General features: G+C 42.2%; 2 protein-coding genes and 2 long non-coding RNA genes across 9 annotated transcripts; all 4 read right to left on the bottom strand.

Moving 5' to 3' along the window:
• Nucleotides 1-4,115: 4,115 nt before the first annotated feature.
• On the bottom strand, nt 4,116-14,410 carry NXNL2 (nucleoredoxin like 2). Of its 3 annotated transcripts, none has more exons than XM_045562349.1 (3): nt 13,924-14,410; nt 12,801-13,138; nt 5,100-5,703 (listed from the first exon to the last, which is right to left on the bottom strand). In XM_045562349.1, the coding sequence occupies exons 2-3, from the start codon at nt 13,100-13,102 to the stop codon at nt 5,535-5,537; spliced, it is 471 nt and encodes a 156-aa protein (XP_045418305.1). In that variant the 5' UTR covers nt 13,103-13,138; nt 13,924-14,410; the 3' UTR covers nt 5,100-5,534. The 3 variants fall into 3 exon arrangements, with proteins under 3 accessions (XP_045418308.1, XP_045418305.1, XP_045418306.1); XM_045562350.1 differs by lacking the exon at nt 13,924-14,410 and adding an exon at nt 13,803-13,869; XM_045562352.1 differs by lacking the exons at nt 5,100-5,703; nt 13,924-14,410 and adding an exon at nt 4,116-4,221 and having other exon boundaries at nt 12,801-13,429.
• A 24,519-nt stretch (nt 14,411-38,929) lies between these two features.
• LOC123645853 lies at nt 38,930-44,238 on the bottom strand. Its single transcript, XR_006737724.1, has 3 exons — nt 44,049-44,238; nt 41,935-42,537; nt 38,930-39,093 (listed from the first exon to the last, which is right to left on the bottom strand). It is a non-coding gene; the product is annotated as an uncharacterized LOC123645853 (long non-coding RNA).
• Nucleotides 44,239-52,185: 7,947 nt separating this feature from the next.
• Nucleotides 52,186-60,892, bottom strand: LOC123645852. Its single transcript, XR_006737723.1, has 3 exons — nt 60,501-60,892; nt 54,141-54,456; nt 52,186-53,463 (listed from the first exon to the last, which is right to left on the bottom strand). It is a non-coding gene; the product is annotated as an uncharacterized LOC123645852 (long non-coding RNA).
• A 1,676-nt stretch (nt 60,893-62,568) lies between these two features.
• SPIN1 (spindlin 1) lies at nt 62,569-138,387 on the bottom strand. 4 transcript variants are annotated; one of them, XM_045562345.1, is made up of 6 exons: nt 138,182-138,387; nt 107,891-108,099; nt 89,737-89,785; nt 73,789-74,042; nt 69,180-69,413; nt 62,569-66,241 (listed from the first exon to the last, which is right to left on the bottom strand). In XM_045562345.1, the coding sequence occupies exons 2-6, from the start codon at nt 107,940-107,942 to the stop codon at nt 66,042-66,044; spliced, it is 789 nt and encodes a 262-aa protein (XP_045418301.1). In that variant the 5' UTR covers nt 107,943-108,099; nt 138,182-138,387; the 3' UTR covers nt 62,569-66,041. The 4 variants fall into 4 exon arrangements, with proteins under 4 accessions (XP_045418301.1, XP_045418303.1, XP_045418302.1 ...); XM_045562347.1 differs by lacking the exon at nt 138,182-138,387 and adding an exon at nt 114,379-114,517; XM_045562346.1 differs by lacking the exon at nt 138,182-138,387 and adding an exon at nt 109,263-110,219.
• Nucleotides 138,388-144,179: the final 5,792 nt, after the last annotated feature.

Genomic DNA, 144,179 nt, shown 5'->3' with positions numbered 1-144,179 from the left:
GGGGCTGTCCTGGCTGGAAACATGTAGCTGAAAGTAAGGGTGCCCAAGTGAAATCAGGGTAATTTCATGAAAATGCGCTCCCAGAACAGAGCCCTGGCAGCTGGCAGCCCCTGCCCTCTGAGACAGGGAACCAGCAGGCTCCGCTCAACACAGGTAAAAAAGCCCTAACCACCCCAATCAAAAACAGGATGAGGTGAGAGAACTAGTTAAGACTGATCGAAACCAAGATGGCAAGGAAATGGACCTTGCAGCTCATCACACCCTAATTATAACACACTAGCATGCTAAAAGAAACTCCCACCGACACAGCAGGAGGAACCTTATAAAGGAAAGAGAGGGAGGGTTCTCAGTTCCAGGAAATCACTGCCCCTTTCCAAGAAATAACATGAATAATCCTCCCCTGCTCAGCCTATAACTAAACCATTGCTTAAATTTAAAAAAAATCAAAAGAACCAAGGAGCTGTTCCTCCCAGCCAGGAGAACTAGCCTCCATTCTGTCTGAGGAACAATCTCCCACCTCTGAATAAAACTTGCTTTCGCTTTACACTGTCTGCTCGCTCTTGAATTCTTTCTCACCCGAAGCCAAGCCAAGGACCCACTTGGACTCCAAGTGGATCCCGGCATTGAGAACCACCTTCATGTGACACCTCCTTATAGGAGATGAGAGGATGTTTTCTAATAAACGTGACCAGCCAGAAAGAGAAATCTCTGCCAACAAGATGGCCCAAAAGATCACTCTACAGGGGAGCTCAGTTACCAAACACCACTGATGTCCACTCAGTCCCTCCCAAAACAAACAGGAAGGAGAACAACAAGGGAGGGGGAAAGCAACTCAAAGCTAACAGAAACTATGCAGGAAGAAGACATTTAAAAGTATGTTAAAGACCCTTAGAGAGAAAGGATTAGATACTGCTTTCATGGAACTAGAAGAGAGTGCTATGAAAGAGAGACAGGAGAAGGAGGGAGACGAGAGGGAGGCAGAAACCAACTCAGAAAACAGAGAACTCTTTATATTAAAATTGTGATAGCAGATAAAAGGGCTGGTAGATAAATTTAAGGAAATCTCCCAAAAAGAAGCACAAAAGTGAAGACAGTAGCAGATAGAGAAAAATGTAAGGAAGTTGGAAGGCCAGTCTAGGAAGTCAAACATCCAAATATTAGCAACTGCAGAAAGACACAACCAAAAAACGGAAGAGGGAAAGTTAACAAAATAATACTGGAACATTGCCCGAAGGTGAAGTTGTATGTTTCTAGATTGAACAATTCACAAGAGCCAGGCACTAGGGTGAAAACAGAGGCATCATGAAAGTGTAGAACCACATGCAAGAAGAAAATCTGGTGAGTTTAGAGAGAGAGAGAGGAATAGGCCACATTCACTGGGTCAAGGGTCTCAGCACAGTCGTACCTCTCAACCATAACAAGGAGACAAGAAAACCAGGGAAAGTACCTTCAAATCACTGAAGGAAAATTACTTTCAAGCTAGATTCTACACCAGCCAAGCATGCACTAAGTACGTGTACAATGAAGGTATTTCAGATATGTGAGGCCTCAAAAAGTTTGCCTCCCATATCACTCCTTCTCAGGAAGCTATTAGAGGATGTATTCCAACGAAACAAGGGAGTAAACCAAGAAAGAATAACAAGAATGAGGAACGCAGTGCAGGAGAGAAAGACGTGGAGTAGCACTGAGATAATTCCAAAGGCCAGGTTGACAGCCAGGTACCAGAACCCACAGAGAGGTAGGAAAACTCCAGAATACATTTCCTCAAGAAGATGGAATTGGGAGGCCGAGGCGGGTGGATCGCTAGAGGTCAGGAGTTCGAGACCAGCCTGAGCGAGACCCCATCTCTACTAAAAATAGAAAGAAATTATATGGACAACTAAAAATATATATATAGAAAAAATTAGCCGGGCATGGTGGCACGTGCCTGTAGTCCCAGCTACTCGGGAGGCTGAGGCAGTAGGATCGCTTAAGCCCAGGAGTTTGAGGTTGCTGTGAGCTAGGCTGATGCCACAGCACTCACTCTAGCCCGGGCAACAAAGTGACACTCTGTCTCAAAAAAAAAAAAAAAAAGAAGAAGATGGAATGGATAGACCCTTGATGTGTCTGAATATTTCAAGAGGAGACTTGGATAACCAGTGGAAAGTTTGGGTTAGACTACTTACAGGTACTTAGCAGTTCAGGCTGCTATAACAAAATACTATAGACTAGGATGTTTATAATAATAGAGAAATTTATTTCTCAGTTCTGTAGGCTGAGAAGTCCAAGATCAAGGTGCCAGCAGATTTGGTGTCTGGCGAGGGCCTGCTTTTGGTTCATAGATGGCACCTTCTTGTGTCCTCACATGGTGGAAGGGGTGAAGGGTCTTTTTTTATATGGGCACTAATCCCATTCATGAGGGCTCCTCTCTCCTGACCTCATCACCTCCCAAAGGCTCCACCTCCTAATATCATCACCTTGGAGACTAGGCTTCAACATACGAATTATGGGGGACAGAAACATTCAGACCATAGCAGGTCCACTGAAAAGAAAAAAAACAAAGCAAACAATCAGATAAGAAACTTCTTAACCAAAAATGCAGGAGAGAAGAGTAATCCCAGTTTACTAAATGGCTCTGGACAGCTTACAACGTAGAGGTGGTTAAAAGTGAGAATCTTTTCAGCCAAACTTGGCATAAGACACCCTATTGGAAGGAGGGGATTGAAGGAAAACCCAGTGCACTACTGAGTGTGTAAAGTCAGTCTGAGTCGGTCCAGCCCAACAGAGCATTAGTTCTCCTGATCGGTGAGCCTCTGTCATCATCTTCCTCCTTGCCCTGGGATGTCTGTGTGTCGGGTGGCTGGAGGGTGTGTACATGCGTTTCTCTCAGGGGCTGCCCCTGCAAGCACACAGTGACCAGCATTTCTTGAGTCTGTCTGGGGTTTGCATGAGATCCCAGCAGTGGCTGGGCCTCTCCTGAGAGTGAAGGTGGAAGGAGAACTTCGAGGACGTGGGACGGCCCAGCGTCCTAGGAAGGAAGGAGCCCAGCCTGCGTCAGGACTCTCAGCTCACGGAGCAGCCTGGGCTTGGATAAAAAATGCCACCGTTATGAGTTCAGTGTGTTGATTTCAACACGTTCAGTAGACGAGACGCCTGCAGAGCTGTGTTTCTCAGATGTTAGTGCCCAAAGGGCTCACTGGGGACATCTCCATGGGACGTGGGCCTGGGGCGGGGCCGCAGTGCTGCAGTTGTCACAACCCCTGCCCCGGGGTCCCTGTGCCCCCTGCCCAGATGGCCTCTGCTCATCCAGGACCACACTGAGGGCAGGAGGGCTGTAAAGATGAAAAGCAATACGTACTGACAGAAAAAAAGGTGCGTGGTTTTAGTGGGACACAGATGTACTGAAACATCCACGGTGGCTCTGGATGACAGGATTTTTCCACAATGATCATGTACCGCTGTTGTAATACAAGTGGCACAAGGCACCTGCAGAAACAGCCATGGCGTGTGTAGTTCTCTGAGAGAAGGCTGGATGTACTCTGCCTTACAGCGAGAATGATTGTTAGGGATGTGATATTAAAGAACATGTCTAAAGGACGTATCACTCTCTCACCATGGGGGAGGAAGGCTCAGACCCTGCAGGGCTGGTCTAGCCATGGGCATCCTGGAGATTTCCCTCCCTCCAAGCGCTCCAACGCAAGATGCCCCAGTCCTCAATCATCAACGTGGTTCTTGGACTCGTTGTGGCACTTACAAGCATATTTACCAGGAGGGACATTTCTCTACCTTTTAAGAAAGTCTGTGGTCATGGTTCACACACACACACACACACACACACACACACACGGTTTGTGGACATTCTACAGGGAAGGTATGTCCACGTACCCTTCAACACTGTGTGATTAAAGATACCATAATAAATATGCCGACCAGGCACGGTGGCTCACATCTGTAATCTTTGCACTCTGGGAGGCCCCGGCGGGAGGATCGTTTGAGCTCAGGAGTTTGAGACCAGCCTGAGCAAGAGCAAGACCCTGTCTCTACTGAAGAAAAATAGAAAGAAATTAGCTGGACAACTAAAAATATATAGAAAAAATTAGCTGGGCATGGTGGTGCATGCCTGTAGTCCCAGCTACTCAGGAGGCTGAGGCAGAAGGATCCCTTGAGCCCAGGAGTTTGAGGTTGCTGTGAGCTAGGCTGACGCCACGGCACTCTAGCCCAGGCAACAGAGTGAGGCTCTGTCTATAAATAAATAAATAAGCTATCTCTGGGTTTTGGAAGAAAACTGCATTCTCACATAATTTATTCTTGGGGCAAATAATGATTAAATTACCTCAAATACATCTTTGGTCAACCCACAGGGCCCCGATGAGACTGGGTCTCAGTTTTCAGTGGAGGGAAGTTAACTGACAGAACAGGGGGTAAGGGAGGGGGAAGTGACTGCTGATTAATCAACAGCTTAAGTCTCAACTGAAAACACAAAGCAAAAGTTGCCGCCACATATCGGCACGGGTTCACTGAGTGCCACCCTCTGGGCTTTTTTATCACTGAAGCACGGAGCCCCACAGACTGCCTCATTTGTGGAACACTGCTATTCCTGGGGCCTACTGGGGTCGGCTTTGCTCCCAATTCCCAGCTGAGGGACCCAGCAAGCTGACCAGATCTGCAGTGGAAACTGGGCTGGGGTGGGTACCCAGTATTTTCACAATTTCAGTTGACCAGATCGGGGTGATGTTGGAACAAGAATGGCCACTCAGCCAGCAGGCGGCCACAGGGGAGGCTGTGATTTGAACTTCTGACCACTTTCCTCTACTATTAGCCAAGATCGTGTAGGGGTTTGTTGTGTGCTTGGATGAATTACCATCTTTTAGGGAATGCTGAGGTTTGATCTTGAAGATATGAATATTTATCTCACATTTCATTGCTTTCTAGGATATTGCAATGCTATTAAAAATAAGTATGAGAAAAGCAAACAAAGAGAAGACAATTCTGAGACAACACATAATTAAAAACTACCACCTTTGATAAATAAAACAGTTTATGCATTATATTTGCTGCCTAATTCCTTTTCCTCCTATTGGCACAAGGTTTGGAATGAGAAAGAAGGCAAGTAGGGCTGCTCGAGGTGGAAATAGGCTTGTTTATTATTACAAAGCATACAGTCTTCAAACTTCATTAATATAGTTATAAAAGCATATCATTAAAATAAATAGATCACCAGAAAATGTATCAATAAATACATTATTTTACCAGAAAAGATCTGTACAAATAAATGTTTTGCATAGATTTCGGACAGCTCAGTGTGAATACATCAGGGTTCTTCTTAAGCACAGGTGGATAAAGCTACTCAAAGAATAAAAGAAATAACTATTAATACAAAGAAGCTGCAGGATCAAAACGGGGGTGAGGGGGGCATTATTTCCTGAGCAGCGTTGACTTTCTACCACAGCTTCAAGCTTCTGTTCTGAAATTGTGATGAAATAAAGCCGGCAGGGGAGGGAAACCCACACGCTCCTCTTCGCAGCACCCGCCCGGCCCTCTGAGCCGCCTCCGCTTCAGCCGGAGAAGTTCTGAAAGACGTCGGCCGCCTCCACCCAGCTCGGGAAGCAGGCCAGGCCGCGCTCCCGGATCTGCGTGCGCCCTTTGCTGGTGATGACGTCCCCACTCTGTTTCACAATCACAAGCTTGGGGATGGCCGTGACGTTGTACCTCTTCCTCAGCTCGCTGCAGGAGAGAAGAGGGGAACCGAGGGGTTAGCACCTCCGCCCCCGCCGCACGGGTACAGTCACCGGGCTCGTGGGCTCCTTTCCTCCCGGTGCTGTCGTTTCTAACCCGGTGCTGCCCCCGAGAACGGCCTGCAGCCAGGCAACCGCTCTGGATCTGAGCCACCCAATCCCACAGCAACGGCCCACACGCGGCAAGCGTGCCTAACGAACCAAGGCTTTCGTTTTAATTAAATGAAAATGTAAGTGGCCACAAGTGACGAGGGTTACTGGATTGGACAGCATAGGTCTAAACCCACAAATAAACCCAATAATTTTTTATATCCTTCTCTACATCTTAAGAGTTTGGAAAATATCAGGTACATATACGCAAAAGTTAAACCTCCCTAACTTCTAAATAAAGCCAAAGCCTACAAAGTCAGTGATGCACTGGTTAGTGTTATTATGGATGAAACATCTCTTAGCTACATTGTACCATCATCTGTAACCCTGTGAGCGGCCTCTTTACAAAATTATTTCTATTCATTTAGGGAAAGGAGCATTTGCCTTAGTTTCGCAATTCTCCCCATAACCTTCACAGGGATTACCTCCCAGGAAACAGGGCAGCGAGTGAAAATCCCTGTCCTGTTCACCCGGTGAAGGGCCCCAGGATGGTAATCTGCTTTCCTGGATCTGCTGCCCTTAGGACTGTGACCCTGAGGCAGCAGGAGAAAGGCACTCGAGACATCCCTGGCACCGGGTCAGAGACAAACCTTCACGCAAACATGAAGAAATACATGGCCCCCTACACTCCAGTAAGAGAATATACTTCATTTCCAAGCATCCGTGAAGCTTTGACAAAACCAATCATGTTCTCAGTCGCAAAGGAAATCTTAATAAATTTCAAATGATCAGTAACATACAGACCACCTAATCAATCCCCAAGGGAACAGAACTAGAGACCAGTAAGAAATCATTTTTAAGAATGAGTTTAAAAACTAACTGTATGGTGTATGTAAAACAGCAATGCAGAGGACAAAATATTTAAAATAGAACAATACAGAGTATACTACAAATTCCAAGCTGTAAATACAATGAAACACATTTATCCAAAACTCATACACAGATGAGTTACAGACTTAATTCAAAAAGCTAGAAAAAGAATGGTGGAGCAAACACGAAGAAAATAGAAGGATAGCAAAATAAGATTGAGAACAGAAATTGCAGAAATAGGTAATGAACCAGTGAAAATCCACATGGGGTGAGGATGAAAACCCAACCTGGCTCTCAGGAAAGGCTAAAATAAGAACTAAATCTGTGCGGATAAAGAGCAAGGGAAAAAGAGAAGGCACCGGGATATCGGGAGTCAAGCAGGACGCGTCCCACACAGACCCAGTGTGGACAAACCCGCCTCGCGGGTGCTGGCGGGATGGCCCCAGCCTTCCCCTGGCACAGGACAGCTGCCAGGACAGGCCGGTCCCGGAGGACCAGCGCACAGCCCCACCCGGGCAGCTCCGGAAGCTGTCTCCCATGCTGTCCAAGGACTCCCATGAGGAGGGAAAGAAAATGTGGGAGGAAGAAAGAGGTAAACTACGCTATAAAAACTATCACACAAAGTACAAGGACACTTTCAGCACAGACGGCTCTGCTGAAACTGTATTTGCAGAACTGACAAACCAAAGCCTGAAACAGGGAGCAGACACAAATTGGTGTCACACTCAGGTTTAGGGGACACTTACTCCTCCCCAGGCATGAGTACTCAAGACAGACGAGGGGTGTAAACTCAAGCCCAGGGATCTCAGCTGGGCTGAGCCTGAGCAAGTCTGGCAACCACAGCGCTGGGCACGAACGGTGTGGCGGAAGCCATGTCCTCTCTAGTGCTTTAAGGCTCCTGCACAGCATCTGAAATTTGAAATGCCTAAGAAATTAGCTTTTCCCAGTGGCACAGAACAAAAATGTGAAAAAAAAGATAAACAACCCAAGTAGCTCTTTGCATAAAGACTGCACCAAAATGGCCAGCAGCGTAATTTAAGCTCGTTATCTGGTGGTTTTGGCAAACCAGTTATGTCAGCTCTTGTGCTTGGGGCAGTGGGACAGGACAAGACAGAGCACATCACGTTTCAAAACGGGAAGCCTGGCAGAGCCTGGCAGGGCTCTGTCATCCCAGGGACGTGGGACCTCATCCCCAAGGCCGTGAGGAGTCCCTGCAGGGCTGACGGTGGGCAGTGAGGGCGTCGGGGTGACAGCAGCAGCAGCAGCACCTCGGCCACAGACTCCTGAGCCATGCAGGTCCGGCTCAGCATCTGTTCTCCTGGCGGCTCCCTGGGAGACGCTGGTCCCCGCACCAGCCTTTGCTCAGCACTGTCTGAGCGACAGTGCTTCTTGAATTGGGGGCCCAGGACGAGCAGCTTCTGCGTCACCTGGGAACTCGTCAGAAATGTGTCTCCCCACACTGATGGGGGTGCAGCCTGCGACCCCGTGTGTGACGCTCAAGTTTGCTGGCCCTGCTGACATCTCCCAGGGCTTCCTGCAGCCCCTGCACTGACCGAGAGAAGGGAGGCTGAGCTTGTGTCCCCCCACAGTGGGGGTGGCAGAGGCCTGCAGTTGGCCGCTCAGCATCCAGCCAGTCCTGTGGAAACCATGTCTCTTCCATTTTCCCACATGGATCCGCCATGTTAGCTAGCTCATCTCTTGTCCCTAGATTCCTCTTCGGCACCACACGAGTAATAAAGTCCACCTCCTGGGGTTGTTGTGAGGATTAAATGATTAGTACGTGAACAACTTAACGAAAGATGGGGCTTGGCACATAATAAGTACTCAATAAACACTGGCTCTTCTTACTGTGTGGGAAGGACCCACCTTCCATTCCAGCTGGGTCTACTGCTCAGTCGGCATATCTCTTGGCCCTTGGCTACACTAACTAGTACAGAAATGGGCAACTAGCAGACTCAGAACCAGTGGGGCTCCGTAGCACTTCCCTGTGTGCTAGAAGAGAGGAGGTGCGGAGACATGCAGTCCAAGACACAGCTGCCATTCTGCCACCATGAGAAGGGACTGGATTTGCCTGGCAGCCACTGCCTGCAGCCCAAGAGTGAGGCACAAGGGGCAGAAGGCAAGCCACAAAATGCATCTTCAGCCTCCCTGGAGACCAGCTCCTGGCTGCTGGGTGTTTCATTTAAGCCAGCCCATAACCTTCCTTGTTTAATCTCGTTGAGTTGCTGCTGCTGCTGCTGCTGTTGCTTTAATTCCTTGCAACATTAAATGGAGCTCTGACACAGCCGGGGTGTGCTGCACGCTGGGTGCTGAGAATTAGAAAGAGGCTTGTGGCAGCCATGCTGATCTTCAAAGAGACACCCAGTGTCAGCCCTCAATCCCCACCTGGCAGCCTCTGCCTGGGGACACATGTAACCTTGGAACTGCACAGGAGAGGCAGCTAGCCACCCTCCTCCCCTGAAGTCATCTCGATCCCCTCTGGGCACTGAGCTGTCTCCACAGAGAAGAGAATATCCTTTGGAGGAAAGAGCATTGTCAGAAGGATTTTAACCATTTGGGAAAATTCAAGAGCCCAGTTCCTCCTTGTCCTCACAAGCACTGTAGCAACTGACGTTAGTCCCTGCCTTCGCTAATCCAGCCGCACCCTTGCTCCTGGCATAACTGCACTTCTGGGTTGCTATGGCAACCCCTGACTCCAGTGTCTTTCCATCTCAGGCAGCCGCAGACTGCTGCCAAGCAAATCACTCTAAAGCACTGTCTTTTTTTGCTCACTTGCTCCAACCACCCACCAAACATGTTCCCTGTGGCGCCAAGCACTGAACAACCATGTCTGGCTCCTCCCGTGGACAAAGAAACCTAGGAAACCCCTGGAGGGTTGGAGCAAGGCCAGCCCAGATCAGTCTTTGAACCAACAGCCGATTAGATGGGGACACCAAGGCCCTGGAGAGCAGCTGGGGGAATATTCTAACAGCCCAGTGCCTGAGTGGGGAAGTAGCATGAGTAGAAAAACAGAGGATCTGGGAGCCACAGAGTCAGTGGATTCAGGGATGTGTTGAATCCAAAGGGCACAGGGGGCAGCCAGAGCACTGGGCTAGAGAGAGGCAAGGGGCGGAAAGACAGCCAGGAGTTACTGGTGTGAACATCGACTCTTCCCCACTGAGCCATTCCCTGCCCAAGCAATGAAGTTGTGGCCAACTTTCTTTTCTATCAAATCCAAACTCATCCACCTAGAAGCTGAGGTGTTCCAGTACCAGCCATGGCAGGGGAGGCAGTGGTTAGAGCCTGGGCATGCAGGAGGAGGGCAGACCCCTTCCAGTCCTCCTTGGGGTCCACTGACGCTCCAGTGGCCAAGTGGGGACAAGAGTTGTTATGAGGCAATCATTATAAAGTCACACAAAATCACCATTGCTCGTCTCTTGTGAACAGCAGCATGCAACAGGAGTTCCTGCTGGTGAACTCAGAACTTGTTACTTCACTCTTGGACAATGAGTTTTACCCATAAACCCAGTAACAAAGGGAGGGAAGGCAAGGCAGGAGGGAACCTCATCCTGAAAAAATACCACCAGGGAGTACTGGTGTCTGTCCCCATTTTAAGGCCAGAGAAGGCTCAGCCCCTCCTCTCAGCCCACCAGCACTTGGGCACCTGGGCAAGGAAGTGACAACCCCAGCCAAACACCCGCATCTCCAGTTTCAGGGATGTCAGTAGGCAGCTGCCTCTCTGGGGACTGAAAGTGGCACTGTGTTGTGTGTTTGGGGGCAGGGAGACACCAAAAAGCTGATATGTACACAACTCTGAGGACAAGGCGAGGGTTTAGGCATCTTCTCCCTGCAGGTGCATGTGCAGCTGTCCTCTGCCTCCAGTCATGCCAAGGGTGCTTCACAGCCATGTCTTTGGAAGCATCTGCTTTCCTCCTCCTCCCTCAACTCGGGTAGATCACCAGGAAGTCAGCAGAGAGGGGGTGATGAGCTGAAGCCCCCAAGAGAAGGCAGCATGGGGTCATTTCACCCCGCACCTATCCAGGGGCACTCCCATAACGTCACCATCCTCAGCTCCCCTGTCCACACACCAACCACACAGTATCATGTTCTGTACACACTAGCAACTTCCCAAATGCCTTTGGGATGCTTTGCACATTTTTTCTTTCTTCTCACCAGTGCCTATTTCCATTTTGCTCATGATCCGATCCCATGAATCCAGGCTGGGACAAGCAGAACCTGAGGTGTGGCTCCAACAATTCCCACAGAATATTCCCTGTCTCCGCTAATACATGACAATGACAAATTCACGAAGTTCAGTCTAGAAAGGGGTAAGGACAAATAGCTACGTTCACAAAAAGAAAATCCCCTCTGAAGACAAAGAGCGGTGAAGACCAGGACAGCCAGGCTGAGAGGACAGGAGTGACGGCTGCCCCGTGCTCAGAGCTGCTCTCTGGATCCTGCTGCAGCTTGCAGACTGGCCAGATCAGCAGGGGAGACAGGAGGGAGGCCCGCATGGCCTTCCCAAGTGAGTCTGTGCTGCAGGGGGCCAAGCCTTTAGTCCTCTCAGAGAGGAAGTGGGCCAGGGCGGAAAGGCCGCCCCAGAACCAGGAGCATGGAATTTGCACCTCAATGGCACATCCTCTAAATGAGGCACTGGAGCAGAATGCGGGTCCTAACCGGTGGACATGAGCCCTTTCAGGTATCAGGTCAGCCCTGACAATAATCACGTGATGTATCATTATGCTCAACAATAACACACCTTGCCTACCATCACCCAGTGGGTAAATCCCAGCTCTGTGTCCAGTCGCTGACACTGCCACCGTCTCCCTTTCAAAACTGTGTTCTTTCAAAAGCTACTCATAACTTGAGTGCTAAGCACTCGAAGTGATTCTGCGAATCCTTTGCAAAGTAAATCACCTGTCGCTTAGACTTACCACCAATAAGACTTTCATAGCCCTGGTGTGGTGAGGCCTCCAGGAAGCAGGCCGCCCACCTGGAGGGCTGGGGCTTCCTGCCCGGGCTCCCCTCTCACTCATAACCACCAAAATCATGTGTTAGGCAGAATAATCAGACCTCTTCCACAGAACTTTCCAGAGTTAGCGTCCGCTTTTCATTTGCCAGAAGGAATGTCATCTCATGACAACTAATTTGGGGTAAAGCCACAACTGGATGATAATCCCCAGAGAAATGTGAGGCTGGCCTCTGTACAGAAACTCACATGGCCACCTCTTCAGGGGTGGGCTGGGACAATGCACCATTATGAAGTGTGATTTAAACCTAAGTCTGGACTCTCACAGCACAGGAGACCCCGACACCCAGAGCAACAAGTCCCCTGCCATACTCCCCCTGTGCCAATCCCTGCCCCTCCCTGCTTCCTCAGTGAACCACCGAGCTCAACCTCTAGTTCATTAGCAAAGTCTAAAATTCCAAAACAGAGCTGACGATTTCCACCTGGACACCTCTTTTCTAAAGCAAGGGTGGGGCCAAAGGTCCCTTCAGAGAGATTTTTGTCATCTCTGACATGTGCCTCCTCCTAGTTCTTCCTACATTTATAGTAATGAGCTTTATACCTTATAAAATTCCATCACTGCCAGTAAAAATTAAACCCCAAAGGCGGCCAGCAGCTGGGTTTTGGCCGTGGAGCCCTCGGCCCCTTCCTCCCAGCACAGCCTCCACCGCATGGACTGCGGGTGCCTGTCACACTGCTGATGGCCTCCCGTGTCACCCCCGCCCGCTCCCAGACGCCAACACCGAGCGAGCGGTGGTCATCCCCGTGGCCCCCACCTACTAAGCGAGAGGCGGATCCAGCGGTGTGGGCCCTCAGCCACCTGGGGCAGTGGTTCCCGGACAGGGGCCCGCGGACCCACCGCATCAGCACCACCGGGGCTCCTGGGAAACGCAGATCCCCGCAGCCCCAGACCCGCGCAGCAGAAACTCCCCCGGCCCGTGGGGATGCTGATGCTCCGGTTTTGCGAACCTAGTCTGGAGCCCTCCCTGTCCTGAAAGGCAGTTGGAACAGAGGCTGAGTGTGACTAACCTGCCGAGACCTGAACGGGAAGGCGGGGACGGGGAACGGGATCTGAAGGAGCTCCCGAGGGCGCAAGAGGCGGCCTGGGGGGGCCCCCGCCCGGCAGAACCCGCACTCACTGCCGGTAGGGGTCGTGGAAGGGCAGCGCCAGCCAGGCGCCGTGCAGCTCGCGCATGAAGGCCACCATCTCCTCGGCGCTGCCGTCGGCCGACACGAAGACCACCTCGAAGGGCGCGGGCCGCCGCGCCTCGCCCACCAGCGCCGTGTAGAAGTCGCAGAGCAGCGGCGTGAAGTCGCGGCTGGGCGCGCACCGGCCGGCTGCGAAGTACAGCGCCACCACCTTGTTCTGCAGCGCCGCCTCGGCCTCCACCGCTGCACCCTCACGGGTCACCAGGCGCCGCCCGCCCAGCACGTCCACCATGGCGAGGTCACACGGCCACCGGCGGCCCGAGGACGCCTGCGGGAGGACGTTCAGTTGCGGGCGGGCGGCGGCGAGCGCTGCGGTGCCCGGCCTCTGTCTGCACCGCCGCTCAAGGCCCGCCCCAGCTGCGCCCCGACCGGGCACCCCGCTCCGACCTCGGCCCGGGGCGCGCTTGTGGCTGCAGCAGGGGAGTCCGCACTGGGAGAGGGACTCTCACAGACTCCGCCACCCCAGATGCTGACGCGGTGGCTACAGCGCGGCACCCGCCCCCAGAAACCTAACCAGCCAGGCCACCCGGCGCCCTCTTCCCGCCGCGTCCAGCCCACACTCCGGTGCCCTCCCCTTCCCCGCCGCGCCCCCACTGCCGTCCCCTTCCGCCCCACACGCCCCGCCCTCGCGTCCTCCCCCGCGGCGCCCCGCCCCCACTCCGGTCCCCCTCCCCCGCGGCGCCCCGCCCCCTACTCTGGTTCCCCTCCCCCCCGCGGCGCCCCGCGCCCACTCCTGTCCCCCTCCCCCGCGGCACCCCGCGCCCACTCCCGTCCCCCCTCCCCCGCGGCGCCCCGCCCCCACTCCGGTCCCCCCGCCCCCCCGCCCCCACTCTGGTTCCCCTCCCCCGCGGCGCCCCACCCTGGGTGCTCTAGCCAGCGCCCGAGTCCATCGCCCTCCCCGCAGCAGCGCGCCCCAGGTCCGCCCCACTCACCCCCTCCGGAGCTCCCAGCGAACCACGCTCTTCCCCCTCCTCTACTCCCTCTGCCTTCTCGCCCTCCCTCTCTGCGCACCTCGCCGCCCCACCCCGCAACCCCGCCCTGGCACCTCCTTACCCGCCTGGTGCTCCCGCCGGGCCTGCGCTCCCCGCCCCGCTGCAGGTGTCCCGCCGCCGACTTCCTAGTGCTTTTGAACCCTGCCTTGGAGCTCTTGCCGCTGCCCAGCACCCTGGAAGGGAGAATGGGGAGGGTGGAGCGACGGGGGAAGAGGAGGGGTCGTTGGGCTTACAGCGGGCCTGGGCGGGTGGTGGGGCGTTTGCCTCTGACTTCCTGGGTCCTGGTGGGGAGGGTTCCTGGAGTTCTTGAAGAAATTAGGGCGGTTCTTAAGGAATGTTTTATTTGGAGAACAAGAGTATTAATAATGTGGCAAGCACTGTTGTAGGCCCTCGGAATTCTGCAGGGAGCAGAACGATTGCAACTCCCTGCCAGGCCGGGGATAGCATGGAGCCAGCTACGCACTGGTGTGAGTGCAAATACAAGGATGCGACAAAAATATTAATAAAATAAAATAACCAATAGTCAAGGTAAATAATGTTTTAATGCAACATTTTAAAGATTGTAAATGAATGCAAAAAAGTTCATGATGGGCCGGGCGCGGTGGCTCACGCCTGTAATCCTAGCACTCTGGGAGACCAAGGCGGGAGGATCACTTCAGGTCAGGAGTTGGAGACCAGCTTGAGCAAGAGCGAGACCCCGTCTCTACTGAAAATAGAAAGAAATGATCTGGACAGCTAAAAATATATATAGAAAAAATTAGCCGGGCATGGTGGCGCATGCCTGTAGTCCCAGCTACTCGAGAGGCTGAGGCAGGAGGATCCCTTGAGCCCAGGAGTTTGAGGTTGCTGTGAGCCAGGCTGACACCACGGCACTCTAGCCTGGGCAACAGAGTGAGACTGTGTCTCAGGAAAAAAAAAAAAAATTCATGATGAACAAATCATCAAAAACTTAAAGACAGTGAGGGAAACCAAAATATGCCACCTGGAAGTATGCCGCTTTGGTATACTGATTATTTTGAGCAGAGGGCACTAAGCAGTGGAGAATCAGCAAAGGGGGGGGGAGTTCTGTGAATTCTCTTTACCTGCCTAAAGGCAGATCCTCCAAAAGGAGCTCAATTGTTACAGACTGTTGTAAATCCCTTCTGGGAAGTTTTATCAACAAGGGAAAACAGACTCCTTGTCACAGGAGAAGAGGCACCACACCCAAACTTTGTCACAACCTCTCATGTCTCCTATCTATTCCTTTAAAGACCCATTAATCTTTCCTAAAAATTATTTACTCTCCCTTAAGTGGCCTATATTCCCCTCCATTTGCCCTATTAAGACTGAGTATCTCAAATATAGCACTGGTTTGGGGAATATTCACTTTTTTGTTTTCCCGTGATGCAGGTAATATTTAAAGTTAATAAATTTGTATACCTGTTGTTCAGGAATTCTGCCTGTTGTCAGTTGAATTTCAGAGACTCAGCTATGGAACCTGGGAGGGTAGAGGGAAGGTCTTTTCTCCCGTAAGACAGGACGGATTTCACCCTGACTTTGGGCACCGTGCTCACCTCCCCACATTCTGCCCCTGCGCTCTGCCTGGAGCTGGCGTTCCAGCGAGCATGACAAAAAATAAAGTAAACGAGGAAGATGTTTCGACCAGACTCATGCAGGGAGACTGAGGGCTGCTCAGCCTGATTTGCTCAGCTTCGCTTATAAAGGCCATTCTCAAGGGTCATTGCTGACCCTTCTGGGGCAACCAATCTTCGGAGGGACTTTCCCAAGGCCCTCCCTGTTGCATGAAGCCACTCCCCTGACTTCTCTATAAGGTGGGAGCAGGCAGAGGGTGTGCAAAACAAAGCCCCACACGCTGTCCTGCTCCTGCTGGAGCCAAGTTCTCCTCCAGGTTTCCCTCCAAGGGAGCACACACAGAAACACCCACAAATGGAGTCTCAGAAACAGGATTAGGTGTCTCCTACTCCCTACCTGGGATATGCAAAGTCACTTTCATACCAAACTTCCTTCCAGGGCATCTAAGGGTGACCTGAGCATGGGCATCTGAAAGTAGCTTTACGTGTCCTGGACAATCACAGGGAAATTAGGCAACGAGTCCTACTCTGGATGCTGGTCTGAGAAACCCCAGTGAAGGTCCCCTCCCTGGGCCCCTCTCCCCTCACCCCGGTCACCACTTTAGAAATATTTTCTACCCTATCATACATTCCCCTCCCTAACTTAAGGGCAATCTTTTCTGTATTTCCTTCTGTCTGAGAGTAGTTATGACAAGGACTCCATCCTCGGCCAGAATTTAGACAGGCTCCTCCAACCCTCTTCTCAACTAGGCGCCATCTTGGGCCCATGATCGGCCTGCCTAAACCAATCCTAGCAAAGAACCCTACTAAGCCGTCCCTCCGTTGGTGTCTGTTCCCCTTGGCCTGCCTTCAGCAAGCATCCTGTTAAGCGGGTTTAGCGAGAAGGCTTGATGTGCCCTGCAGTGATTTTCCACTCTTCAACCTCCCACCCCCACCTTGCTCCTTGGCTACAAATCCCCACTTGTGTCCGCAGCTCCTTCCTCCGTTGCAGGGGCACCGAATAAGGTCCATCAGGACTGCCTTTGACTAGCGTCAGCTCTGTTTCTCCGAAACAGTTATCAAAGGCTGTGACGCCACGGTTGGCCTATAGCTGTGACGTAGACTGAAGGTAGAACGTTTCAGAGCTAACTGGTTGGCTGGGCACATGGGGCCTTCAAAGATGCTCCAGGAAGGAGCACTCCCATGGGATTATAGACGGCTCTGCCCCTCCCTGCTCAGCAGCAAGCCTCCCTGGCCCGGCCTTTCTCCTTAGAGAGACCCCTGCAGGTGGGGATTTGATGAATTGTTGGGCAAGTTAACCTCTTCTCAGTTCTCCTTTTTGTCAGCACACTTTGAGTTGCTTCCCGGGGCAAAAGAGGAGCACATGAAGAAAACGTGACCTGTGGCTGCTTGACATGAAATTGACTTCTCTTTTCACTATCAAGATACACATATGATGATTATGATGATGCATTTACTTCTAGCACCACTTATGAATATACAAATATAATTATGAAAATGTTTTTGCTCTGATCAGCATAGCAAGCAATTTAGACAACCCAGCGTGCAAACACAACACTCTAAACTTCCTGGTTTTACATATTCCAGCGGCCACGGTGCCTTCTCCCTAGAGGGAGTATGATGGCCTTGGTGGACCAGGGCCTCTGCCTGGTCACAGATGCTGTGTTTCTTCATCAGGTGACTTGTCCAGGTTCCAACCCACTAGGGATTCATCTCATATTGCCGCCAATGGATTCAGTATATCGTTTCTAAGTTGGAACATCTCTCTGCAGCTCCCAACCACAGCCAGCCACGTAATTTGAGAGGCCCAGTGCAAAATGAAAATGCAGGGACCCTTGTTCAACAAACAAGGAAAAACAAATGGGCCAAGAAAGGTACTGAAATACCAAAGCTTTCCCCTTTCTTCCAGTCTCTCTCGGCCTGTCATGGTATTTTTTATTTGCTATTGAACGTCATGCTTTCCCGGGCACAGGGTAAGTGTTGACTCCCACACTTGCACAGGGGCCCTGCCCAGTGACTTGGCCTGCACACAGCCCACCAGCTGCTCCCACGGCCATGCCCACCCTGAGATGCCATGGGACAAAGGCACCTGACATCAACCCTCCCCACGCACACCGAGGTCCTCACTGACCACTGAGGGAGAGGAAGGCCAGGCCGGGACAACAAAGGGAGGGGATCGAGCAGTCAAGAACCGTCTTGGGGAGGTAGCAAGGCAGGGGCATGTGGGAGGACACATGGCCAGGGCCCCCCCCACCCCCACCCCAAGCCCCAAGCCCGGTCCCATGTCCAATCAGACCTCACTTACACAACACAAATTCAAAGACAGAATAATCAAAAATTTCAGTTCAACAACCACAGAGCACTGAGCCCCAGGGGCAGGTCCCTGTGCCACTGCACAGGTTGCATGTCCACGAAACTGCCGGGGCCCCAGCATCGGCAGGAGGAAGTACAGTCCATACCTGGATGGAGGTCGAATTAGTGCCCCGGGGCTGCTGTAGCAAAGGTAACCTGGGTGGCTTCCAACAACAGAAATGTATTGTCTAACAGTTCTGGAGGCCAGAAATCTGAAATCAGGGTGTCAGCAGGGCCACACTCCCTCAGAAACCTGTCAGGGAGCCCTTCCTTGTCTCTTACTGGCTTCTGGAGGTTGCCACAATCTTTGGCTTTCCTTGGCTTGTGGCAGTGTCACTCTAATCCTCAGTGGTCACCAGGCACCTTCTCACAGCGTTCTTTCTACAAGGATACCAGTCATACGGCTCAGGGGCCTGTCCTCCTGTAATATGACCTCATTTTAACTAGGTACATCTGCAATGACCCTATTTCCAAAAGATCACATTCTGAGGTCCTTTAGGGTCAGGACTCTACATATCTTTTGGGGGGGATACAATTCAGCCCATCACAGAGGTGTGGAGGAAGGACAGTTACTGCAAGGGGCAGGGTTGGGACAGGCTGGGTAAGGGGCTGGACCTCCCTGGAGGTGGTAGGGCAAGGCCAGAGCGGACTCGGGAGAGGACGGAGCGAATTTCCCAGTTGGGCTGCAGTGGATGTGGCACTGGAGGGTAGACAGAGAGGATGACGGGAAGGTGGCTTGTGGCTAGGTTGTGGGTGGCCCTGGATGCCTGGTAGGTAACAATCGTGCTGCTTATTGAGTGCTAGGTGCCAGGCGCCATTTTAGGCACATTCCCTATTTCGTGTTAATTTATTCAATCCTCGAAAAAGTCCTATGAGGTATTGCAGAAACAAAATAATATATATGTAACTCCTCTCTTTGAATAAAGAAACTATGAAATGAGAAATGTAGGCTTTGGTTTTATTAAAAATGAGAAACAGTGAAGCCCAAAAGTACTTTACTTGTTCAGGTGCTGTCGCTCCTCATTGCTAACCCTGTTCTCCCCACCTGCCACCCTCCTTGGAGGTGAGACAACACAAACACTTCCTTTCTGAGCCTCCCCCAGACCTGGCCAGTGGGATGGAAGACTCTTCCTGAATGATATTGCTCTCCCTGAAACACCAGGCATAAGAAGAACCCGCTGCCTGGTATTGCTCCTCTTCCTGATTTTGAATGCTGAGTGAGAATGCAATGCCTGGAGCTGCTGCAGCTATCTTAGGACTGTGAGTAAAAGGCCAAGAGAGTTTTAGAGACATCTTCCTAAACCTCTGATATTGCTGAGCCTCCAAACCCAAACCAATAATTACCTATCCCCAGACAACTTACAAAAAAAATAAATCCCAACTACAAACAGTTCTCAAAATATGTTCTATAGAAACCCAGGTGATGACCCAAGACACTTGGAGGTGGTTTGCAGGGTCAAAACTGTTTTCTTACTAACACTAAAATGATATTTGTCTTCTTCACTATGTTGACATTTGCTCTCATGATGTAAAAGCAAATAATGGGTAAACTGCTGGCAGGACCTGAATCAAGCCAGTGGCACAAAACTGTATTTAGTAGTCACTGTACACTTCACTGCTACACATTCACTGTAAAAAGGCTGTTCCATGAAAAAAGTGGCTAGTTCAGCTGGCAACTCAAACAATTGCAGAAAATCATTTCTTCTTGAAAGAACAATTGGCAGATGAACTATGACTATTTAAACTTGGGTATCTAGCAGACATTTTCTCAGAAAGGAATAAATTGAACCTGTCAATTCAAGAGAAACAACTGATATTATTTGCTCCCAGTGACACCATTCAATCTTTCAAGCAAAAATTAGGATTTTGAAAAGCTTCTACCCAGCACTTGGGCTTGACAGCTTTCCAGTACTTACTTCTTGAGAGAGATTGGTGGTGGTATTAACAAATATGATTTGTTTCATGTTTTACTTTGTATAATGGACTGGGTCAACATTTGGAAGTTCTGCTTAACCCAGTGAACCAGTATTTTCCAAATGACCACTACTTCTTAGTCCCTTCCAATGTAATCACAAGGAGGCTGGGCTTACTGGTTTCCACACCATTTCCCAGGCCCACCTAAAGCCCAGTGTCCTTGTTCTCCACCACTGGGTGATTCTGGCTCTGGAAAGCTGCCCTTTGTGAATGACTATGGTTGTCTCCATTTCTCACAATGGAAAACAGAGACACAAGGAGGTTAAGTAACTGCAGCCATGTGGAGCCACCCCTGAGCCTGGAACCTGCCCATGTGGGCCTGACTCTGTACCACCTGCCCGCGACACCAGTGCCTCCCCACGCCCTCCATGTCCACTCAGCGGACACTGTCCTCATCTCCTCCGTTGGCTCAGGGTCCACCAACAGGCTTGGTGAGTCTTGTCTTTTTATTTCAAGATAATGTAAACAGGACCAGGAGGTGGCTCAGTGCAGAGAAAAGACAAAAGCAAAAGCTGCAACTGCCCAGAGCATGGAGGGTCTCCCAGTGACTCTCCTCCTCCCCTGGGTTTTTCCCTACAAAGCTTTGAGGGACCCCATCAACCCCAGGGCCTCTCTGAGTCACGTTGTGAGGCGTGATCACTCTGGGAGGGGGCCCTTGGTATTCCTTCCTGCCCAGAAGACCAGAGCTGTCCCTACACATCAGCATGTCCCATCCAACCCTTTCCTTGGCAGTTCTGCCAGGGAACTGTCATGCTTCTAATAACTTGCAAACCTCTCTTTGAAACCTCCTCTGGAAACCTCACAATAATCAACTACTATCACTGAAGTTTGGAAGAGCTTTGGATATCATTCTAAGAAATGTGAACTCAGTGAGCAAATTAATGCCCGCATTCATTCATTTGTGTGTTTATCCGCAAAGCGTTATGTGGTAGCATGCTCCTGCAGCACCAGCTGGCCAGGTGGAAAACAAGAAGTCAGCGAGTACCTGCCCTCAGGAAGCTCCCACCTTGAGAGGTGAGAGACGTAGAAGCAGTATCAACACGCTATGGCAAGGTTCTGTAAGAGGGTGGCTGGCACTGGCTGCAGGCGCCCGACCCCCTGCGGAGCCGTAGGGTGGGCACACTGGAGCCTGAGAAGTGGAAGCTGATGAGGCACCGCACAGCCGGGCAAGGCAAGAGAACGTGGCCTGTGGGGGTGCACGGAGCTCAGCTGACTGCCGGGACTGGACACACACTGGAGAGGGGTGGGTGAGTCAAGTGAAAAGCGGACGAACAAGCCATGACTGTTTCCTCTGCAAACGTAACTCGTCACATTAAAATCACCCACTCTCCTTGTAATAAAATATAAGCCCGAATTTTCAGAAAAAGCTAACAGGGTACCTGAAACACATTTCAGTATATTGTATATTTTTAAAGCATTTTACCAAATATGCAGGGCTTTTGGTTTTGGTATTTTGGTTTAGTGGTTTTGTTTTTGTATTAGCATTTTTCCAGCAGCATCCAAAGACCTACAGTCACCAACACTTCCCAAAACTAACTTGCCACACCAACCACTTCTAATGAAGACGGCAGCAAGCCACCAAGCACGCAGGGCAGGCCTGCGGTTTCAGAACAAAACCCTCGACGCAGGCGCCATCGAATCGTCTGTCATGCCTGACCGGAGAACTCCCACCTCCAAGTCAGAAAATCACAACCCTGGAGTCCGAAGCCAGGGTTTAAAATTCAGTCCTTAATTTAGCATACATCTGTGTGCAGGGGACTGTGTGGTATGTGTGTGAAGTGCTGTGTGTCTGTGTGTGTGTGTTGTATGAGTGCATGTGTATGCACAAGTGTCCCAGCATCCAAATCCCTGCGTGGCGCCTCTGGGGCCCCGAGGCCAGGCCTTGCCTGCCAGGGAGGCCTCGTTCGCTCCTCCTGACCCTGCAGCTGCGGCCGGGCACAGGCTCAGCCAACGGGGGCTTCGCTCCCCTGCAACAGCGAAGAGGCCACTCACAGTGTGAAGGGCCAGGCAGCAGCTTCCAGAGCTCAGGGCAGGACCCCACTTTTGGGTCCTGTCTGTTTCTGGAGCTGAGCTCGCTTCCCAACTTTTTTTAGGACATGTATGCTCCTGTCCCTTCTGCTTAGCTTGGAGAGACCTTCTGTTGCTAACCCAGAAGGGACATTCATTCCCCATGTCCTATCACATCCTCATGAAACGTACTGTTGTCCCAGACTAAAACCGTCTCCGGAAAGAAAGAAGGGAACAAGAATTATGTTGATGTGAAGTAGTTGTGTGAGTCAGGGTCCTCCATCGACTCAGACAGGTTTTGACTCCAATTTCATTTTTCGTTTGAATTTCCCTTGAGTATAACCCAATAGTATTCAACTGTTATGACTTGTCATTATTTTATCATTTGATCAGAATGTTTGCCCATGACCCCTGCCTCCCCCACTCCCAGCCAATTACCTGCTTTTAAAGTCAGTTACCTACATGAATTTTTAAATGCCTGCCCTTGCGGTAAAGGGTACCCTGGCACACGCCCCCATGCCACACCAAAAGTCACTAGGGAAGCAGGGCTCCCTCAGCTCCAGTGGGGATCACAACACCTGTCCTGGGCCATGTTTATTGTGTACAAGTGCCCAGGGTCTCAGAGTCTCCTGCAAAACACGTGGCTTCATGCTAGACCTAACCCGTACCACTGCACCCGTGTGGATGATGAGAAAACCCTAACGTTATCGGACTCACTCATCTCTTCATCAACACACAATTAAACCAGGAAGCCAGATGACATTGCCATTAAAGAAAATCAGTTCAACTTTTAATTAACGGGGTCAAAAACAAAAGCCAACAGCTTTTTGTGTAAAATCTTTTCAGCCTGAAATGTCTGCTAGACCTGCCTACGAAGAACCGGCGGGAAGAGCAGCATTCTAGCAGCCTACAGGGAGACATTTTCTTTGCCCTCTCCTTGATTTTTTTAAAAATTTCATCTATGTGTTCCTTTAAGCCATCGGTCCCCACACTTTTTGGCACCAGGGACGAGTTTCATGGAAGACAATTTTTCCATGGATGGTGGTGGGGGGAGGAAGGATGGTTTTGGGATGATTCAAGTGCGTCACATTTATTGTGTAGTCAAACCTCTCTGCTAATGATAATCTGTATTTGCAGCGGCTCCCCAGCGCAGCCATCACCGCCTCAGCTCCACCTCAGATCATCAGGCATTAGATTCTCATAAGGAGCACAGCCCAGATCCCTCCGTGCGCAGTTTACAGTGGGGTCCCCGCTGATCTGACGGGAGACGGAGCTCAGGCAGCGGCGCCAGCGCTGGGGAAGAGCTGCAAATACAGAGGAAGCTTCCTGGGCTCACGACCGCCCACCACAGCCCGGTTCCTAACTGGCCACGATGGGGACTGGCCTCTGGCCCCGGGGGGTTGAGGACTGTAGCTCTAAGCTTTTACTGTAAAATAAAACGACATTCAGAAAATTACACAAAACAAATAAACCTCTCGCCTTAGGAGGAACGCCCTGCACCGTCCCCAGGGCGGCGGGCAGTCTGCGCCCCGGAGTCCCCCTCGCCTTTCCTCCTGCTGCCCCGCCCGTCGCATCCCTGGATTTGTTTCCACCTCCATGTCCACTGCCGCCTCTTTCTGGACTTACAGTTTACCCGTGAAGGTCACCCCCTCCCCTGCCCGACTTGCACCTGAGTCGGCCCCAAACAAAGGCCCGTCTCGGGGCTGCGGGGCCGCCCTAACCCGCGTCCAGGGCCCAAGAGGACCCGCACCTCGGCGGCGGGCGCACAGTGTCTCCGCCGTCGCTGAGAAGGGAGGGTGGCACTGACGCCGGGGGCAGCGGGGACAAGAGCCAGAGCGACCCTGTGCATTCCCACAGGGCGGGGAGAGGGCAGTCGGCGTGATGGCCCCACACCCTCCTCACAAAGATGAACATTAGTAAAACAATGACTGGAACGTGGGAAAAAAAATAAAAAGGTGTCGCTAGGTCTTGTGCTGCCCCCAGTGAGGATGAAAGAGGCAGGCCAGGGAGCGACCAGTCGCGGGAGAAAGGGAAGGAAGCCGGCCCGGGCCGTCCTGCTCCTTCCGGGCACTCCGTTTTGGAGAGAGCCTCTTCTCCTCCTTCCAAGCCTCTGGGCGGGTTTTTCTGGAAGATCCTCAACTGGTCTCTCTTAATTCATAAGGGTCTGCCCCTATGCTGTTGGTGCTGGGACACTATTTGACACTTCTTTGTTCCCAAAGTATAGCTGTTGTTCAATATTCACATTGGAAAAAAAATAGAAATCCACATTCATATGCCTTTGGCTTTGAAGGATGCAGTTGCTACACGCGCCCGGGCGTCAGGGGTGGGTGCGTGGAAAGCGTCTCCACCTCGCTGAGCTCACCTCAGAGCCCCAGCTCCATGGGGATATTCCTCCAGCTGAGCCACATTTACAAACTTTCAGGTTTCAAAGCAGTCTCCAAGTACAGTTAACAGGGCCTCTCGAGAACAGCTCAGAGGTGAAATCAGCCCCTAATTAGCAGCCTGAGAGAGGGTTACATGAAAAACGCAGAGCAGTGTGCTCTTTTTGAAGGCAAAAGAGAAAACTCTAAACCACATTATCTTCTTCCCTTCTCAAACATCGGAATTCATTGCAGGAAGCTCATTCCACTTTCTCTGGGTCCTTATTCCCTTTTCCAACCAGCCCCACTCCCCCACCTCACGTACTTACAAACTCTCCAGATGTCTCTGCTTTGAGAAAACAAATAGGTTGTCAGGAGGAGTCTCTCTAAAGGGACAATGGTTTTCCCTGGCGGGATCGCAGGAATTGCTAGTACGTGCTACCACCTGAAATGGAGAGGATTTACTCACTCCACCCACCAGGCAGCCGATGTTTCCTTGAGTCCCGACCCGAGGCGTCCAGAGCAATCACCAGCATGGCCCACTGTTGGGGCATGAGTGGGGAGCAGAGACCAGGACCCTGTGGCCAGGTCCCGGCAAGGGGCAGAAGCCAGCTGCACCCCACATCTCGGCCCCAGCAGAGGTTCAGGCGGGGAGTCGGCCATCGCAGCCGGACTCACTGGAGAAGTCAGGCTCAGAAATCCTGTGAGTGGGCATCTCAGAGCCTTGACAGACTTCGCTTCTTAGGGAACGCAAGGCTTTTCTGAAGGGGAAAGAGTCTCCATGGCAAACATTCTGGAGTTGCCAGCCCCAACCCTGTGCATCTGCTGAGATGCCCCCTGGAAGCCAGTGAACAGACCAGAATTGGGAACCGCTGGTAGGGGCATCCTGTCAGCAGACAGCAGAGATGTTCCTGAAGGTCCCGTGGTCCCTTTCCTGATGCCTGAGCCCCACTCACACTTCTCTACTCTTACATCCAAGCAGGGGATCAGCTACCTGCCCCACCAGACATTCTATTCGCCTGCCACTTCTTCTCACTGAGGAGCTCATTCTGTAGCCACCAGTAAACATGATCATGCATTAAAGACGCTTCCATCAGTGACAGACTGCACACGACGGTGGTCACACGAGACTGTAATACCACGTTTACTGTACCTTGGTTATGTTTAGATACATAAATACTTACCATTTAGAAGTGTTACACTTGCCTGCAGTACTCAGGACAGTCACTGGCTGCACAGGTTTGCAGCCAGGGAGCAACAGGCCATACCGTCCAGGTCTGTGGAAGTACTCTATGATGTCTGCACAGTAATGAGTCGCCTAAGGACACAGTTTTCAGGAAGTATCCCCATTGTTAAGGGATGCGTGACTGTACCCCAGTATGTTATCTCCAAACACAGAAGGATCTTTTAAAGAATTTCACCACAATGCCATTATCACACCTACCAAAGATTAAAGAATTCTTTAATACCATCTATTGGCAAACTATATTCCAATATCCCCAATGTAAATTTTTCATGTTCAAATTTTCCAAAATTTCAGTGGTTAAAAAGGAAGTCTTTGAACAGTTGGCTTGCTCAACGCAGCATCCAAAGGGCGGCCATCCACTGAATGTGGATAATCAGTCTTTAAGAGCCTCCCATCTCACTTGTCCCCACATTACTTACTTGCGGAAGAAGCCAAGTTGTGTAGCATAGAGAATTTTCCACAGTCTAGATGTGGCAGATTGTTTTCTCATGGTGTCATTAATTTATCCTTCTATTCCTGGTTTCCTGTAAAAGGTTGGTTTACACTAGAGGGTCAAATTTATATATATATGTATATATACATATAAATAACACTACTTCATGGATGATGCTGAGTGCTTCCTACAGCATCACTGCCATTGAAATTAATCAGCATGCTCAGGTGTCAGCCCTTCAGCCAGATCTATCCTTTTTTTAGAGAGAGATAGGGGCTCACTTTGTCACTCAGTAGGCTGAGTGCAGTGGCATGATCATATCTCACTGCAACTTTGAACTCCAGGGCTCAAGTGATCCTCCCACCTCAGCTTCCTGAGTAGCTAGGACTACAGGCATACACCACCATGCCCAGCTAATTTTTAAAAGTATTTTGTAGAGACGGGGTTTCACTATGTTGCCCAGGCTGGTCTTGAACTCCTAGCCTCAAGGCACCTCAAGGGATCTTCCTGTCTCAGCCTCCCAAAGTACTGGGATTACAGGTGTGAGCCACCATGCCCTGCCCTGATCTATCCTGTATAAAGCTTTCCGTCCAAATTTCCCCAAAAGTTTTAGCATCCATTGATTATTTTTGTCTTGATCCATTACTTCATCCTGTTGTAACACGGTGACTTCCTAATTCCATCTTCCCTTTAGTTTTTTCTACTTAGCTGTTTTTTAATTTTTCCATAAAGACTTTTCTCTCCTTTGCTATGGTTTCCCTGAGATGCAGCGCATGCAGAAAAAGCTGGATAAAAGTTTGAATCTTTATTTATCAATTCGCAAAATGAGTTGACACCCAGCAACCTTGAAAGGGATTACATATGGATTTTTATAAATTTGATAGGCTTTGATCCATGTTAGCAGTTTTTCTTTCTGATGCTCACATTGCCACTTCTTTGGTCAGTGGGACCCCTTTCAAGTTAACTCCTGTGTCCTTTTCAAATGACCCCCATAGGTTTTGTTTTCTGGTACAAAAGGTACCCCAGGTTCATCTTGTGTACTTCCTGCCTCAGAAAGAAATCAGCTATTTCTCCAAAGAACCCTGATCTATTTTAGAGGGTTATGGTATCCAGCCACCAAATCAGTAGAAATTTAGAAGTGCTCATTGCTACTGAGTTATCATTGCTTCTAGGTGTTTTCATGGGCAGAGCTAGGAAATATCTATGTTGTAAAAAGAGAAATAAATCATGGGTTTATTCTGATATTTCTAAATCAGATCTGAAATTATAACAGTTTCACTAAACTTTATTTTTTTTAATTTTTTAATTTTAATTTTAATTTTTTTGAGACAGGGTCTCACTCTGTTGCCCAGGGTAGAGTGCAGTGGCATCATCATAGCTCACTACAACCTCAAACTCCTGGGCTCAAGCAATCCTTCCCCCTCAGACTCCTCAGTAGCTGGGACTATAGGTGTGTACCACCATGCCTGGCTAATTTTTCTATTTTTTGTAGAGATGGGATCTCACTATGTTGCTCAGGCTGGTCTTGAACTCCTGGCCTTAAGCAATCCTCCCTCCTTGGCCTTCCAAAGTGCTAGGATGACAGGCATGAGCCACCAAGCCAAGACATTTTTAAAATTTTATACCTGTGTCTATCTTTTTTAGCACTATAAAGTTTTGTTCTAAATGATTAAAAATTACTGATTTACTTTATTCTACAGTATAAATACAATAATTTCAAAATGACAGTAATAATCTTACTACTAAAGTTAAGTCATCTGAATACAGCTTAGAATTTCTTTGTGGTTCTTTTGTCCTTAGAATATATCCCACTGGGGACCCAAATATTTTTTTCAAGACATGACTTTTAGAAATCTTTTACTTAAAAAAAATTACAACCCAATAAAATGAAAACTTTACAGTGCTTTTACTCATTTCTTCTTCTCCTACAACCTTCTCCTCAACTCTTGGGTTTCAACCCTTCATTCTCTATAAACTCAAATGTTGAAAGGTTATGTAGAATATTATTATAGCACCTCTGTTTATAAGTAACAGGACCATGAGGGACTGCCCTTAGTACTGTCACTGTTCACCTGGTGTCAAGAACATCTTAGCCTCGCGTGATGAACTGATAGGTTTTCTCCTTTTAATTCTTCACGGGAACAACTGCATAAAATAGACATAGATGATCTGTTCCTTGAAGGTTTGGTAGGTCACATCTGCAAAACCATCTTGGCTTATCTTTTGTTTTGTTTCTGTGGATAGACTTTTGACTTTTCAGTTTGTTTTACAGTTGTAGGTCTACTCAGGTTTCCTATTTTATTCAGTGAGTATTCATCACTGATTTTTGTAGGAAGCTTTAGTTCAGGGCATAAAATTGCTCATAGTGTTCTTTCATAACTATTAAAATATGTACTCTATCCATAATTGGATCCTATTTTTTAAATTGTTTCTCCTCTTTTCTCAAGCTTGCCTGACTTTGGCACCTCAAGAATACAGAAGGACGTCTGTGGGCACCACCTGCCCCTTTTGGTGCAGGGATCTATGCTTGTCCTTCTATCAAGCTCATTCGTTGTATCGTTCAAATCTTCTATGCCCTTGTTGATTTGTCTACTGAATCTCTCACTTTCTCACAGAATTACGTTCCATTTTCCCACTGTGACAGCTGACTTCTCAATTTCCTTGTATTCTGTTCACTTTTGTTTTGTATATTTTTGTGGGTATATTTTGTATCTACAGAATAAGATTATTATATATTCTTTATAAGGTGTTCATTTTTAATCACCAAGTAACAAAGTCTTTATTTTATTCATTATTCTGTTATTTTTGATAAACATCTTTTAGTTTTTGATTAGTGGTTTTAACAAGGGGTCTGTGTGTTATAGGGAAATACTCTTATTTTTATTTTTTTAAACATGTCTTCTTTCCCCCCTCCTTCTTAAATAATAATTTAGCCAGGTAGATGTGAAGATATAGGAAAAAAACAAACTCAGTTTCTCCTACTCTCTACTCTCAGCACAACATAGCAACTCTGGTCACCAAAATGTTGCGGTGGAGGGTGGTTCTTCCCCCACCAACCAATTGTACAGTGGATTCTCCAGCTGGGTGTCCTCCAGTTCAATTCTGACACTATCACCTGGAGATAGTGTCAGACCCCACAGGTTAAGGCTCAATGCCACAAGATCCACCCCCCAACTTCAGATGCCAACCGCAAGCCCCAGGTTATGACCTGTGCATCTGATCACTCAGCTATACACTGGGGTTCCCGTGACCCTTTCCCTGGGTTCAATTAATTTCCTAGAACTCAAAACTCAGTTTATTATAAAGGATATTTACAAAAAAAAAAAAAAAAGCCAAATGAAGAGATGCATAGGGTGAGGTGTGTGGGGAGGGCTTGGAGTTTCCATGCTCCCCCCAGGCACTACATGCTCCAGAAACCTCCACGTGTTCAGTTATTGTTGCCGCCCAAGCAGGTTCATTTTCCCGCTGCCCAAGCAGCAGCCAATACGCTGAGTCAGCAGGTTTTAAGGCAGAGAAAGAGTTTATTACTTATAGCACTAAGTGGGGAGATGGGAGAAATTTCTCAAATCCGCCTCCCCGAGAACTTGGGAGAGAGGGTTTTTAAGGATAGTTTGGTAGGAAAGGGATTAGGTAATTAGGTTTGTTAATTAGGGCAAAATTACAGGGGTATAGTGCGGGGAGTTAGCTACACTCCCAGCAAAAAATCAGGTCCCTTTGGCAGGGGTCGTCGAAAGGGATAAGGAAATAATAGAAAATAACAGAATATAGAAATAAAAGAATACACAGAGACGAAAGTACAGTTTTATAAAGTATAGATTTCATAATAGTTGGGGGAATCGGGAGACCCCCAGCATTCCCGTGAGCTGTGAGGCCCCAAGTGAAGTTTCACATCAGTATTTATTGGTACAGTGATCAGTTGCCAGGGGTAACAGATTTACATAATAACCGGTAGTTCGTTTTAGGTTAAAAGTCTCCCAAAAAGTTTCTAGAGATCCCTTAATTAACTCTATCTATGGGAGCAAACGGTTACAAAATCTTTCAAAGACAAATTTCTAAGTTCTAAGATGAAACTGTCACTTAGCAGAAAGGCTAAACAGAAATACAGTCGCTCTATATTTATCTAGTTTTTGTGGATTGAGACAGGTAGTCAGGAGTGAAGCAGGAACTGTCCCTCAGGCTAATTGCTTTTAGCCGCAGGTGTCTGTCTGTCGGGCGGGCACTCTTTGATCAGCTCTCACCCCATGGCCTCATGCCAAACTTTGTCATACAGAAGCAGGCGAAAGCCGAAAGCTGACAGGTTTGAGACACATTGTCACCTTGGAAAGCTCTGACTGACTGGTGAGACACCCTCCTGAGGCGAGGCAGCTTTTGATATGTGAACTAACACATTCACATATTCCTTCAGGGCAAAGCCCTGCAAAATTCCTGAAATCATTTCTGTCTCTACATTATAGGGGACATTTCTACAGCACAACAGTGTAGGAATCCACTTCTTACGTTATTTCAGTCCCCGGGGTCACAATTCCAGTTGAGTCGGTTTCCTGGTAGAGGCTGCTGGTCTGGGTGGGCCGATCAATCCACTGGAATGCAGGGCCTGGAAGATATCTTAAAACCTACCTTTAGGTTTCAAAAAGGTGATGTTATCTACAAAGTTAAGACTCTTTATGACCACCAGCTGCGTGGCTCCAGAGTGGCAATTACAGGGGGACAGTTACTAATTATTATCATTATTTTTAGCTAGGCCTGTGCATTATTTTTAGCTAAGCCCTTACCACAGTTCTTGCCTTGCACCCCGTTACTGAAGGGTGGTTTCATTATCCTGAAGCTTCTAGAATCCAGTCCTTTCAGTTTTTAAGGAGGTTTCATTATGTGGGCATGCTTGATTAAACAATTAACCTTCAACCCTTCTCCCCTCCCTGGAGGTTGGAGGGTGGACTGAAAGTCCCAACCCTCTAATCCTGTCTTGGTCCTTCTGGAGTCCATCCTAAAGCTACCCAGGGGCCTCTAGCACCAGTCATTAGCATACAAAGGCACTCATCACTTAGGAAGAGCCCAAGAACTTCACAGTTGGTAATCAGATTCTTCACTCTCCTAGCAGTAAATCTTTTCTTTGTCTTTAATGCTGTACAGTGTCACCTTCATATTTCTAGATGCTGGTATTTGTTTACCTTGTTTGGGTTTAATTGTGCTTCATCAATCTAATGATTCCTCTTTCACTAATTCTAGAAAATTCTCAGCCATTAACTCTGAGAATATTACCTCATACCCATTCTCTCTATTCTCTTTTTTCAAAACTACTATTAGACATATGTTGGATCTTCTCACTCCATATTCCATCCCTCTTACTTCTCATTGTTTCTCTCTCCACAAGGCATGTTAGGGAACTTCCCACATCTGTCTTCCAGCTCATCAAATCTCTCTTCAGACATCTGATCTGCTATTTAACACTTTCATTTGACTTTTTATTTCAGTGACATATTTTCCACTTCCAGAAGTCTTATTTCTTCAACTTTGCCTTCTATTTTTTTTAATGTCTTGATTTGTCTATTGAATCATTTTAACACATTGACTGCCATGTAAGTTGTGTTTAACTCAGGCTAGTTTTGAGCCCAGGACCTTGTGAAACAAAACCCTGCAGTTGGTTCTTGAAAATCTTACTTGTTGAAGTTCTTACTGTTACAATTGACAATTTAATTCTAAAAACGTGGACTGCGTTGCATATAACTCACACACAGAAAACAACAAAAAATAACAAATTTAGGATTGTTTCTTTTTAATAAAACACTGTGGCCCCAGGGAAAAAATGTTTTTTCCTAGTGAGGCAGTTAATGTGTTAAACATACTTTTTAATAAAGTGCTTAGATCAGTGCCTGGCATGGTGAGACCCTGTATACAGTAAATATTAGCAACTATTATTAGGATTATTTTATGGTCTCATTCAGATTGTTCTTCTTCTAAATCGTCCTCTTTGCTAGATCTCTGACTGTCCACAACAGATCACATCTTGGTGAGTTTTTGAGCATCAGCCTATTTCTGTGGGTGACATTGTGGCTCTGGGGCACCCTGTGGGCCCTGTGTTGAGCAGGGGGTGTTACAACTGGTTTTCTTTTCTATTTGGTCAGATCCCCCAGATGCTTCCCATGTCCTACACCAGCTCTAAATTAACTCCTCACACCATACTGCTAGTGTAAATTCAAACTCCTCCACCTATGTTGCACAGGCCTGACACCCCACCCACCCTGGGGCTTGGCCAGAGACAAACTGCCTGGGCTGGTAGGTGGAATTATTTTATCTTTTGCTGAGAGAAAAACCTGTGTCCTGACTTTCCAAAGGACTCTTTTTTTTTTCCAGCTTTCTGCCTGCACAGACCAAGACCACACCCTGTGCCCTGTGGATGTGGACCTGAGACCCTGGGAGGGCCTCTGTCCCATCGCTCCCTCAGGCCGCCTTACTGGGCTAGGAGCTCACTGCCCCAGCTCTGAATTTGTTGTCTCTGGCACTCAGGAATTTCCATTCCTTTCGTACAGGCTCAGCTATGCATTTTAAATTGTTCTATTTTGTCCAGGAACTTTGTATATTTCATAGTACAAGAGGGAGATCCCTTATTCCATTGGAACTGTCCCTTCGTTTTGAAACCCTGTCATTTTGTTTTTGGCAAGTTTGTGGAAACTCTTGAAAAGAGTGTATTATACTGGCTGAATTTTGTGTTCTGACCCTTTCAGGGGGATGGAGCTCATTCAGATTCATTATAAGTGACATACTTTATTATACCTCAAACAAAAAGCAGTACAATTAATCAAAGTGTGTGCCTAAACTCTCAACACAGTTCTGCCATCTTAATGGTAGCTTGCTTATGCCAGCAAGAAGAAGCCTGGAGAGTGAGTGGCAATGAAATAGTTAAAGGTATTTTCCACAGCTTGTTGAGAATTGAATATTTTTCCTTGCAAGAAGTGGTCCAAAGCTGGAAGAAGTGGTAGTTGGTGCAAGGTCCGGTGAATACGGTGGATGACAGAGAGTTTCCAAGTCTAGCCTCTGTAGTTTGAGCAGCCTTGTTTGTGTGACATGTGGTCAAGCGCTTTCTTGCAAGAGGATTGGCCTGTCGCTATTGACCAATCTTGGCTGCTTAATCGCAAGCATCCTCATCATTTTGTTCAACAGGTTGCAGTAGACATCTGCTGTAATCGACTGACCAGATTCATGAAGCTGTAGTGGATAATACCAGCGCTGGAGCATCAAGCAGACACATTTTTGATGAATATTCAGTTTTGGACTGTGTTTTGGCACTTCATCTTTATCCAACCATTGTGCCAAATGCTTGTGATTGTCGAAAAGAATCCATTTTTCATGACACGTAACAATATAGTGTAGAAATGGTTCGCCTTTATGTCATGACAGCAAAGAAAGGCAAGCTTTGAGATGATTTCTCTTCTAACACGTGTTTAATTCATGTGGTACCCATGTATCCAGCTTCTTTACCTTGCCCATTTGTTTCAAATGATCCAATACTATTGGAATAGTAACATCAAACCTCGCTGCTAATTCACATTTAGGTTGGGATGGATTTGCTTCCACTATAGCTTTCAGCTCATCATTATCCACCTTGGTCTCAGGTCGCCCACATGACTTATTTTCAAGATTAAAATCACCAGAATGGAACTTCTCAAACCATCGATGTACTGTGCGTTCATTAGCCATGTACTTCCCAAGCACTTTGTTGATATTTTGAGCTGTCTACACTGCATTGGTTCCACAATGGAACTTATGTTCGAAAATAACTCGAATTTTTGATCCATGGTTTCACAAAAATTGCTCTAAAAAAAAATTTGAAAGGTAATCACAAGCCAAACCTTGCGCTTGAAAGACTGAGGATGTACCTTCACAATAAAAATAAAACAAGAAATGTCAAAGTGAAATGTCAGAGATAGCAACTGTCGGGCTTAGTACTTAAGGAAATCGGACATTTTATACTTAATAACCTAATAAAATCAGGAGAGGATTAAAGTTTTTTAAAAACTGGGCTAGAATATTTAATAATTGAAATTGTCCAGAAAGACGTCATTTAGGGACAGGAAAGGAAGCTCCAGCACGAGGCTGAGCAGCGACTGGAGAACAGTAACATTTCACACGTGACCCCAGCCAGGATGCATTTTTCACTGTAACTGGACATCGACAGATATGCTTCTTCCCTCTACTCATTATCGTCTTCCCTCCCCTAAGATCAGACGGGCACTGACATTTCTCTGCAGCCTGGGTCAAATGCAATATTGGTGCCCTATTAAAAAGTAGCCACATGGACACCCCCGTTGCCATTCCACCCAGAAAACACCTTTACTCTCAAACTCTACCACCACTTCCAAAACACAAATAAAACTCCCTGATTTTATTGTAAGGGTTTATATTATCTGTTTCCACATTATCATTTAGTTTTCTCTTAAAATATATCTCAGTTTTCAGTATCATTATGTTAACAAAAACTCACTACCTGTTCCTGAAGCCGAACAAAGAATGAGAACAGGCAGGTGGGAGGAAGGAAAGGAAGGTTTATTAATTTACTAGCAAATGAGGAGAATGGCAGACTCTGGTCTTAAAGAACCATCATCCTGCAGTTGTGAGGAGTCTGGGCTCTTTTATAGGTACACAGTCCCTCAGGTGGCTCAGGGTCCTCATGACCTATGCCACATCCCGTTCCTGTGGGTCCCTGGTGGCTCGACTGGTCCTCGTCCAGTTTGATCTTGTGATTTTTCTGTCATTTGTCCTGTGACCATTGAGCCATCCCCTGTGGTGAGAAGGAGAAAACCAACCAACCAGCGCAAACAGTTCTGTTAGCTAAGCTTCCTGGTACTATTACTGTGAGACTAGAGTAGCCCTCTGGTTTAATTTCTAACCCTGTAACAATTATTTAACATGATTATCACAAAGTTCTTATCATGTTACCATCATTCCTGCAGATCTAAATGTTTATATAGCCAGATTCTGTGCCCACTTTCCCAGTCTTCTTACTACCTTGACATCTTGTTTTCCAATTCCTTTCTCATCTGGGAGAGTACTTTCCTGGGAATTTTCTTCAGTTGGGTATACATACATACACACGAGTCTTTGCATGTCTAATAATACCTTTCCTTTGCCCTGACACCCAAACGTTGAGATCAGGTAGAGCAGTGGTCCCCAACCTTTTTGGCTCCAGGGACAGCTTTCATAGAAGACAATTTTTCCATGGACCGGGGGTGGGGGATGTTTTCAAGCACATTCCATTTATTACATTCGCAGCCGCCCCCCAGCGCTGATCTGACAGGGGGCGGAGCACATGTGGTGATGCGAGCACTGGGGAGCAGCTGTAAATACAGATGAAGCTTCGCCTGCTTGCTCACTGCTCACCTCCTGCTGTGTGGCCCGTTTCCTAATGGGCCACGGACCGGTACTGGTCTGCGGCTCAGAGGTTGGGGACCACAGAGGTAGAAGATTCTGGGACTCACTGGTGAGGCACCAGAACTCAGGGAGAAATAAGCCCTGGGTGTGCCATCCAGCAGGGGTGACAGAGGAGAAAGCAAATCGCCAAGAGGCAGTTGGACAAGTGTTCTGCTGGGGCATCAGGGAACCCAGGGCAAGGCCACCCCAGGAGGTGACACGAGCTCCACCCAGCCCAGGCAGACCATTCTCCCGGCAGGAAGGCCAACTCTGCATTTTGGGTCTGGCTGTCTCCAGGTCATGCTACTGTCTCTTGATCCTCTTCACCCTGAGTCTCAGCCTGTAGAACCCTCCAGGGAGATGTGGCCTGGGACTAAGAAACCGAGGAGGACACCCACTTCCTCCTTTGGGCAGGAGGCATCCAGGAAGCTGGCACAGTGCTCTGCACGTGGCAGGCAGTCAATAAAAAGGGGTTGTCAAGGCTGTTGTGAAAATTTCCACAGGTGCACACAAGCAGAGACTGCAGGGACCCCAGGGATCCCTCCTGCAGCTTCAACCACCACCATTTCCCTTTGGCTTCACCTCTCCCCACCCACCCTGCCTCCCTCTGTGCACTGCTGACCATTTATCTAACTGGTCAGCGATACATTTTGCTGGGACATTCTAAAGCAAATCCCAGATGTGGTGTCATTGCACTCACAGATACTTCTTGCAAAACCGTAACTTTTCACATCTAACAAAATTAACTGATAGTTCCTCATTATATTCTAATGCCGAGTCCATATTTAAATTGTCCCAACTGTCTATGAAATACGTTTTTACATTGGTTTGTTCAAGTTAGGATTCAAACAAGGTGCGCCCATTGTGCTTGGTTTCTATGCCTCCAAAGTCTTTTTTTTCTCTTTTTTAAAAGATCTCTCTTAATATACAAGAGGTCCTCCCCAAGCCCCAGTTATTTATGCCACAGGCTGGTGGACACTTCTTGGTGGGGGTTGCCATGTAGCCCTTCTCACACTCTGAATGTGGCCAATCACTTCCTCTAGGTGTCCTTTAACTTGTTCCTCTGTCCCCATCCTTGGCTTTTTACTGACTTGTGAGCAAGTGGCCCTAAGAAAGAGAAGCCACACTTGTGAGAACTTCAGTGACCAGGGCACAAGGCCAGACAACTGGCCTCCTTGTGGGAAAAGCCCAGTGGTATTTTCATGTTGGAGGTTAAATTGAATTTCTTAAATTATCTATAAAAGGGGACTTTTAAAAAGAACCAGGATTCCCATTTTGGCCATAAATTTAATTCCTGTTGAAAATATCATATATCATGTCTGGACTTTAAAATGGTGGTTTCTTCTTAAAACACGGATTACAGATGTGCATTTAGTGTAATTTCATATTCTTCAGTTTGTAAAATGGCTCAGTGACAGTTGCTATGAAAATCTCCCTGACTTCTGTACATTTGAAACTACTACTATTATGTGGTATTAACACATTTTGGAGATTTCCATTTTCTCCACTCCATTTTTTATAAGAGCATGATTAACAGCACACTGAGATAAAAGCACAGATGCACTTCTCCGCGTGCTGGGATGTAAAGTTAACAAAAATCCCTGACTGTCTTTATTCTTAAGCATGTAATGAGAATATACAGGGCTTCTTCCAATTTGCAGGACTCCCAGAACAGAGCCCAAGGCTGACTGGCTTCTGAACCATGGCCTCTCACACCATCTCAGCACCTTGGGGTGCGCCCAGGGGCTTCCAGACATTTAAAGGGGCTTGGAAGCAGTTTAAGACCAGCCTGGGCAACATAGCAGGACCCTGTCTCTACAAAAAAAAATTTTTTTAATTAGCTGGGCCTAGTAGCACCTGTAGTGCCAGCTACTCGGGAGACTGAGTCAGGAGGACCGCTTGAGCCAGAGAATTTGAGGCTACAGTGAGCTATGATCACACCACTGCACTCCAGCCTGGGCAACACCACAAGACTGGGTCTTGAAAAATGCATAAATAAATGGGCTCCAAAATGGAAAAGAGGCACATTGAACATGCAGTTTCCCAACACAGAGACAACTCCCCTTTGATGTCCCTCTTAATTACAGAGAAATACTGAAGTAACAGTAGTTAAGACCACTCTGTATGGACTTAGGAGGCTATGGTGAAGTGACACATAGGGCATTTTATAGAATCACAGTACACTTAAAAATTCCAATGAGAAAAAGTGTTTTAGGGTCAGGGAAGTGTTTTTGGTGTTTTTTGGTTTCTTTAGTATTTCCTTGTGAAATTGACATTTTTGTCCAGGTGTGGTATAATTAAACAAGGTAACAGAGTTGAGATTTTCCCCTTATAATAGAAACATGAAATTGATTTTTTAAAGAAAGTATTCCTTCTTCTGATAAATGCATTATACTTTCAATTTTTTAAAAACAACTCTCATTCTCACAGTAACAAATTTGAAGTTACTAAGAAAATAACTAGCTTTCTTAAAATCATGAATATTTTTTGAAAGTTGTTTGGAAATCACGATGGATAACTTATATCTAACAAATTGTAAAATATACATACACACTGATCTAGCAATCCTTCATCTCCAATTTTATTCTGTAGACCTACTCACATGTGCCTTAAAATGTGCTTAGGAACATTCATTGAAGCGTTTTTATAAAAGAACCAAAATTCAGCCTGGCAACATAGCCAGACCCCCGTCTCCACGAAACAAAGAAAAGCTATCCAGGCACAGTGGTGCGCGCCTGGAGGCCCAGCTACGCAGGAGGCAGCAGGAGGCAGGAGGAGCGCCGCAGCCCAGGAGTCTGAAGCTGCTGTGAGCTGTCATCACGACACTGCACTCCAGTCTGGGTGACAGAGCAAGACTTTGTGTCTTAAAACAAACAAACAACCACCACAAGAATTCAGTGTCAATTAGTAGGGAAACAGATTAAAAATTTGGGGAGGAAGAATCCATCCATAATTTTGTAGAGTTTTGATCAGAAGAGAAATCTATTGTATTTGAGCAGAAAAATGCCATGGTGAGTTGGCAGAAATAGAAGGTGCACAGTCAGAATTCAAGACGCTACGCCCAGGTCACCCTGACACCCAGGAGGTCAACATGAGGAAGACGGAGGGAACACACAGCATTTGCATTCTTGCCATCGTGGCAAGGGGCAGGCACAGCAAGACTGCGAGCGGAGAGAGGCCAGGTAGAACTGGAGACATACAGCCACCACCCGAGCAGGGCCCTCTGGCAGCCGGGGCACCGGCCCTCTCTTCAGGATTTCTTTCCTTCAGGAGGACGCTCTCTGGCTGAGCAAAGCCACACGCAAATGACGGGGACAGGGACTCTGGCGCTCCTCTGTGAGGAAGGGTAGGCTGGATGGGGAGTTGTTTGGGAAGGGTTTGTGTACCAGACAAACGAGAAAGCCACAAAGGGGCTGGCACCGGGCTGCAAACAGGGACAGCAGTGTGCCTGGGAACAGCTCGGCAGCTGCAGCCCACGTGTCCGGGGACATGCATCACCCACCCTGCTGTGTGGACAGCAGCACAGCCCTTAAGAAAAAGAATGCAAGCCACAAATGGAGTTTTAAATTTTCTAGTAGCCACAATAAACACAGAAAGTATACACAGGTGAAACCAATTTTTAAAATTTATCACATTGAACCTAACATACCCAAAATATTATCATTTGAATATCTAATCAACATTAAATAATTACTAATGAGATATTTTGTACTCTGAGTCTTCCAGTTCTTATACTTACAGCAAATCTCCAGACGAGCCACGTTTCCACGCGTGGCAGTGGCTGCCTCTTGGGCGGCGAGAGCTGCCATCATACCCAGCAGAACCTCGTCTCTTATGGGATCCAGCCTCGAGAACAGCCGCTCATCCACTGCTTCCAAGTGCACTGCAAACACACATCACTACTCAATTCTCTGAAACCGCCAAGACCAAAAATACGTATTTGATGATTCAGGGTCTTTGTGGCTGACACCCTGCAACACACACACGCAACATTCATTCCAAGCAAAACGATTAATCTAAGATAGAACTTTTCACACTCTTTTGGAACATGCCCCCCAGTGAGAAGCACATTTTACACTGATCCCAAACACACGTGTACCTCATAAAACCCCTGGGACAATTCTCTGCCCTTCCTGCATATACATCACTCATACTGTCTGGGATCCTCTTGTGTGGTTTTTTCAGTGCTACCTGAGATCTCCTAAACTGACAGGCGACTCTCGGGGTGTCCCCACCCTCTCTGTGGAAGCCCAGGTCCCAGATGCTCAGGTCGCCCACGACTGTTCTGTATGGACAAAGACCCGGGTGGGGGTACGTGTGTGTTCCCTGAGGGACTCTGGGAGGTTCCCTCCTCCTCAGGGTGAGAGACAGGACAGACCGGCCTCCCTGGACGGCGCCACGTCTGGACGCAATGCCTGTGTCTGCCGCGCCACCTCGTCAGCAGATGCCAAAGTCACGGATGAGAAAGGCCCAGGCAAGCCTGCTCAGCTGCCCCGGTCACCGCCCTTCTCAGACTTCTGGTCACAGGAGATTATCCATGTCTTGTTTGAGCCATTAGAGCCAAGTTCTGTGACTTGAGGGGAAAACATCCCATGTGATGCATCAATTTTCTGAATTACGTAACCTGCGAGCCCCGGGCACTGTGAGGAACCGAGGTCTCCATTACGGCAGGGGCAGATACACACAGAACGAGGCTCCCGAGTCGACAGGCCCACCAAGGGAGCTGCCTCCCTGGGCTGCACTCTGCACGCGCACCCATCCTCCCGCTGCCCCAAGGGACGGCCCTGGGGGAGCACCAGCCCCATCCTGGGCAGGAACCTGTGCGCCGCGCCCTGCCCTGCCCTGCCCGGCGACGGCGCCTGCAGGAGCCTACCCACCAGGACAAAGGAGCTGACCGTTCAGGCCATTTTCTGCTAGGAGACTAATTTCCACCAAGAAACCTGGAGCTCTTCCCAGACGTCACCCTACTTGTTGGTTCCTGGCGGTTTTGCCACTCTCTCCACACAGAGTGAAGCGAGGGGGACTCGCACCTGAGGGAGGGTTATCATGAGGATGCTGTGACACCCAAGGCTCAAGCTCCTCAGAGCAGCTGGCACACAGCAGACTTCTGTAGGTGTCCTTCCCTTTCCTGTGACACCACACGTCCACACCACACCCACATCAGCCACCACACACACACATGGGGGTCTTTGTGTAGCTGGTACCTTTGTCCCCGCCTGAGTACACTGGCAAGTGACATTAACCATCTTGTGTGCAGTGGCTGTTGAGGCCAAACTTCACCTGGCCCTTCCCTTCCTATTGTGTCCCACTGCTAGCCCTGGGTCCCTGAACATAATAAGCCATAGCTGTTCTGCCTCAGGGCCTTTGCACACGCTGTGTCCTCTGCCCCTCTAGCTAACCACCTTCTACTGCTCCTTCAGGTCTTGCTTAAACGTCCTCTCCTGGAGGTCAATCTGTCCCCTGGTCTCCCTCAGGCCAGTTTAGCTCAAATGCCACCCTGTACTGTCCGTGTTCAGCATGTTTCTCAAGTGGAGCTCACTGGCCTAATCTGCATTAGATGTACTTGCACAAAGGCAATTACAAGTTTGCTTTCCACCTTGCCCCAGGGGCTGTGACTGTCCTGGAGGAGTTGGGTAGCTGCTGCTCACAGCTCGCTGGAGATAAGACAACACAAGCGAACACGCCCTGCCCATTCATCCCCCAGCTGAGGACAGACTAGGTAACCAGGTGACAGCAGCTGCAGAGTTGGAAGAGAAAGCATTTCTCCCCAGGACAGCTGTCAACTGTCAGGACAGCCCCTTCTTTGAGAGCCTGCTGCTTTTACTCATTGAGAGACTAATTCTCTGAAATCATAGATTGTCACACACTTGCTGTTTGAAATTACAGCAGCAAGGGCGAAGCAGCCCACTGTCACCTGAGGAGCCTGAGTCAGGGAGGTCCACGTGAAAGGGTCAGACAAGGGCTCTCTGGACACGATGTTTGTGTCTCTCACAACTTTGCCGTTTCCAGGTTCCCGGGCCGTGGCGCTCTGTGGCCCAGGCCTGCCGTGGGCCCCCCCCACGCCCCACTTTGCTCCAGGCCTATGACACGCTGCAGAACTTCCGTCTGCCCAGTGCTGCCCTTCTCTGGGCCCTGCGAGAGCATCTCTTCCCGCGCCCTGGAGACGCCCAGGGATCCCTCGGTGCACAGGCTCCCTCAGCCTCGCTGTAACGGGCCCGTAAATCAGAGGACAGGCTGGTCCCAGGGCAAGCCTCGGGGACTCCTGGTAAATCTCAGCCCAGACAGGACCTCCCTGGAGGCTTCAGAACATATTTCTGTGCTGACGCCCACCCTCCAGGCCCTCCTGCCCTCTCTTGTGACTCTGGTTTGCTCTGTCCCTCCTTGTCAGACCATGGGGCTGGCCCACGTCCTGCTCACCCTGGACTGGAGACTAGAGCAGATCCCGGCACGACATAACGCCCCAGTAAGCCCGGAACGTCACGGTGGGCACATCTGTGAGCGTAGAGGCTAGGAGAGAAATGAGGGAGGTGGCAGGTGGACCCCACAAGGGCCACACCCTCCCGTGTGCTGCCTCACTGTCCTGTCCAGGCCACGGCTCCAATCTGCTTTAATCCCCAGGACCCAAGGCAGCACGGGGTCAGGACACTCAGCATGACAAGGGGGCTTTTGTCCTCTCCAGGCTAGATCATGGAGGTTTAAAAAAACTGAGACATAATCCACTTACCATAAATTTCACACTTTACAAGTGTTAGTCAACAGGTTTTTGCAGATTCGTGAGGTCGTGCTGCCATCACCACATTTCCAGAATGTTTTCATAGTGCCCCCGAGAAACCCCAGAGCCTGTGAACAGTCCTTCTCCATTCCCGCCTGCTCCGGTCACCACCCCTGGAAGTCTCTAGTCTGCTTTCCGTCCCTGCAGATCAGCCGACTCAGACTTCCATGCCAGCAGTGTCACCAGCACGGCCCTGCGTGACTGGCTGTCCCTCTGTACACTCAAGGCTCACCGTGTTGTATGTGTGAGAGCTTCATTCCTTCTTTAAGCTCGTATCCCACTGTATGGTACAGCTCATTTCGTTCACCCGTCATCAGCCAGTGGACACTGGCTGCTGTGAACACTTTCGGGTGGGTTTTGTCAGACACGCCTTCGTTCCCACCTGGCAGTGGGACTGCCGGGTCGCACGGAAGTTCTATCTTTAATCACCGGAGGAACCTCCAGATTGTTCTCCATGGCAGCGGCACCACTTGACACTCCCAGCGGCAGGGCAGGAAGGTTACAATTTCTCCACCTCCTCACCAACACTCGTCTTTTTTATTAGAACCATTCTTTCTAGAAGGTATGAAACGAGTGTGAATACATTGAGAGCAAACATATTTCTCCTCTCTCATCATACCAAAGTTTAAAAATCTCTTTGATGACACATGATCACAGACATGTTCCAGCGCCCCTCTAGCGCTGCGGCTCCAGGGTTGTGGACACACGGCCAAGAGAAACAGACCACCAAGTCCTCCCTTCATGACCACAGCCAAGCCATTTGTCACCTCCCTGGCTCCGTTTCCACATCTATAAAATACAGACAGTGATATCTGTTAAGTGAGCACTTAATAATATATATCCAGTAGCCACAAAAACACCTGGCAAATAACCAGCAATTGTTTCTTATAATTACTTTGATACAAGCTCCTATTAGCAAGAGCTAGTTAATTTGCTACAGCAAATCAAAAGAACACAGTGACCCACTGAGCATGATGTGATCTACTCAAGTGACCAATAACCCACTGACAGTCTCCAAGGCAGCTGGCTGGGGTGCAGGGCCCCGGTCTGAGGCCCTTATACATATGTGACCGACCTCAAATTGTGGCAGCTGCAGGCTCCAATCAGCCTGGACTGCTCGGAACTGAACCTGCCAAAAGCCACAATGGAGACTTTTTTTTTAAGAGACAGGGTCTCGCTCTGTCACCCAGGCTGGAGTGCACTGGCCTGGTCATAGCTCACTGCCACCTCCAACTCCTGGCTCAAGTGATCCTCCTGCTTCAGCCTCCAGAGTAGCTGGGACTACAGGCAAGCGCCACCACACTGGCTAATTTTGTAATTTTTTGTAGAGATGGGGGTCTCGCTAGATTGCCCAAGGTGGTCTTGAACTCCTGGCCTCGAGTGATCCTCCCACCTTGGCCTCCCCAAATCCTCAGATTATAGGAGTAAGCCACTGTGCCTGGTCCCAAACTCAAGAGATTAAGGGGAGAGGCTGGGGGAGGAAGCAGGGGGCACTTTATAACCACCTTTATAAAGTGTGGGAGTTACCACACATACTAATGAGCACGTAACACTTACCTGCACAGTTTAAAGAACAGCAGTAAAACAGATGACGACCCAGGTTAAGACACATATTGCCAGCACTTTGCCTATACCGTCCAAAACAACAGCTACTGGCCACACATGGCTATTTGTGTGAAATAAATTTAAAAATTCTGTCCCTCCATCTCATGAGCCATATTTCCAGTGCTCGGAAGCCATGCATGGCTCGTGGCTGCCACATGGGGCAGCACAGATAAGAGTATTTCCTCCTCCTCGGGGAGTGCCTGGGACAGCCCTGCCTCAGCCTCAGATGCTAACTAGCCACAAGCTCAGCTCCCCAGCAGACACTCAGCTGCATTCTGTGAAATGACAGTGATAACAATGCCTAGCTTTAAGACGGTTACTGTAAAAATTTTATACTCTTTATAAGATGAATCATATACACATCCATCAAAGTCCTTGGTGCGTAACTGGTGTTCTGTGGTTCAACAAAGTTGAGCTCTCACTACAACCAGAAGAGCATGACTTGGTGTGGCTCTTCTTACCTTGTTGGGTGTTAATAAGAAACTCTCAGTTAAAGAGCTGAGGTAGTCTTTGACTGTAGAGTCTGGAACATTCCTGTCATACACGGAATTTCTCTCTATCTTGGCTTCTTCCGAGACGTGCTTCTAAATTCCAAAGCTGAGGCTGCTTTATCCTGGGAGGTCCCGGTTGGGACCTCCAGCTTGCCACGGCTGTTATGTGTCCATTAACCTCACGCGGCAAGCCTTTACCCGCATCGAGGTCTTGGTGGTCAACCAGACAAAGGAGGAAGCTGTAAGTGAGCGTCAGCTCCATTCCCTCGCATGCTCCATGTCAAGACATTTCTGCCCCAGGCTTCCCTAAGTGAGGTTCCAAGCTTCTCTCTTTCTAGGACCCCACAAGTCGAAATGTTTTATTCTTAAGAGACTTTCATTCAAAGATGCACTGGTAGGTTCCATTTCTTCACACCAACTATCAAGTAACCACAATTCTACGGATTTCTTTAGAATCAGTTATCAAATGTGGACTTTAGGGGGCCATGGCGGGAGGGCTTGTACAAGGCAGGGGCGCAGGCTCCACTGTCCTCGTGCGCCATGCAGTGACTCCTTAGGCGTGGCCTGTACACGGAGCTCGTGGACCCACATGTGCCAAGAAAATGCTCCATCAGCAACTGCATGACCAGTGTCAAGGCCCACGCATCCACCAGACGAGCGTGTGGCGAAGGCAGGTCAGGCGCAGGTTTGACGGCCAGGTTACAACCTGCTCTATCTGCAGGACGTTCCCATGAGGGGTGGGTTGGATGATTCCAGTCTCCACTTGCCCAAGGCCGACACCATCACTTCAAAGAAATTCTGACAGGAGAAAATCAGGGATGTGGAATATATATATTATAACTAAATAGTGAAAATGCATTTGCACCAGTTAAAAAAAAATGTGGACTTTAAAAGGCAATCTCAAACTTACCGGGAAGTTGTGGGGAGGCTTCACTTTCAGAGGTAGCCCCCCAGTTCACCATGGCTGTTGTGTCCATTAACTGTTTATTTTTATTGTTTTAACCATAGTTTTTCCCAAAACTATAGAGTAAATGCACTGCCTAGGACAGACATTTGCCTTTATTCTTGTGCACATAATTTAGATAAGAATATTACTGATTTCAGCAAGACTAGCATGTAGACACAGACATGAAATAAATCAAAGCAGATCTGAAATGGCTACCACCCAAGACTTCTGCGACGTGGGGTCTGCAGTACAGGGTAAGGCTGCAACCTGCTGCAAGCACAAAGCTGGTGCCGTTCTGGTTCCTTTTTCTTGGCTTCAAGACCATCTTACAGTTCTTAATGCTGTAAAAACAAAGTAACTGGTTCCTAAGAACGGATACTCGGTCTTCATTGTATTAACAGTACAGGCATTCTTCTTATAATGTGAATTTTCACCCAACACTACAGATTTTTAAGCATTCTGGGGTAAACAAAGCTCTCCCAACAGAGTAAGTGTGGCCGTCAGTTATAACCTTGAGTTGCTCTCCTGAGAAACTGAGAAAGAGCAAATGTGGCTATGTAAGAATGTGTTACTGGCCCCCAAGTGGAGGTTTTTCCAAGTTCTTGGTGTTTGTCTGGAAAAGAATTTTAGGATGCACTACATAAGCCAAGCAAGAGAGAGCTGTTATCGAAAGCAAAAGTACACTCTCAGAGAAAAGAGCAGGCAGGCTCAAAAGAGCAGTTGCACTAAGAGAAAGTGGTCTTATTGACAGATCTGCTGTAGCCTGTGGGGAGGAATACTCAAGGCCATGAGGTTGGCTTTCACTAAGAATAAGGACAGTCACTCTTAGAATTGGATTCCCTTCCATTTTCATTCAGGGCTGTCTCAGAACCGTCACGGTGATTTAAAAGGCAGAGAAATTTTAAAACCACAAGGCAAATGATATTGTAAGTAGCCAAAGTTCATGGAAGGTGGCAGAGATGGCTGAGAAGCTGGTTAAAGCAAGTGCTTGCCTGCAGTTATCAGCCCCTCTAGTTAGCTTCTGCTTAGAGTTGTTTATACTAACACCCGCACCTGATCTTCAAGCCCTTGCATCCAGTCTCAGCCCTTAGTCTCCTACTCTTAACAAACGGACAGTGTGTCCCACTGGAGAGGTGAACTCACATCTTCCCATTAGATTTGGACCCGAGTCATTCTTGGCTGGATCTTGGAGAATCACGCACATTTCAAGCCCAAGAAGAGACAGGGCACGGTGGTCACTGCCTGTGGGATAGAGGCTGGAGCTGGCACTGGACAGACCACTAACTCACGCCTAGAACATGCTGTCCATGGCAACAATCGGAGGACCCAGGGCAGCTTGCAAAGCACATGCAAACCCCTAAGGGGACTACAAAGGGTGTCCCCAGTCAGGACTGCAGGGAGAGAATACCCCTTGAATGACAGCAGTGAAACCTGACATGTAGAAACCTTGTAAAGCTAGAAGCACACACAGAAGGCATTAGAACACCAAAAACAGCAAAAAGAAGGTGCTCTCTCCAGCGGGGATTTAAATAGGAGACTTTTGAAACCCATGCAAATTTTTATCCAAAATAGTGTCCATAACATCTTGCCTCCAGACCCATCTTTGCCAGCAGCCACTCCAGCTAGTACTCACTTCCCTAAATGATATTCCCCATCCCCAACGCCTCTATAATGTTCAATCTGCTTACCCCTCAAGGCCTGGGACTTCAGGCAGGAAAGGATTAGACTTTTTGCTCCTCCTCTCCACAAAGTGTCCACCGTTGACAAGGGAAAGAGACAGCACAAGGAAGTGTGAAGAGCCGGGCCACCCTCTCGGGTGAGCCCCCACGTTCTGGTGGCAGTGGACACACTAGGGAGTATGGCAGGCCATGCCACTCACACGCCTACCCATCCGTCTTCCCCCAACACACCTGGCCCTGTGCAGGGCTTCAACAGGTGCATCGACCCTGGTGTCGGGCTGACTTGTCAGATTGCCTCCACAGCTAATTTTGCTCAAAAAATACTTTCAAAAAACCCCACAGAGCCACAAATGTACGTGACTAACATTGTTTCTGGTCCCTCATGTTGTCACCTGTGTTCTGACATCTGCTCCAGCCAATAAAACATTTCAAAGCAACACTAACACAGCACAGGCCAGATATGCACAGAGCTCACGTAAACAAGAGTTTGCATGCCATCTCCAAAGTGGATTCTGGAAGGTTCCTCAGTGAAATCGGTTCTTCATGGCAGTAGACTGAATTTTGACGGAAGGACATCCTGGTGAAATCCCTCAAGAGTGACAAGAAGGGAGCTCTCAGCCCCAGCCTGGTGACCTGAGTCCACCTCCCCGCACGTCCCCACCCTCTGCGGGTGGTGCCGCTCCCCCCCAGCACAGCAGATTTAGTCCCCAGCGAAACTTGCCTTCAGCAGATTTCAGGTAAGGAACATTGGGAGTGGGGAGTGAAAATAAACTGCACAAGCGTGTCATACTCCACTTAGTTGCTTTGCTTTTTGTATTCTTGGTTCTTGGTTTTGGCTTTTTGCACTTTCTGGTTTGCTGGCCACCTGTCTGGGTTCTGCCTTTCTCACTGGCCTAAACCCCCTCAAGATTGAGACCCTCCCACTCTCTGGGCAGAATCAGACCGTCAGCATCAAGATAGACCACACCGGGCCAAAGTACATCCAGGGGTTTTTGGTCACCTGCAGGCCTCACAGTGCAAATCTGCCCACTTGGCCCTGCTGTCCCCTACAGACCGTACGACCAACTGTCTCCTGAAGCACATCTCTGCCAGGCCACCCAGCTCTGCCAGCACTTGGAGCCTCTGTCCACACATTCCTGCCGTTCCTCTCTGCTTTCGTGCCTGGGCTTTTCAACAAGAGCATCCACTCGTCATGACCTCCTCCTTAGAATCTTCTGGCTTCCACTAGTTATTTTCCTAAAAGGGAAGCCTTTAGTTTTTCATGACTGAAGCCCTGCTGCTGGTCACCAGCTTTTACCCAGAGCACCAGACACACCTGCCTATGAGAGCAGAGGCCGGCTCTGGGGACTCACCCCCTTCTGACACATCGATGTCCTGCCATGCAGGGCTCTAAGGCCAAGCTCCCGGCCACCAACTGGAAGCAGAACACGACCCAGGAGCTTGTTAGAAACACAAATTCTAAGGCACCAGCCCAAATCCACAGAATCACAAACCTCCTCCCTCCCTTTCCTTTCCAGAATTCATGTCTTACGTCAAGATCCTTGAACAGGTTTATTGAGGTGCAATTTACATATGTGCCATAAAATCACCTATTCAACTCATTTTAGTAAATTCACAGTTGCACAACCATCACCACCATCCAATCTTAAGCATTTTGCCCGCAACCCAAAACGGTTCCTTGTGCCCACTGCCAGCCACCCCCACGTGGAGCCTGAGCCCCCTGCTAACCTCCTTCCTACCCAATCTCCTCATCCAGGACATCTCACGCAAGTGGAAGCCTACCCTATGTGGTATTCCCACCTGGCTCATCTAATTTTGTGTGTCTGAAGCTCATCTGTGTTGTAGGATTAGTGCTTCATCCCTTTTCATATCTGAGCAGTTTTCCACTGTGTGGATATACCATATTGTTTTAATCCATTCACTGGTTTAAGGAAATTTGGGTTAGTTCCTGTTTGGGACTATAGAGAGACATACAAAGATCTATACGAAACTGTGTGATGTGGCTACAAATATTAGGTTACAAGTTTTCTGCATTTTGTTCAATTCTCATATGAATACTCCTAAGAATCTCGGGTCACATGCTAAATTTATGTGCAACTTAACTTCTTTAAAGCAATGTCTATTCAAATCCTTTGTCCATTTTTTACTTGTGTTACATGTCTTCTTACTGAAGGTTTCTTTATATATTCTGGATACAAATCCTTTATCAATAAGATTTGCAAATATTTTCTCCAAGTCTGTGACATTTTTCATTTCCTTAATGGTGGCTTATGATACACAAGTTTTAAATTTTGATGAAGCCCAATTTATCAGTTTTAAAGATTGTGCTTTTAGGTGTCACATGTGAGAAATCTTTGCCTAGGTTAGAGTCATAAAGATTCTTGCCTATGTTTTCTTCGAAGTTTTAGCTCTTACCTCTCACGTTTAGGTCTACATTCCATTTTGAGTTAATTTTTGTGGAAGATGTGTTCTAAATTCATCTTTCTTCATGTGGATATCCAATTCTTCCAGCCTCATTTGTTGAAAGGGCAATCTTTTCCCCATTGAGATGCCTTGGCATCTCCAAGCAAAATGTATTGACCATGAATGTAAGGGTTAATTTCAGAACCCTCAAATCTTCAGTTGATACACACACACACACACACACACTCTTATACCAGTACCACACTCTCTTGATTACTACAGCTTTATAGTAAAATCTACAATCAGGAAGTTCTCCGAATTTGTTTTAATTCTACAAGATACTTTTAGCTATCCTGAGTCCTTTGCATTTCCATAAAAATTTTAGGATCAGCTTGCTCATTCCTGAAAAAAGCCTGTCGGGATTTTGATAGGGATTGCCATCTCAATTATGAGTCTTCCAACCCATGAGCATGGAACGTCACTCCATTTACTTAGATCTTTAATTTCTCTCAGCAATATTTTGTACTTTTCAATGTACAAATCTTGTACTTCTGCTACATTTATTCCTAAGTATTTTGACCTTTTGATGCTATTGTGGACGGCATTGTTTCATTTTCACAGCTTACTGCTATATTACATACAGAAATACACAACTGATTTTTGTATACAGATCTTGTATCTTGCAACCTTGCTGAATTCATTAGCTCTGCTGTGTATGCGCCCCTTAGGATTTTCTACATATGAAATTATGTCATCTGCAAATACAGACAATTTTATTTCTTCCTTTCCAATCTTGATGCTTTTTTCTTGCTTGATTGCCCTGGATGGAACCTGCAGTACAAGGTTGAATACAAGTGGTGAGTGCCCTGATTTATTCCCGATCTCAGGGGTAAAGACTGTTCTCTTATTAAGTCCAGGTGAGGTGACTCACGCCTGTAATCTTAGCACTCTGGGAGGCCGAGGCAGGAAGACTGCTTGAGGTCAGGAGTTCAAGACCAGCCTGAGCAAGAGTGAGACCCTGGTCTCTATAAAAAATAGAAGAAGAAATTAGCTGGGCAACTAAAAATAGAAAAACTTAGCCAGGTGTGGTGGTATGCAACTGTAGTTCCAGCTACTCGGGAGGCTGAGGCAGAAGGATTGCCTGAGCCCAGGAGTTTGAGGTTGCTGTGAGCTAGGCTGATGCCATGGCACTCTAGCCGGGCAACAGTGTGAGACTCTGAAAAAGTGTAATATTACCTGTAAATTTTTTGTGGATACCTTTTACAAGGTTAAAAAAACTCTCTTCTATCACAGGTTTTTTCAGAGTTTTTACCATGAATGATTGATAGATTTTGTCAATTTTCTTTCCCCATCTTTTGGGATGACTTGTGCCTTTTGTCCTCTCATCTATTAATATGGTTAAATACATTAATTGGTTTTCATATTAACTTGGTCACGTACCTAAACCTTTCTGCATGTCACTGGATTTGTTCATGGCTTCTGTAACTGTATTCATGAGAGATACTCGTGTGTAGTCTTCTTGTGATATCTTTGTTTGGCTTCGATACCAGAGTAATACTGGCTTCACAGAACTCATTGCTCAGTATTCCCTCCTCTCCTATTTCTGAGCCTGTGGAAGACTGGTATTATTTCCCTTTTAAATTTTTCGGAGCATTCATCAGTGAAGCTGTCTGGGCTTTACTTTGTGTGAAGTGAATAGTAACTATTACTGGCTGCTATTAATAGTTCAGATTCTTTACTTGTTATAAGTCTCTTTAATGATAATTTATTACAGTTTTTTGTAGATGTCAAACTCCTTTCCAGGAAGGTAATAAGGACTTTAATATAAAACATAGGTTGTTAATTAACCAAATCAAGCTTTGTATCTCAGATTCTGAAAAGTAATATTTGAGCATATTAAGCTCTATCTGTGCTGTAATTCAGAAACAAAGCCCAGTAATCAGACTAATGTGAGTGCTTGGGGAAGTATGCTCAGTATTAAACCACTGCACACACAGGCCCATGCCCGATTCAGATGGTTTGCAGACTGAGTGAGGTCCCGCCTCTTACCATGAACCCCATGAAACACAAAGCTGATGCAGCTGTTCAGAGAAACCCCAAGCACATGACAAATGAACTGGGATTAAATACTATTAACACTACAGATGCTCCTCAACTTACGATGGGGTTATGTCCCGACAAACCCATCATAAATTGAAAACATCTTAAGTCAGAAATATATTTAATACATTCAACCTACTGAACATCATAGCTTAGCTAGCCTATCCTGCCTTAATCGTGCTCAGAACACTTATAGTAGCTTATAGTTGGGCAAAGTCCTCTAACACAAAGCCTATTTTTATAGTACAGTATTGAACAGCTCATGTAATTTACTGAACACTATATTGAAAAGTGAAAACCAGAATAGTTCTATAGGAACTGGAAGTACATGTGTGTCACTTTCACACCATCACAAAGTTGAAAAATCATAAGCGGAACCATCTACACTTTGTTCCTGTGACATGTGGGGGTTCAGAAAAACTCCAAGTGCATGTGACAAATGAATTGTGACAAGATACTACTATTCTGTTCCTATAACAGAGTGGTTGCTTCTTGTAATCAATAATAGGTATCTCTCAAAGTTATAAAATGACATCAATCCACATTCCAAAATTAAGTTAATGTAAGAGAAGATGACAGGTCATCCTGCAGGTAAGATTCCTTTTGTAAGTATTTTCTTGTCCTGCAGGGTTTTCTTTTTGTTTTGTTTTGTATCCTTTTGGGACTAGAATGGAGGTAATCTAAAAGTGACTGAGAGCTTCATTTCTGATGAAGCTACCAACATCATTTGGGCACTGAAGCCTGAAGAACGGTCCTGTCTAATGGCCACAGGCAGACAAGGGTCACCTGGCTGGGGTTAGAGGTAGAACTAACGTAGCCTGGCTCAAGAATGGGCAAAACACAGTACATTTGGTCTTCCACACTCAAGGATTCAACCGAGGATTGAAAATATTCTAAATAAATAAATAAATAACAACACAACAATAAAAAAATACAGTGTAACAAATATTTACATAGCATTTACATTGTATTGGGTATTATAAGGGATCTAGAGATCATTTAAAGTATACAGGAGGATGTGCATAGATTATATGCAAATATTACTCCCATTTTAAATCAGGGATTTAAGCATCCGTGGATTTCCGTATCCAAGGGAGTCCCAGAACCCAAGGGACAACTGTGATACCACATGCTGATACTCTCAGCAACCTGGAAGACACATTCGCAGAATTCCAAACTCAAAAACTTTAAATCATTTCCACAGTTCCAAAGTCTTTTAAAAATAGTATTATTCTTATATTGACATAAAACTTGATCTGCAGGTTTAAAACAGGAAGATTCAAGCCAAGGTCATTAGACACATAAAAGCAGTTTCTCCTCATTCCTGAGATACAGCCTTGCAAATATTAACAAATAAAAAACTTCTTAACTTTTAACTATGCCTAAGAATTAAGACGGTAGTTCGTAATCTCTAAAATTATGTAAGGGTGGTGGGAAGTGCTTCAGGTGCAGTTTCAGTCTGTGAAGCCCAGGAATCTGCACTCCCAACAACCCTCACCCAGAGGACACAGCTGACTCCCGCAGGCATGCAGAGGCACTGGCCTGAGGTGGGCTAGCAGTGTAAAATCAAACTCCACCTGGCTTGAGGATGCCTCTGTACAAGAGTTCTTAGGTAATGAGCTGCAACCAGCTCAGTATGCAAACTAACTGAAAGCATAACTTAGGAGTACAGTCATGTGCCACATAACAATGTTTTAGTCAACAGCAGGACGCATTTATGATGGTAGTACCGTATGATTATAGTACCGTATTTTTACTGTACCTTATCTGTTTAAATATGTTTAGCTACACAAATACTTATCATCATCGTGTTACAATTACCTACAGTATTCAGTACAGTGACATGCTGCACAGGTTTGCAGCCTGGGAGCGACAGGCTATACCATATACCCTGGGTGTGCAGTAGGCTGTACAGTGACAAGTTGGTGTAAGTACATGCTATGATGTTCATGTGATGAAACTGCCTAACAATGAAGTCACCTAACACTACCCTTGTCAGAAAGTATCCCCATTGTCAACCGAAGCATGACTGTGTACTTTCGTAACAAATAGCAGAGTCTCAGACAACCACAGCAGCCGCACTGCAGTCAATCACAGAAGGCCAACTGTTCAAACCATGTTCAAAGAGGCAAGCGTCCAGCTGTCTCTGTACCTCACTTCCGTTTTCTGTGCCTCATTTTCGTTTTCTGTCCATAAATGCTGTCTGACCACGTAGCAGATGGAGTTCTTTGAACCTGGTTCGGAGGGCTGCCCAATTCTAGAATCATGAATAGAAACCAATTAAGATCTTCAAACCAAATATGTTTTAATTTTGTCTTTAAAAGCAGTAACAATTTCTCATTCTTACTGATCACTCAAAGACCAACCATCTCTGATGAGTTACAAGATCAACGCACAATGAATTCCTATCTATTGGATCTTTAATTCTTTTCTGCCCAAGAGGAGCAAATAACGTAATGGCAAGTAAGAACCACAATGTTAGACACTGATGGAAAAAAGCACAGAAAACACCACCTTCTAAGGATCTAAGGTAGCAAATGAATTTTCTGGAGGGGCTTAATTGGGCTAATGACCTTTAAAAAAACTGTTAACTGTTGATAGGGCAGGGGAAATAAAGGTAGGAGAAGACTGGGGAATAATTTGCATAAGAGCAAATGGTCATGCCAGCCAATAATTCGTTACATTTCATAGTGCCTAACGAGTCGCTGACTCTGACGGGCAACCTGGGGTGGTCAACAACTCTTTGCCCTGCAATCCCCACCTCTGAGGGGTGGTGATAAAAAGCAGGCAATTAGACCTTGACTCGTCTTCCCTGCCATCATTCATTTTGTTAAAAAGAATTCCCATGCTAAACAATAAAAATGGGCCAACCCCCAAGGCTATAAATCCAGCCTGGGCATTTAGGATTTGGATTTGGCTCTTCTGTCTATAAACCTGTGATGCCCTTTTCTTCACGGTCCTCCTGACATCCACGACAGGAGCGAAACTGCAGACAGGAGCTCTCGTCTTCCTGTTTCCTACTGGCTGAGCACTGTTCCTCCTCCCAGAAAGTAGTCTGAGGGGTGGCCAGGCAGCAAGGGCCTCAGGGCAGGTGGGTGTCCTGACTTCCTGAGGTGTCATCTCAGCATCCAGCTGGTCAAGAGCTGCACTTCTTCACCAGGGACTACAATCCTCATTGGTCAGCAGGCCTGGGCTGCTCCTAGGATTTTATGGAGGCCTCTAGAGGTGACGACACCAACATCCAGGCGGCCTGTAACACCAATCATGACATTATGGGCAATGCTGTGCTTAACAACTCTCCAGTCGGCCAGAGAACCCCAGTGCAGGAGACCTGGGGGCCTCTCGACCAGCACAACTGCAAGTGCCTCCTAACTCCAACACAGGTTTCTGCTTTCAGTGCCTGACAGCCTGACAAGGAGACAGACACAGAGACTGACTCTCTCTGCTACAGTTGAGATGATTTTGCTTAGAGTGTTTCTTCTAACGCTTCAAGGTACCTTACACACCATATGAATTAACTCCTTTTTAAAATAATGTACTGTCATACATTTCCCTTTTGGGGGAATTTTCTTCTTAAGTTGACTCAAATCGAAAACACTTTCAAAATACTGCTGCTCTAGGTAGTACTTCCTAAACAATGACCTAGAACTTAACAGTCTGAAAAAATTCTTCATGACACAGGATTCTTAAAATCTTGCCTTTAAAGATCATAAAAAATAAAGCACAAAATTATATTAATATGAACCTTAATAAGGATCCTTAATAAAGGTATGGTAATTTTACTTTAATATATAGACATCATGATTTTCACAAAGTACAAAGGAATTTGACATTATGATTAGTTATAAAAAGAATTTCATTTTCTTAGAAAAATTGACAATTAGCCTCAGAATAAATCAGGTGATTATTTAAGGCTTCTCAGATCAACTCTGGAAAAATTTCTAATTCACTCTCATTTAAGGCTAAATCAGTATATCAACTATTAGGGCAAACCTAGCATTCTTTCCAAAATGTAAAGAAAACATTAAAACACCCTGGTTCACAAAAGGCCTATTTAAGTTACAGAACATGTAAACTTTTTTGAAATCCATTCAATCTTACAATATCCCCATCAGAAAGATAAAGCTGGTATTTTTTCAAGGGAGGCAGAGAGTGGTGGTTGATTCACCCGCTTCCCTTTGAGACAATGTCTAGCTAAAATCATGTCGGCATCTCATTCCCCTGCTCTAGTTTGACACCATAACTAGAGCTATTTTTAAAGGATAGGAAAACATCACATGTGAGATGTGATTTTAGGAAATGTTAAATTACAGAGACAAAGAAACCAGTAAAGTTTTTGGATTTTTCTGATGGTAATGGGAAGTAACATGAAACTTCACCTATTAATTCACAGTAAAACTATAGGAGGAGCGTGTGCGCATAAAACCTAAGTGGCATGCCCGATCAGCCAAGGTCTTGACCACAGTGAAATGCACCTGTGTTATTCCTAGGCAAAAGCCCCCTCTCTGCAGAAGATGGTGCACAAACAGCCTTGGTGGATTCCAAAGCATTAACATTCTGCCCGCTAATGGTCAGCTGGGAGGATTATGACTGTCAAGTGAGAATATGCTGCAATTTGTATTTTACTTTTGCTTTTCTCTTTCAAAAGCTATACACCATACTGCTCTTTAGTTTCACAAAGAATTAAAATGCTTACGTAGCATTTTAGACCTGAGCTCCTCAACAGAGCATCAGTGAAGAACACACAACAAACACCTTCTTCAGCTTGATGTTTCTAGTCCCAAGTCCCCATGTCATTGTTGGCTTTAAGACACCCACAAGGAAAGTTCCTTAGCTGAACTAGTAAGCCATGGAAAGCTTGTGACATACTCACACTTAGAATAGACACTAATGATTTATACACAAGAGCTGGTTAGTAATCCAAATTAGCTTCCTAGTTTTATAGGCAATATGAATTGTCACTGATTCTGACAAACTCTGCAAAACCAAATTAATCTTTTTAAAGTGCTTTAAAAAATAGGAAATCATATTATTCTGGATAGTATGAAGAAATTAGAAGTTCAGGGATTTTAAGAAGAAAATCATGTAAGGAAAAAAACTGAGGCACAAACATGTTTTAAAATAGAGAGCAAAACCCAGACTCTAAAATCCCTGCCCAAGACTAATTCTTATCAGACTTTGTTAAGTTATCTGCAAAGTCCAACTGCAAGCCACACAGCACCTCACCCCTCACACCCTCCAAATCATAACACATAACTACATTTACTGGCAAATTCTAATAACATAACAGTAGCTACAAATTTTAGGAGCCATTTATGCTAACTGCCTCTCTGAAGATACCATATCAATATACACATACCTGGGAAGAAAAAGGAAATCTTCAACATGACAGTTTAAATGAGAACTTTCAAGAAGGACAAAATAACCATTTATTATCCACTTTGCTCCATAGAAAATTTTAGGGCTTATGAAATTATTTGCATATACCTGCATTTTAAAAATATACTAGGAAAAAAATGTACATTTTTGCTACTACCTAAAGAGCATTAAAGCTGAATTAGGCTCCCACTGATCTGTTTGTAAGTAATGATAAAGACTTGGAAGGTATCATCACTTGAAACTCTACTCTAAAGAAGTTTCACTTCACCTCCAGTTGCATTTTCTAAACTGGAAATCTAGAACATCCCCTAAACTGCTAACCCTTCAGGAAGGCAGCCTACTTATGTTCACTTTCTCAGAGGGACTAAAATATTCTTCATGCCATGCTGTTCCTGCCACCATCCACACCCTCTGTCACATTACAAAGCTCCATGGGGAAGCACACGGGTCGTGTTACAATGACCCACCAGCCTTTAGAAATCACTCTCTCAAAATCTTCGTAGTATAGATATTTGAACACACATTAAAATAGAACGAGATTCTGTAGCAATCTGTAAAGCAGCTAGCTTTACTTAGAAAGAATGTGAAGACCAATGTTATAAATCCATACCGGAAATTTAATTAGTGGTGAGATGTCAAAAAATTCAAAGTGAATTTTAATACCTGCAAATTTTTCCTCTAGAAATATAATCAACTTTCAAAACTTCTCCAAAGACTATTTCAAATTATAGTACAAACAAAAACTGTAATACACAGTGTATAATACACAGAGACAAGGACAATGATGGTTACTTTCCTGTCATACTCAACAGATAAACTTCATTGGGCCTGTCTTTTTTTTCAGACAGAGTTTCACTCTCGCCCTGGGTAGAGTACAGTGGTGTCATTATAGCTTGCTGCAACCTCAAACTCCTGGGCTCAAGCAATCCCCCTGCCTCGGTCTCCTGAGTAGCTGGGGCTACAGGCATGTGCCACCATGCCTGGCTAATTTTTTCTGTTTTTTGTAGAGATGAGGTCTTGCTCTTGCTTAGGCTGGCTTCCAACTCCTGGCCTCAAACAATCCTCCCACCTCAGCCTCCCAGAGTACTGGGATTACAGGTGTGAGCCACCACGCTTGGCCCCGTAACAGTCTTTTTTAAAATGCTACTTCCCTTTTGCAGGAATACTTTTTGAAAGCGAACCTGCCATTTAAATCACTATTCATCTGGCCATGAGCTTACACTGCCAACTCAAACACCATGTTTTACAAAAGTACTAAGAAGGAATTTAGTGTTCATGAATACTATGACAATGTGAAAACAAACATAAGATACAGATGTGTGCCTGTATTCATAAAAGTCGGATTTATAGTCTATTTCTCAGGCACAATAAAGTAGAAAGTGTGAAACATGCTACTGAACTTTCAAAACTTTTTATTACAATTTTTATGTATACTGTAAGATGGTAGAGTTCTTAAAAAAAAAAAAAACCCGTAAAAACTGAAATCTTCCTGACATTTTATGACAAGTGAAATTGCCTATGCAGAACTGAGAGTGTGATCTCAAACATCAAAAATATCAAAGCAAAGCATGGTAAGGCCTTAAACTGCTATCTTTATAAGGACTTCCTGCCCCACACAGGCCCATGCAGGCCCATGCCCTGTTGTCAGGTGTGGGTTTACATTATGCTCATGTGCTCCACCTCACTGGAAACTCATGAGAAGGGCAGAAAGCTCCCCATTTTGCAGATGAGGAAAACAAGCTAAACAATTTTTTGAGACTGCACCAACAGTAATGGGTGACCTAGATCTAGCACTCGGCTGTTTGGGTCTCCTTTCAATGCTCTTCTTACTACACTAAGTAGTACACATCCACATCCCACTCCCATTTTTTTTCTTTTTTTAAAGAGACAGGGAGAGTCTCACTCTGTTGTCCAGGCTGGAGTGCAGTGGTGCAATCAAACTCCTGGGCTCAAGTGATCCTCCTGCCTCAGCCTCCTGAGTAGCTGGGACTACAGGCTTGTGCCACCACACCTGGCCCTATCCTTCCCTTTTATGTCAACATGGGGTATTAGTATTATTAATAAAAATAATTAGTCTCTGCCAAAAATAACACCCTGATACGATTTCTTTTCCTTTTTAAGGTTAACAGTAACAAAATCCAACTAAATTTTAAGATGGCTATTGGCTGAATTCATATATTGGGGTCCTAAGCCCCAGTATCTCAGAATGTGACTGTATTTGGAGATAGGGCCATTAAAGATGAGATTAAGGTAGTACGTGTCTGCTAGGGCAGGCCCTAACCCAATCTGCCTGGCGTCCTTGTAAGAAGAGGAGATTAGGACACAGACATACACATAGAGACGAACATATGAAGTGAAGACACAGTGAGAAGACCTCTCTCACAGTGAGGATAGAGGCCTCAGGAGAAACCAACAGTGCTGACACTCTGATCTTAAGGCTTCCAGCCTCCAGAACTGAGAAAATAAATGCCTGTTCTTTAAGCCACTGAGTCTGTGGTGTTTTGCTATGACAGCATGAGCTGGCTAGTATAGACAGTATGTAAGGTACCATCACAGAAACACTCTTGTCTATCACATGTATTTGTTTAATCAGACCATGACCTTTTCAAAAAATACAATTACTAAACAAAAAAGGCCAGTGATGATGGCTGAGACACTTCTGTATTTTTTACCAATATGTTTTAATAAATTAATGGCCATCTGGGTAACAGGACATGATTTTTACCCATAGACAGCTATTAGTTTTGTGTGCATTGATCCCTACCCCCTGATCTCTCCCAATGATCTCTAACCCCTTGCAGGTTCCTCAGAGGCAAAGATTCCAGTTCTGGTATGATGCAGACTGTGGCTATCACCTCAAACATGTTTTTATTTTTTATTTATTTTTTGGTACAGAGTCTTGCTCTGTTGCCTGAGTTAGAGTGCCATTGCATCAGCCTAGCTCACAGCAACCTCAAAGTCCTGGGCTCAAGCAGTACTTCTGCCTCAGCCTCCTGAGTAGCTGGGACTACAGGCGCGTGCCACTATGCTCAGCTATTTTTTTTTTCTATTTTTTAATAGAGATGGGGTCTCGCTCTTGCTCAGGCTGGTCTTGAACTCCTGACCTCAAGCAATCCTCCTGCCTCAGCCTCCCAGAGTGCTAGGATTACACGCATGAGCCACCACGCACGACCTCAAACATGTTTTTGAAGTCTTTAGCATAATGTTCTCTCCTATAGGATTGTTCTGAAAATGACTCTAATTTTATCCTTCCTTATATCCATCAGATTTAGATTAAGAAAGAATCTATCGGTTAGAACTACTTTAATCAAGTGATTAAAATTACTTTACCCAAGTGTTACAGGAAAGCTTGAAGCAATATTTTGTTAAAATCAAGTCCCTAGTAAATAACACACAGAGTAAACATAGTACATGATAAATTAACAACTTCAGGAAAAGCGCTTCTGTTGATGTTACCTAGCAGTTGGCAGGGATCACTTTCCTACTGAGAATGCCAGACTGACACATGCGTGCAGAGTATACGGGCAAAAGGTAAGACAATGGAAAGCAGCTATCCAATTTCCTACAAAGCTGTAGGGAGACAAGTCTGAAGCAAAAGGATTTAAAGCTATTTTCATAATCTATACTTGAAGACAATTCAGAATGCCGCAATTCAACCTTAAGTTGCTGACAACTCTTATGTTAACATCAAGGCTTTTAAAAGGCCTTCTGTTCTTTCACATCATAATCTGCTTCAGCAATTCCAACATGAAAACAGAGAATTTTAAAGTTATATATAATTTGCCTATCCTATAAACGATTTCAGGTACTTTACACGGTACATAAAGCTTTTAATTTTCCCCCCAAAAAGCATAAATTGAAAGTAACAAGAAAGAAGGACGATGACAAAGTAGAGCCAGCAGTAAGCCTACTCACCTACTGTAACAGCCAACGTAAAAAAAGAAATGCACGGAAAGGCCCCGCACTGCAGTGTCACCACGTCACAGCTGGCAGGGACCGACACATCACCTGGTCCAGTGCCCTCACTTAAAAATTAAGCAGAAAGAATGCCAATGTCATTTTTAGGCAAATTTGTGTGCCAAGGCAATATCCAAAACCGCCTGCTACTTGGTTTACCAAAACCAGTCACAGCCAATACAAGGGCAGACAAAGAATATCTAGGAACAGCAGGAGAAATACATTAAAGACTCACCTAATTCTCTGAAACTCTGCAGCCTAAAAATTTACGATTAATTATATGACATAGAACAAACCAATTCCCATAAAAATTAGGTATAAGATTGTGGACTCTGAGCAAAAGAAATACAGGTTTTATAAAGAGAATGATTTCATGGCATACTTAAAGTGTCTTTAAAACATAAAGCATCTATATTCTTGTGATGAAAAATTATTAAAATTTCTTCAACACACTTTCTCTCCAAAATAAAAGGTATCATCTATTTTTCAAGTAAAAAAACAGCTTTGAATTCTAATTCTCAGTATACAAATACAGATACACAGCTGTATTTTAGTGACTAATGTAAAAACCTTTTATTTGGCAATTTGGAAGTAAGAAAACAGTTTTTAGGTATCAGCTTATGAAATAAGGTTATAGAAAATTATTCACAGAAAATATTACCCTACAGATTACTTAAATCACTCCACTGAAGTAATGTAATTCTGAGGCACTAAAAGAGCAGCTCAGAGCCTGGGCACAAAATCCAGATCTCAGTCCTCATAGCCTCTGTAATCCTGGGTGAGATACTCAACGCCTGCCCCTTCTTCATATGTGAAACAGGGCAAAGAGTGGTACCTTCCTCACAGGACTGTTAAGAGCTAAATGAAATACCATGTAGAACACATGCTTACTTGTTAAGCATTTACAAATGCTTTATTAGTGTCAAATGCTTTTTATCATCACAGAGCTTAAATGTACCAAGAGAAGAAAAAATGAAAAGGAAGGCCCATCTCTCTACTTCTTCAAGAGTGATGACTGCTTTCAACAGGGGGCTAATTCACTAGTTTACAAAGACTAGTCATCAAAGTCCAACCTTCGACTAAACTTGTTTTGTTATTTTGGGGGGGCAAATATTTACTGAGCTGTACCTTTGATAGATACCACAGACAGACAATGACCAATCTACCTTCAGCAAAGAAGGTTAGAAAATTTCGACTAACTTGAGCATCTGTGCTTCCCAATGGCTCATTTCCTCCCCAAATTGCAGCTTTCTTCCACCAGAGCCAGAGGAGACCCTGCCCTCAAGTCCAACTCAGTCACCTGCATGGTCTCCAAGCACATCTGCCCCACCAACACAAGCCTTAGAAGCCAGGTGTCCCAAAGCCCAAGTTTGTGTTTATTCCTCACCAAATATCAACCACTCTCCTAAATACAGGGGAAAGGTAATCTTTCCTATCCTACACTTAAACATGAGATCCTTTGGCCAAAGTGAATCGGGAAACATTTTTTTTCAGAAGCATCTCAATAAAGCATGTCATAAACTCTACTTTTCGCCTCAATGATTAAATTTACCAAGGAAGCTAAAACATAGAACACACATAGGTGTTAATATTACCTTCATTTCTTTATCCTTCACTCTGAGAAATAGAGATTTTTCACTATAGAATCTCATTGATTGGAATTTAAGCATGAATAAAAGCATTATAAGAAATATTCAAAGCAAGAATAGATGTGAAAGTATAAAATACACATTATTTAATTCTATTTAAAACAATCCTTAAATAAGTTTAAAATCTTATGATAAATTAAAATTTCTCATTAATATCAAATCACAAACTTTAACATTTAATATATGTGGGATATTGAACTGTCCCCTCTCCCTTCAGTTATTACTGAATGTTATCAAATAAAAATTCTATTCCTTTCTGTTTCTATGCGTATCTGACATTTACACGTGGTAAAAAAGGTTACTTGGCTTAAAAACTTTTCAGAAGCAATTTTAACACATCACATTTTGCTCATGAGCACAAAATCTACAGTCAGGAGTTGCACATAAAGGGTTTATTTTAAATGTTTTAAGGATAGGATAGAGTTACATCATAATTATAAAAATTACTTACAGAATTAACAGATTTATATTGTGTATACTTCTAAATGCAGAGAACAGGGAACTGTCTACACATTGTATAAAATAAAATTAAAATTAAAAATGAATTCAGGCTCGAAAGATGAGGTCATTTACCTAATTTTAAAATGTGAACACGAAGACCTCTGAACTATACACATTCATTCAAACTGCACTAATGATGGAAAACACAAAGAGCGCAGCATTTCCAAGGAACCACAGACATTTCGACCATAGTTTTGTTGTAATAGTTGTTCCTGTTTTGTCTTTGGAGAACTTTCATTTTTTTAAGACAATCAGCTTAAGAGTGTTTTCAGGCACTACAATTTGTGACAATCGGAACAGTCTTCTAATGGGTCTACAGTGTTCAGATTCAAGCCCAATGCACTTCGCGGTTTGGCACATAAAACGATAATAGAAATGAAATCTGGTTTAGAACTGTGATTTTTTTTTTAAAGAAAGCACAGTCCCTTCAAATGCTGCATGACATTTACAACTGGAAAATCACCTTCTGTTGGCACTACATTTGCTTCACCAGTGCATTTTTATCCTACAACCACTAAAACAGCACAGTAAGCAAATATACAGGAAACTGAAAGCAAATAAAAATAAAGAAAAAAAAAAACCCAAAAAACCTAAATATCATTAACATGCAATTTTAGTTAGTTACATTGAACATTCTACTTAGAATACAGCATGCAAAAAGGATGGTCTGCTTTTAAGATTTTTCTCTGAAGTTTTACGTGGCAGCCTGACATCACACACACGCACGCACACACAATACAATAATACTAGAGCAGGTAAATGAGAAAGGCCGATAAATTTTATACATAGATTCATGTCTCATGTTGTCACAAGTCCCATGATAATTTTGGAAATTAATGTTGAATTCCTAGAACAAGGAACCAACATTCAGATACCAGAAAAATGCAAGCAATGCATGCAGATCTGAAACATGAGCCTAAAATGAAGCCCAAGATACATGGGCTTGGGAGCAGAATTAGTCACAGAGTCATTAAGTATGGCATAAGCCACCAAAAGAAAAAAAAAAAAAAAAGACAGAATGGGGAAAAAGATGGAAAAAAAAAACCCCAACAAAAAAAAGCTTCCCCTTCCCTCAGCCCTAAAGGCAATAAATGGAACAACAATTAACGTCATCATCATCGACATCACCATAATCATGACGTTGCATTCATCTAGAGACTGGGAGATTGTGTGGTATATTAATGTTGCTTGCAGAAAAACCACAATGCAAGTCATTAGGTAACGCTAGAAATGTTTCAATTGACTCAATCCTCAGAATAGATCAAAATCAACTTTATTTTTCAGCCCAAAGTCACTATGCCAAGTTCTGCACAGTCTGTGCATGCTGGACACACTCACAAACTCCTGTACTGTAAATGTCAGTCTGGGCTCCGGGAGCCAGGCTCAGCTTTGAGATTTACATGCAGGGACTCTTTAAGAGTCAACAGGAAAACACAGCAGATCTGCAGAACAACACCTGTTCACATACACAAGAAGCACCTATGTTTTGGGTATCACACTGCTTTCACAAGCTTGGCCCTGGCTGCCCACAGTGAAGCACTGGGCACAGGGCAACAGCAGCTGTGGACAAAAAACTGAGGCACTGTGTTTACATGGTGAGTGGCCGTTACCATCCAACAGCACAAGGCACAAGCCCTTATGAAGGCTAAAATGGACATCAAGCAAATCATGTGCAGTGAGGCCTGGAAAGTATGTGATTTCTAGTGTCAGGAACAGCCACAACAGAGGTCACTTGGACCTCTGACCCAAACCTCTGGCATTTCACTGACAGCATGCACGTTTAGGCTCTACCCAAACCACAGGTAAGATTTCCAATCTTCCCAAGAGACTAGTTTCACATATGGCCTTTCTCCTGGCTGTCAAACCACCAGGCTTCCTCCAAAACAAAGTGAGAGCAGCTGCTTTGCTGATCAACCAATCACATCTGCAGTTCTAATTCAGTTTAAAACAACCTTGCAGGAATAAACCATGAAAGGACTCTGTGGATAAGGGCTGCTATTACTTACACCCACAAGTGAACACAAACGACTGGACCTTCTATGGTAACGCACCACTGACATGCAAACCCCGAGGGGCCGCTGAGTGGAATGAATCCACATCAACAGCACACCTGGAGCAAGGACATACGTATACCACCACAAAAGATGTCAAGAGATCAAGCTGTTATTTTTCTAGACATTCTCTGTGGGGAAAAACGGGGGGTAGGGGGTTGTTTCTGACTGTAATCATATATCAGCAATAATAGTAATAAAAATTAAAAAGTCCCAGAGAACTTGTTAGAAGGCAACAATGCCACTCTTAAAACTTACATTTCTGATATAAAAGCACTGTGTTCTTCCAGGAACTTACCACAAACACACACTGATGTACTGTTGCCTTTTTAAATCCATATACTAAAATCCAGATTACTGATTTGTACAAATAATGGACCAAATGTGCTGTCCAAAATACACACCTACATTACACTATGTGGACCAAGGACCTGGGCTTTACTAAAAAGTATTTACGATTTAAGAGTAAACAAAAAAAATCATATAAACACTTATTCTATTTTACGGAATAAAGTGTTGTTCTAAAAAAACAAATTACAAAGCTTAGAATTAAAGGCAGCCTTTTACCCAGATTTCTTACCAGATTGCAAAATTCTAATGCGGATCATCAACTGTTCACAAATAATTCACATTTGGATTTATGGTTTAAAGCCTCCAGATAGAAAAGGTGCTCTGAACTTCCGACTTTCAAAACAAGCTGAACATTCTTATGTGCTTCCTGTGCCCAAATTTTAATTTTAAATAAAAAGCAATAATATCATAAATAGGACTGATTTGGGTCAAGCACTCCTGTTAAACTGGAGAAAATTATGTCACCCCCATTCCAATCCACAAAGAAAGGACTGCCAATGGTGTGTGTACGTGTGTATATAATATATATACATACACACACATATAGGTAGATATAGATACATATATCTCAAAAAAAGGCAGTAACAAAAATACCAAACTATGCTTGCATTGTGGCAGCAGAATAAGAGTGTTAGAGTGAAGGGGAACATGGTTAAGATCTATTACAGTTTTAAATGACTATGATACTAGCTTAACTTTTACCAAACTTGCCTGTAACTCCCCTCCAAACAGACAGACTTCTTTTAAGAGGAAGGAGTTCTCCTTACACAAAATGCTTTGTGTTCACATCAATCTGTACTATTCAGAACAAAACCAGTTCTGCTGGCAGAGATTGTGGGTTCGCAGGGACATTTAAGCTTTCATTAAACTGGAAAGCAATCAAGTCTTTATGTCTACAAATTATACATTTAATAGTTCCACAAATTTGGCAGAGTTCATGATGACATCTAGGATGTTTTCACCAAATCGTAGACATAAATATGGAAATCATCATCAAACTTGATGAAATAGACGGAGGGCTTGGCTTCTACTTGATGAATGACCATGCCAGTCCTTTTCGAGCCATCTTCTTTGGCATATTCCACTTGTTTGCCTACCAGGCTGTCCACAACTTCTCCTGGTTCCCTTTCTGCTGGAGGTGAATCATCTATATTTAAAGAGGGAAAAAAAGGAAGAATTTATAATCAATTTTTAGATACACATCAACTTGCATGTTTATTTTCATGATAATTTTTTTTAAATTTTACTACTCTGAATTCATCATGATTATCCAGACCAGTGGTCAGCAAACTTTTCTTAAAGGGTCAGACAGTAAAAAGTTTAGGCTTGAGGGTTGTATGGTTGCTGTCCCAACTTCTCAATTCTACCACTGTAGCATTAAAGCAGCCACAGATGATAAATAAAAGAACGAATGTGGTTGTGATCCAATAAAATTTTATTCACAAAAATAATTTGCTGACTCAGACTAGATATATAAAAAAATTTTGAAAATCATAACCAAAAATTCCTTTAGATCATTTTTGTAGCTATAATTGTAGCTATAATTAACTAAATGTAGCTATAATTAACTAAAAATAAGTTGGAGTGACTCTTCAATAGAATTTCAAAGCAGACAATTCCTACAGGGATTACCGAGGATATGCCTAAGTATTATTGGTTTTACTCTATGAATCCTTAAAGCCTGTTCCCCTTCAACTGCACTGTATTCTACATCATCTTTCTAACCCAGTTTCAAAATAAAAGAAATTGCTGGGTGAGGTAGCTCACCCCTGTAATCCTGGCAACGTGCGAGGGATCACTTGAGGTCAGGAGTTCAAGACAAACCTGAGCAAGAGTGAGACCCCGTCTCTACAAAGAAAAAACAAAACAGAAAAATTAGCTGGGCACAGTGGCGCATCTATAGTCCCAGCTACTCAGAAGGCTGAGCCAGGACAATAGCTTAAGCCCAGGAATTCGGGGTTGCAGTGAGCCATGATGAGGCCACTGCACTCCAGACTGGGTGACAGAACAAGACCTTGTCTCAAAAAAAAAAAAAAAAAAAAGACCTATACATGAGCTAAAACTATGAAACTCTTAATATAGGGATTTGTAAATCTTCATGACCTAGGATATAGCAAAACATTCTGAAATGTGACACAAAAAGCATTAGGCAACAAAAGAAAAACCATAAACTGAACTTCAAAGTTAAAAACTTTTGTACCTCAAAGAACATGGGAGAATGTATTTGCAACACATATCTGATAAGTGACTTAATATGTAGAAACTAACTCTCATAATCCAATAATAAAAGACAATTTAAAAATGGGCAGGAGATCTGAAAAGACATTTCACCCAAAAAAAAAAAAACAAAAACATAAAACAGCCAGTAAGTATATGAAAAGATGCTTGACGTCATTACTCAACAGAGAAATGGAAATCGAAACCGCAACGACGTACCACTTCATATTCACTATGATGGCTAGAATCAAAACAGTTAACAGTGAGGACTGGTGAGGATACAGAGAAATAAGAACCCTCACACACTGCTGCTGAGAATGTAAAATGGTGCAGCCATTTTGAAAGTCAGTCCGGCAGTTCCCCCAAATGATTAAACAGAGTTACCATCATGACCCAGCAATTTCACTCCTAGGTATATACCCAAGAAAAATAAGAACATAGTTCACACAGATACTTGTACACAAATGTTTACAGGAACACTACTCATAACCAAAAGGTGGAAACAACCCAAACGTCCATTAACAAATTAATAAACAAAATGTGGTATATACAACAATGGAATCATATTTGGCCATTAAAAGGAACAAAGTACTAATACATGATACAACACAGATAAAATATGAAAATGTACTAAGTGAAAAGAAGCTAGTCACAAGGGACCTCACACTATATAATCCATTTACAGGAAAGTCCACAACAAGGAAATCTACACAGAAAGTAGATAATTCCCTGCATAGTGATGGGAAGAAGGGGGCTTGGGAGATAATGGACTGATAGCTAAAAGATATGAGGTTTCCTTTTGAGGCAATTTAAATGCTCTAAAATTGACTGTGATGAGGACTGCTCGTATTTGTGTATATATCACAATGAAGCTGTCTTTTTCAAACAAACAAACAAAAAACACCCAGGCTTGATGAAATTAGCTCCGGTCATACCCTTTTCTACCTTCCTCACATGAACAGACTACTTGTGCAAATAGTTAAATGGTCTCTATAAACATTGACCCTGTGATCTGTTTGGTACTGAAAGGTTCCCCAACTAACAGTTTTCTGAAATCAGTGGTTTAAAGTAAAGTTCAAATATTTACAGATAAAATAACTGATGCCCGAGATCAGTTTCAAAATAATTCAGCTGAGGGACAAGTAGATAAAAAAAGACTGATAATGAGATAATCACTGTTAAAAGCTGAGTGAAAGGTACACAGGGATTTATTTTACTGGTCCCCATATCTTCACCTATTTTTAAATGATAAAAAGCAATAAATAATACATAGTTGTATTAATAAAGTAATTATAAAATAACCTTTGTTTTATTATAGAACCCAAGCAGAACTGATTAACACTTTCTTATCTAAAATTCGTAAGAGGATGAAAAATTTCACAGCCTATATTTATGCATGACTAAAATAATAATCACATGTCCCAAAATAAAAATGCATCTGGGCCGGGTGTGGTGGCTCACGCCTGTAATCCTAGCACTCTGGGAGGCCGAGGCGGAAGGATCACTCTTGGTCAGGAGTTCAAGACCAGCCTGAGCAAGAGCGAGACCCCGTCTCTACTAAAAATAGAAAGAAATTAGCTAGACAACTAAAAATATATGTAGAAAAAAATTAGCTGGGCATGGTGGCACATGCCTGTAGTCCCAGCTACTCGGGAGGCTGAGGCAGAAGGACTGCTTGAGCCCAGGAGTTTGAGGTTGCTGGGAGCTAGGCTAACACCATGGCACTCTAGCCTGGGCATCAAAGTGAGACTCTGTCTCAAAAAAAATAAAATAAAATAAAATGCATCTGCAAACTAATCAAATATCTTGTCCTAAAATCCAAACTTCATTTGAATTATAAAAAATAAAAGTTGCCAATATATACTTACTAGAATCAGGCATAATGCGAAGGTCGCCTTCCTTGTAATCATCTAAGAGCTGGTACATGTACAAGACAGGGTCTTTCTCGTAGGTAATGTAAAACCACGTGTTCATGACAGGTGCACGTGCTAAGACCATTCCCCTCCACTCATCTTTAGAGCCATCCTCTGTCTCAAACATATGTTCCACCGCTTTACCAATCATTGTGTCTGCCAAGTGTGCATCACTGATTCGAGATGTGGCTGGGGATTTAAAAGGAAAAAAAGGTTGACAAAGTGTTTCATTGAATATCTGTTATGAAGACTGAACTCGCTAAAGGAGACTACCTGAAATTTTGTCCATGCAATATATTGGCAAGCATCAAAATCTGAGAGGGCTTTAAGAAGTACAAAAACCGAACACAAACTCCTAGGTTCCAGCCTACAGTTGGATTCAACAGGAAGTATTTTGTCCAAGTCAATTAACTGAGAGAATCTGGTTTTTTCTTTTCATTTTTCTACACTCATCTGTTCTTGGTACTGTACCCAAATCAGAACTTCTAATTGTTCACTCAAGGTAGGTATAAAGTGTTTTTTGTTATTGTTTGTATAACAGTTATTTTAAACTTTTGAGATAATTTCAGACTTACAGAAGAGTAGTTGCAAAAATAGAATTGCCATAAACGGTTCACCTTGCCTCCGTTTATAGTAACATCTTACATAACCAAAGAACATTAATTAAAACTTAGAAATTAACCTATTCAAGACATATTTGGTTTTTTAAAAATTGATGTTTATTTTGCATCAAGCTCATTTCCACTTTCTGTTAAGGCACAGGTGTTCACTCCTGCCCCTACAACCTACTCTCCACCCAACCGGTCGTCAGTGTGATGCTTGTATCGGACTGTGTTATTTAAAATGTTCCCATGCTTTCCCTTCATAATCTGAAAACCAACCCAACTGCTCACACGGATCACAGGCCCTAAGCCATCATGCCTCTGCCCTCAGGCTCTGCCATCTTCCTCCTCACTGCCTACACCTCAGCTACTCTGCTCCTCTCCCATTCCATGTATGCTCTCCTCCACCCGTAATGCTTTCCCCTGTCCCTTTAGGGGCCTGGCTCCTGCTACAGCATGTTTCCTCTTGGGGGCTCTCCATGACCACCCAGGCAAAAGTAGCTCCACCAATCCTGGTCACATTACCCAGTTTTATTTCTTAATAACATTTGTCATTATCTAAAGTTACCTTATTTTATGCATTTGTTTACTTGTTTCTTGCCTGTATTTCCCCATGGAAGCAGAGGCCTTTCCTCTCTTGTTTCTAGTATCTAGATCATAGCAATTCAATATTTGTTGTATGATTTAATCAGATGGCTCATGTGTTTGAGAGCAGAGGCCTCCCAAATGGTATATCAATAATCCTATCCCTACTCTATAATTCTGTTCAAAACTAGGTGGAAAAGTTTGCTTTTCAGCATTCAATGTTATGATCTGGTTTTTTGGTTAATGTATAAAATCCAGGCTCACAAAGACATGCTGTTCAAAGAATATTCTAATTGTCTTTCACACAATTCTAGATATTCCTCTATGGAATTACATAAAAACTCAACAAATGGTAGCTCCTTAAAGGTTAGTTGCAACACAGAATCTGAAACTATTAATAAACTTGTTGTATTTGTTACATTTAAACTCATTTGTCTCCAGACTATTTTATAAAGAGCTCCTACTACTCAACCAAAAAATCAAATAACCTGATTTAAAAATGGTCAAAGGACTTGAATACACATTTTTCCAAACATGATATATGAGTGGCCAACAAGCAAATGAAAAGATGTTCAACATCACTTATTATCAGAGAACTGCAAATCAAAACCACAGTAAGGCACATTATCACCTCACATCCATTAGGATGGCCACTATAAAATAAACTAAGTGCTGGCAGAGAGATGGAGAGTTGGAACCCTGTGCACAGTGGCTGGGATTAGAAAATGGTGCAACCACTGAGGAAAACAGTATGGCAGTTCTGTTTAGAAAATATAAATTAGAAATACCATATTAAAATCAAAATTACCATATGATTCGGCAATCCTGCTTACAAGTATATACCCAGAAGAATTGAAAAAAAAATCTCAAAGAGATATTTGTACATCCATGTTCACAGCAGCACTATTCACAATTTTACATTTTACTAAGAGGTGAAAACAACCCGAATGTCCATCAGTGGGTGAATGGATAAACAAAATGTGGTATATACACACAATGGAATATTATTTTCAGCCTTAAAAAGGAAATCCTGTCACATGTTACAACATGGATGAACCTGGAGGACATTATGCTAAGTGAAATAAGCCAGACACAAAACAACAAATACTGTGTGATTCTACCTCTATGAGCTGCCTACCATAGTCAAATGCACAGGGACAGAAAGTAGGATGGTGGTTGCCAGGGGCTGGCTAGGGAGAGGGAGAAAAGGAGTGTTGTTGTTTAATAGGTATAGAGTTTCAGATTTACAAAATGAAAAAAATTCTGTTTTATAACAATGTGAACGTACTTAACACTACTGAACTGTATACTTAAAAATTGTTAGAATAGTAAATTTTATGTTGTGTTTTTTCCTACAATTTTTAAAAAATTGTCTCTTGCACTTTGAATGACTTTCACCAATGCGTAATTTGGTTATATCATGCATTGCTCATATAGAAAATACTGTGTTCGCTGAATTATGCAGACCTTCCAAATAAACAGTAGGGCAACTCTACTGTGCAACCGTGAAAGAATGAGAACGAAACGAGCCTATTATACCTTAATATGAAAATAATCTTGACTTCACAAACCTCCTAAATGGGCTTGAGGGAACCCCTGCTCTGTCATCACATACTTTTTGACTGACTGACTCCTCCCACCCCTGCTACCTTTAGCTTAAGAAAAAACACAATTATAACTATACTCTAATGTACTGCATAAAGCAAATTAGGGAAGACTGTTTTCTTCCTACATAGAACATAAAGGAAGGGCAAGTAAATTTTAGACTAAAGTAGCACAGTGAACACAAAAATTAGTAGTAACTGAATTAGGCACATGGTATGTTGCTGATTTGCACAGAATTTTTGGATTCTTTCTTTTTGTAACTTGCTTTACCATTTACAAAAGCAATCCAGGTCTATTGTTGAAAGCTGAGATAATCCAAAAGCACGAACAACAGTATGTAACCCTCAATCCCATCACCAGAGACACTTGTATGCTTTCTGTTCTGATGACGAAAGTACTGACAAACACAGGCTGCGCACCAATATGCAGGAAGTTTCAAGTGAACTAGTCTTGCCCTAGAAGAGGTGGAGACTAAAATTATGGCTCAGAAAAAGAATGCATGACCACTATTGAGCACAAATAATTGCTATAAATGTTTGGATAATATATTTTAAGTCCTGCAGGTAAGATTTTTAATATGTTAAAGTTTCTTATGTGGGAAATTGATGTCAAGATCAAGAAGGAATACAGGATGTGTATCAAGAGGAAGAACAGGTGTTCAGTCAAACAAGAATAGATGAAAATGTTGAAAACACTGAAGATTTAATATTACCTTCAGGAGTAGTAATAAAGGTTTAAATTTAAAGAAAGATTTCTGTGAAAACTGAACTTTGTTTATACAGGATGAGCAAAGATTTAGCATTTGATATCTGAAGAGAAGATAAACAATGTAACTGGCTGCTATGGGAGAGTTAATTTGCTGGGGGAAACTCTTATGTCCCAAGAATACAATGGCACAGTCTGAAGAAAAACAGACGGAGGAGATCAGATTAATTCCTTTTCTTGACAATTTGATTCCAAAAATCCCTACTTTCCCAAGTCTAGATCTGCTGAAGCTTTATTTTTTAAAGGCACAGACTATTCCAAAAGCATAAACCATATTTTAAGCAATAGCAGCATCAATGTAATAAGAAAACATTTCAAAGTACTTGGGAGAAAAGTACTATTGAGTATATCTTACCCTACTTAAAAAAATAAAATTAGTGATTATTACTTAACTTAGACCTTACGCCTTAAGGAATATTTACAAGGCAAAACTGACATTGTATGACATAAAGAAGAGCCATTCATTTCCACAAACATTATTCAAACAAACCATAAAGAATGCATAATAAAGCTCACATGTTTTGGCTGCTTACATTTTGACTGAAAGCATAGATAATTGTCATTTGTATAATACACAATAAAAGATACACTTCACATAAAGATTCTAAAATAAATGCATAAGATTTCTCTTAGCAATTGTACCTGATGAAATCAACACATGAGATATTTGAGCTAATGATAAATAATCTTACCCATCAGAGTCCAGATAACAGTGAGCAAAAATGTTAGAAAAATAACTATATTAGAAAATTAACAGATTGTAAACTTCTTAGGGAGAAATTTTATACATCTTTATATCCCTCACACAGTTTCTTAAACTGTGGCTTCAGAACATCTGCTTTGGATCAATTTTTATGGTGTTAGGTGACTTAATCAAATGTTTCTCAGGAGGAGTGATTGTGTTCCAATAAAAGTACAAATATCAATAACCTAAAAAATAATAAAAAAGCATTCACTTCAGTATCATTTTTAAAACATACAATACACAAATATTAAAATGAACTTACCAACTCTATCAGGGAGGACTTCGAGCGCAGAAACTCTTTCATCTTTATTAAGTTCTAGTCCATAAACACAGTCAAATCCATCGTATTTTATAAGATACAAAGAAGGATTTACAGGCACCTGGTCCAGAACGGTTCCTTTCCACTGGGTAACAGGGCCATTCCCCTCTTTCCACCCATGCTGAATCCTGCAGCCTACGATGTTCCGCCGGGGCTGGGAAACAGGTTTGCTCGGCCCCACACTGCTCCGATGTTTTCTGTATTCACACATATACACACATAAGGTATTATCTCAAAAGTACGTACACGCCTAGATCCAACCCAACTAATGGCTAGCATGCTCTCATTACAGGTGGTCCCAAGGTATGTGCAAACTCATGTTTGCCACAATTCTGCTTCAGGTGACTCAAGGTGGTTGTCTTCTACCCTCGTAGCAGTGGTGACTCAAAAGTGAGGCCCTTTTCCATCAACAAGTATGTAACATGGTATGTGAGCAATAGGACCTTGTTGTGCACCTGAATTGTGTACAGGCAGAAAAAAAACTACTAGTCAGTAGCAACTTAAGCATCAGCTTTTCCAGCTTTCTGAGTTTCCCTTGAATTCAATCAATTCACAGTTATCCAAGTTAATCAAAAAAAGAAAAGGGCTGACCACATGAAATAGATTATACCATAATTACACATGCATACAGCTTTATATGATATGAATCCCTTTCAATTCAAAAAGAAATATGTAACTATTCAATTTCACCCATCTAATGCTCGAATAATTCTGCTCCTACTGGCTTAAATAGTAAAAATAAACTAGACATTTAACTTTTTCTTAAACTGGAGTCCACACTAACTTATATCAATGCATTATACCCCATTACTTCTCTAGGAAACATATCTCTAGGAAACAAATTTTAAAGACTAAAATTTACAACAAATACTTAATGTAATATTAAAAGTTATTGGAGCAACATCTAACTAATTTCTGAATTATTGGCAAGTGAAATATCTAAATATATATTTACAAATAATACACCTTGTTCTTAATATTAGGAAAAATCTTAAAACCCAAAGACAAGTGACATCTTGGCCTGGATGCAAGCTGAAAGCCAAAACCAACATACAGATGTTGATATATGCCAAGAATGAAAAAGTTAAGAAGGCTGAAAAGAATTCCCTTCCCACTGTTCTATGGGTAGAAAGCACTCATTTGGTACACCATGAATAAAAGTATTAAGATCTGGCATATAACACCAATAAGTTTTTTAAAAAACCGATTCACTGTAGGTTTTAATAGTTAAAACTATAATTACATATATTCTAAGCAGGAATAATTTATTCTAGACCAATTACATGAATTTAGCTAAGTCAGAGGGGGCAGGGGGACACCAGAGTCAACAGTAAGTACTCATCCCAAAAGGAAAACAACTTCACTGGAATGAAAAACTCAAGAGGGGGATGTGAGCCTAACCAGGGTGCCTAGGAAGGGCGGTTCACAGGGTTGAAGATTATGAGGCCAGAAATCCCAGGTCTGCCTAAGCCCTCAATGCTCTGCAAACACCCAGCTAACCTTCCTTCTAGGAAGGCAGAGCCCTGCTCTGAGCACATAATCCTCACTATGCAGGGTGGGACTGCAGGGTGAGGGAAAGGTAAGGTTCGGGCACAAATGAGGGAATGTTCAGAGGCAGCAGGTCTCAGAAAGTATGACAGAGGTGGCTACATGGAGAGGCCTTATTTTTAAACATGCCACAGGGAAATAGAAGAGGCAGCCTTAGAGCCCTGAAGCTAGGAAAGCCCTCCTGGAATCATCTCACTCAATCTCATTTACATGAGTCTCAGGAAAGGATTGTGGCTGGACAACATTCAAAGATATTTTGAGACGGGAAGAGACCGATTATCTGAAAGGCGTCTGACCAGCAGCAGCTGGGGCAGGCCAGAAAAATATGCCCATCAATTAGAGGAAAATTGCTATCTAACATTGAGCAGATAATGAAGCCATGAAACCAGAACTGTGATGGTTAATTTTATGTGTTAACTTGACTGTGCCACGGGGTGCCCAGATTAAACATTGTTTCTGGCTAAGTCTGTATATTTGAATCAACAGACTGAATAAAGAAGATGCCTTCACTGAAGTAGGTGGACATCATCCAATCTGTTGAGGACTGAACAGAACAAATGGTGGAAGAAAACTGAATTTGCTCCTTTTTCTTCCTGCCTGCCTGCTTGACCTGGGGATTCTGTCTTCTCCTGCCCTTGGACTAGGACTTACACCACTGGCTCCCCTGGTTCTCAGGTTTTTGAGCTTGGACTGAATTACACTACCACCATTCCTGGGTCTTCAGCCTGCAGAAAGCAGCCCATGGGACTTCCTAGCCTCCATAATCATGTGAGCCAATTCTTCATAACAAATCTCCTTTACATTTTATCTTTCTCCCAATGGTTCTGTTTCCCTGGAGAACCCTAATATAAGAGTATATATCAAAAATAAAAAAGCTCAGAAATAAGAAAGCTAGACAAGAGAAGATGTGAGAAAAATCAGACAAATAAGGAAACACCCAGCAATCTGAAAAATTTTTCAGAAACGAAGACAAAACCAGAAGAACATGAGAGGAAATAGACACCACAGGAGCACATGAGGGAAATGCATGAGAACACGTGACAGATGGGGGCAAAAACGTAATTAAGAAATGGTGACAGATATGACATTCCAACTTCTATGTAACAGAAGTACCTAAAAACTAAAATCAGAGAGACAGAAAAGTGTACTAAAAACCATAATTCACAACAACTTTCCTGAAATAAAACACTTGAATATATAAATTTACCCCCTGGAAAACAAACCCAGAATGACTGACAGAGTAAAACAAACAGATTTGAAAGAAAATAACATCCTTTGGGCATCCAGGCAAAAGGACCAAATAATGTGTAAGGAAAAGACAACTGAATTTGACAACAACACTTTATGCCAGAAGGCAATTAAGTAACAAACTTAAAGTTCTCAGGGGGGAAAAAAATATGAGCCACAGATTTTTTCATCAGCCAAAAATCATACATTTGACCTTCAATTATAAAGGCCATAGATACAACTGTTATGAACTTGTAAGAACACAGAGAATATTGTTCTCATAAATGTTTCCTAAGAAGTTACAGGAAAATGACCTTTAGGTAATATAGGAACTCCTAGAGAAGCTTCAGCATAGCACTGATAGTAAGCGATGAATATATTTACCTATAGGATAAATGGTGGGGATCAGAGAGAAAAGTATAACTGTTACCTGTTCTGATATTACAGAATTAACACAACTCTCAAAAATGGGAAGAAAGAACTTGTAAAATATAATAAACATGTTGACTCCTTTATAAAATTTGGAAGACAAGGATATTACCTCACATTAGATGGAGAGAAAGGAGAAGGCAAAACGATAAATTCAGTATCGTCCACAGTAAGGAACCAATATATATTATCTAAAAAATAAAGTCTGTAGCTTGTAAACACTAACACTACCCCGATCCAAAAGAAAGTGGATTTCTATATATGTTCATAATCTCTAGGAATACGCAATGACATCCATGGCCTCTTCAGAAAAATGGCTGGTAAAGGAGAATACTGCTTTCGAATACAAGAAACCTTTTTAACAATACTTTCTTCTTCAAACAGACAACCAAGTACGTATCTTCTTTTGATCTTTAAGCAAAAGACCTAGTGAGTCATTCTTCTGTACAAGATCAGGCTTTCTTCACATTTACAACAAAGGTTGGTTCTCAAACTTCACTGAGGAAAGAATTCAATCATATATCCCATTTTGTAATTTACACAGACCTTCCATTATTACCGCCAAAATTATAAGCACATACACCATCTTTACCAGCATGGTGGTGAATTTTGTGTGTCAACTTTGCTATGCCACACTACTCAGGTATGTGGTCAAATATCAGTCTAAGATGCCATTATGAAGGTATTAAATATTTTTTAGCTGGAATTAACATTTGGATCGCAGACCATGAGTAAAGCAGATTACCCTCACAATGTAGACAGACCTCATCCAAGAGAAAGACCAACCTCTCTAGAGGAGATTCTGCTTCCAGGCTGCCTTCCCTCTTGTGCCGCAGCATCAAGTCTTCTCTGGGTCTCTAGATGGCTGGCCCACCCGGTAGATTTGGGCCTTGCCAGCCCCCATAATCACGTGAGCCAATTCCTGAACATAAATCTTCCCTCCCCTTCACCCACCTGGTGTATACACACACACACACACACACACTCTCTCTCTCTCTCTGTATTGGTTCTGTTTCTCTGGAGAACTTTGACAACCAGAAAGGGTTATTTTCTAGATTCAGAATCAGGAAATTTTCTACCACCTTGATTTCCAACAAAACTAATATAAACTCAGCCAATAACAGCAGAATGCCTGGTTCAGTGGCTCCTCCCTTCTCTACTTGTTAGCAGCATTCCTCTGTAAATGGTGATTATTTGCAGTTGCTCCTGATAGCACCAGACAGATGCCTGGAATCACATTTAAGAATAAACACTTTTCATACCAGTCACCTCCAGGGGGAGTAAATGTTTCCTTCCTCTTCTGAGCATTACAAGGGACTCACATCTGGCCAGGAGGGGTCCTCCTCAAAGTGGCTCCATAGTCTTTAACTCCCAGGATGCACAATCCTCCCCCAAGTGAGTTTTATATCCTCACCTTCTTTTTTAAATATTTTTTATTTTTGTAAGAGATGAGGTATTGCTCTGTTGCCCAGATGGAGTGCACTGGGGCAATCATAGCTCACTGTAATCTCGAACTCCTGGTTTCAGGTGATGCAGCCTTTCAAGTATTTGGTCATTAAATATGAAATGTCCAATTTCGAATCAAAAGCGTAGTTTATTATATCTCAAACAAGAAGCAGCACAATTAATCAAAGTATGCCTAAACTCTAAAAACGGTTTTAACAATAGCTATATTAACGGTAGCTTGCTTATGCCAGCAGCAAAGAAGCCTAAAGCGAGTGGCGATGAAATTGCAAAAGGTATTTTCCACAGATTGTTGAGAATTGAGTATTTTTCCTTGCAGGAAGTGGTCCAAAGCCTGGAAGAAGTGGTAGTCAGTTGGTGCAAGGTCTGGTGAATACAGCGGAGGACAGACTGTTTCCAAGTCTAGCCTCTGTAGTTTGAGCAGCACCATTTGTGCGACACATGGTTGAGTGTTGTCTTGCAAGGGGTTTGGCCTGTCTCTATTGACCAATCTCGGCTGCTTAATCACAAGCATCCTCATCTTTTCATCCAACTGGTTGCAGCAGACATCTGCCGTAATCAATGGACCAGGTTTTATGAAGCTTCAGTGGATAAAACCAGAGCTGGACCAAACAGATACCATTAGCTTTTTTTGATGAACATTCAGTTTTGGACTGTGTGTCAGTACTTCATCTTTATCCAACCATTGTGCCAAATGCTTGTGATTGTCAAAAAGAATCCATTTTTTACCACACGTAACAATACAATATAGAAATGGTTCGCCTTCATGTAGTGACAGCAAAGAAAGGCAAGCTTCCAGATGATTTCTCTTCTGACGCTCATTTAATTCATGTGGCTATCTATTCAGCTTCTTTACCTTGCCCGTTTGTTTCAAATGGTCCAATATTGTTGGAATAATAACGTCAACCCTTAATTCACAAGTGGGTTCAGATGGATTCACTTCCACTACAGCTTTCAGCTTACCACTATACACCTTGGTCTCAGGTCAATCACATGGCTAAAATCACCAGAATGGAGCTTCTCAAACCATCAATGTACTACGCTTTCATAAGCCACATCCTTTCCAAGCACTTGCTATTTTGAGCTGTCTGCGCTGCATTGGTTCTAAGATGGAACTCATATTCAAAAATAACATGAATTTTTGACTTACCCATGGTTTCACTAAAATTGCTCTAAAAAATATTGAAAGATAATCACAAGTCAAAATGAGCATTTGAAAGAATGAGGATGTACCTTCACAATAAAAATAAAAATGTCAAAGTGAAATGTCAGAGATATCAACTGTCAAACTTAGTACTTAAGGAAATATGACATTCCATACTTAATAACCTAACAGCTGGGACTACAGGGTCCCAAACCACTTCCAGCTAATTTTCTTTTTATGTTTTGCAGAGATGGGGTCTTAGTGCATTGTCCAGGTTGGTCTGAAACTCCTAGCCTCAAGCAATCCTCCTACCTCAGCCTCCCAAACTGCTGGGATTACGTGCCTGAGCCACTGCACATGACCTCACCTTTTTTTTTTTTTTTTTTAGACAGAGTCTCACTCTGTTGATCAGCCTTGCTCGCAGCAACCTCAAACTCCTGGACTCAAGCAATCCTTCTGCCTCAGCCCCCTGAGTAGCTGGGACTACAGGCATGTGCCACCATGCCCAGCTAATTTTTTCTATAGATTTTTAGTTGTCCATATAATTTCCTTCTATTTTTAGTAGAGATGGGGTCTCGCTCTTGCTCAGGCTGGTCTCGAACTCCTGACCTCAAGTGATCCACCCACCTCAGCCTCCCAGAGTGGTAGGATTACATGAGTGAGCCACAACGCCCGGCCCTCACCTTCTTTTAATAAAAAAAATTTTAATCATTAACTTTTGCCATGATAAATAATATTCCTAGTTCTTAATCTTCACATTTTGTTTTGTGTTTTCTATTTGCCTTCTGTTTTCACTTCCTTACCTCTCATTATTCCTTTATCTGTACGGATCAGAATGACTAAGGTTTCTTTGCACCAAATGAAGCTTCTAATGCAAGCTATGTATCTTATATCTAGTCTTCCAGCAATTAAATTTCCAATATCACACCTAAACTTGTTTCTACTAAAATCTACAATTGATCAAAACTCATACTTTTTCTTCTTATCCAAAGCAGGACTGAAAAACCAAACAAAAATCCTTAGTAAAAGACTGAAAAATTAAAACCTTACCTGGCTACTACTTCTGCATTCCTGAAATTTAGGCTTTGTTTCAAATTGTTATTTTTCATTTTGCTACTACATTAAGAATAATTTTTTTTTAACATTGCCTTATTTAGAAATAAGGAAGGCTTTTGTTTGCTTTTGCTTAATATTTTCACATATTTTCTTCCCATGTATATTTTGTCTTTCTAGATATATCCTCTGGATAATTCTTTCAGAGTTCAGAAACACAGACTTTCTAGATTTTTGCAAGCCTGAAAATATTATTTTCTCTCATTCTTGAACTGCTTAGGTATTCAAGTTAGGTTCTTTTTCCCTTCAGTACTTTGAGGGGAAAAAATATTTTCATTTTCTTCTATCATCTAGAGTTACAGATATCAGATGCCAATCTGATCCTTGTTCCTTTAAGGGGAATCTGTTTTTTTTCTTCAAGTTGTTTTAGAATTTTGTTTCTAGATTCTGAAATAGCACTAGGATTTGTGGCATGTGTTTTTAATTATCCCTCAGTAGAAGGGGGTCAATGTAGAGAGCTGATCAAAATTATCTTCCATGTTTATTCTAGATCGTTATTCTCTTCCATCCCCTTTTAGAAGCTCATTAGAAAAATGCTAGCTCTTCTGTATCAATCCTCCGTGACTCAACTGCCCTCTCATACTTTCTATATTGAAGAAATCCTCAGCTCAACTGTTCTTGAATGAAAACTCTACTTCCAACCTATCAAATATCTTATATAATATTCCTAATATCTAAGAAATGGTTTTTTCTTTATCATCTTGAAAAAGATGTTTTTCTTAAAAATGAATGGTTTTTCTTTTTAACGAACATGCTTTCTGATATCTGCAGATAATTTTCATTTTTTTCCTGAATCTTCTATGAACTCTTCAGGGTCAGGTCTCCTTTGCGTTACGTGATTCCAGGTTTGCTCTTCTGTTATGATTAGTGACTTCCTATCATGCTGTTAGTGTTCCTTAGATGCCTGATGACTCTTTTTCATATTTGTAGATGCAAGTCAACATGAAGTGGCTGCAATATATGTCTTCAGTCCATATGTGAGGATCCCTGGCCTCTGAGCAATAAATGCAAGTTCTGGTAACAGAAGCCATGACCCAGGTAGGTACCCAGCAGCCAGGAAGTAAGAGATGACTTGAAATCAAGAGCAAGCATCTTCAGCCATTGCCAACACTGTCTAATTTTCTTACCCTTTAATAACTTTGGTGATTGCACCCTGCCCTTGCTATCTACGACGCTGGCAGTATTCCAGATCTGTTTTGAATATTCATTTTTTGGAGGTCTTATTTTTCCTGCACTAGCATTCCTCATCTTAGCTTTGATTTTTCAAAAAAAAAAAAAAAGTGTTCTCATCTGCTTTAGAGCTTCTAGAAATTTCTCAGTGTTCCTGGTCTGCTGCTAGAATGACCTTTCTATGTTAACAGTAATAAAAACTTAAAATACTGGCCGGGCTCGCGCCTGTAATCCCAGCACTCTGGGAGGCCAAGGCGAGTGGATCGTTTGAGCTCAGGAGTTCGAGACCAGCCTGAGCAAGGGTGAGACCCCATCTCTACTAAAAATACAAAGAAAATTAGCTGGACAACTAAAAAATATATAGAAAAAATTAGCCGAGCATGGTGGTGCATGTCTGTAGTCCCAGCTACTCGGTAGGCTGAGGCAGGAGGATCACTTGAGCCCAGGAGTTTGAGGTTGCTGTGAGCTAAGCTTACGCCACGGCACTCTAGCCCAGGCAACAGAGTGAGACTCTGTCTCAAAATAAATAAATAAATAAATAAATAAATAAAAACTTAAAACACTGATGATTTGTTTTAATGTAAATTGTGGTGAAGTACTATTTTCTATCTGCTTATAAAATAGATACAATGTTTTCGATGATCAATTTGGCAATATATGCCAACACCTTACCACATGGGGTATTCACCATCCCACTGAGTTCAAGTCGGGAAATTTATCAAAATAAAACACAACAGATGTACACAAAGATATAGCTAACAGGGTAAACTCAAAATTAAAAATGTTCAATTATTGTTGGTCCTATTGGTCCCACTGATTAAATCATTCATAGTGTATCTCTTTGATGAAATAACTATATAGCTATTAAAATTATGAAAAAGAATATGAAGACATTAAAAAAACCCACAAATGTGGTATAATCACATGAAAATTTTTTACATATGCAATTCTCCATACAGATATGAAAGAAACATATTTTTAAAATATACATTAAAGTATTAACAGTTATAATCTCTGGATGACGGTATTAGAAATAATTATCTTCCTCTGTGTTTACCTGTTTTCAAAATCTTCTACAATGATTTAAGTGTTTCACTTTTGCAGCAAGATAAAACACAATTTTTAATTATAATTACTGCTAAACTAATGCAATGTGTATCCTAATTCTGCAAGGAATTATATATAAAAATAGATTTATATATTTTAATAACACAATTCCTACATTTCTATTCCGCCCTCCTTTTTTTGGTCAAGAGCAGTTCTACTTTTAGAATGTCATTTCATTAGTTCCAAAACAACTAAAGAATATCTGTTACAGAGACCATTTCTGTCCAATTTACTTAATGAACAACTTAATTTGACTGAACAAGCAAAGGAAACAAAGCTATCTTTTCCAATAAACACTGAAGGTAAAAATGATTAATAAATAATATACTACTTTTTAAAATCAGGAATCAAACTTTCTCATTATTGAGCCCTAAACACACAAGCTGCTCAGCACACAAAGCTTTGAAGGGAGAGTGTTTAAAAAAAATTTAGGCCCTGCTCAATATCAAGAGAATAGAAGTATGTAAGTTGTCAATAAATTTACTTATGTTCTTCCAACTAGCATCTACACCTTCAAGATAGGTTTAGAACTTCCCTAAATAACAAGTGATATACTAAGAATATCTGATATTTGAGAAAATGTCAATAGTTGTTGAAGCTAGGCGAGAGATGCAAGATTTTTTACATACTACTCTGTATTTCTGTACATATTTAAATTTTTCCACAGTAAAAAGTTAATTATATATTGAACAAGTTCTTAAAAGGAATTTTAATTTCTAATTAAGATTTAAAAATCAAGAAAAGGTTTAATAAAAACTAAAGCTTGATTATACAAGCTGAAATAGTACATATAAAAGCAAACTATTAGGAATATGTAAAATTACCAAAAGAAGTATCAATTAAAACAACCTTTGGTCATATCTGAATCATTCAATTTAAAAACATCACAAATAGAAAAGTATGATTAATAACTTAAAATAACTGATTTAAAATGAGAGTTCTTTGAATATAGTGATTTTATTATGTTTTTATATGTATGTTTTATTTATTTATTTATTGGATCAATGAATGAATGAATGAATGAAAAGTATTTTATCTTTAATTTTCTAAGATTTGAAAACAAGATAGCCTAGGTTAAGTGATATAGTTTTCCAAAGGTGAATGTGCCCATTTGGAGCTCAGTTTTTCTATCTGAAATACAAAAACAACTTTCTAAAACTCTAGGAGGTGGGAACACTACTGTTTTGATGACCTGCAATTAGATGAACTGATCAATCTCAGTTGGTAACATCCCTTTTTTCCCTTGGTAAGGGTTTAAAAAGTTCTAGAACCAATGCATTTTTCTGGTCTTACACTGACAATTTCATTCCAGACGTCTCCTGGGAGGCACATACCACGTACAGGAACCCATCTTCATCCTCCTCACTCTCATGCCCCTCCAAGATGGGGTGGAGACGCTCACCTGCCGTGCCCATTCACCGCAAGAAGGCTGTATTGGAGCTGACCTGTAATGAGCGCCTTCTAATCATGAGTTCACTCATGTTCACATGCTCAAGTCTGAGAAACTCGGTTTTATCCAGGACAGGAAGCTGCTTCTCACCACTGTATCGTTCTGTCATCACTGAGATTTTGGTAGGATGCTGCTCTCAGTAAGTCTGACACCTACTCTTCATCAGAAGGTGCGGTGCTGCTGGCAAGGTCTCCGCTGGCGAGGCGCAGGGACTGCCTGGCTGCACCGTAGGTCCCAGAGGTTCCAGGGGACGGTGGAGGCTCTGACTGCGGTGGCAGCGACTTCCCTTGTACATACGTATTTTCAAAAGCCCTTCAATCTCTTATATTTTCTTCGAGACGAGTCTAAAATATTTTTAACTATCATTAACCAGTTAGTAACATCCCCTCTAGTAAGAGAAATATTGTAAAATAAATACCAAGACACTTCATTCAACCTAGAGGATATCTTGAATTGCAGCCATATATTAATGAAAAGATACTGTGTCATGACTCACATAATTCAAGGAGAAAAGAAGAAGCCAAAATTAAACAACTATAATCTCTTTCCTTATTTTTGTTTTTAAATCTCCAGAAGCTATTTCTTGAAACAAATGATTCAGGAAAAAGTAATAAAAAGCTGTGTAGCATCGCCAGGGATGAACGGATATCTGCATACAAGCTAAGAAAAAAGAGTTTGAATGCTAGTAAATGTTGACCAATTATACAACATCGCAACTGCCTTTTCATTGCTATAATTTTGTGTACTAATTTTGAACCACAATCTGATTTAGTTCTCCAAAGTGCTTAACACTTCCAGTAATCATTTAGGCCAGGGCTTCTCAAACTTCAGCATGCACTCTCCTCACCTGCAGACCATGTGGAGAGCTGCCCCAGCCCAGCCCCCAAAGGCTCTTAAATTCAGCAGCCTGTAGAGGGACGAAGGAATTCCTAACAAGCTCCCAAGGGACCAAGTGCTGCTGCTGCCTATCTATGGACCACATCGTGGGTGGCACTGACACAGAACAAACACTAATTTCTATGTGTTCATGCTCTCAAAAAGGTAAACTGAGATTGTAGGAGACATTTATGTACTCTGCTCAACACTTTAAATAAGTTCTAAAAGTACCATTCTAAGTATTTTGTCATCAAGAAAAGAAATTCCATGTTGAGAAACCTTTCATCTTTTTACCAAGACTCCTTAGTGGTCTGAAATAACACACTGATTGTCACACTAGAAAAAAAAAGTTTTTCCTTGGGGCCACAGTGTTTTATTAGGAAAACAATAATAACTTCGAAAACAAAACAATCCGTTCTAACTTAATGAAAAGTTTGTTATTTTTTATTGTTTTCTGTGTGTGAGTTATATGCAATGCAAGCCATGATTTTGGAAATTAAATTGTCAATATTAATTGTAATAACACCAACAAGATTTTTACAAACCAATTGCAGGGTTTTGCTTCACAAGGCACCAGGCTCAAAACTAGCATGAGTTAAATACAACTCACATGGCAGCTAATGTGTTAACTACTACTATTCCTATCAGTATTTAAATATCTCATTTTGGTAGCCAATATTTAAAGATACCATACATGTAAAATTAAACTTTCAACTATCACAGTTCCTCTATGAGCCCGTAAATGCCTGCCACACACCTATGTACTTGGTTGTATAGATTAATTGCTGATACTCTTTCTAGTCTATTTGGTATTATTATAAAAGTAACTCTCTTACTCTGAGTTCCAGCAGATCTTAGAAGAAAAAATTGGTTAAATTAAAATAATTGCCTTTTTGCAAGATTCAAACCAGCAAGTAGAGAGAAAAAAACTGGTTTGCTGGTAACTATTATTAAATACAAGTTCTCTACAACAAATACTGTCATTTTCCAGCTTAAAGTGACAACAGAAAAACAAGATGGAGGGGGGGAAACAAAAGGTCAGTTTCCCATCCAAATCATTATGGCTTTTTCCTTACTTTCCTTATTTCCTCCCACTGTGCACTCAGAACACCAAAGACATCTATGGCAAACGTTCAAACAACTGAAGGACCTCCAAAATGCTATTCACTTCACTGGCATGAACGCTGAAGTTACCGCAAGGTGATTAAAAAGCATTCAATGTTCCGACCAACTGAAGATTGTCAACACCACGGTGCATGTACACACCTGCACAAGAGTTATCAGTCTTCATGTTCATGACTGAAACGACTCGTTTTTGAGGTGAGACGATAAAACAGTAAGCAGGATGTGGTAGTTAATAACATGGGCTCTGGAATCAGACTGTCCTGTTTCCCAGTCATAGCTCACTCACATGTTAGCTGCAAGGCCTTGGACAAGTTACTTAATCTCTCTGTGCATCAGTTTCCACATCTGTAATAAGGGTTCACAGTTCCTACAGGACAAGGTTACCATGAAAACTACGAGAAACCACACTAGGGAGAAGGAGAAGGAGGAAGATGAGTACAATGACATTCTTTGTCAGTAATTAGTATCTGTGTTTTATAAAAAGGAAAAATGGCTGGAAATACCTCTATTTAGTGTTTAGGAGTTCCTAGCCTACTTTCTGAATGTAAGTCAGTGAAGTACATATCAAAGCCCAGTCACCCTTTCCAATAGTACCTTGAAAAGGAAATCTATCCCCTATTCAAATTGAGGGAGAGGGATTTATATCTGATAACTAAAACAAAGAACCACTTCAACTAAGTTCATCTTAAACCCCCTCCAGCTATATTTTCCCTTCAAGATATACTTTTAATCCAAAAGTATTTCTCATATAACTTCCTGGAAATCCCTGAAAGTTTTATCCACTAGTTTGTCCTCAAAACACAGCAAGATGCACAGCCCACAGGAAGCACAGTTTATAGCTATTTATTTAAAAAACAAAAACCCAGCTACATAATGTTTCCCGTATGGTCTCAGTACTTCAGACCACACTTCCTGAACCCTCCTGACACTTTACAGGGAGAGATGCTACTGCACTCTGAGTGCAGTTCTGTGACTGTTCCCTCAAGTGACCAGAGGCAACTGCACATGAGAACCTTCCTCAGCCCTCCTATACTGATGGGGGAAGTGGCGGAAGGGGTGACCGCCATCTCAGAATGCCAATGTTCACCAGTGTAGAGCCCCATATGGCAAGTGCTGAGGGAACCCTTACTCCTTCCATGTGGAGGCAATGAAGGGGAAAAGGAGGCTATAGTTGCTTTTTTATATTTGTTTTCCATAACAATTTCATTTGTAGAAAGGAATCTATGCTGAAAAGTTGAAAACCTCATTGTTGTAGCCCAATACCTTGATTTCAGGCAGGAACAAGCTGACCCCAGACACATCAAGGCCCCACAGCAGAGCTCGAGCTCCATTAGGCCCTCCTAGCCCCAAGACCAGCACCTAAGGGAGCCTGCCTCTCCACCAGGCAGCCTCTTCAAAGCTCCATGCAGCCATTCCTTCTCATTCTATGTGAAAGACATTCATAACCATCATTTGTGAATGTGCAAACTTTTGTTTGTCTTTTTTTTCATCTACCTATCTTCAGATTTGCATTGAGAATAGGAAAAAGCGTTGACAACTTTTCCATTCATTTCAACATTTTCCTTTTGCTACACAGTAATATGCTCAAGGATCCTAGTCTTTAAGACAAGGAACACACAAAGAATGAGAGATTCTTTCAGTTGGTATGCATTAAGAACTTCAAAATATTTTAATAGGTAGATGTTTATTTCTTATGATTTAGGGAATCAAATCCATGAGTTAATGAACATTATTTGCTTAAGATGAGGCACATGGAATCTCATCACACAAAATGCATTAATAACACACTCAAGGGTTCAACCCCGTGAATGTCTAAAATCCTAAGTAAATGAACTTTTAATCTTAGATGATGATTTGAAAATATGTAAAAATGATTAAAACTGAATGCCCATTAACATTCTCAAAGCCTTTTATTTTAACTTAATTGACAAAATCTATTTTGAATGAACTGTTTTAATCTTGCAAAGTTGGTGTTTAATTTGCTTTTTTAACCTCCTGTACTTAAGTTTTTATCATTACCTAATATTTATGACTTATATTTCTGTTTTTGTTGTTATTGTTCTACTTGGAACAAGAGACGGTTTCCCATTTATGGTAATATCATAATGAGTGGAGACATATCACAAATTATCAGATCACTGGATATAGCAAAACCATGAAAGCCATGAGCAAACGAATGAAACCTGAGAAACATTTTATTAAACCTCAGGAAAACAAGAGCATACTTATCTAACCTTTGTATTTATACTTTCCAGGTCTTTTCCTAGGCTGAATATCACAAATATTTACACTATGTATCAAGTATTCGTTTGAATGGGAGACATGTTTGGTTCAACCACTAACAATTACTAAAGGACACTCCTATTCATCCAGATCCTTCTCAACAACCAAGAGGCTTCTCACCCTCTTCAGCCACTATAGTGTGGTTAACTATGGGCATAAGCTTTCAATATGAATAATTTGGAAATAACTGCTATTAAGAGTGCCTCATACAGTGTGAGAATCAAGGAGTGTCTCTGACATATTTAATAATCTATGACTAAGAGTCTTACAATTAAAACGGATTGTCAAAGCAACATTTCTGGGATGCAGTAGCATAGTCACCAGTGCAGGGTGGACACTTGTGAAATCTACTAAATACAATAAAGTAAAAGCGGATATTATAATTTAAGATAGTATCTCCACTGTCTTTTTTGGATGTAACTATGTCACACACAAAAAAGGTTTCTGGGGAAAAAATGGCTTCTGTACTCTGGCACCCATAGAATTTAGGTTTGAGAACACATTTGTCACTTCAAACACATGGTTATTTAATTATCTTTTAAAATGGATATGCTTTCCCTAAAATCACAAGCTTTTCCTTCATTTAAAGCAAGACCAGGAAAGGAAGGCTGAGGACCCTGCAGCCCTTTCAAAGAGAGAAGTGGGAGAGGTTCACCTTGCATCTGCCACACTTGCCTCACGAATCTGTTCTTCCATTGAGTCAGCTCCCATTAAGCTGAAGGGGAAAATCATGACCCCGAGGCTTTTAAAGGCTGAAGGATAGATCTGGCACACTTCAGCCAGGCCAAGGAGAAGGGAATGAACAGGTAAGATGACCACAAACCATTTCTAAATACGCATCTAGCTTGGTGAGGCTATCATTCACAGGGGAGGGGACCCCTCCTAAATGATTTCAAATACTAGTTAAGAAAAGGTCACAACATGCTATCTAAAAACAAGTTTCAGAATTGCTTACTTGTGGGACGTCCTCTTCTTCATCATGTTTGCAGATACACCAGCATGGCCTATAAGAGAGGTGAGTACACAGTCAATGAACACTGGATATTAAAATACTTTAGAACTCAGGAAAAACTTAACTTCTGAAAAACTGCTACAGAGAGTATGAAAAGAAAATAATTCATTAACAGCCAACATGTAAGAAAGCCATCTGTTTACTTAACTCTGAAGGAGGAGATATACAGAAAGGATTCTAGGAAGACAAACTGGCAGAGGCAACAGCTCTCCACCCCGCACATCAGCCATAAAAAGCACAAAACCAGAATTGCGTGGACAAAAACTACATCCCCAAAAAGCAACAATCCTAGCCATAAAGTACTAAATGGTACAGAACTGTCTTCCTGTCATAAATAACTAGAAAACAGGACAAAATATACGAAATACCTGGTTTCAGACAATGAGAGGAAAGGAAACACAGACCTATGGGACCTGGGAACAGAACAGCAAATGAGGAGAGCCCTGCATGGACCCTGACTTCACTCCTGGAAGCAATTTAAGGACAATGGTATCTGAAGGGGGAATCAAGATGAACACTGTGCTTTTGTCAAATTGCAAGTCAGTCTGGAGTTGGAGAGGGTTGGGTGGTTGGTATTTGTGGAACCGAGTGTGGGCAAGGAGGGATCTACTCAGGAGGGGAGCTTCCAAAAAAGTCTGCATTTGTGGGGAGGGGGTCTTAGTCTTCGACTAAACACAAATCTGCACATATACAATTCTGAGAAGTCACAAGGGGATAAAGTTATTCAGATTCCATCAGCCACCTCTTGAACACTTGGGGCAAGCAATAAAAATGGCAAAAGGTGGTCCTTACTAGAATTCTGAGAGAGACCTGGAACAAAGGCCACTGTAGATCCACTGGCAGCACCTGCTTGCCACAACTGATTTCAACCCTCTTTAACGGACATCAACAAAGGCCCCATACTCAACAACACAACATTTCAAGTGTCTAACACCCCATCAAAAATTATAAGACAGGCTGGGCGCAATGGCTCACACCTGTAATCCTAGCACTCTGGGAGGCTGAGGTGGGAGGACCTCTTGAGCTCAGGAGTTCAAGACCAGCCTGAGCAAGAGCGAGATCCCATCTCTATTGAAAATAGAAAAAATTAGCCAGGCGTAGTGGCATGCGCCTGTAGTTCAAGCTACAGGACTACAGACTACAGGAGGCTGAGGCAGGAGGATCGCTTGATCCCAGGAGTTTAAGGTTGCTGTGAGCTAGGCTGATCCCACAGCACTCTAGCAAGACTCTGTATCCAAAAAAAAAAGAAAGAAAAATTATTAGACATGAAGAAAAGTAGCAGATTGTAACCCCATAATGAAATGAGATATATATAGCAGGAAAAGACATTAAGAGACCTTTAATAAGTATGTTCATATATTTAAAGAAAAATTCAAATACTTAAAATAGAAAAATGGAAAGTATAAAGGAAACAAAACTAGGGGAAAATAAATGATCTAAAATTAAAAATTAACTGAAAGTAATAAATAACAGAACAGACTCTGCATCAGTGACCTCTGGGACAGTATCAACTGGCCTAACACAGAGGAAACTAGACTCCAATTAAGAGTGGAGAAACAGTGAGGGGAAAAAAATAATGGCAGAAAGTTGTCCGGATGTGATAAAAAGCATGCAAACACAGAGCCAACAAGCTCAACAAAGCCAAAGAAAGATAAAAAACTAACGAAACCACACCGTAGCACTTTCTAATCAAATTCCTAAAAACCACTGATAATGAGAATATTTCAAAAACTGCTGAAGGCCGGGTGTAGTGGCTCATGCCTGTAATCCTAGCACTCTGGAAGGCTGAGGCGAGAAGATCACTTGAGGTCACGAGTTTGATACCAGCCTGAGCAAGAGTGAGGTCCCCGTCTTTACCAAGAATAAAAAAAAATTAGCCGGGCATCGTGGCAAGCACCTGTAATCCCAGCTACTCGGGAGGCTGAGGCAGGAGAATCGCTTGAGCCCAGGAGTTTGAGGTTGCAAGTCAACTATGATGAAGCCACTGCACTTTACCGAGGGCAACAAAGTGACACTCTGTCTCTCTCACACATACACAAAAGCTAAAGAATGGAAGACATTAAATATAGATAAACAAAAATATTAAATAAATCTGGCTCCAGAACTGTTGTCAGAAACAACGTAAGCCAGAAGACAGAGGAATAAATCTTTAAGGAGCTACAAAATAAGCAAACCAACCTACCTACAGGCTTAGAATATCATATCCAGCAAAAATACTTTCCACCGGCAACATACTGATAATTACATTAAGTGAAAACAGTCTAACTGTACCAATTAAGAGATTGTAGATAAAGGAAAGAACCAATTATTAATACCAGGCAAATGAACTTCATAACAAACAATATTACCACAGATCAAAAGAACATTTCAAAATAATAAAAGGGTCAATTAATCAAGGAGCCATAATAATCTTTAACACATATGAACCCAATTACGGACTACTGAAATAAATGAAGCAAAAACTGACAGAACTGAAGACGAAAACACATCCATAATTATACTTAATTACACAACTCTCTTCTCTCAGCAATTGATATGACAAGTGGGAAGAAAATCCGAAAGGATGAAGACATGAACATCATGAACAGCCAGCCTGACTTCACTGACATTTATAGAAAACTAAACCAATAATGCCTAAATACACATTTTTCCCAAGTTCGCATGGAAACATTCACTCAGATACACCATACTGCTGAGACATAATACAAGTCTCAATACACTTATAACAAATTGAAATCATACAAAGTATATTCTCTAATATTCTCACATTAGAATTAAACTAGAGACAAATAATAAAAAGCCATGTGGAAAATTCCCAAGTATTTGAAAATTAAATCTAAAAACCTACGGTTCAAAGACAAAATCACAATGAAAATTTCAAATATTTTAAATAGAATAAAAATGAAAACACAATGTATCAAAATCTGTGGGATGCAGCAATAGCAATACTTGCTATATTCATCAGGAATGCTTACTTAAATGAAAAAGTATGAAGATATGAACTCCTTACCATAAAGTCAGAACAGTGGTTACTCTGAGTAGAGGAGGAAGCTGAGATTGGGAAGAGATACAGGGAGGCTTCTGCAAAGTTCTCTCTCCTTGGCCTTATGTTAACTTGCGCATTTTTTTAAAATACAAATTTCTGTATTAATGTCACATTTACAATTTTTAAAAGCTAACTCAATAAAGGCGATACATGGCCAACTGGTCTAAATGAAAGATTACCATCCTAGTTCAGAGATAAATTTGGTGAGACAGGGGCCTGAGTGCTAAAAGAGCCACTCGGCCCATTTCACCCAGCACATGCACTGAGAGGCAGTCAGAAGCTTGATGATAGCTAACAGGTGAAGAACTAAGTATGTGATGGCCCCAAAGAGTGAAGACAAGACACAGACTGGCAGCAGAAGACAAGGATAAAGGAGATTAGAAATGAAAAAAGGAGAAGTGAAAGTAAAGAATTCATTCAAGGTCTACTGGAACTGCACCAGGTATCAAGATCCCCTCCCCACTCCTCAACACACATATAACTCACACTAGATATACTGAGTACTGGCTTCCAGGAAAGGGGCCTCAAATGCTAAACATCACCATTATGTCCTCACAGACCTTTTCATATTTAGGGGAAAAAAAGAATCTTCTTTTATCAGCCAAGAAAAGGTAAGCCATTTATAATCAAATAATCCTTTAACGTTGTCTAGTCTGGTAATGTAAAGAGCTTTGGAAATTAAATTTGTTCCAACAAATAAAAAGCTGACCAAACTAAATAAAATCAACAACTGTTCTTAGATTGGTCAAAGAATTGAGGTCACAGATCAAACAATTGGCACTCAAATTGGAGAGAGAGATAGGTGGATAGAGAATCACAACTTACTGGACCAGAAACCTCCACAGGAACCAGTGCCATGGTAGGAAACCTCAACTGTAACTGACATTGCTGAAGGGTCAGTGTGGACAATTCTGACGGTTAAAAACTCCCTGGGGAATGGGAGAGACACATGGACAAACACACCACACTACTCTTAGGACGGCCCCCATATTGTCCTGAGTTTTACTTCTAGGAACTAGAGAACCTGGTCAAGCCATCCTGCCCCACAAGGGGTGAGGGTGGGGTAGACTGAGAAGCACATGTGAGGTCCCAGGCCAGGGGCACAGGTTCAACAAAAAACTGAGACCTAATCACAGGACTACAGAATGCTTCCCCTCCCACAATACCTGACCACCACACTACTAAAATCTACTTACAACAGCTCCTTTTGCCTGGACATCATAGGCATTTTTCAACAAAAAATGAAAAGGCATGTTAAAATACAAAAAGCACAGTTTGAAGAGACAAAGCAAGCAATAGAACCAGACTCAGATATAGCAGGGATGTTGGAATTAACAGACCAGAGATTTATAATAACTGATTAATATGCTAAGGTCTCTAATGGATAAAGTAAACAGCATGCAAGAACAGATGAGTAGTATAAAGAGAGAGAAATTATAAGAATAAAAAATGCTACAGATAAAAAACAATATAACAGACATAAAGAATGCCTTTCATATGTTCATCAGTAGACTGGACTGGGCTGACTAAAGAACCTCTGAGCTTAAGGATGTGTCAACAGAAACATCCAAAACTGAAAAGCAAAGAGAAAAAAGGCAGGGAAAAAAAAAACGAATATTCAAAAACGCTGGGACAAGTGCAAAAGGCATAACTTACACATTATGGAAATACAAGGAGAAGAAAGAAACAAACAGAAGCAATACTTGAAGCAATGACTGAGAATTTCCCAGATTAATGTCAGACACCAAACCACAAATCCAAGAAGCTCAGAGAACACCAAGCAGGAGGAATGCCAGAAAATACTACACCTGAGGCATATCATACTCAAACGGCAGAAAATCAAAGATTAAAAAAAGAATAAACTGAAAGAAACCAGAGGGGGGAAAAAACACCTCACCACAGAAGAAGACTTCTTCACTCTAGACTTCTCCTCAGAAACCATGCAAGCAAAAAGAGAGTGGAGTGAAATAGTTAAAGTGTTGAGAGAAAAAAAAGCCATGCACCTACAATTTTGTATCCTACAGAATTATTCTTCAAAGAGGAGTAAAAATGACTTTCTCAGACAAATATTGACAAAACTTGTCACCAACAGACCTGCCTTGCAAGAAATGTTAAAAGATGATCTTCACAAAGGAGGAAAATATACGTCAGAAGCTCAGATCTACATAAAGAAAGAACATTAAAGAAGGAATAAATGAAGGTAATACAAAAAACTCATTTTTCTTAATTGATCTAACTGGTAACAGTTTGCTCAAAATATTAGCAACAGTGTATTCAATTATGTATACTTGTGTGTATGCATATTATTGCTATCATTCATTTCACTTATATGTACACACACACACAAAGTGAAATGAATGACACCAATGATACCACCAGTCTGGAGGGAGCAATAAGGAATACGATGATCCCTTAGTATCACCGGGGGACTGGGTCGAGGACCCCATCAGATACAAAAATCCATAAATGCTCAAGTCCCTTATATAAAATGGTGAAGTAGGCTGGATGAGGTGGCTCATGTCTGTAATCCCAATACTTTGGGAGGGCAGGGCAGGAGGGTCACTTGAGGCTAGGAGCTTGAGACCAGCCTGAGCAAGAACAAGAATCCCGTATCTACCAAAAATACAAAAATTAGCCAGGCATGGTAGCATAAGCCTATAGTCCCAGCTACTTGGGAGGCTAAGGCAGGAGTATCACTTGATCCCAGGAATTCGAGGCTGCAGTGAGCTATGATTGCCACTGCATACCAGCCTAGGCAACAGAGTGAGATCTCGTCTCTAAAAAAATAAAAACACCAATTAAAAGACAGAGAGTGTCAGAATGGATAAAAAAAACCAATATGCAACCTCATGCTGTCTACAAAAAATCCACTTTAATTATAAAGATACATAGATTAAAAGTCAATAGATGGAGAGAAGATATAGCATGCTACCAATAATCAAAAGAAAGTGGGCAGCTATATTAATTTTAGACAAAGCAGAGTAAGGAGTTATCAGGGATAAAGGGAGGCATTACATAATCATTAAAGTGTCAACCCTCCAAGAAAACATAACACACCCTTACTGTGTATGTGCCTAACAAACAGAGCATCAAAATATGTGAGGGGAAAACTCATGAAACCTCACAGAGAAACAGATGAATCCACTCCAGGATATCCCTTATCCAAAATGCTAGGGACCAGAAGTGCTTTTTTGTTTGTTTTTTGTTTTTTTTTTTTGTTTTTTGTTTTTTTTTTGAGACAGAGTCTCACTCTGTTGCCTGGGCTAGAGTGCCGTGGCATCAGCCTAGCTCACAGCAACCTCAAATTCCTGGGTTCAAGCGATCCTCCTGCCTCAGCCTCCCGAAGACCTGGGACTACAGGCATGCGCGACAATGCTTGGCTAATTTTTTCTATACATATTTTTAGCTGTCCAAATCATTTCTTTCTATTTTTAGTAGAAACGAGGTCTCACTCTTGCTCAGGCTGACCTTGAGCAATCCTCCCGCCTCGGTCTCCCAGAGTGCTAGGATTACAGGCGTGAGCCACCACACCCAGCCCAGAAGTGTTTTGAATTTCTGGGGTATCCTGGGAATGAGAACCAAGTCTAAACATAAAATTCATTTCTGTTTCATATATACTTTATACACATATCCTGAAAGTAATTTTATACAACAGTTTAAATAATTTTGTACATGAGACAAAGTTTGTATACACTGAACCATCAGAAAGCAAAGGGGTGACTATTTCAGCCACTTGCATGGGCAATCTGTGGTTGTTTCACATCACCATTGTTTCTGACTCTGAATTTACATGGTATTGACAACAACCATTTTCTTACATTTATTCACACATAAATTCTTAACAGTAAAAAATGAGACACCACCAATACAGTGAAAAAATAATGTGTTCAGGGTAACTAAACAGTATAGTAGCATCACCAGAATACCTGCATCAGCTGCTAAACAACTGCAACAACAAAGATAGGCGCTTTCAGTCTTTACCTACAATGCTGTGTTTGATTAAAAGGTACAAGAGTGATTTTTAGGTGAGAAGAAACATCAGAAGCAGGTGAGGGACCCAGAAGTGGGTCTTCCAGGGATGAGGAGACATTGTGCTGAAAGGCTTTTTAAAAGTTTCCTCCAGAGTCATCTGACTCATTAACAATGGTTTTTGTCTTAGAAGACTCTCTTTGATTTTATAAACTGATATGATTTCTGGTTCTGTTATGAATGAATATCATTAAGTCCATGACACGTTTTCATTATATCATCTACAGGCATTTTTTTCTGCAGTGTCAACATCATCTTCATTGCCCACCTGTGGTATTATGACAGTTCTCAGAAAGTTTCAGATGTTGAAGTATTTTGGATTTCAGATTTTTGGATTAGGAATGGTCAACCTGTATTATAGTTTTAGACTTTAACATCCCTCTATCAGGAACGGACAGATCTAGAAGGCAGAAAATCAGTAAGGACATACTTGAAGTCAACAGCACTCTCAATCAACTGGATATAATTGACAACTACAGACTTTCACCCAACAGCAGAATACAAATCCTTCTCAGGCTCATGTGGAAAATCCACCAAGAATTATGAGCCATAAAACACACCCTAACAAATTTAAAAGAATAGAAATCATATAATGTATGCCCTGTACCATGATGGAATTAAACCAGAAATCAGTAATAGAAAGATAGCTGGAAAATCTCAAAATATGTGGAGATTAAAACCCTTCTAAACACATGGGTCAAAGAAGAAATTTTAAAATATTTTGAACTAAATAAAAATGAAAACACAATTTACCAAAATGTAGGATGCGGCAAAAACAGTGCTTAGAAGGAAATTTATAGCAATGAATTTATGCATTAGAAAAGAAGACTAAAATCAATAATCTATACTTCCATCTTAGGAAACAAGAAAAAGGGCAAATTAAATCCAAAGTAAGAGGAGGAAAAGAAAATTATAATAATTAGAGCAGTAATCAATAAAATTGACAATCAGAAATCAATACAGAAAAATTAACAAAACCAAAAGCTAGTTCCTTAAAGAGATTAATAAAACTAATAAATTCTCTAGACAGGCTAAGAATAGAAAGCTGACACAAATTACTAATATGAAAACTTGAAGAGGTGACAACACTATAGATCTCATATACAAGATCTACAAAAGGAAAGTTGTGGTTGCTCCAAGTGCACTGGTGTTTACAACTAATTCAACACAACCAGTTATAGACTCCTTTGTTCCTCCTCCACTCCCACTGTTTCACTTAACCAACAATAACAACAACAAAAAAAGGAAAATTATAAAACTCACATGAAAGAAATAAAAGAACTGTATAAATGGAGGGACATTCCATATTCATGGATAGGAAGACTCAATTCTGTCAAGATGTCAGTTCTTTCCAACTTGATCTATAGATTCAAGCAATCCCAATCAAAATCCCAATAAATTATTTTGTGGCTATCATCACATTGATTCTAAAAGCTTATATGGAGAGGCAAAAGACCCTGTACAGCCAACACAATACTGAAGCAGAAGAACAAAGTCAAAGTGATGACACTACCGAACTTCAAAACTTATATAAAGCTAAAGTGTAGTACTGGTGGAAGAAAAGACAAATAGAGCAATGGAATAGAATAGAAAACCCAGAAATAGTTGAATATAAACATATTCAACTGATCTCTGATTACAAAGAAAAGGCAATATGATGGAGAAAAAAGACCCATTTTCAACAAATGGTGCTGGAACAACTGGACATCCATATACAAAAAAAAAAAAAAAAGAAAAAAAAAGAAGGGGGGAAGGAGAAAAGGAATGAATCTAGGCACAGACCTTATACCCTTCACAAAAATTAAGTCAAAATGGATCATAAAACTACGTGTAAAACACAAAACTATAAAACACCTAGCAGATAACAGGAGCAAATCTTATGGCAATGACATTTTACATACAACACCAAAGGCACAATCCATGAAAGAAAAAATAGATAAGCTGGACTTCATTAAAATTAAAAACTTAACACTCCAAAAGATACTGTCAAGAGAATGAGAAGACAAGCCACAGATTAGGAGAAAATATTTGCAATGGTATATCTGATTCTAAAAAGTGTTATTGAAAATATACAAAGAACTCTAAAAACTCAATAATAAGAATATTAACAATATCATTTAAAAAACAGGCAAAAGACCTGAACAGGCACCTCACACCAAAGAACATTTACAGATAAGCTTTTGAAAAGAGATAGTGTTTCTGGTGATTTCAGACCAACAAAAGTTCAAGAACCATGCTCAGCATCATGTGTCATTAGGGAATTTCAAATTAGAACCAAATACCACTACACATCTATTAGAAACACCAAAATCCAAAACACTGACAACACCAAATGCTAGCAAGGCTATGGAACAAAAGGAACTCTTGTTCAGTGCTTATGGAAATACAGCTTGGCAGTTTCTTACTAAGTAAACATACTCTTACCATATAATCCAGCAACTGTGCTCCTTGGTATTTACCCAAATGAACTGAAAACGTATACCTACACAAAAATCTGCACATAGATATGTACAGCAGTTTTATTCATAAATTGCCAAAACTTGGAGGCAACCAAGATGTTTCTTCAGTAAATGAATGGTTAAACTGGTACATCCAGACAATGGAATATTACTTATTGCTAAAAAGAAATGAGCTATCAAGCCATGAAAAGACATGAAGGAAACTTAAGTGCATATTACCAAGTAAAAGAAGCCAACCTGAAAAGGTTACATACTGTATAATTTCAACTACATGACATATGACATTCTGGAGAAGACAAAACTAGGGAGACAATAAAAGATCAGGGGAGAGAGGTATGAATAACAGGAGCCAAGGGGGCAGTGAAACCATTCTGTACTGTACTATAATGATGGATACATGTAATTACACACTTGTCAAAACTCACAGAAGGTATAACAACAAAAATGGACTTTGGGTGATGATGTGTCAATGGGGGTTCAACTGTAACTAATGGACCTCTTTCTGAGGGGATGCTGACAGTAGGGGAGGTGTAAATGTACGAGGGAAAGGGGTATATAGGAACTCTCTGTACTTTCCACTCCATTTTGCTGTGAACTGCTCTACAAAATAAAGTCTGTTTTTAAAAATCCTTTTAAAAAATGAATGAGGTACTATCTTTGAAACTCCTTTACATATATAAAACTATTTTAAAATTAAACATTTAATTAGTCTTATTCTTCTGTCATCAACACTGGACTAGAATAGAGTGAATGACACCTTAAAGTTGAGGCAAAATTATTTTGAACCCTGAATTTCACACTCAGCTAAATTACCAACTGAGGGTACAGACATTTCCATACATAGATAGGCTAAAATTTATATTTCATATACATCTTCTTTGGAAGTTACCAGAGTATATATCATTCAGGAAATGAGAGAAAAGCAACATAAATACATAGGATCCAAAAAACCATAGATGCAACCTAGGACTTCAAAATTTCCAGCATGACTTCTGTGATGTAGGCTGAAAGGCCCATACAGATAGGAGTAAGAAACCAGGGACTCAAGGAAGGCTCTCTCCAAGAAACTGACTCCACATAACAGAAGGCTAAGAAGTAAGAAGGATAAATAACCCATTATCACAGAAATAAAGGTTAGTAACTCTGACATAAAAAGAGCCTGTAAAAGTAAAGATAAAAAAAATGGATGTGCTAACAGAAAAGGCCAAATAGGCCATTACAAGACAAGGTATTCAGCCTTATACATAAAACTAAACAAAGACACCATTTCTTACCCGTAAGACAGACAAAAATCCACGTATGACAACATATGCCACTGGCAAGACTGTGGCAAGAGAAAAACTCGTATATATTGCTAGTAAAAATGCAAAATGGTAGAGTCCATGGTGGGGAATCTGGTGACATCTCACAAAACTATACAAGAATTTAAGATTTGATGTGATTCTACTTCCAGAAATTTATCCAGTGACACAACAGTAAGACATATGGACAAAGCTAGTCACTGCAGCTATTACCTCCTGCACCAGCAGAAGAAAAACAACCAAAATGTCCAGTAATAATGGGAATTAACTAACATGGTATATTCACACAATAGAGTACAATTCATTTGTAAAAAACAATGGAAAAAATCCCTATGTACTGCTAAGGAGTGGTCACCAATACACATTGTTTTTTGTTGTTGTTGTTCTTCTTTTTTTTTTTTTTTAAGAGACAGGGTTTTTCTCTGTTGCCCAGGTTGGAATGCAGCAGTACAGGGAAAGCTCACTGTAACCTCAAACTGCTGGGGTCTCAAACAATCCTCCTGCCTCAGCCTCCCAAGTAGCTGGGACTACAGGTGCGAGCCACCACACATGGCTCTTTTTATTTTTTATTTTTGTAGAGATGAAGTCTATGTTGCCAGGCTGGTCTTGAACTCCTGGCCTCAAGCGATCCTTCCACCTCAGCCAAGGCACTAGGATTACAGGCATGAGCCACTACGACTGGCCCAATACATGTTAAGTAAAAACATCAAGTAACAGAAGAGTAGGAAACTGCATATATACTAACTGGGCACTGATGTCAGTTTGTCACCAAAAGTAGGTTTATATCATCCATGTGAGAATCACTGATTTTCCAGTGGAAAACAGAACAAGATCCTTTACGAGTAACTTCATTACATCTATTTGTTGAAGTCAGAAAAGAAATAGAACCCTAATTTACAGAACTATGACTCTAGAACAGTTCAACTGTACTAAACCATGATATTCAGGAGAAATGAAATACAACCAAAGCGGTCTAACAATGGATCATTCAGATGCAGTTCCAAAATAAGACCAACTATTTTAACTGAATTTTGTGTAGACTCAGATGCTCCAATGATAAAGACCAATGTCCAATCCAGCAATTCATTTCGATTAGAAATTCTAACCAATCCTGATTCACATCACACTTCCTGACTTCCAACCCTATGACTTATTCCTCCCCTGTAAGTATAATTAAGTTTTCACTTAAGATCACCGTGGATAGGCCGGGCGTGGTGACTCACGCCTGTAATCCACAGGCAGGCGTGAGGCGGAGGCGGGAGGATCAAAGGAGCTCAGGAGTTCGAGACCAGCCTGAGCAAGAGTGAGACCCCATCTCTACTAAAAATAGAAAGAAATTAGCTGGACAACTAAAAATATATAGAAAAAATTAGTCGGGCATGGTGGCACATGCCTGTAGTCCCAGCTACTCGGGAGGCTGAGGCAGAAGGATAGCCTGAGCCCTGGAGTTTGAGGTTGCTGTGAGCTAGGCAGACGCCACAGCACTCTAGTTCGGGCAACAGAGCAGAGACTGTCTCAAAAAAAAAAAAAAAAGATCATAGATAGATTCCAGGGAACTCTGCCTTTGAGCAAGACAACATAAAGCAGGTCCTCGAGATAACATCATTTGTTGGATGTTTTCTCCTTACAACAATGATGAGGAAAAAAAAAATTAGTTTTGTTCCCTTACAGTCAAAGTTTCCAAGAACCTACAACGACATTGAGGACTCACTGTACTGTCTCTCTTAAAATTTCACTAGGAGCTGTCAATGTGATAGTCTCCCTGCTACTCAGCAAATTTTATAAGCCCAGCTTTGTAGACACACAGTGGTCTCTAGTGGTGCAGCTTCAAAAGAAGGTAAAGTAGTAAAAACTATGTAACTTTAAGGGAGAAATCAGAAAGTCTGAGAGATGAGCCCCTATCTGTGATATGAATACCAACTATCATCACCCAAGCAGGAAATGTGACAATCCATTTCTAGAGGAAACCCTCACAAATACAAACCCTTGGAGTCCAATAATGCAAGTGAAGTCTACCAGGCAGCAAGGGCCACTTTCTCACACACAGTTTCTCACCAACTTCTTAAAGCCTTGCTACAGTATCAGCCTAGAATCAAGAGGTTTAAGGAAAGCTCCCAAATAAACAGCAACTAATAGCAAAGACACACAAACTCATAAGCAGCACAGCTAACACCAGAAAGGCTTTTGTAAAAAGTCATGTATATGCCCCAAAATGGAAGCTACTTGTATGTATGAAGTAAACAAGTATGCGAATTAAAAAAGGGGGTCTTAGAAATTTAAAGTGCTGATTGAAATTAAAAAAAAAAAAAGAGGTTGGAAAATAGTCAATAAACTGCCCCAGAAAGAATGAGATGAAATAATTGGAAAAGAAAAAAAAGGACCAACCTAAGAGGCCTAATACATCCCAAGTAGCATGTATTTCAGAGAGAAGAAAGAAAATAGGAAATGATCAAAGAAGTAATACAAAATTTCACATTGTTAAAGAATGACTCTAAAGATTGAAAGCCTGGAACAATAAACAAAAATGACACACACTGCCATACATTCTCATAAAGTTTCAGAACACATAAAATAATTGTGTAAGTTTCAAAAAAGGAGGAAAAAACTACTAGACACACACAAAGAAAGACCAATAAAAATGGCACTCAATTTCCCTGAATAGCAACAATGAAACCCAAAGACAATGAAGAGAGTAATGCCTTAAAAATTTTGACTGAATAGTATTTCCAATCCTGAATCTTAACCAACCAAAGGACTGAGCATGTCAGCAGAATAAAGACAAAGTCAATGCAAGGTCTCATAAAACTTTTATGTACGTTTTCAAAAAATGTACAATTATATAATTATTATAGACAACTTCAGATATACACAAAAGTAGAGAATATGAATGAATTACCATGCACCCCATTTGCAGCTTTAACAATCAACTCATTCATTGCCTATTCTTACACTTCCTGATGATGTACATGTTTCACCTGACAAGAGTACGCACCAAAAAAGGGAAGCCTATGGCATCCAAGAAACAGAGAATCCAACATAAAAAAAAGGAAAAAGGAATTTGTAGAAATATTGCATCAGGTCTAGAGAACAATCAGTACAAATTAGAAAAAGCAAAAGGTGCTAGAAATACATGAAACAGATGGATTACCTGCCATATTTGTGCAGGAACTTACACTGACAAGGGTTTTATAAAGCTGTTGGAGAGTTTACAAGATCAACTTTCTAAAAAATTTAAGCAAATAGGAAAAAAAGCAATCACTAAACTCCAAGAAAACAAAATGTACCAAACAAAAAGGGTAACTATGCTGTATTACTTGACTCAACAGTGTTCAATATTTGTGCATTAATTTTATTATAACGGAAACGGTACATATAATTTTAACCAAAAACATTATTAGGAGGCCAGTAGGAAAGATGCTCTGTGAAAAGAAGCAAAATCCTCAAGAGAAGTCAATACATATAGCTAAGATAGGTGTATCAAGAAGAATTCAAATACTTTTACTATTTACAAACTTGAAAGCTAAAAATCAGAATGAGCTAAAAGTGCTATGCCTGGAGCATCTACAGTTTTTTGTTATAAGCCTTTTAACACAACTTGACTTCTTCAACCACAAATTTTTATTAACTAAATTTAATAAAACTTGATAAAAATTAAATCAAGTTTAAAAAAAAATTGAAATAATGACAAAAATATTTATTAAACATGAGTATTAGAAACATGGATATCTATTTTACTATTCCCTGTACCATCACTATGATTAAAGTATGTGATAAAAGGGGAAATATTGCAACTTTTGGTAAACTAGTAAAAATAGAGGCTAACACTAGGGTAAAACATGTGAAGAAACTTTACCACATACTGTAATTGTACTTACTACCCAATGTCCTTAGGAATACATAAACTATTACTTTAGTGGGCAACTAAATTACAACGTAACTATGTAGATAAGTTACTTTCAAAATAGAAATTCCTAATATGTTGAACAAGATAAAGAGAAATTTTTTTTTTTTTTTTTTTTGAGACAGAGTCTCGCTCTGTTGCCTGGGCTAGAGTGCCGTGGCGTCAGCCTAGCTCACAGCAACCTCAAACTCCTGGGCTTAAGCGATCCTCCTGCCTCAGCCTCCCGAGTAGCTGGGACTACAGACATGTGCCACCATGCCTGGCTAATTTTTTTTTTCTATATATATTTTTAGCTGTCCAAATCATTTCTTTCTATTTTTAGTAGAGATGGGGTCTCGCTCTGGCTCAGGCTGGTCTTGAACTCCTGATCTTGAGCGATCCTCCCGCCTCGGCCTCCCAGAGTGCTAGGATTACAGGCATGAGCCACCACACCCGGCCTAAAATTTTAATTTTCGAATTTTTCTTGATCACTCATCCTCTATGTCAAAGACAGTGTCAGGCACTGGGTGTCATGGCAGGCACTGGAAGTTACCTAACCCAATCTATTTACTACTGTGGAAGTTTTAAAACATAGCCACAAATTCTTAGACACTCCTTCCATCAAGTATAGGGTCCATGCTCCCTCCCTTGAACCTTGGTGGGGCTCTGTGACTGCCTCAACAGAATGAAGCAGAAATGAACCTGTATGAGTTCCAAAGGTAGGACAGAAAAGGCCACACAAATGTGCCTTTCTCTTGGGATACTCTGGAAGCCTCCATGTAAAACCCCCATAAGAAAAGAGATGCCCTAGGAGGCCCAGCTATTTAAGTCCTACCAGCCCAGGACCCAGATAAGCCAGTGAAGAAGCCTTTCAGAGGGCCTCTGCCTAAGGGCATACCTGAGCCACCATACCAACTCCAGAATGCATACCTGGGCTTCTTGCTGCATAAGATAAATAAACCCCCTTTTAGGTGAATTTTCTTTTATTTGCAAATGGCCATATTCATAATGGATACAGGGCTTTAAATGCAACAGGGCATTTGTCTATGTTAACAGGAAGAGTAAGACTTAATTTTATAAACAATATTGATCAAGGGGTCAGCAATCTTTACAAAATTGGGTATATTACTGTGATACTGTGAAATGTATATTTGGTCTTCCTCCCCATTTCCTGACTTACAGCTTTTAAAACCCTTAGGATTCTCTGGAATGGTGTGTCTTTTGTATGCTCACAAGATAACTGGTAGCTAGGGACCCCTAGATAGCTTCAGAATGGAGGATGGTTTCTAAAAGGATCAAGGCACCATTAAAGGGTAGGAGGGGCTGAAGGTTGAATTGATCACCAATGGCCAATGACAGAATCAATCATGCCTATGTAATGAAGCTTCCGTAAGAACCCAGAAGAGAAGGGTTTGGAAGAGCTTCCAGACAGGTGAACACTATCTGGAGGTTCCTAGAGAGTGGCGTGTCCACGCCTCTTCCCACATGCTTTTCCCATGCATCTTCTCCATCTAGATGCTCAAGTGTATCCTTTATGATAAACCAGTAAAAGTAAGTAAAGTGTTTCCCTGAGTTCTGTAAGCTGCTCTAGCAAATTAATCAAGCCCAGGAGGAATGGGAACCCCAATTTATAGCCAGTCAGTCAGAAGTTCCAGAGGCCCAGACTTGCATCTGAACTGGCATCTGAAGTAGAAGGCAGTCTTGTGGGACTGAGCCCTTAACCTGTGGGATTTGACGCTATCTCCACACAGATAGTATCAGAATTGAACTGAATTGGAATAGCACCTGCCACAAAATTGTCTGGTTGCTGGTAAAGGGAGCAACCCATCTTTTGCTATCTCCTTAAGTATACAACATTGAAAAAGAAGAAATAACCCCATGGTCTCTTATGCTAAAATATCTAACAAGAGGCCAACTAGAATTTACACAGAATCTGCTTTGTCTTTAGTCCTGTGACATATGCTATTAGAAATATCAGAAGAAGGAAAATGAAGATCAAAGTATTTGTCCAGATTAACAATCTCCCCCTTTTAAAAAATAACATCTCTTCATTTAGTTCCTTCAGCTACACCACAGTGCACATCACTTCAATCAGCCAGCTTTCTTCCTAACAAGAGGAGGACTTCCAAATCAATAAAGAAAATAGAAGTGTTGGATTTGGAATGGTGGGCATAAAAAAAATACTTTAAATGACAGAGACCTGGAGGTTTCACCAGTCAATAAATACCACACAGCAATTCTTTCAATTAATAAGAAAAAAATTTTACCATGAACAGTATGATCAATAGTATGTTATTAAACGCACCAGGAACCGAGCTAAACACCTGACAGACACACATCTCGCAGACACATTAACAGCCCCATTTTTTAGATGAGAAAAACCAAGCCTCAAGAAGACTAAGAAATGCACCAATGTTTACATAACTAATGAAAGAGAGATGGCATTCAATAAGCTCTTGGATGACTTACACTTCAGTCAGCACTACCCTAAATTAATCTTATTGATAAACAGTGAACATTTAAATCAATATTATCTTTATCAGAGAGGGGCTAAAACAAAGATATGGGGTACTTAGAAATCTCAATCCTTGTGGCTCTCCTACACAGAACTACAAATACTATAGTAAATAAATATAAGAAATAGTTCTAAGTCATACAGAAAACAATTTTATAATATTAATTTGCAACCATAATTCCCAAATTCATTTATCAAAGAACCTTAAAATGTTATGACAGACTTTTCAACAAATTTAGTCTAGAATGGAGAAGAATGTTGAGTCCCAAAGAAAATATCACTTACCTATTTCATAGTGTATCCTATAACATTTGTTTATCTTTGTTTTATGGGGGGTAAAAATCAGGCAAAGTCTAAACTTCTATTCGAGCTGTATTAGCTGTGTGCCACAAAAGTAAAAAGTAATGTAATTTTTACTAAATGTTCATTTCATTTCCATACCAGTAAAGTTCCTTCAAATAAAATGCACAAAAAATTCCAAGTTTATCTTTCTTCCTTAAAGCTGCTCAACATCCTAAATCTCACTAAATCCAACTCATCTGACATTTCACTTTCATTTCTTCTTTCAAAAAGAAGTAACTCCCTTATTTTAATATAATCCTATTAAACAGGCATTTACAATTCACTTGCTAAATTTACTGGACATCCATAATTTGCTAGAGGGTTAAATAGAAAAAAAATTTAGTGTGATCCCTCCCTCTCAATAAATTTAAATCTGTTTCTTCACATTTGTATGTGCATAAAGTACTAGAAATCACAAAGCTTCAAGAATGGCAAAAACCACAAGGTATTATGTGAAATACTCCTCAATTTTACACTTGTTTTAAATTTATTATACTAAAATATGCTCAGAACCACATCACCTACCTGCATCAGCTCTGGACCGCTGGCCAGGTGTCTTTCCGAATGGGGTCTTCATTCATCTGTATTTAAGTGAGCAGCAGAGCTGCTGGACTAGGGTGAAAATTCAATATTCTCCAATTTGAAACTTTTCACAGAATGTTAATGCTCTCGTTAATCCACCATCCAAGTGTCTCTTTTACAAGTCAGCAAAAATACGTGAAATCACAAGCACTCTGTAAAATAGTGAAACAGTTTATTACTAGAGCATCAAGAGCGTAAAATTACGCCCAGTGAGCCATTAAACATTAACATAAAATTTTAAACATAAATATTAGCTAAAATGTACTTTGCCCCAAAGCAATTAACTTTATTTCCTAAGATCTGGGTTCCCAGAACAGGACAAAACAGAAAGGCGGAAAGGAGGCAACAGATCCTTTAAAAGCGAAAGCCTAGGACATTTGTAAGACCCAAAGTTAAGTTCCTCAGAGATCAACTGCAACACAGTACAGCTCTCTGGCTTCCTCACTCTATCCTAATACATTTTGCTGCTAGAAATCAGAAAAGGGTGGATGCTGGGATTTCAGAGACGATTAAGACTGGCATGGCCCATCTCCCTGAAGGTACACAAAGAACCATAATGTGGGGTTGAATGACAAGCGTGTGGGTTCACCAAGGGAGGCAGAGTGGAAGGACAGAGTACAGGCAGCACAGGAAATCACACTCAAGACAGAGCACATGGCCAGGCTGAAGATCAGTGGGTCAGCAGTCTTGGGCAAGAGAAAGGATTAGTCAACAAGACTTTGCTTTTCCCTTTGTGCTCACAAGCTGCCAGAAGAAAAGATCCAGTAACTTCAGAGGAGCCTCAAAGAAAGTTCCTCACCCATGCAAACGTTAAGTCATTTTATGGAAGCAGTTTATCATTTAAACTAAATTTGGTTTCAGGAGTTTACATTCCATATAGTAAAACATATTTTCATACATGTTCTCATTAAACATGAGAATTATCTACTACAAATTTCACTGAACCATATGACTATATTTGGTTCTTGTGTATATTAGTCTTTATGTCTCTACAACCTATAGCCATGTGTTCACAGGTTTAAGAATTAAAGAGAATGCTTAATTAGTTGTCCAGAGACTAAAATAAAACAGCTAAGAGAATTTAAAAATCTAAAGAGGAAGGAAGAAATTAGTTTAGCTGGTAAAAATTCTAAACTATACAAAGGAAGATGGATTAAAAATCAATGATTTTATAATTAATTCATTCAACAAATATTCACTTAATGCCTACTGTTTGAAGCTTAGAGAGGCAGAAAAGACAGTGAACAAATAGGTATGGAAAATATACAGTACATCAAATGGCAATAAATAACTGAGAAAAATACAGGAGCAACACCTTTTCTGAAGGTAACTCCTCCCAGTGCAAGGTTGAAAGTGAGGTCTCCAAGGTTTCAAATGACCTTCCTGAGAGCTACACCCAGTCTGTCTCACCCCGCAATGATCTGTGAAGACCAGGGCTGAGATGAAGGCCATCAGCACAACTAGTTGGTTACTCGTCTTTCCCTAAGAGCACATCCAACCTCCACACCAAGCCTCATGCCTCATATCCCTTTTTTCCCTCATTCAACTCTCTTCCTACACTGACCTATTTAAAGGGACCTTCACACCTTCTCCTAGCCTGCCCAAACCTCTCCAAAAGGCAAGTCTGTCTTCAGCAAAATGCTGTCTGCTACCACCATATGAAGCTACCCACCAACAGCTCCCTCAAATGGTGGGTTGGCTGTATTCCTCATTACACATCGTTACACAATTTCTCCTACGTCAAAACCTTCATTTAGAAGCATGTGCCATAACACTAGCAACAACAGCTATACCTTTCTGTTGGTCTTCTACCTATTAATCTTCCAGTTATCTGCACATACTTATTGAAGATTTTGGTACCTGGTTTACTTCTCTTCCACCACAATTCCATCAACATTCTTGGCAACTCCAACATAGACACGTAAAATCCTTTCAACACCTGCACCCTCAGCTCTGAGATATCCTCACTTCAAACCACCCAACCCACACTTCAGCTATCTGTTTTCACAGTCACAACCTAGAAGATTTTATCGCCAATAACTGCAATACACCCAAACTCTTTATTTCAAGTATCTCACACTCAATCCCAGCCCTGTCTTCTGCATACATTTCTCTCTTACCACTAGAATATTCCCATAAGCATATAGTAAACGACACAGTATTTCCCAATTTTGAAAAACATCCAATGACTGCACTCCCTTTCTCTGCTCCTCTTTACAAAACTACTTCAAAGATTAAGGAAAATTTTAATCCACACAAATATCCATTCATCCTAACTTAAAATTCATTCTACTGTGGTCTAAAGTGTACATCCTTCTCACTAGCAGATTTAAGCTTATCTTAGCAATATTTTCTCTTGCTTTCCATTTCATTACAATTTCAAGTTGAACTTTGTTAAATTATAAAAGAGTTGAAGGAAGAGTTGCAGTGGGGTAAGGATACAAGGAGGCTACTTGAAAAATGTAAGAACAAAAAATTTCAGATGAAAAGTCCTTCCCCATTTTTGAGTTGCAATTAATAAATACTTAACCTGCCTGATCTTATGGCAATTCCTGTTAAAACCAAAAAGAAATGCAGAGACAGATCAAAAGGAAAACACTAAAGAGCACTAATGAAACCCTAGTTTTATTAATACTGACCATGTAATTATTTGAAAATTCAGATGAACTAGAGGTTTCCTAGAACAAATCCCACTCTCCTTTTGACTGGAAAAGGCTAAACTTAATTTCTTCAAGTTTTTTTTTAAAGACGTACCATCTTTAAGTTATTCTACTAAGTGGTTAATTTAGTAAATAAGAAAAACTGAAGGAATCTTTTGTTAAAAAAATTTAAATGCTAAGATAGCAAAATATCACTCTAAGACAGCAGAAGTTATAAAAAAAATTTTCAACTGTTATGGAAAATGTTGTCAAATGGAGCTTTATTACCAAGGCCATTAAAAAAAGTCCTATATTCAGAGACCCATCAACAGTTGCTAAACTATCAGGTGAAAGCCTGCTAGAGAACAGTATTTGAATGATACTGTTACTGGCCTCCCTCCGAGTGGAGGTTTTTCCAAGTTATTGGTGTTCATTGCAGAAAAGAATTTCAGCACGCACCACGTAAGGCAGGCAAGCAAAACCTTTATTGAAAGTGAAAGTACACTCTCAGGGACAAGAGTTGGCAGGCTCAAACAAAAGCAGCTGCACTGAGAGGGAGTGGTCTTAGATCTTTTGTAGTAACTGTAGCCTTACTAATAGAAGGGAAGAATATTCAAGGCTAAGGGGTAGGCTTTTACTAAGAATTTGTGTAGTAATCCCTAGAATTAGGTTCCCTACCACTTTCATATTTTATATGGCTATCTCTGGAACTGTCACTGCAATTTCAAGAGCAGAGAAATTTTAAAACCACAATGTAAATGATATTGTTATTAGTCAAACAAAGTTCACGTAAGGTAACAGAGACAGTTGACAAGCCAGTTCTTGCCTGTGGTTGTCAACCCTTTTGTTTAAGGGTTGTTTACTTCAACACCTGCACCTGATCTTCAAGCACTTCCATTCCATCTCAGACCTGTCTCCCAGTCTCCTACTCTAACAATATCATCAAAGGATCACTTCACAGATCACTTGTTAACTACACAGGAGAAAATGGTGCTTTATTATAATGGAGCATTCTTGGCCCTTCATTACCTCCCAATTGTGAGATCAAACAACTTGACACCATTAAAGTGAGTCAACCTCACTTTATTTGCTTTCTGATGTGACATGACATGGTGGTAAGTATACTGTATCACTTAGAGAGACTAAAGGGATTCAACAATTAGATGCAATTAGTAAACTCCGAACAGATGGTTTTGGGGGAGAAAAAGCTACAAAAGACATCTAAGACAACTGGGGAAATTTAAACAGAGACTAAATATTAGATATTATGAAATTACCATTAAACTTTAAAAGCACCACAAGGACATTGTGGTTATGCATGAAAACACATTCTTAGGAAAGACATGCTGAAATGTCTGTAGAGGTAGACTCACGGCACAATGTCCACAAGTTAATGTAAAATCCTTCAGGGAAAGAAAACAATACATGCATAAGGGAATAAAGTGAATGAAAAAGACAAAATTACCACAATTTAGTTTAATGTCTTAATTTGCTTTATTTGTGATTCTAGAACTGGACAATGCTTCATTCCATAAAATAGAATGAGCATTCCAGTGAGCCAAGCAGAGGGGATAGGTTCTATACACAGAAGAGGGCTAAACAAAGCAGGAACAAGGAACATAAAAAGCTGAGTCATGCCAGTTACTTTCCTTGTAAGAAGGAAATAAGGAAACAGGACAACAGAGAAATAACGGAATGATTAACATCATGTTACTTCAGGTAACTTTTTTTTTTGGTAAGTATTAAAGGAGAAGGAACTTGATTATCATGCCAACTGAAACTGGCTAGCTTGGGAAATTAGCCAGTTATCTCTCCCTCCAGATTTCTGGAAAGGTCAGATAACTCAGTATGGTGACAAGGAACATCAGCATAAGCGATTCATTCCATTTTGAATTTTAGTCTGGTCTCTTGGGGCCTAGTGCAGGAGATTGGTTCAAAACAATGGTCTCCTATAATTTTTATTTAACATGAATATGCCAAAATATTTATTTTTTAATCTAGGTGAAGAGCATATTAGTGTTCACTAATGTTATCCTTTGGACTTTTATTTCAGTTCAAAATTTTCATAATAAAAAGGGGAAAAAAGATCCTGGATCTTCCTTTGCTAAGTCAATCTTTATTAAATATAGCTAAGTGTCCAAGCTTGCAATTTTGCTAAATAGTCTTAAAAATGTGCCATGAACTTAAGTTTTGAAACTCAAAATTCATCCTCTGTAATAATCTCAAAGGAGATTACAAAACTCTCCAACTACTCACCAGAAAAATCTTTACAGAGCATTCATTATGTGTCCAACATTATTTTATGTGCTTCACATGTATTAACTCTGTAAACTAAGAATAAAATCCTAAGCCTCCCTACCAAATGAACAGACCTCTTCTTGGCTAAGGGGATCCCAGAAAAACCCTAAAAGTGAGTTCCTGGCCATGATGGAAGTGTGTTATACTCTCTCCCTTTTGGAGTTCAGACACAGCAACTTACCAGCATTAATATTAAAACAGAGATAAGACTGACAAAACAAACGTTACAGCAATCATATACCAATTCAAAAACAAGACCTAAGAGTATGCCAAGCAAGGGTTAAGTCATGCCTTGTATGAACTAAAATAAAATCTTAAGCATCCCCTCCTTCCCCGCCACCGCCAGCCCCCCCCCAACAACTAAATGGACTCTCCTCTTGGCCAAGGGGACCCTGCCCCCACCAAAAAAACACTTAAAGCCTAAGGCCATGTAAGACAAAGATTAAACCACCCCTAAAGGTCATCAATTTACTTAACCAATCACTTGAGTCCGTGAATGTCCAGTGTATGTCTGGTGGCTTGTCTCTGACTGACAGACTTCCTTAACTTAAAACATTCCAAGCCTTTAGACAAAGCTTCATTTCTTTAACCAACTACAAATCAAACAATCTTTAAACTTACCTGTAACCTGCAATCCTCTGCTCCTAGATGTCCTGCCTTTTCAGGCCAGACCAATATACACCTTCCATATACTGATTTATGACTTTATGTGTAATTCCTGTCTCCATAAAATGTATAAAACCAAACTGCAATCCAATCATCTCAGGACCACTTACTCAAGGCTTCTTGGGTTAGTGTATCCCGGGCCACAGTCACTCATAAGCTCAGAATAAACCCATTTAAGTTGTTATTTTATAGAGTTGGTTTTTGCATTAACAACTCATATATTCCTTGCAACAACGATGAGGAAGGTGCATACTACTACTATTCCTTTTTGAAAACTAAAAAACTGCAGCACAGAAGTTAAAATAACTTAGTCAAGGTCATAAAGACTGCAAGTAGCATTACTAAGTTACATTTCTTATTTTAAAAATAAATACATAGATTGCTTCCATAAAAGAATAGAGTACCACAAAATCAATAACAATGTATTCTGTCTCCAAAAAGGCTAACACATGAATATTTCAACATTTCAAATATAAAAGCAGTAATAACCACAGAATAGATTCTATATATCAAAATATTTGTCAGCTGGTATCACCAAACAGTGCTATTTATAAAAAGAAAACAGATTTCTAAAACCTTTTAAGCAAAAAATACTAAGTCCCAAAATCTTAACACCAGGATCAGTAATGGAAATGTATACAGACCCACTAACAGACAAACATGTCAAGTATAAACTGAAGCTTGGGCTGTCAACAAGTTATCTTAAAATTGCTGCCACAGAAAATTAAACATGTGATGCAAGAAATACATATTTTGTTCTTCCACCTCCTGGCACACAGCTCCAAAAACCCTAGAAATATCAGAATAAGTGTCTTTTTGTATGCTAACAAGAGGACTGATGGCTCCAGGACAGCATCCAGATGGGGCTTTATTGGCAGGGGAACCAACCAGTGTGGAACATAGGAACTTTCAGCCCCACCCTCAGGGAGAAGAGAAGGCTGGAGGCGGAGCAAAGGCTCTTACCTTCTTAAGTTTCGCTGAAAAAAATCACTGACATGTGACAGATTCATTAACAGAAGGAAAAAGATACAAATTTATTTTATTTAATGTGTATACACAGGGCCCCTCAGAATGAAGATTCAACTTCTCAAGGAGATACAGAGGTTTCTAAAGAATGGAGCTTGGAAGCAGTAAAACAGGTTTTGGAGAGGGAGACACAAACAGGCTTGAGGTGGTCTTTTTATGTAAATGAAACCTTACAGGTAGCAGCCCTCAGGGAGAATAGATGGTAAATTTTTCTTTTCAGAAAAGGTGCAGAGGCTGGGGGAAGTGGCTCATAGCACTCTGGGAGACAGAGGCGGGAGGATCGCTCGAGGCAGGAGTTCAAGACCAGCCTGAGCAGAAGCGAGACCCCGTCTCCACTAAAAAATAGGAAGAAAGTATCTGGACAACTAAAAATATATATAGAAAAAAAATTAGCCGGGCATGGTGGTGCATGCCTGTTGTAGTCCCAGCTACTCAGGAGGCTGAGGCAGAAGGATCGCATAAGCCCAGGAGTTTGAGGTTGCTGTGAGCTAGGCTGATGCCATGGCACTCTAGCCCGGGCAACAGAGCGAAACTCTTGTCTCAAAAAAAAAAAAAAAAAAAAAGACAGAAAAGGTGCAGAAACTTAGTTAATCTTTCCAAGGTCAGGTAAAGTCAGACCTGGTTGTATTAACGCAGATTCTCTACAGACGTAAATTTCCTCTCCACAAGACAGCTTTGCAGTGTTACTTCTATCTGTGAGACTCCTGGCAGCCATCTCAAAATATGTCAGAGAAATATATTTTGGGGTAAGGTATTTCTAATTTCCTTCAAGGGTGAGTTGATCACCAATAGCCAATGACATAATCAATCATGCATACTTCCAGGGACACCCAAAGGGACAGGTTCAGAGAGATTCTGGGTTGGTGAAGACATGGAGGTGTTGGGACAGTGGTAATCCCAGAGGGAGTATGGAAGCTCCACACCCTTCCTCCATACTTGGCCCTGCACATCTCTTCCATCTGGCTGTTCCTAAGTTGTCACCTTTATAATAAATCAGTAATCTGGTAAAAACAGTGTTTTCCTGAGTTCTGTGAGCCATTCTAGCAAATGATGGAACTTGAGGAGGGGTCACAATAGCCTCCAATTTACAGCTAGTCTGTCATAAGCGTAAATGGCAACCTGGACTTCTGATTGGTATCTGAAGCAGAGGGCAGTCTTGTGGGAGCTGATGCTATTTCCAGGTGGATAGTCTCAGAATTGAGTTAAATTGTAGGACAAAAAATTGGTGTCTGCAGACATAGAGAGACATGGTTAGTGTGGGGAAAACCTCCAAACAGTTGATCACAGAAGTGTTCTGTGTTGAGTGTGAGTACAGAGAAAAAGAATGTTTTTCCTTTATAACATAGTGGGAGTTATGTACATTTTCACAAATATTTAGGGGCATATAGCTAAAATCTGAATACAGGACCTAGATATTAGATAGAAGAAAGTATTGATTTTAGCTTCATTTTAGTATCTTAAAAAACAAAATTTGAATTATTTATGTTAACCTTGTCACTTAAACTACTAATAAAGAGGCCACAGTACTACAATATACAATGTAGTAATATTTTTGTAACTATTTAAATAGAATTCGTTTCCTTTGTGATCCTGTGTACCTTCTTGTGTCCAGAAACATTCCAAAATGGTATCCATAGGTTTCACTAAGTTGGCAAAAGGTCCATAGCACAACAACCTCTGCCTAAAACCATGGACAATAAGCAATCCTGTGGGTCTTGGATTGCTTTGTTAAGGCCACCTCCAAGCATCAAAATAAATGGCCAACTCGTGGTAATAATGGACAAATCAAACAATCCTCCCAACACCTACAAAATCAAAATAAAATTTACAAGGATATTGCTAGCAAACACTATCAGAAACCAGAGTTTCACACAGAAACAGCCAACACCATGTCAGGGGAAGGAAATATATGAAGAACTTGGAATGTTTTGTCATACCAGAAGCAAGGAAGTGTGAACTAAAATAAAGTCCCCCAGGCCAATGAATGGGGGACTACTGGCCAAGGGAACCCCAGAAATACCCTAAAGCTGAGTTGCTGGCCATGAGAAGGGAGGTCAGACATGCCTCATTATGCCCTCTACCCTTCTTGGAGATAGTTTTTGTAACTCATTAACAGGCCTAAAGCTGTACAAGACAAAGCTTAAACCACACCTGCAGGTCATCAATTTACTCAACAGATCATTTGAGTCTGGGTATATGTCCAGTATATGCCTGGTGGCTTATCTCTGATTAACAGACTTCCTTATCTTAACTTAAAACATTCCATGCCTTTAGACAAAGCTTCATTTCTTTAACCAATTACAAATCAAACAGTCTTTGAACCCACCTATAAACTGTAATGCCCCACTTTGTCCTGCATACTCAGGCCAAAACAATGTATGCCTTCCATGTACTCATTTACAACTTTACGTGTAATTCCTGACTCCCTGAAATATATAAAACAAACTGTAACCCAACCATGGCAAGCCACTTGCTCTAAGTTTCTTGGGCGTGGCTCTCTGGGCCATGGTTGCACATATTCAGTGCAGATTAAACCTCTTTAAGTTATTTTACAGAATTTGGGTTCTTCTCCATTGATGAAAGCTGTGAAAAGATTACTGGAGTTGTGTTAGAGAGGCAAAAAGAGGAGTTTTTTTGCAGTATTTTCTTGCCTTCTGTATGTAACAGAAAATTTCCATGATAAAAACTTGAAGGCACATACTAAACATATGCATGAAGGCATCAAAGAACCTAAAAGACAGAAAGGCATCACACAGGCAGGACACAGGCAAAGAAACCTTGCATTTGGAACCACTTTTATCCCTGAGAGCAACAGCAACTGTTAAGAAGCCGAGAAGCTAACAGGTTGGCAAGATTAGGAGACAAGAACTGGCAAACCACTACGCTTTGAGCTGGAATCCCGTTCCACTTAGGACCTGAGGAAAAAGGGAAGTAGCCAGGCCCTAATAAGTGTAGCTCAACTTCAGCTCATCTTTATCCCTGAACTGCCCACTCCCTCATATACCTGGCAGAAGCAAGCATCAATCCTAACTGGGGATATCATCCTAGACCCCAAATTATTCAAACAGTATTTAAAATATAATTTACTAGATATGCACGCGTGCACACACACACATAGCCCACAAGGAAATAATATGAATAAAAATCAGAAACCAAAAACAAACAAACAAAAAACAACCCTGCAGAGCTGCCAAAATTGGAACTGCAAAATCATACTTTAAGAGCTGGGAGAATGGTACACACATAAAATTATTAAATAAAAAATAAAATAGCTATAATCGTTATGTTCAAAGACATAAAACATAAGATTTAAAACTTCAGTAGAAAACTGTCAAAGAACCAGATATTCCAGAAGTAAAAAGAACAAACTTAATGGACAGGATTAACATCGGGTTAATCTTGTTTAAAATTAGTAAACAAAGAGATCAGACAAAAATATTTAGAATGAAACATGGAGACAGTAAGAGACTGAGAAGGTCTAACACGCGTTTACATGGACTCTCAAAAGGTGAGGGGAAAACTGCAGGAAATACTTGAAAAGGCAATACTTGCAAACTTTCAAAACTAATGAAAGACATACCCCCACAGATCCAGTAAGACCTAAAAATTCAATTAGGATAAATGAAAATAAATATATACCTACACACATCAGAGTACAACTGTTGAAAACCAAAGACAGAAAAAAAAAACATGAGGCTTGCAGAAAGATTCCAGTCACAGGAACAAATATTAAATTGATAATTTACTTTTTACAGAAAGAATGGAAGCTACAGATACTGAAAGGTGGCCTTACTAGTAAGTAGCTAACAGAGGAAAATAAACTATCAAATAGAAAGAAATAAACTTACAGCACATAATTGCCCCTTTGAAGAGGAAACTCACAGCACAACTGACCTTTGTTTTGTTTGACTAAAAACCTGGGGCTCAACTTGTCTTCAAACCTACCTTGTTATCTCTAAGAATTTCCTTTCCCCAGGCTTGAAGAGCACTAAGCAGACAACAGGGGTGAAAGCTCCCACTCTAGCTCTCTGCCTCAGTTCCTGCCAAAACCAGATTCCAAGAACTTTGATAAAGTCGGCCTCACAGGGAAAAGAAAAAAATTAAAAGGCACACACAGCAGTTTCATAGCCATTTTTGCTATCAGTTGGCTGCAATCACTTTCTTCTTTCTCTTTGCTCTCAAAAACCCCAAACTTTCTATCCTCCACACCAATAGTTTCCTTTCTTAATTTTGTGTCGTGCCCTTTCCACCTTTGGGAAATAAAATAAATTTTCTTTCCTAAAACTATTCTACTCCTGATCTGAGAATTCTTTCTCCAACACGTGCCGTGAGCTCCTCATGAGACCCCCCCACACACCTTAACAAATACAATTCAATAACTTCTTTTAACACCTTAGAAGAAAAGTGACAACTTAGAATTCTATACACCTTCAAAAAGGAAGATCAACTTGAGACATTTTTGGACTAATACATACTCACAGAATTTATTGTTAGAAGTCACACAACAGGTGGGAAACAAAGGCTATTATTCTTCAGGCATAAGAAAAATATTCCAAATGCAGTATCAAATCATGACAAGGAGTAAAGGTCAATGAAAAGTTTAAATTTTGTGGGAAATTCTAAATGGTTATTGACAATACAAATTAATAATGTCTTAAGATAAAATACATACAGAATTAAAACAGCACAATAATGGCAAGTATTAAGTTATTAACTATGAAATGTCCGATTTCCTTAAGTACTAAGTTTGACAGTAGATATTTCTGATATTTCACTTTGATATTTATTTTATTTGTATTGTGAAGGTACATTCTGAGTCTTTCAAACACAAGGTCTGGCTTGTTATATCTTTGAAAATTTTTTTAAAGCAACTTTTTTGAAACCATTGATAAGTCAAAAATTCGTGTTATTTTCAAATATGAGTTCTGTCATGGAACCAATGCTGCACTGACAACTCAAAATATCAACAAAGTGTTTGGGAAAGATGTGGCTAATGAACGCACAGTATGTCTATGGTTTGAGATGTTCCGTTCTGGTGATTTTAATCTTAAAAATGAGCCATATGGGCGACCTGAGGCCAAAGTGGATACTGAGAAGCTAAAAGCTGTAATGAAGTGAATCCACCTCAACCTACTCATGAATTAGCAGCAAGGTTTGATAGTACTATTCCAACAATATTGGACCATTCAAACAAACTGGCGAGGTAAAAAAGCTGGACAGATGGGTACTGCATGAATGTCGAAGAGAAACTGTCTTGAAGTTTGCCTTTCTTTGCTGTCCCGACATAGAGGTGAACCATTTCTATACTGTATCGTGTACGTGTAAGGGAAAATGGATTCTTTTTGACAATCCCAAGTGTTTGCACAATGACTAGACAAAGATGAAGTGCTGATACACAATCCAAAACCAAATATGCATCAAAAAAAAGCTAATGGTGTCTGCTTGGTCCAGCACTGGTTTTATCCACTAAAGCTTTGTGAAACGTGGTCCATCGATTACAGTGGATGTCTACTGCAACCAACTGGACAAAATGACGAGGATGCTTGCTATTAAGCAGCCAAGATTGGTCAACAGAGACAGGCCAATCCTCTTGCAAGACAGCCCCCAACCATGTGTCACACAAACTACACAGGCAGGACTTGGAAACTTTGTCATCTACCGCATTCACCACACCTTGCACCAACTGACTACCACTTCTTCCAGGCTTTGGACCACTTTTTGCAAGGAAAAATATTCAATTCTCAACAAGCTGTGGAAAATACCTTTCACTATTTCATCGCCACCCACTCTCCAGGCTTCTTTGCTGCTGGCATAAGCAAGCTACCGTTAAAACTGTGTTGAGAGTTTAGGTACATACTTTAATTGTGCTGCTTCTTGTTTGAGATATAATAAATTACACTTTTGATTCAAAATTGCACATTTCATATTTAATGACCTAATAAAAATGAGATAAACTGAGTTTAAGTACCCAGGAAGAGGGGGAAAGTACCAAATAATATTAGATTTTGGTAAGTCAAAGACACATTTAAGTAACTTCCAATTTAAGATAGGAAAAAAAACAAATGAAAAATAAGCATCTAAAAGAAAGCAAGAAAGGTCAGGAAAAGACACATAAAATAGGTAATGATAAGCAGAAAGTACTTATTAACAGATCTAAACCCAATGATGCCAGTTATTTTGTTAAATGTCAATACATTAAATGCTCCAATCATAAGATACACTGTCGGACAAGATTTTTTAAATTCTACCATACACTGTTCTACCAAAACATTAAGTACAGTCATGCACCACTAGACATTTCAGTCAAGGATGGACTACATGTGTATACAACGGTGATCCCCTAAGATTTTAACGGAGCTGAAAAATTCCTATTGCCTAGTGACATCACAGCCATCCTAACATTATAGCACAATGTACAATGCATTACTCACCTGTGGTGATGCTGTTGTAAACAAACCTACTGCACTGCAAACAAACCTACTGCAAGTCATATAAAAGTATACAGCACATACAATTATGTACAGTACATAATACTTGATAGCGATAATAAACAACTATGTTACTGGTTTATGTATTTTTTTTTTTTTTTTTTGAGACAGAGTCTTGTTCTGCTGCCCAGACTAGAGTGAGTGCCATGGCGTCAACCTGGCTCACAGCAACCTCAAACTCCTGGGCTCAAGCAATCCTTCTGCCTCAGCCTCCGGAGTAGCTAGCACTACAGGCACGCGCCACCATGACCGGCTAATTTTTTCTATATGTATTTTTAGTTAGCCAGATAATTTGTTTCTATTTTTTAGTAGAAATGGGGTCTCGCTCTTGCTCAGGCTGGTGTGGAACTCCTGACCTCGAGCGATCCACCTACCTCGGCCTCCCAGAGTGCTAGGATTACAGGCGTGAGCCACCGCGCCCGGCCCGGTTTATGTATTTACTATACTTTTTATCATTATTTTATAGAGTACACTCATTCTACTTATAAAAAGAAAGTTAACTGTAAAACAGCCTCAGGCAGGTCCTTCAGGAGGTATTCCAGAAGAAGGCACTGTTACCATGGGAGATGACAACTCCCTGCATGTTACTGCCCCTGAAGACCTTCCAGTGGGACAAGATGTGAAGGTGAAAGGCAGTGATATTGATGATTGATATTGGGTCTTAGTTTTTAACAGAAGTTTAAAAAATAAAAATAAATTAAAAATAAGCCTGGAAAACAAAGCGAGACCCATCTATACAAAAAATTTTAAAAATCAGCCTGGTGTGGTGTCTCACACCTGTAGTCCGAGCTACTCAGGAGGCTGAGAAGGCAGGATGGCTTGAGCCTGGGGTTTAGTGGCTGCAGTGAGCTATGATTGTGCCACTGCACTCCAGCCTGGGCAATAGGGCAAGATCCTGTAATCAAATAAAAAAAGAAAGAAAAACAGAAAAAAGTTTACAGAATAAGAATATAAAGGAAGAAAATAATTTTGTACAGCGGTACAATGTGTTTGTGTTTGAAGCTAAGTGTTATTACAGGAGAGTCAAAAAGCTTAAAAATTCTGTTGTTTATAAAGTAATAAAGTTACATGGTTTCTATTATAGACGCAATAAAAAAGTGTGCCTGCTCCCTGTGGCAGCCAAGACTGAATAGAGGAATTGGGGGGGAGAGAGGAATTATAGTAAGCTAAATTTATTATTGAAGAAAAAAAAATTTTAATAAATTTAGTGTAGCCCGAGTGTACAGTAGTGCACAGCAATGTCCTAGGCCTTCATATTCATCCATCACTCACTCACCCAGAGCAACTTTCAGTCCTACAAACTCCATTTGTGGAAAGTGCCCTATACAGTTGTATCATTTTTTATCCCTTATACTGCATTTCTACTGTACTTCTGTGTTTATATATGTTTAGATACACAAATAACATTTTGTTACAATCACCTACAGTATTCAGTACAGTAATATACTGTACAGGTTTGTAGCCCAAGAGCAATAGGCTATCCCATATAGCCTAGGTGTGTTTTGGTTTTGTTTGTTTTTTTTTTTTTTTTTTGGAGACAGAGTCTCACTCTGTCACCTGGACTGAAGTACTGTAGTGTCAGCCTAACAGCAACCTCAAACTCCTGGGCTTGAGCAATGCTCCTGCCTCAGCCTCCCGAGTAGCTGGGACTACAGGCACACACCACCACAACTGGCTAATTTTCCTATTTTTAGTAGACATGGGGATCTCACTATTGCTGAGGCTGGTCTCAACTCCTGAGCTCAAGTAATCCTTCCTCCTCGGCCTCCCAGAGTGCTAGGATTACAGGTGTGAGCCACTGCGCCCAGCCAGCCTCAGTGTGTAGTAGGCTCTACCATCTAGGTTTTGTGTGAGTACACTATGATGTTCCCTTAACAACACATTCCTCAGAAAATACTCCCATTATTAAGCGATGCGTGACTGCATATACAAAGATCGAAAAGAAAGGCTTAAAAAAAAAATACCCTGCATATACTAACCAAAGAAAAGATACTGCAGCAACATTAATATCAAGCTTAGTAAACTTACCTCTAATACGTCTGCCTTAAAGAAAAACAATAGTGATTTTAAAAGACTCAATTGATGACAAACATCTACAACTCTGAAACTGTATGCACCTAATAACATGCCCTCAAAATATACTGTATATAAAGCAAAAATTATCAGAACTAAGGAGAAATATATCTTCCTAGGAGTGATTAAAGAAAAAAAACTAAGGAGAAATAGACAAATGAAAAAGCAAGAGTATTAATACATCTCTCTCAATAACCAAAAGAACCAGCAGACCAAAACGAAAAAAAAAGTTATAGAATTTAACATGATTAACCAACATGAGCTGACAGATACAGAACACTGCATCTGACAAATGCAGAAACACATTCTCTCCAAGTACACACAACACTTACAAAAATTGCCCATATGTTGGGCCATGAAGCAAGCTTTAAAAAATTTCACCAGCTTTTAAATACATAGTGTTTTCTGACCAGAATGGAATTGATAGAAGTCAGAAAAAAAAAAAAAAAAAAAACCAGTAATAAGAATTAAATAATAAGCGGAGCACAGAGGATTCTTACGGCAGTGAAACTATTCTGTATCATACTATAATGGTGGACACATGTCATTATATATTTGTCAAAACCCACAGAATGTACAACACCAAGAGTGAACCCTAATATGGACTTTGGGTGACAATGATGTGTCAACATGCATTTATCAATTGTAACCAATGTACCACTCTGCTGCTGAATATTGATAGTGGGAGAGGTTGTGCATGTGTCGGGGAAAGGGGGAAGGAACTCTCTGTATTTTCTGCTCCATTTTGCTGTAAACCTAAAACTGCTCTTAAAATATAAAATATAAAGCTGGGCACCTGGAGTTCCAGCTACTTAGGAAGCTGAGGAGGGAGGATTCCTTGAGCCCAAGAATTCGTGGCCAGCCTGGATTAAACATAGCAAGACCCCATCTCTAAAATAAAAATAAAATTTAAATTTAAAAAGTCTATTTTTTTTAAAAAAGTTTCTGTCAGGATAGGTTAGTAAGAATGTTATGGCTAAAAACAACTCCAGAAATCTCAGTTACTTAAGACCAAGAAAATTCCACCAACTTCCTCCCCTTACTAACCTCCCTCTCCCCTTCCTACCTTTGCCTTTGCCCTCCCTCCTCCTTTTATCCACTCCTCCCTACCATAGACTCCAGACCTGCAATACAGGAAGCTCCATCTGGAAACATGATTACTCTGGCAGAAGAAAGGGGAGGAGATACATCTCCCCATTGCTCTTAAAAGTTTTTGTGACAAGTCTCTTCTGCTTGCATTTCACTGGATAAGGCAATTCACATGGCCACACTAACTTAGAAGGCAGGAACCATGGTAAGATACTACCCACATCCTCCCCCATGACTAAAATTAGAAAGACTAACAATACCAAATATTGGTGAGGGTGTGGTGCTATAAGAAGGTATTCACTGCAGTAGGAATGGAAACTGGTTTATCCACTTTGGAAAAGTTTGCATTATCTACCTATATTAATATTTGGTCACCGGCATAATATATGACCTAGTAATTCCACTCCTAAATCTAACCAACAAAAAATCATGCAAGACACTGGTGCATGAATGTTTACAGCAAGACCACTCACATTAGCCCTGTGACGGCCATGAAAACGAGCCTCTTGAGTCACCGACCATGGGCCTCTGCTCTGAATATACTAATGCCTTCCCTCTGGCCCCACAACCCTCACAGGCTGTTTCTCACCAATGACTGGCTGTTGTAGGCAGGGTACTAAAGCTGACCCAATTCTGCAGGACAAGGGGGCCCTCTAATCAGCAACTGGCTGAAGGACTCCTCAAAGGCCTTGCCTTACGTAAACTTTCCTAGAACTTCACTGGAGTCCTAAGGCTTTTCCTCCCTTTGTCTCCTCCTTCCCTTCCTCCTCCACAAGCATTAGACTGGCATGGGTCTGATGGCTCCCTGAGTATTTCCCCAGTAAATCTAATTCTAATCTCAAACTGCTGTCTCCTTGTTCTTGGAGAATAACATGGTCTCGAAGGATGAACCTGCTCAGTATTTATCAGCAGGAGAATAATGTAATCACAGATAGATAAACTACAACTACATGTAACCCATGGATGAAATTCATGACCAAATGAGTGGCAGTTACATCGTATCTGTCAAAAAACATACATCTGTAACTATTTTTGTACTTGCAGTATATTTCTCACAATTTAAAACAACGGTTTTTAAGGAAAAGCAAGATTCTGAGAAGTCAACAGTGCTCAAACCAAAGGAGAATTTGCTATTATTTCGAAGCAAACAGTGCACTGGTACCACTTTACACAATGCCCTCCTCCCCAACCTTGCTCCATCAATCCCACCCCCGAGAGTAACCACTGTTAAGACTGCCAGAAATTTACTGATGTATTTCTACGCAGATACTTAAAGCACAATAAATATAGATATATAAACATCCCAACACATGTGGGAACACAGAGTTCCACGACTTGTTTCTCTTATTAAATATTATGTTTCCCATGCAGTTCAGTGGGCCCTGGTATCCCTGGGTTCCCCATCAGTGGAGTCAACAAACCGCAGATAGAAAATAATTCCAAAAAAAAATTAATGGCTGCATCTGTATAGAACACACAGAGCTTTTCGTCATTATTCCCTAAGCAATACAGTATAGCTAGCAATTTACATAGCATTTACGTTGTATTAGGTATTGTAAGTAATCTAGAGATGATTCCAAGTGTATGGGAGGGAGAGAACAGGAGGGAGGACACATGCAAGTACACAATTTTATATAAAGCACTTGAGCAACTGGATTTTGGTATCCGCAGGAGGGTCCTGGAACCAATCCCCTGAGGATACCAAAGGATGGCCATACAGTAAATTTTTCCCTATCAACCTCTTATTTTTAACTGTGGCAGAATATTCTGGTGTATGGATACAATGATTATTTATTTGACAATAATAGCATTTTTAATTTAAAGTTTCTAATTTTTCTCTATCACTAACACTGCTATAATGAAAAACCTTACACACATGTATTTGTACACCTCTGCAAATTCATCTATACAATATATCCCTAGCAGTGGAACTGCTGGGTAAACAGGGTATATGCGTTTTAAATTGCTTTAGTGAAGCCTCCAAAGAGGTCCTAACAAATTACAGTCCCACCAATGACACAAGTTATTCATCTAAGGGCTATACATTTTAGGTGAACCTTACTCTATGGACTAATATTCTAAAAGTTGTGGGGAAGAATAATTGTGAGTGAAAAGTACATAAAATTACTTTTACCTTTCACTGAATCAATTGAAATGAAAAATTTCATAAGATTAAACAATAATACCAGAATAAACCAAAAAATTACCAATAGTTTTACCCAGAGATTAATTCTAAATTTAAAAAAGTCATTCTCAGGAGTTCGAGACCAGCCTGAGCAAGAGTGAGACCCCGTCTCTACTAAAAATAGAAAGAAATTATATGGACAACTAAAAACGTATATAGAAAAAAATCAGCCGGGCATGGTGGCGTATGACTATAGTCCCAGCTACTTGGGAGGCTGAGGCAGAAGGATTGCTTGAGCCCAAGAATTCAAGGTTGCAGTGAGCTATGATCAGGGTACCACATTCCAGCCTGGGAGACAGAGCAAGACATTGTCTCTCTTAAAAAAAAATTTTAAAAATTCAAATTGCTCACAAAAGGGACTAAGTCATACTACAAATACTGAATAAGACCTCTGCATGAGATGCTTTTAATTAAACATTAGCTGCATTTACTTGTGGATTACTGTTACAACTAAAACTGTGGAACAAAAATTAACCTTCAAAAATTTACCAAAATGGAACAAAGAATTTAAAAACTCAACCTAAAAATGGGTACAAGAAATTGATAAATTTGGCCGGGCACAGTAGCTCACACCTACAATCCTAGCACTCTGGGAGGCCAAGGCGGGAGGATCACTTCAGCTCAGGAGGGTTCAAGATCAGCCTGAGCAAGAGCAAGACCCCTGTCTCTACCAAAAATAGAAAAAATTAGCCAGGTGTGCTGGTGAGATGCCTACAGTCCCAGCTACTCCGGGGGCTGAGGCAGGAAGATTGCTTGAACCCAGAAGTCTGGGGTTGCCGTGAGCTAGGCTGATGCCACTGCACTCTAGCCCGGGCGATAGAGCGAGACTCTATCTCAAAAAAAGAAAAAAGAAATTAAAAATTGATAAACTCATCTGAAGCTCACCAATAAAGAAATGATGCCCCTAGCTTCAGCACCCATCTATCCAAACCAAGGGGTGAGGGCAGGAGCAGTGATCTGGGAACGCCATGCACCAAAGCCACTATAATCTAATGATCTGGGTTAATTTGGAGTTTACGTTCTTTGTGATTTCTGCAGAGTTGATCAAAATATTTTGTATAGTAATTACTAATTAACTTCATCTACAGCTACACTTCAAAACAATGTATTTTTAGGAACAGTTTTCAGAAGAAAAACCAGGCAGATCCAAAATTTAAGAATATGGGGTCAACACTGAGAACGAGAAAAAGAGAACCCTCCCAGCAGAGGGAGACAAGAAGCCTCTTGGGGAAGAAGAGGCATTGGTGGCACTGGGGCTGCAGGGTGAGGAGACAGGACTTCTAGCTTCCTGCCTACTTTCTCAGCCTGTCCATATTACATATAGTACTTTCTAATCACCCACAAAGAACATGAATCTTGCTCAGTTAAGCTTATCAATCAGCATTCTGCAGAGCATGGTCATTTCTCCCATAAATAACAATGACATGGAGAGAGCTAAGAGGTAGCAACTAAGTTATTTGTTAAGTAAGCACTGAAGGAGGGTGTTTTTAGTCTCTCCTTTTCTACTCCTTCCCTCCACCTAAACTGTGTTCAAATTTCCATTATCCTTAAACAAACAGAAACAATCCTTCCCCTGTGCTACCCCACTGAAATATGATCCACAATGTCATCAGACAAGGACTTTCATATTACCAAATTCTATAACCTCATCCATCACTGGATTTTACTCTTGTACCATGTGTACTATCTTTGTTGGTGATCATATTTCTCAGCGTAGCCTTTCCTCTCCTTGCTCTAATTCCCAAAACTCCATCTTAAAGTTCTTCTGATTTGGCCTTAGTGTTACTTAAAGCCAAAAACTATCAGGCTGCCAGCATATATAATAAAACTGAGAATGCTAAATCTAGAAGACATCATCAATGTATTATCATTGCCATCTGAGATAAGCAAAAAGTTGGCTAATGCAGGTGTTCCTACTGGTATCATATGCACAAACGTATGCATCTTTCTTTGGTTTTCTCAAAGAAACATGGTCAAAAAGAAGTTAGGAATTAATATAAAGAATAGTATTACCTTACCAAATCAATTAGCAATGTTATCTGGAACCATCAGGTGAAATTCTGATACATTTCTAGCATACTGTTATCAATAGCAGTATAACTGGAAAAAAACTGTCCCCTATAGACAAAAGCACAAAGACAGGAATAGAGTACATGGATGATGAAATAACCTTAATAAACAACACGCTGTATTCTCCCCATCCCAATTTCAAACATACTAAAGCAGAAAACATATTAAAGCAGAAAAAAAGGTCCTTCTTTGATGGGATCTGGCTTGTCTCCCCTTCATTCAAAGGGCTCTAGGTCTGTGAACCAACTCAAGTCTGCCAAATGAGGGGCCAGGAACTCTGTTTTGACAATTCAAGTTACACTTCTGTCCACCAGATCTAGAGCTTTTCTACTTATACAGATCAACTGAGACTTCAACATTTTGCCCCTCCATTTCAGTTCTAGGGACACCATGATCAAGTAGCCAATGCCATAGGCCAGTACGGTATGCTGGTTGCTGCCTTGGCTCAGCTATCCAGTACAGTAACTTCACCCACCTTATCTTTGGTGGTTAAGTGCAGCCACTTGGGCCATGCCACCTGGGATCCAATTATGCACACTGCATTTAAAGACCCCAGTTCAGTGGCAGCAGTTCCCACTGTAATTTCTGACCTTCAGAGAAGAGTGACCACTGAGATCTCAAGGACAGTAGAGCTCCGAATTCCCCCAGAGTGGATAAGCAGGTGGTGCATGATAAATCCATTCTAACATTTCAATCTAAGTCTTTGGATCCTTTCCTCTGTGGTATAACAAGGCAGTTTTGGCAACTCAACTTCAATTAGCACATGCCACTTTCTGGTTTATGTTTCAGCCAATCAACCCAACTGTTAGAGCCCTTTCTAACCCCTTGATCAACAACACTGAATCCAGAATTTCTACTCAGTGAACCCACTTATCAATAAATTCTGCCTGATCCAACTTTATGTTCCTTCCACTATTAGACCACACCCTTAAGATCTATTCCCACAAATACTCCCCAGGTTTGTGTCTATATGTCACCAAAACAATCTTTTGGAGTACACTGTACCTGCACTGGGTCACTGCATCCTCTGGGGCCTGCTGCAACTTGAGTCCAGCTACAGGTCAAGAAGAAACAGCGATGGGGGGACAAGTTCTTAGCAAGACAGTACCTTTCAAGACAACTACCTGGAGGAGGCCAATTACAGGGTTTTCAGGCAAAGCGAGATTAAGTTCCTCTGACAGGAGTTGGAAAGGCTGCTTCTAACGGCAAAGGTGGCTCAGCAGCATTTAAGGATTCAAGGTCTCAGCTTATTTGGAATCTGATCATATGCCCTCAACCTAATTTTAACAACTTCCTTATCAATCAGTGGCCTCACCCACAAATTGGGAATTCCATTTACACTGTCTTTTTGAGCAGACACAGAAACTTTCAGGTCCCTTATGTGGAACCTGAGTTTAAAACCCTAAGTTCATTATTGTATTTTTGTAATTTTTTTTTTTTGAGACAGGGTCTCACCCTGTTGCCCGGGCTAGAGTGCATCAGCATCACCACAGTTCACTGCAACCTCAAACTCCTAGGCTCAAGCTATCCTGCCTCAGCTGGTCCCACCCAGTCAAGTAGCTGGGACTACAGGAGTGCACCACCATGCCTGGCTATTTTTTTTTTTTTGGTAGAGACAGGGTCTTGCTCCTGCTTAGGCTAGTCTCAAACTCCTGGCCTCAGGGATCTTCCCGCCTTGACCTCCCAAAGTGCTAGGATTACAGGTGTGAGCCACCACATCTGGCCTGCTTTGTAATGTTTTAACTTGGCTGAACGGAAGTACATTCCCCAGCATTTTTTTTTTTTTTTGAGACAGAGTCTTGCTCTGTCACCCCAGTAGAGTGCAGTGGCATCACCATAGCTCACTGCAACCTCAAACTCCTGGGCTAAAGCAATCCTCCTGCCTCAGCATACTGAGTAGCTAGGACTACAGGCATGTGCCACCACACCCAGCTAATTTTTGTATTTTTAGTAGACATGGGTTCTCTCTCTCTTGCTCAGGCTGGTCTTGAACTCCCGACTGCAAGCAATCCTCCCACCTCAGCCTCCCAGAGTGCTAGGATTACAGGTGTGAGCCACTGAGCCTGGCCTCCCCAGAATTTCCGTTCCCATATGGTTCTGGCTTACGTAGGCCATAAAAGATTAACGTGCAGCAGTTGGAGGGTGCAGGAGATGGAGCAACCACCCCTATAGCTTGCATGCACTGCTGTTCTAATCTTCTGGCTCACCTTACTCATGTGAGGCAGTAGCTGCCTGCAATTGTTGTTGCAGCTACTCCACCTTCCTCTGGATGCTCCTTGAGCTTCTTTCTCTGCCTCCTGAACTAAATGTGTGTGTCAGCTCCATGTCAAGGCCACTCACACAACCAGGGTCACAGGCAACTGGAAATGGCATGGCTATCCATTCATCCTGCCTGTGGCTTCCAGCTTATTCTTATTGTTCCCCACTTTACATCCATCTTCCTTTCCCAAACGTCTGCCCTCTGAACTTCAAACTCCAGCACCAGCAAACTGCTTAGCTAGCTCCTACACTGTGTGAACTCAAATCCCCATAACAAATCCCATAACTGATATACACACACCCTCATATATTTTTTTCTTTATCCATCCTAATGGTTCTGTTTCTCTATGTGATCCTGAAAAAAAAAAAAACTAAATTTAACAAATGTTTACTTAATAACCACTATATGATAGACACCTGCAGAGAAGACCAGACATTTAACCAGCTGCACAGCCTCAATTTCCTCATTATTTAATTCTAGTTACAGCACAGGGTAGTTTGAGCACTCACCATCCAGACACTGAGCTAGTAACAGAAAAGTAATTATGTGCAAAAAAAGGAAGAGTCTTTGCTTTCATAAATCTCAGCTTTTTGGAAAACTAAAATTAAATTATATAAACTAATATAAGGCTATGATTCTGATAAGCACCAGGAGGACCTGACAACAACGAGGTCAATAAAAAAATTCAAGAACTTCAGAAAACTGATGGTTGTTGTAGTGGATGATGGATATCAGCAGAGACCAATATCTTCACTTTTATTCTGAAAATCTGCAAACACACACCAAAAAATTTTCATCAAAAAGTGATGCTTGAGCCAAACTCTAAAGGAAGACTAGGAGCAACTGAAACAAGCAAAGACAGGCATTCCAGGCAGAGGAAAAGAACAAGTGCCAAGATCCCTGGTGAAGATGGTGAGCTCAGGAGACTGAAGGAAGCCTCACACAGCTGAAGCAAAGAAAACAAGGGGAAATACGGTATGAGGCTGAGGCCCAAAAGGAAAAAGTCATGCACTGCTTGATGAGGTGGTCCCCTAAGATTATAATGAGGCTGTTTTAACCTAAGTGTTATTATAAAAGAGTCAAAAAGTTTAAAAACTTAAAATCTTATAAACTAAGAAAGTTACAGTAAGCTAAAGTTAATTATTGAAAATTTTTTTTATAAATTTAGTGTAGTCTAAGTGTACAGAGTTTATAAAGTCTACAGCAGTGTACAGTAATGTCCTAGGCCTTCACATTCACTCACCACTCACTCCTCGACGCACCCAGAGCAACTTCCAGCCCTACAAGCTCCATTCATGTAAGTGCCCTACACAGGTGTACAATTTTTATCTTTTATGACATTCTCTTACTGTACCTGTTCTATGTTTACATATACAAATACTATTGTATTACAATTGCCTACAGTATTCAATAATGTGCTGTACAAGTTTGTAGCCTAGGTACAATAAATAGGCTATAACACATAGCCTAGATGTGTAGTAGGCCATACCATCTAGGTTTGTGTAAGCACTCTCCCCGATATTCCCAGAATGACAGGACTGCCTAACACATTTCTCAGAACGTATCCCCATCGTTAAGGGACGCGTGACCATATGTATACCCTTGAGATCACCTTATGAAGTTTTGTCCTTAAAGCACTGGGAAGCCACTGAGTTTTAATTAAGTAAAAGGATGACATGATCAGATCTGCCTTTTTTAAATGTAATTTTTTGACACTAACAAAATTACAAATGTAGTTACCTTTTACCCAACAATCTCACTATCTTAAAGCTGTATCAGCACAAATACAAAACAATATATGCACAAGGTTATTCCCTAAAGCAATATTTACAACAACCAACAGAATATAACCCAAATGTTCACCATTAGGAGATGAGTTGCAAGCACAAAAGAATGCCGGGCTTCTGTGAAATGCTCTCCAGAATATATTAAGTAAAAAGAAACAGAACAGTGTATACAACCTGCTATCTATTGTGTAAGAAAGAAAAACGAAAATATACCCATGTGCTTACATTTGCAAAAACGAAGCACTGGTAGAATAAAGCAGAAACTTTACAAGAGGAACCAGTGGAGGGACAGAAGTGAGGCTGTGAACATAACTTTTTAATACATTTCTGATTTTTGAACTACATAAATGTTCTACATGTTGAAAAATTAAATAAATTAAAGCAATTTTTAATCATTAAGAATTTCAGGCAAATAAACCAAATTAATTATCAAACTGGTAACATAATCAGAGAGAAAATAGTTTCAAATTGCTTTGTAATTCATAATATCAACTGCACATCCTTATGTGGTACACTGTGAGGACAAAAAGAACCATAACCAAATATGAACCCACAGTTGCTTTATTGTTATTGGTGTTATTTTCAAACTACTACATTTATATTGATAAAGCAGTTATATTAATGTTGCTAAGAACACAAATTTTTAATGTTAGAGAAAAAAGGATAAACTCAAAAATCCAGTGATATTAAATTTTAATTAGAAATATCAATACAAAATCAAAATTATGTATGTCCCAAGTCTGTCAAATGAAAGCAGGGGCATCGCAGTAGTAGTAAGGAAGCACAGCACCCAAATTTTGGTATATAAATTCCACTCCTCAACAAAAGGAGCTGAAAGAGATGGCTGATAGGTATTTGGCAGGAAAAGCACAAAGCAAACCTCAGACATCTTGTGTCAGAAAGCCAGAAATGCTTCAAAGATCAATATGTCATATGTCAAAGGAAAGAGCACTAGCTTGAAAGGACCTCAATATGCCTAACTTGTGACAAGCTAAGGAAAAACAATGACTATTTGATTAAAATGAAATACACTGCATACATAAAAATCCATGGGCCTACAATGATCCTCAAAAGAGAGAAAGCAAAGAGAAAGTAACTCAACTCGCTCCCTGTTCCCACTCATCACAAAACTCCATAAGCAAGAAAAAGGACATTCTTTTCTCTCCTTATTGCCTATCAGGACCCATCTCAGGCTAATTATCTGGTAATTCAGATATATGATATGATTAGTTAAACCATCTGTAAACAGGTGCAAACATTAAACTTAAGTTATAAGGATATAACTACAGGCAAACTAAACAACTATAAACAAATATAATCTAGGTCAAAAAAAGGTTCCGCCTATTTTTTTAAAAATACTACTACAATCTAAAAACATCTCAAGGCCAGGTGTGGTGGCTCACACCTGTAATCCTGGCACTCTGGGAGGCCAAGGCGGGAGGACCACTTGAGCTCAGGAGTTGGAGACCAGCCTGAGCAACAGCAAGCCTCCCCTGCACCCACTAAAAATAGAAAAATTAGCAGGGCATGGTGGCACATGCCTACAGTCTCAGCTACTTGGGAGGCTGAGGCAGGAGGACTGCTTGAGTCCAGGAGTTTGAGGTTGCTGTAAGCTAGGCTGATGCCACGGTACTCTACCCAGGGAGACAGTGAGACTGTCTCAAAAAAAAAAAAAAGAAAATCTCAAATGATATAAAAATGCCTTACTAGTCTCTTTATCTACTCACTCAACATTTGGATAAAATAATATCCATGTTAAATAGAACTTCCTCCCTCCTCCTTCCAAAAAAAAAAAAGCATATTAACATTTACAGTAACATTTAATATTCTGAGTCCAGACCAATTTCCCCTGACTCAAATGATATCGTTTGCATCTATCTTTAACAGGCTAGACTCTGGAAACTAGAAAGCCTACATTGGGAGATTCCTCAAATGCACCCTCCATACTGTTCTAAAACACAGGTCCAACTCTATTCCTACATTTTAGTGACTTCCCCCTACCCATAAACACCAACCATCTTAATGTCATATGCAGAATTTAAAATGTGGCCCCAAATTCATCCTGGACAGACCAGCCATATGAAACTACAGGTGGTGTTACTAGTGGCAACATCATCATCATCAACTGGACACTTACTACATGCCAGGAGCCTTAAGGATCACTTTACCTCAATTAAGCTTACACCTGATGAAGTGGGTGTTCTCATCCCCCATTACAGGTAAACACACTCACACAGGAAGAGTAAAAGGTAACACAAGGTTATCCTTTGGCTGGGATTCAAATCCCGGATGGTCTCTTCGATTCTCTTTCCATGCCTTTACCCCTGCTGTCCCCTCCATCTAGACTTCCTTCATTGCCTACTCTAATATTCTTGACCCTACTGTAGCATCAACTCTTCCCAGACACTCTTCAGTACAGAATTCCCTCATTATATGCACATGTATCTCCCCTATCAGACTGTAAGGTCCTTAAGGATAAATCTTTGTTTACATATTTAGTCAAATGTGACTTGTTTAGAAAGGGCTTATGGCAAAATTTTAAGGCCACAACATAGGCACCCAGTAGAGATTTTAATTTAAAATTAAATTGGAATGAATACTGAGGCACAACAAAGAAAACTTAACTTCAACATGAAAAAAACACTAACAACTACAGCAAAGTTCAAAAGTAGAAAGGGGAAGGAAATCATTTACTGGCACCAGCAGCTATATTTCAGGAACTGTACTGGGAACCCTACAAATCCGTTTCATTTAATTCTCAGAATAGCATTATATGTTAGGTTTCATCCCAGTTTACAGCTAAGGAATTGAGGTTTAAAAAGGCTGCATGATGAATCAGTTATGTGGCTTTGCACCAGTAAGGAGTAGAGCTCAATTTCAACCCATTCTGTTCTGACTTGGAAGGCCATGCCGACACCATGTCTAACTCCAGAGCCTACATTCTTTTCACAATACTATGTCTTCTAAATTGAACAAAATATTTGGCCAAAATGGTCGCTTCTCTTCTTCCAATGTCTTTTCATTCAAGGAAAGGGAAAGAAAACATTTAATTAAGAATACAATAAAGTACAGTATTTACATTTAAACACCCTTAGCAAATTAAGATTCCATTAAAGGTTAAATCAAAGAAATGCCCAAGGACATAATTTTCAACCTCTAAATAGTCCACATGATAAACTATTCAGAAACAGTAGTATCCTTTTCATGTATTTCTAACATACTAGAAAAAAAGATGCTAGCAATTAGGGAGTGAAGCCAGTAAAGTTGTATCTGTGTGCACAAGCAGATTAAGTCACTGCGTAGTGAAAACAGTGTAATTAAATTTCTTCTAGTTAAGACTCCAAATTAATAATTCTTATCACTAAAAAGCCAGATTTGAGGTACTACCCACAAAATACAGAAGCACACACAAACCACATCAACATCATGACCTCAGTTTACAAGTAAGGCAGAGGCACCATTACCTAAGATACACTGTAAAGACACCAATGACCAAAATATCCAAATGGCTGTTCCAGGCAACTTTATGGTTTCCTGGATTTCAATGGTGTTCATAGAAATCACACCAAAAACAAAACAAAAAAGGTTGTGGGACCAAATATGGAAAACAGTAGGGCAATATTTCTCAGAGCCTCCAATGGTAATGTGAACTGTGACCCTAAGGGGAGAAGGAAAAAATATAGCATTGTTAGTGAGACTCTGTCTCAAACAAACAAAAAAAAAAAAACCATAGCACTGTTTCCCAAACTTATGTGAGCAAGGAACCCTTTTTCCTCCCACAGCATCTCTTTAAACTTGTATCACAAAGAATGCCACCTTAAGCAACACTGCTTCAGAAATTCCCAAATTAAGTTATTGACATCCTATACTGTTATTCTGTTCTGAACTAGTAATTAAAGGCACTGTCAGTACAAGTCAAATTCTGGATATCAATAAAAACTTTTTTTAAAAATCTTAAATTAAGCACGAAGAGATAACTAAAGGCATATACTGGCCCTTCTGCCTGACCCATTTCATAACCATTTTAACAGTAACCATTCAGCTACTCAAAGATTATAAATTTAAAAATCCTACTTTATTTTTCATAAGAAACGAATATACCTACTGCCCATAATTTTGACACAAACATACCGTGCAACCTTAAAATGTAATTATCAAATCTGATAATGACCGTTCTGTAAATTACTAGCTACTACAATTTGTTTGTGTTTGCCCATTAACTAAAGCTGAGTGGGGTGGGGAGGTTCAAAGAAGCTTCCTTTCACTTGTCCTACCCAAAATTTCACCTCTAAAAGAGTGTTCACAAACTCAATATACACAGGTATAAACCCCCAAGTTTAGGTTTAATTTTCACTGCCTAACCAAAGCTATGTAGGAAACAATTACTGTACTCTCCATCAATCCTTTCAGACTGCACAGAGGTCCTTCCAGAAAATTCGAACAGAAAAAAAGTCATACAGGTATTTGCATTTTAGTACCTATGTCGTCTTTGGCACAAGTCACATTATACAGTGAAATCCTTTAAAACACTTAAATGTACCTTGTATTGCTTTTTGATGGACACGCTAAAATAGCCAAACCATCTGTATTTACCAAGAATAAAAACCCTTCAACGTGTACGGACAATCTCCAAAATCTGAAGTCCAATTCACAAATTATAAAAAGCAAATAAACATAAAAACAATTTCTTAAACAAACTTTGAGATGCGTAGGGAACATTTATTACTGAAGCCATTACTCAAAACGAACCTCTATAAAATCGAGAACCCACAGTCAATGCAAGGAGCTGCCCAAGAAAGCCAAACCGAGGCGCTGCGCAGTTCCCGCATCGCACAATTCATCTCAACACATTCCTTGCCGAGCACATCCAAGGTCACTTATGATGGAGAGGGAAAGTGCGTGTCTCTCTCGAAAGCAAGCACCCGGCCCACCGCGCCCCCCAGGAGGGCGGAGAGGAGGTGGGCACCCCGGGCAGAGGGCTGAGCGGGCGCGAGGACTACCGGTGGGCGTTCCGGCGCTGTGGAAACGCGCCCGTCCGCGGAGCCCGCAACTGGCAAAGGACCGCGGCACCCCTCAGCGCCGGACCGGTGGCCCGAGGGCAGGCCCCGCGTCCCCGGGGCGACCCGCCCCGCCGCGCTGGGGTCCCGCCCCTCCCCCCGCCCCGCCCCCGTCGCCGACCGGGGATTATGCAACGTTCCCCCTCCTCGCCCGCGCTCTGGCGCAGCGCCCCCTCCCCGCTCCCGACGGCGCAGCGCCGCCGCCCCCCGCCCGTGGGCCTCCGCGCCCGGCTCCGAACAAAGCGCGCGCTAAACGGCCAGCGGCGGCCGGGGGACCGGGGTCCGGAGGGCGGCGGCGGCCATATTGGCGGGGGGCGGTGGGAATGCGGGGACGGAGGAGTGGGGGGGCCGGCGAACAAAGGAGCGCGCGCCCGCCCGGAGGCCCAGGCCCGCCCCGCCCCGGTCCCCGCCGCGGCCTAGCCGGCAGGGGGCGCTATGCGGGCGCCGCCCGCCGGACAATGCGCCGCCGGGCCCCGCGCGGGCCGCGCTCACCTGCGCCCCTGGCCAGCCCGCCGCGACCCCCCGCCAACCCCCCAGCCCGCGTCGCCGCCTCTCACTGCCCTTGACGGCCCACGCCCGTCCCGAACGGGCCTCACCTGCCGGCCGCTAAGGCCGCCGTCCACAGGCCCCACGGGCTCCACCGTCGGTCGCTCCAGCTCCCGCCGGCCCCAGCCCGAGCCAGACGGCGCCTCCCCGCCCCCGCTCCCTCGCCGCGGCCGCCGCCCGCCCCCCAGCCGCCAGGGCGCACGCGCACTGCGCCCGCCGAACTGCGACGGCCGTGCCGCCCCGGCGTTCGGCGCCGCCGGCCGCGAGGCGCTGCGCAGGCGCATACGGGAGGGGCGGGGCCTGAGAGGGCGAGCCCTGGCGCCGCTCACCTGGCGCGCGGAAGGGCGGGGCGCGAGCCAGGGGCCGCCAGGTGCGCGCCGGGGCTGGGCGGAGGGCTGCGCTCAGGAGTCCTGGAGCCTGTGGGGGCGCAGCTTCTCCCGGAAAGTTGGCAGTCTGGGAATGGTTTCGTTTCCGTGCAGTAGGAGAACTCTCGAGAAAGGACAGGCCCCCTTTGTGCCGGGACCTCAGCAGCTAGTCGTCCTGAGGCGCGCACACCGCGGAGACTGACGAAGCCGGGCCGTGTGGCTTGGCCGTGAACTCTGAACCGCGGAGGACGCCGCAGCCCAGCTCCAACGCGCCAGTTCAGGGCTGCAGCAGCCAACCCTTTCAAAGAATGGATTTGCTTCCTGTGACTCCCTCAAGAGACGTTTCCTCCACCGCCGCACTGCGCGGAGACTGGCGGCGTCACCCCGCTCACCCGCAGGCTGCCTCCCCTAGGAACGCCTGGCTCAGGTTAGCTGAAACTCCGAAGCCTCGCCTACAAATACCTGGCCTGTCCCAGGTTGTGTGGGGACGGGATGTGGCTTCAGTAAGGCCAGAAACGTTCTGTTTCCAACCTCCACCGCAAATAGAACTCGGCCTGCGCTTTTCACGAGGTTAGGAGCCAGAAATTCCCATGATCGCACGTGAATTCATTTGACTTCCGTTTCAGTTAAGATGCCTTCTGAGTGTTTTTTTGGTTTTGTTTGGAGAGGAGGGGGAGAGAAGCATCCAGAACCGTTTGTACTCTTGCGGAGTGCGGGCCTTGGAGGCTGAATCGAGCCAGGCGCTCTTCCCTCCCCCAGCCCGGTGTCCTCGACCCGGTCACCGACCTGGTTCCTCGAATGCGACAGCGCAACCTCGTCATAATAAACCGCCTCCCAAAGTGTTGTCAGGTCAAATTTCAGAACATGTTATTGGAAAGCACTCACACTGCAGCACAATTATTATGCTCTTTGGGATTTCACTCGCACCTTTTTTTCCATAAAAGATTGATACGTGCCTGCTCAAATTGAAGTGCTTGTCTCAGATGACACACTTGGTGGGCACAGGACGTTCACAAGCCAACTAGAGGTCTAATTTCAATAGGGAGATATAAAAGTGTATCACTGCACTTAACCAGTTTGCAAGTATTGTGAAGTATTAGTTTTCAATTTTGTGTTTAATGTTTTATTATTTAGTTATTTTGCAGGGAGAGAGTGGGTTATTGGTGAGGAGAAATACTCTCTCTTTAATGTTCTATAGTGGAGCATCTCAGGAACAAGGAGCGATGGGAAGAAGGCAGGTGCCAAAGAGTCCCCTGATTGAAACACTTCAGTGTTATTGGTGAGACCCCTGGTTTACTCCACCTCAGCGATATTGACATTTGGGGACAGATAATTCTTTGGACATGGCAACTCAGCTCCGGGGGAGGGAGGGAAGGAGGCTGTTCTGTGCTTTGTCAGATGTTTGTCAGCATGCCTGTCCTCTACCCACTAGATGCCAGTAGCACACCTCCTCCCCCAACCTTAGCAACCAAAAATGTCTCCAAAGTCAAATGTGTTGCTACACCTCCTTCCCGCTTCCTCAGCCCCTGGTTTAAATTTTGCCTCTAGTGATGATCTCTTTGGGACCTATCAAAAATCCATAGGCCAAAATGTCACCCAGCCCTGTATCAGAAAGGGCCATGCTCCAGGGTTATAAATATCTCAACCACATCTAAGGCCTTGCTTATTAGTATGTTGAATGTCAAAAATGGATGTCTGTCTAATCAAAGTGGGAAAAAAAATCAGACAAGTTCAGATTGAGAGACATTCAACAAAACAATTCCACTGGAGTCTGGACTCTTCAAAAAGTCAAGCTAGGGAATTGATCCAGACAAAGGAAACCACAACTAAATCCATTAAGTTACCTTTGATCCAACACTGCATTGAAGGAAAAGGCTATGAAAGAGATTTGAGAGAGGATCGGTGAACTTTGTATGCACTATATGTTAGTATTATCAAAGCATTAAATTTTTGAGTGTGACAATGACTATTTACAAGAATGCTGTAGTTCTTAGGAGATTAGTACTGAATCATTTAAAGTCAAGAGTCCTGCTGGGTACAACTTATTTTTAAATGGCTCAGAAACAGAGGTATTTTATATGGAAATAAAGCGTGTAGCAAAAGGTTAATTGGTGAACCTAGGTGATAGGTACTATGTGTGTTCATTGTGCAGTTTTTTCAACTTTTTTGAAAAACTGAAACTTTTCAAAATAAAAAGTTGGACAGAGTCCAAGTTATTTTATGAATTTCTACGGTACTAAACCACATTGATTCAACTTCCCAGGCAGCCCCAGTTCTCCTCCAACTTGCTAACCAAATATTTCCAGAAACTCAAATATATAATTTTTTTAAATACTTTCTCAACCACACTCTACTTCTGGAAATTGGGTCAGAGGGCCTACATATATTTTTTCTCCTGCAGCAAGCTTATTAAATACAAATTGACATTTAAAAGCCTTGGCCTATACTAGACCTATATATATCTCTTTTAACTCAGGATTCCTGGGCTCCTACTTGGGGAGAAGGATTTCTGCCCCAAGGATGAATACAGTTGTGATGTGATGTAGTGGGAGAAGGAAGAGATGTCAAAGGTATTGGGGGCAGGGGTTAAATCTAAAGTGAAACTTGATATATTCACCCCACTGGTATTGATATAACAATTGGAAAATGAACCTTGGGATCCTTATCAAATTAGTTATATTTATCATAGAATTATTCAGCACAACAAAGTGTATTCAGTACTCAGTGTATACACCAAGCACATGAATAATTCTTTGCATTGGCTTAACCTCTAGGGGGGTCAGCTTGAAGGTCCACCAGGTACCTTGTAGGTAAGGATACTCTCTCCCCAGTGGCTACCTGGGTCATTCCCAGATCAGTCAGTCTGCCTCTGACCTGTCCCAGGGTCCTTAAGCTGGGACCACTCAGGATTCTCAAACTTGGTGATGGCTGTCAATATGATTGGGGTTCATGCTGAATCTCCCATTCCCTCCCCCACCCCCCTGTGGCTTTAGGTTTATGGATATGCTGATTGGGCAACCCTAATGCTATAGTTTGAATATTTGTCCCCTCCAAAACTCATGTTGAAATTTAATCCCCATGTGGTAATATTGAGAGGTGAGACCTTTAAAGTAATTGGATCATGAGGGCTCTGACCTCATAAAAGGATTAATCCATTCACAGATTAATGGGTTGTCATGGGAGTGGGACGGTGGCTTTATAAGGAGTGAGACCTGAGCTCTTGAGCATGCTCAGTCCCCTCACCTTGTGATACCCTGCACACCTTAGGACTTTGCAGATTCCCACCAGCAAGAAGGCTCTCACCAGACACAGCCCCTTGACCTTGGGCCTCTTAGTTTCCATAACTGGAAAAAATAAATTCCTTCTTAAATTACACAGTTTTAGGTATTCTGTTAAAAGCAATAGAAAATGGAATAAGACACCTACTGTGTGAATCCTGATAAGATGGTGGCCTTAGTGGGACAGAGGCCGCTCTTCTGTGTTGGTTCTGATAAGGCCCTAGGGCTAGATTCTTCACTGAGAGCCACAGTTGAGAAGCATGGGGGACTGGGGCTGTTGGTCAGGGCAGTGGTGACCAGCACCTGCCTGGATGGTCAGCAGTGAGACCATAAAGAGGGAGAGGGATAAGGAGAGCACAGGCAGAGAAGGGTCAGAAACTCAGAGCACCCCAGCCCTTCTGGGAGCCTCTCCAGGTGTCTGCCCACTTGCTGGCGTTCCAGGAGGCTGGCGATGGCAAGAATATGCTCCATGCCTCATACTGCCCTCTGTCACATTATCATATCCCTTCTCTGTAAACTCCCAGAGGGCAGCCCTTTTGCTGTGTTCCCTACTGTATCTCCCTGCCCAGGCCACAGCCAGATTAGAGAAGGGGTTCATTAGAGACACAGCAGAAGACCACTCAGGGCCTTTGTTCACACCACAACTCCAACACAGAAGTTATTCTTCCAGGGGAAGTAATTGGTTAAAAAATAAACCCGGGTGTGCTCTAGAGGAGCCATACCAAGTCCTGGGCCCAGCCCCCACCTCTGACCCTGTCTCCCACCATCCCAATCCCCTTGCTGGGTTGTGAGTCCTGAGTGGCAGGGCCTGTGCAGCTCACTTCCCGGGAAGCCTCAGACCACTGGATGCCACACTAAAGCTTCTTCTTGATAAGAGAAAAACATTAGACAAAATACATTTAACAGAGTTTATTTGAGCAAAGAACAATTCATGAATCATGCAACCCTCAGAATCAGAAGAGGTTCAAGAGACCTCTGCTCCACAATGGGGGCAGTGTATTTATAGGGGGGAGGGGGCTAAAAAAAAAGCACAACCAAGGAACAAAAAGCAGATTGGTAGTTTCAAAGTTAAGCAAAGAAGCTGCCCTTATCATGCTGGCTAAAACTGCTGTCTGGGCATTTGGCTATTATATCTCTCCTGAGTTCCTGGAAGGTCAGATGAATTACTTAATTTCAGTTTGGTGACACGGGATGAAAGCGTGGGTGACTCCATCTGGTTGATCTGTTGGGGCCTAGTGCAGGAGCCCAGTCCAAAACAATGGCCTCCTAGAAACTGTATTTAACATTCCTATTAAAGGGGGAGGGAGTCTATGGTTCAAGACACACCACCCCAAAATATAACTGTAGGAGACCAGAATGTGCCACCCCAAATATGCCTCTTTGGCATTGGATTACTCTAAGGTGATTATTTTGGGAAACAGCAGACATAGAAGCAGCTCTGTAAATAGTAAAAGTTACTCTTTTGTAAGAGAAATTTTTTTTTTTTTTTTTTTTTTTGAGACAGAGTGTCACTTTGTTGCCCGGGCTAGAGTGAGTGCCGTGGCGTCAGCCTTGCTCACAGCAACCTCAAACTCCTGGGCTCAAGCGATCCTCCTGCCTCAGCCTCCCGAGTAGCTGGGACTACAGGCATGCGCCACCATGCCTGGCTAATTTTTTGTATATATATATTTTAGTTGGCCAGATAATTTTTCCATTTCTATTTTTTAGTAGAGACGGGGTCTCACTCAGGCTGGTCTCGAACTCCTGACCTCGAGCGATCCACCCACCTCGGCCTCCCAGAGGGCTAGGATTACAGGCGTGAGCCACCGCGCCCGGCCTGTAAGAGAAATTTATATCTATAAAGAAAGTCTGCATCTGTAAAGGTGTCTCCCTCTCTGTACCGCTAGAGAAAGGGAGAGATGACTAAATTACTGAGAACTTTTGTCAGTAGAGAAAGCACAGACTTAAATGTGCATAACAAGCCATGCTTTGGTTTACCCAGCTTTTCTTGGCCACCTGCCACAGGGTGGAGTGGTCTCTCCCATACCCTTTATTCTTTGTTTCAGGGAATGAGGATTCAAGTCTGAAGTCAAAGCCACCTCTTCAGGATCTACCTTTGAGATTTTCTCATTTCTCCCGCTTCTTTCCCATGTATGCATGAGATTGATAAACTTCTTTTTTTTTTTTTTGGAGACAGAGTCTTACTCTGTTGCCCGGGCTATAGTGCCGTGGCGTCCACCTAGCTCACAGCAACCTCAAACTCCTGGGCTTAAGCGATCCTCCTGCCTCAGCTTCCCAAGTAGCTGGGACTACAGGTATGTGCCACCATGCCCAGCTAATTTTTTCTATATATTTTTAGTTGTCCAGTTAATTTCTTTCCATTTTTTAGTAGAAATGGGGTCTCGCTCTTGCTCAGGCTGGTCTCT

The sequence above is a fragment of the Lemur catta genome, chromosome 10 (assembly GCF_020740605.2).
Source record: "Lemur catta isolate mLemCat1 chromosome 10, mLemCat1.pri, whole genome shotgun sequence".
NCBI classification, from domain to species: Eukaryota; Metazoa; Chordata; class Mammalia; order Primates; family Lemuridae; genus Lemur; species Lemur catta.
The sequence above is the reverse complement of the archived record's forward strand: the minus strand, read 5'-3'. Positions and strand labels throughout refer to the sequence as shown.

Bases quoted from the DNA above. Each gene is read 5' to 3' on its own strand.
- NXNL2 (XM_045562349.1), bottom strand. From the start codon at position 13,102: ATGGTGGACGTGCTGGGCGGGCGGCGCCTGGTGACCCGTGAGGGTGCA. The intron at 5,704-12,800 runs GTGAGTGCGGGT...TCTCTCCTGCAG, and splicing joins TTCCACGACCCCTACCGGCA to CGAGCTGAGGAAGAGGTACA.
- SPIN1 (XM_045562345.1), bottom strand. From the start codon at position 107,942: ATGAAGACCCCATTCGGAAAGACACCTGGCCAGCGGTCCAGAGCTGAT. The intron at 89,786-107,890 runs GTAGGTGATGTG...CCTCTCTTATAG, and splicing joins GCGGTCCAGAGCTGATGCAG to GCCATGCTGGTGTATCTGCA. The intron at 69,414-73,788 runs GTAAGTTCATTT...TTAAATCCCCAG, and splicing joins AGTCCTCCCTGATAGAGTTG to CCACATCTCGAATCAGTGAT.